The sequence below is a fragment of the Cornus florida genome, unplaced genomic scaffold (assembly GCF_030987335.1).
Source record: "Cornus florida cultivar Cherokee Brave unplaced genomic scaffold, ASM3098733v1 CherokeeBrave_3.0.0_Hap2_Chr01, whole genome shotgun sequence".
NCBI classification, from domain to species: Eukaryota; Viridiplantae; Streptophyta; class Magnoliopsida; order Cornales; family Cornaceae; genus Cornus; species Cornus florida.
In genome coordinates this window covers 120,601,536-120,704,233 of record NW_026775571.1, presented here as the reverse complement: position 1 = coordinate 120,704,233, position 102,698 = coordinate 120,601,536, and the positions used below count along the sequence as shown (strand labels likewise).

The following is a 102,698-nucleotide window of genomic DNA, read 5'->3' as shown; positions in this document are numbered from 1 at the left end:
CCTAGCTCAATCACTTGTGATAACCCATACTTATTTTCTGGAAGGATTATCAAGGGGCTTGAGGTAGGTCAATACCTGGTTTTTGTCCCCATCATAGGCATGAATGTGTGGAATTACATTTCCGAGGGTGGTGGCTCATGGCTGCAAGGAGATCAAAGCACGTGGAAAGCTGTTTTGAGTCATTTGGTGTCTTTTAGTTGTATCATAGTCATAGGAAGGGTCACTGATGCATTTAAATAATGGTATGATTAGAACTTTTTTGTTCCCCTCCTTTTGTTTTTTCTGATTCTTCTTTTCCGTCTTTCCCCACATGAATCGTGCATCAGAATCGGATTCAAGGTTTACTTTTGGTTGAGTTTCAGTGGATACACATCTTTGTGGTCTTCGAAAGCATGCAATTAATCAAAGTCCCATGAATACAAAAGGATTGTTACGGTCCTTGTTCTTGTTTTGGTTCTTAAATTAACCTTATTTTGTTTATATAATATTATGTGCTCAAATGTTCTTTATGATCAGAAGATTATGGAATTCAATCCATATTGGAATTCAATTCATATAATCCTATCTTCTTTCAGTAGAAGGTGGAATATCTGCAGAATGCACTCTGTAGTTCAAAAGGCATATTCTAAAAGTACATACCCAGTGTTTGATCTTGACCATTAATTGCGGGTTTTGAAAGGAAGGAGTTAGTTACACACCTAACTTTTGATATGAACTCCAACCTTCTGCTTTTGAAGGTGAGGAAGTATCACTAGACTACAACCCTTGGTGATCAAATCTAACATTCTACCTTTGGCAAAAAAGCAGTGGCCTTTCCGAAGAAACATATTCTATTTAAGTAACGACAATACTTTTCCACTGAAGTGTTTGGATTCTTTGTTCTATTTATGTGGCAAGGCATTTGAAAGTAATCGTGGAAGTAGACTAATTGAAAATTTGGCAGTTATTAATGGCTTGGAAAGAAAGCTGGGCTAGGTGTTCTTCTCTGAGCTTAGAAAGGAGCTGTAAGCCTCAAGGGTGTACTAGTTTGAGGGGTACTGGGTAGGCGCTTCTTACAGGTACTGAGCAGTCATGGGTGGAAAGCATTGAAAGATAGGAGGAATACTGGTAAGAGTTCTATACCTATCACCAACCAACCTAGAGTTTAGCTTTTCGTTACCCTGAACTTATTTGTTAGAGGTTCTTGTTCTACATCAGATCCGGATGGGAAGGGTCTTATAACTTATAAGAGCTGGTAGGCGGCACCACCACCTACTAGCGTAAACTTTTGAGTTGGATGGCAAGCACTAGCCCCTTCACAAGTGCTAGTATGGCTTAGAGAATGGGACTCTGTTACTCTTCCCATCTCTTCTTAGAATAATAAACCTCAAATAAAAATTAACACCTAATCTGTAGTTTCGCATAATGTTATGGACATAGAATGAATTAAGTTTTGAATATTCAGAAAATTTCAGTCTAAAATCTGTAAGAGCATCAAGGGCGAGAACAAGTCCCACTTTACAAACAACACAAGCGATTGAAAGGTTGACAAAATGAGAGTTCTTAGCCACCTAAAAAGAGAGTACACTTTCAGCTTATGCTGTACACTACACGGTGATTAGTTGACATTGAGGTTCAATCCTGATTTGTTCCTTCATCTTCCTTATGAAGTCATCAAATTTTCTGTTCAATTCATCTGTATTCAAATTTAGTTCATTTCCGTTGTCTTGTGCTGATGATGCTGGAATCAGTGACCCACTTTCTTCTGATTCTGATTCTTCTCTTTGGTCATCTTCGTCATAATCACATTTCCTTTGTCTTGTGTTTCTTCTCCGGCAGTTTTGTGTTTCCTTCAAGTCTGTATTAAAAAATGCATTTTCTTGCTCTTCTGCTACTTGTTCAGCTTTCCGTAGAGATTGTATACTACTACTTCCCATGGCGACTTTGGTAGACGCCACTGGCTTCACATAATCGTCATTAATAATACTCTTTGCATTGAAGTCACGCTCAGCCGGAGAAGAAACACTGGAACAGGAATCCTTAGCAATAAACACAAGGATGGCATTACAAATGAGGAACATGTACTTCCTCTCAAGGGTAAGGGTGAAGAATGGGAAAAGCATTGTTGAGGACTCAAAATTGAAGCAGTGGAAGAAGCCTAAAGAGTAGAAGAAGAGAAGGAATGATAATAAAGAGAGTGGTACAAGAAACTGCAAAATCGTCTTCACAAGGAAGTGACGGTGCTTATCGAATTGTGTCGCAACTGTCTGAAGTTTTTGGTACTGCTCACATTGATCCATCTTTGTTACTATGCTTATGTTAACCAAAAGAGGAGTTTCAACAGGAAATATAGCTATGGGAGAGATGTGAGCCTGAAGGGGGTGGTTGTGTGTGATGTGTTGGTGCTTGCCTGCTTGGGATATATATACCCCCATGGCCATGATAGTTATGTGGACTAGGTAGGGTCATGCATGGAGCTTTTTTGAATTGTTGTAGGGGAGACGAAGACCCAAAGTCAGTCAATTTGGTGTCAGAAATTCACTTTTGAAATGATCAAAACAATTGGAGTGAGAAAGGAACCTACTTTGAAGTTTCTAACTCAATACCGCGTGGCCATCCGCGTATGTAACGCGGCAAAAACTGGTTAAAACTTAGGTAAATTAAGCTTAAGAGGTCAGGTCATTTCTCACCTAGATAAAGATTTTTGTTTTAATTTTTACTTATATTTGAAAGAGTAATTTCGTATTTTACTTACATTCCAAATGTCAATTTGTAGCGATATTTTTTAAGTATAAAATAACTATTCTACCCTTTTGCCCACATGTTGACTTAAAAAAAAAACAGGTCATTTCTCACCTAGATGAAAATTTTTGTTTTAATTTTTATTCATATTTGAAAGAGTAATTTCGTATTTTACTTACATCAACGATATTTTTTAAGTATAAAATAACTATTCTACCCTTTTGCCCACATGTTGACTTAAAAATTCATGACAAAAATACCCCTCAAAAATTTTTTTTTTTTTTTTTTTTTTAACTGGTAATGACCTTTGTTATTCAACACTCTTATTTCTTTTTTAATTGCTTGCATATTAGCATGTAAACCGGCTGTTATAATCATAGTAGCATTGCTTGCGTATTTTATGTAATTGCTTGCATCTTGCACAATCCCTTTTTTTAAAAAAAAAAAAAAAAAAAACCCTGTAAAGCAGCTGTTACAATCCTGTAAAGCAATTGGTCAACAAATTTTAATTTAAATTGAAAACCTGTAAAACAGTTGTAATTTTTTTTTAAACCTCTAAATCAGAACTTGTTACAGTCCAATTTTTTAAAACCTATTAAAGGATTGCAAATTTTTAAAACCTATTACAGCAATTGATAAGCCAAAATGTGTTATGTCTGTCACAATCCAATTTTTAAAACCTGTTATAGAAACTTAAAGTCTCAAAATATATCAATACATTCCCAACTTAAGTACAGAATATCATAAATACCAAATGCCAAAGTTAAAGTACTAAATAATTGCCACAAATAGAAAATGTCATCAAATTCATTACATCTCAATGGTGTTTAGGTCCTACTTCCTGGTGCAACATGAAGCCTGCAATGAAACCAAAAATATTTATTATAATACAATTATATACCTGAGAGTTTTGTGTTTTGCTGTTATTAGGATCAATAAATGAACTACATACCTGAGAGCCTTCTGTTGATGTGCCTTGCGTTGGCTCTTGTTGCTGCTGCCCTACTTGAAGCCTAATATGAATACAAAAATATAAATAACATACAACAATACATTAGAAATCTGAAAAAAAAAAGAAAATCAAAATGAAGAAAACTTTATTCAATGAATTAGGGATATCCCATTCCCTTTGCAACCATCTATCACCACTTGAAGGAGTAAAGCCCTTGAGGGACCGCAATCTAAGTCTAATCATCCCAATAAAATGGAACTTAACACTTTACAGTTCTCTCACCCATGAAAATGGTCTATGCTTTGGAACTGTATTAAGATTTAAGAGCATTAACCTATTTCGAGCATAGCCTGTGCCTTGACATACTTACGCAGCCATAATTTAAATATTGTGAACAAATTAACACAGTCGTTGATGGATTTTAGTAGACAGAAATCAATAAGGAACCAATTAAATCAGAGGATAAATTGATAGAAATCGAAAAGGAACCAAAAAAAAAAAAAAAAAAAGACTAATTGTAATCATATAATACAAAAAATATATATATACTCAATACACTCAAAATTCATCAATTCAATTCAGTATGAACATCAACTGAATATAAAAATTATAACTGTGGTAGCAGATTTTCAGAAATAAAAATGGCATATTTTACACCGAGAGAAAAAAAAAAAAAAAAAAAAATCTAGAACAAGAACTACAAATTTCAATAAATTAGGGTTAATAAACCTTAATTTAAGCAAACCCCCAACAAATTAGGGCTAATAAGAAATGAAAAGCAGACAGAAACATAGGGTTTGATCGTATCTGAAATTAGGGTTCTTCAACGACCGTGATTGCCTCTCTGCTGACAACACCGTCCTTGATGGCCTCTAAAAATTAGAGGTTTGATCATACATACAAGAGCTTTGATAGCCTCTGAAAACGGGTTTATGGTTGTGAGATCTTCAACTGGAAAAAAGGTTGGGAGATCAATCGAAGGGGACTATGGCTGATTCAATCGTGGCAGCAGGTTGGACTTCAGTGATTTTGAGGGTGTGAATACCTTTGCGTCATCCTTCTAATTTCTTGGCTTAGCTTCTGAAGAGCTTGATATTCTCTGCGTCTTCGTGGGTCGGTCGATGGTAATTGAACTGCGGCAAAGAAGGAAGGCGGCTAGGTTTGTGTTTGGTTCGGAGAGAGCTAGTGGTGTGTGTTAGATGCTGTGTTGTGTGCTTTGTGTATGATGTCATCTGTACTATAAAGTTAGATTGATGATGTCACATGTAGTATAGAGAGACATTTTGCGGGAGTTGAGTAATTAGGGTAGTTTTGTCTTTTTGATTTATAAATTTTTATGTATTAAAAATTTAAGTGTAAAAAGGTTCATCCACATCTGTCAGAGTCCAAAAAGCAAATTGAGGCGTAAGTAAAATTAAAATCAAAATTTTCATATATGTAAAAAATGACCTAAAACATCAGGAGGGTTTGAGTGTAACAAGTCCCATTTTACAAACAACAAAAGGTATTGAAAGGTTGACAAAATGAGAGTTCTTAGCCACCTAAAAAGAGAGAACGCCTTTCAGCTTATGCTGTACTTTACACACTGATTAGTTGACATTGAGCTTCAATCCTGATTTGTTCCTTCATCTTCCTTATGAAGTCATCAAATTTTCTGTTCAATTCATCTGTATTCAAATTTAGTTCATTTCCTTTGCCTTGTGCTGATGATGCTGGAATCAGTGACCCACTTTCTTCCGATTCCGATTCCGATTCTTCTCTTTGGTCATCTTCATCATAATCACATTCTATAACTATAGCACTGTTTTGTGTTCCCTCCAAGTCTGTATTAAAAAATGCATTTTCTTGCTCTTCTGCTACTTGTTCAACTTTCCGTGGAGATTGTACAGTACTACTTCCCATGGCAACTTTGGTAGACGCCACTGGCTTCACATAATCGTCATTAATAATACACTTTGCATTGAAGTCGCCCTCAGCCGGAGAAGAAACACTGGAACAGGAATCCTTAGCAATAAACACAAGGATGGCATTACAAATGAGGAACAGGTACTTCCTCTCAACGGTAAGGGTGAAGAATGGGAAAAGCGTTGTTGAGAACAACTCAAAATTGAAGCAGTGGAAGAAGCCTGAAGAGTAGAAGAAGAGAAGGAATGATAATAAAGAGAGTGGTACAAGAAACTGCAAAATGGGCTTCACAAGGAAGTGACGCTGCTTATCTGTCTGAAGTTTTTGATACTGCTCACATTCGTCCATCTTTGTTACTATGCTTATGTTAACCAAAACAGGAGTTTTAAAAGGTATGGGAGAGATGTGAACCTACTGAAGGGGGTGGTGGTGTGTGATGTGTTGGTGCTTGGGATATATATATATATATATAGGCATATACTAGTATATAGTAATGTGGACTAGGTAGGGTCATGCGTGGAGCTTTATTGAATGGTTGTAGGGAAGACGAAGACCCAAAGCAAGTCAATTTGGTGTCAGAAATAAGAAATTCACTTTTGAAATGATCAAAACAATTGGAGTGAGAAAGGAACCTACTTTGAAGTTTCTAACTCAATACCGCGTCGCCATCCACGTATGTAACGCGCGACAAAGACTGGTCAAAACTTAACTGGATTCATATTAGTAGTCTCTTTATTTTAACCATAGACTGGTTAAAACTCAACTGGATTCATCAAAGAGTCATTAGTATTCTCTTTGAAGGGAGCCTCCTGCGTTTGGTATCATTTTCTTAGAAAGGAAAATCGGCCCATATCACCTTTTTGAAAAAGAAAAAATAAAAATAAACAGAATAATTGTAGATCTTTTTACAAATGAAAGTGTAGATCCTTTATTTTTCCTTTTTCTCATTCACCGAGAAAGACTTCAATTTTCAGACCTACAATCTACATTTCCCACACAAAAGTATGTGATTTTTTTTATTTTTTATTTTCATCTAAACCTGTCTCTGGAAAATTTAAACACTGGCTGCAATAAATGTTGGCAAACTATGAAACTTGGTGAAAATAAAATTAGTTTCGTCTTATTTATTTACAAATGATATAGTAATAAAATTGAAACACCATTTCTAGGTAACAGATACCATTAATTCTGAACAGCACAAATTCTCACACACACATATATATACTCCATATATTTACTAAATTTGAAATCTATACACTGATTATATAAAGCTATTGTAGCAAGCTCCTGATGATGGACCAAAAACATACAAAACTAAAACTTATATACATATACTAATTAAATACAAAATAGAACATCATTAATTGACACTGTATATAAAGCTATGTGTTGAGTTTATTATATAAGTCTTCCTGAAACAGAAGCAACATTATTCAAGCGTTGAAGAGGCATTCAAAGTTGATCAGGCCATAAGAATGCCCCCATTGCATAAGTCCTTTTCTCATCCAAGGTGCCCTTAAAACTTAGGCCATATTCCTTGAGAAGCATGTCCACCTTCCACTCCTCCATCTTCTCATAGTCCCCCTTTCTATAACGAGGATAATGAAGAGGCATTTGGAACCCAGGGGTGGGTTCCACCTGAGCCAACCCATCATCCTCTGACAACTTTGTGCTTTTGGCTATCCCTTGGATACCACCTTCTTCATTAGGGTACCCTAAAATCTTGTTGCCCGTATCCTTGGGGAACCCTAAAACAATGGTGTATGTAGAATGAAGAAGCCAACTCAAAGCCATGTTTTTCTCAACCCTCTAGGGAGAGTCGAGATGATCACCAAAGTTGTAAATTGAAGCATGACCAATGGACTGCACTAGTGTATATATACACACATTCATACATACACATATATATTATATAATAGTATAACACAAAAAATATGCATACTTGCAATATACACTTAAGCTAGCGGATAATAGAATCCCATACGAAATCTCCAAGTCCTAATTAATATGATTGCTGCCGTTAACTTAGGAGTCATTCATGCATTAATGGTTATTTGTAATGCTAACATAGGCCACTTAATGACCCTAGTTGTTCATAAGTCACTTCCCGGATACGAAATACAGCACTTCCGTGTTATGTTATACCAATGTGACAAATTTCAAGCCCACTTTCTAATCAAGTTAAGCTCAATTATTACTTATTATCTTATTGACCAAAAACAAAACAGGTGTTATCTTATAACTCATTTGGGCCATCATTTGTTTTAAACTGTCCATCGCTCCATCTTTATACTATATTTGTATGATTGGAGGGAAGAATTAAATAGCCATGAATGAAAGGAGGGATGGATAAAACCTTGTTGTCTTTGGGGGAAAGAGTGGAGAGAGAAGGATGTCTATCTACAAATATCTAATTTTTAATTTTAATTTTAAAAAAAAAAATTAAAATAGACATCGATCTTTTATAATTTTATATAATGAGGGTATATTAGTAAAAATAATATAAAAATTCTTTTTTCTTTAATTTTAACTAAACAATTAAAGTGTCATCACATCCATCCTTTCTATTATTTATTCTATTCAATTAAATAAAAAATAGAGAGATACATTCCCTACTCTAGAGATGATGGCTCATTCATCACTTCTCTATTGTCCATCCCTCCAAGCCAAACAAAGCATTAGAGTTCCCGATTAATTGGCCACAAGCCTTGATGGTGGATTACTACATGTTTATGCCCCATAAAATACGGAGCAATATTTTTTTTTCCTAATTGATACTCACACCTTCCAATGAATTATTTGCACCTAATATGAATTAATAATGAGACTTGATGATACTTGATGAAGTACTAGGTCCAAGTATTTTTCAACTTGGTCAATCCATTAGAGTTGCCCAACAAAATAGGAGGTTAGGAAAGCCCAATGCATAATATTCAATTGTCTGAATGAACCCAACCCATTTTAGACGTTGTAAATTCCTAAGATTTGAATGTCAAGCCCTCTAATAAAAATAAATAAAAAATGTCAAGCCCAGCCTATGCAAACAGTTACTGGTAAACACAGACAACCTCGGATGAGCTTCTCCAACAATAAAATTCAGGCTTAGCCTTCCAAAATACTCTCTCTCACGAATTCTCTCTAGCCAAATCTTTTTTTCGAACACGGCAAACTTTAATATTGTAGTTCAGATTTCACCACATTTGTCATCGGTATAGACTTTGATAAGGGCGGATCCAGCATTTTAAATGGGGTGGGCTAATTTTGGACTAGGCTAATTTGGGATGGACTACCATTACTAATTTTTTTTTGAGCTGAGCTTAAAGTAGTATGATAAACCAAAAAAAAAATTTATTTTTTGGGGTGGGCTGAAGTCCACCTTCGCCTACTCCTGGATCCGTCTTTGGACTTTAGCCTAATAATAAGTTGGATCATATGATTGAAATTTGTAGAGTTTTTGAATCCACACCCTTTCACTTTAAAATAATAAGAAATATCATTAGACCACATCCATAATGGTTATTTATCTCTTAGATTAATATATGTAAAAAACTAATTGGAAATTCAAAATCACATGTTTCATGAGCTAAGAGTATCCCAGCATGCGCATGACCTATTTGAATAATATTTGAGTCTGTAGCGAACCAATACTTCTGTTATGCATATTCTACACTTGCGATCCCCATTACACATTCTACACTTGCTACTCCAAATGTGTAGAACCGAGTAGCGTCTGACAGATGCAAAAAGGTGAGTATTGTGTATATAAAGTGGAAAAGTGATAGTGATGCAAAAAGGTGAGTATTGTGTATATAAAATGAAAAAGTGCTAGTGTGTGATGGTGTAATTGTGTATATAAAATAGTAAAAGTAATTGTATATAATAAAATGTAAAATGTAAACAATGGTGTATAACAGTTCTTTAGGATCTTCAAAACAAGTGTAGAGTTATGTTAACACATACAATGCTGACGAGGCATTACACCTTAGAAGTGTAATACTCGCATTGGGATGCTCTAACGAGCACGATTGAGAAGAGAACAATACCAAACTCAAGACTCAGACTCAGTTTTGCAAAATGAATTGAAGCGTGCGCCTCATATTCAAATTAAGAGTCATCAACTCATATCAACCTACTAAACTAACTATTTTTTCAATCTTTAGCATATTAATTTAAAATTTAACATAATCAATTTAAAAAAATGAAATTCATATATGATGATAATGTGGCATGACACATGTTGTGTTGGCAGGGCTAACTAACAAACTAACTGCTGTAGAATGGATAAGTGGTTGACACGGTAGCTTGTCCTCAACAAAATATGTAATAATATATATATATATATATAGTTAAAACCCCAGTTGCGCCCACACAAGAGTAGTTAAACCAAACACGCACTTCAAAATGAGAGTCCGGCTATGAAAATAAAAAAACGGTCCACCCCCCACTGCCCAGAATAAAACGTACCCCACTTGGACACAATGGTCGAGGTGTGCATAATGCAATGCCCATAATGTTCCTATCGAGTTGCTTCGGGTCCTAGCTAGACGTTCTGGACCCATTCAAACACTCAATTTAATTCATTCAATTGGACTGCTGTGACGTTCAATCCATTTTGTAGTGTTTGAAAATGTGCAGGTTTCATGTTCTTCAATTTAATAACTTCAACTTAATGGCATATATAGCTTTTGTGCTTGCTACCTTTAAAATTTATGTAGCAGCAGTATATATTAACAACACTAGTGATTCTTCACTAGTTTTAACTTTAAGAACAGTGTTTGAATTATATACATATATAACAATATGGTCCACAAAAGGGGCCGGCCATGTTTGTATATGCCGAGTAATGTGGATTAGGGCGTGCCATTTTGGAAATTGAAACAAAAGCTAGTACTTATCAAAAGTATTTTTTTTAAAAAAAATTAATTTAATGTGCAACTTTTAGTTTTAATAATTTATAGAAGAAATTAAGACCAAACAACTTTTACAAGGAAGAAAAAAGAGAGCTACTTTTCACTTCAAAATTTAATATACTAATAGTTTTGATAAAATGTAGTGTCATGATTTCAAAAGTTATATACTTATAAAATACATACATATTTATATATCAATATATTTATGTCTCATACAGTCACATCATCATGTAATTATTAATCATGATAGTGGAAGTCTATTTTGATCTTCAGTTCTTCTTTCATTTTTAGATTAATTTCAATGACACCCTTTAAGTTCAATTTGATTTTTACAAATAGAGAGGAGGGTGGTTTTAAAAGTGTTTATATTTTACAAGTATAGTAATCAGTTAGAGAAAACTTGTACTTAGTATTATTTTTTAAAAATTTAGTTATATCCAAACCATATATATCTCCAATTATAAAAGCGCAAGACAAATCTAAAAATAAGAATCAAAGGCAAGTAAACCTCCTAAGTGCACCATATGGAGTTGTGTTAAAATAATTTTCAAAATCATTAATATATTGGTGGGTGATCTTCATTTAGACCCCTCACTAATGTCTACATGTCAAGGAGACCCTCTAGGTTTGCATAATGTCAGTCAGACCCCTGTCAAACCTTGTCAGGTGATGACATTAACTAAGGAAATGAAATGACAATTCTATCCTTCTGTCATTTTGCTTAAAGGCTCTAGAACCTCTCTCCCCTATCCAAACACTCTTCCCCCATTGAGCTTTGCTCATCCCAGAGAGCCTTAATGACTCATCGATCAACTGAATGCTTCAATGACCAACATTGAGAGAGAAGATATTATTGAAAGTTGCACATATACAGTTCCAGTGGGTGAAGAATGCAGAGCAAACAACGTCCATGAATGCCAGCCAAGGTTCATTCCATCCATTAATTCCGGCGAAAGTATAGACATACCTAAGGGTCCAAATGAAGGTTACCCTAATATATTTGTTGTTTGATGGGATTGACGTTGCACAAATATCTCTACTTTTTTTAGTGGTTGCATGGGCGAAGATAGATTATTGAGCACACGTGTGCATTATAAAAATATAGTAGTATGTGTTAAAAATATAAATTGAATGTTGATAAAGGGTTGACGTTAACGAGGAGATATTGAGGCGGAGGGTAAAGTAATAGTCTAAATAAATGCATGTAAAGAAGAAGCAACGTGGAGGAGCGGGTTGTGTGGGGGACGTAGACAAATTAAGATAGGTGAGCTAATTTCGCCGCTTCCTTCCTAATAAAAAGTATCTGCTTTTGGTTTAGCCACCTTTGTCTTCTTTCACTCCATATCAATGCCTTTAGAGAGATAAGAAATGAGTGTGTGTGTATATATATATATATATATATAAACACACAAATATCACATACTAGCTAGTAAATAAGCTTAATTGTATCTGGTTCTCCATGTTTTAGTGTACGTACAATGAATCACAAATACCTGGCCTAATGGCCTCACCTTTTGTTTTATTTTCTCTCTCTACGTGTACAGATTAATTAGTGCGTGTGTGTATATATATATATAATAATGTTCTATATATATATATAGCTTACCATCAAATAGTACTCTTGTAGTTTTACTTACTTGCATGTATAAATTAATAACCACATACACTTTTACATAGTTGCATATTTACGCAGTTGATTAATTATGTATTCAATGAAAGAATTATATATATAGTTACATTATTACGAGGACTATTAATGCCAACAATTATGAGGGTGGGTGATATTAAATTATAATTACAGCTGAGGGAATGATGAAGCAGGCACGGGCTAGGAATGTTTTCATTAGAAGTAGTAGAGAATTGTAGGGGTCCCTAGTGTTAATTAATGTTAATCAAATCAAAGCATAAAAACAGCGGCAGGGTTCATCATTCGATGTGACCCACAGCCACTCGGCCAGCTTATATAATAAACACGACGTCTCTCCCTCTGTCTCTGTGAATGCGATTGATGGTAGTGAGGAGTGAGTGAGTACATTTTTAAAGATTGCTTCACTTAATTGCGCCTTTATGACGACTACTTTCAACTTCTTCAGCTTTTTCCAATATCTAATCCTCATTTTCAAGAATACTGCTTTAATGCCATCTTCTTCTCTTCATATATAAATTATTATTATTATTTTTTTTTAGCCGTATAAATTATTAGTTGCAGTCGTCTTCTTTCCACTCGTAATTTATAACCCTTTATATATATATATATATAATGAAAAAAAAAAAAAAACAAATAACAAATATGTAGAAGAAAATTAATTATATATATGCAACACACAGTGTATAATTAAGTTTCACCAAATTAAGTTTTTATTTTTTATTTTTTTCCTGTATTTACGAAACTAAGTTGTTGAGATGACCAAACCCTACTTCGAGATAGGATACATTGACCCAACATGCCTCTTTTATTTATCAAGATTCGACGTATAGGAATTTAAATAATAAATCTATGCTATTAAAAGACAAAAAATTCAAGAAAAAAAAAAAATAAATAAAAAGAAGGAGAAAGTCATTGACAGTCAATGGAGTTGGCCAGAGAAATTATTGAACCTTTACAATGTGGCATATGCTCACAACATCAGTGGCAGTTTCGTAATATCTTGAGAATTGTGGTCTACTTATATATCGCATAGATTCTATCTATAAATTTGCTTCAACCCCTTAGATTCACTTCCATTCCAAATTAGATTTGCTCTCCTACTGCCTGTCTAATGTAAGTCATCACACTCTCAATCTATCATTCTCCATTGCTCTCTTGCTTCACTACTTTTGTTCATTTTTCTTCTTACTCCAAAATTAGTACTATATATTCATTTCCGATCCAAAAAATAAAGTAATATGTGTAATGTGTTTTGACTATATAAATATATATGTAAATGAGTACTATCATTTGAGCTTTCGTGGGACATTTCTTCTTCTTAATTTATTACCATATATACATGCATGTGTATTTGCATATTGTTGTAGAATTCTTGGATGTCTTTGTGTCTGCATAGTGCTTATTGATGAATTTCACATGTTTTTTTTCCCTTCAAATCTGCAGACTGGTTTGAAGAATATTCACCATGAGAGGTTTGCCGAGAAATGTCAATGACCGGAGAACTTTTATGGCCTCTGTGGTTTTGGGTTTTGGTTTCATGCTTGCTGTGTTCTTCGGTATCTCTCGATCTCTTTATAAACTCCATAATTATAATGAAATTAAAGGACATGTACAAAAAATTTATATGAAGAAAAGGACCATTTCAATGTATACCTTAATTATCTTCCATTCAACATATATATAAGATGTCCTAGAATTCTAGAACTTGACCATGATAGATCAACTTCAATTAATTAATGCAATTTATTTTTATTCTTTATATGTTTTTGTCTGTAACTATGCTCTGAATGTTCCACCATTTGTTCCTCAGAGAAAAAACATGGGAATGTGTGTTTTTATGGAACTCACTAGCTCAGTGAGTAGGTTTTGTTGGCAGTTTTGCATTTATGCAACACGACATATATGTATGTATGTATATATATATATATATATGAGTGTTCAGTCTACAAAATTAATTAAACATGCATGAATGCCATAACCATCTGGACTTAATTATTAGTATGCATTTGTATGACACAAAGTTGAATCCATCTCCATTGTTATGTTCTGATGAAGATGAGAATTTAATTTTCGCAGTTGTGGAGATTTATCATGCATCTGAACCAATGCATGACCCTAGCATTCAAGAACTGTTCTTTTCCGAGGAAAATCACACTGCCTTTGCTCGGAAACTACTGGCCTTGCCTGGTAAGCCAACTCCTTAATTAGTCTTTTTTTTATTTAGTGAATAGGGAAATTCAAAACTTTACTATAGACTGACTGATGTAGCGGGACCACCAACGATGGGGTGGGGACCCCCACTATGTGAGTCATCGGACTAGTCGAATGTCTTACTTTTTTTTCTTTTTCCCTCCTAAAACAACTAGCACACTTACAACTTATGCTTTTATAGAGAGTTGAATCTTGAACACTTACGACTTATATTTTTATGGAGACTTAAATATTGAACTTGGCTAGATAATAAGGTTACATACAATTTCCGATGTTTGATATACAGTAGCCAAAATCTGTGTGTGTGTATGTGTGTGTGTGTGTGTATATATTGTAAAACTGAGCCTATCTAGTGTTACAGAAACTGTAAATGCATATTGGTCAGAATTCACGAGACCTGTTCCAGATGCAATTTATTTCCAATTGAACAATGTCACATGGCCTTTATCAGTTTATCTCCATTTTCAGCAACGGGTGTGATAACCCATGTATGGTAGTCCTTGGTAATGGTGGGCCTAGTCCTAGAACCACAACCTATATATCACTAGATCGAGCATGCAACTTTTTAGTATTGTTGGTCCAAGTCCAACCTATTCATCTCTGCTGGGTTTCGTAATCAATGTTTAGGTCATTTTAAAGTCCTGCAAGGTCAGACTGGCCTGGTATCTTTTATGCGGCCCAATTTTTTTTCATGAGGCCGGCCGGCTTCAGATTACACCTTGCATGTTCGTTTCAACTTTCAAGCTGCATCCGACTGATATGACAGAATTAGATTTTGTCATTTCCTATTTTAGATTTGGTTGTGTGTCAGATGCGCATATATATATCTAGATATGCATGAATTTATATGTAATAAAATATACTCACCAGAAAAAACAAGAAGCTTTTTTCTTTTATTATATAGGAGAAATTGTTGTTTATGTACGTAGCATAAAGATATGCAACATCAGCTCGATCCTATATCTTCATTCCCATTGAAGCAACAAAAGAAATACAATTATCAGAGTTGTATACAATTATTACATTATTCAACCAAACACACATACTATTCACTTTATCAGCAATCAATTTCTGAAAAAAAAACTATATTAATTGTATCATACTTGGAAAATAAAGTTTTTAATCCGGTCAATTGTTCTATAATTTTTTTTTTTTTTTTTTGGAAATTCAAGCAAAATTTGTCCAATTGTTATTCATGCATACATTTTTGAATGAAACAAGTCTTGGTCTATATGTAATGCTCATCATATATAACTGAAGTTAAAGTAACTCTGATATATATATATATATGTATGTATATAAAATATACACGTAGTGAAATTAACTTGAAGTAATTAAATATTATATACAGATGATGGTGATGGTGATGGTTCAATGAATCGCATAGGGGCAACATGCTCGAAGGACAACATAGTTGTGTTTCAAGGGCCAACATCTCCGCTTCCGAATGGCATTCCAACATACACAGTTCAAATACTGAACGTATGTGTGTCGGGTTGTAGCATCTCTAACATTCACCTCAGCTGTGGATGGTTCAGCTCTGCCAGATTGATAAATCCGAGTGTTTTCAAGCGAATCTGTTACGACGATTGCCTTGTCAACAATGGGGACCCACTTGCTCCTGGACAAAGCCTTTCTTTCCAGTATGCCAATACTTTCCGATACCCTCTTGCAGTTTCCTCTGTTGCTTGCTACTAGTACTTCTTCTTCCACTAGCCTGCAGCCTGCGCGCATATATATATATATATATATATATGCATGGTTTGTTAATAACTATGCACAATGCTTTCTTTCTTGTTTAACAAGAGTATATGTAATATTACTAATATATAATGACAATAAATGAAAACTCTTGTAGTAGTATGTATGTGTATAATAAACTAGCTATGATCTTTTGTAATGGTTTACATATATATATCCCGCCCGACACGCCTCAAAGCGTGCCTTCTTGTGTTACTGTTCATGGGCCTTAATTGGCCTCTTGTTTGTGGGCCTTACCCTCCTTCCTCTGTAGCTTGGGATTCAGGCTTTGGCCCAGCCCCTTGTGTATTCTCTTTTTCTCATTTCAATATACATTTAACTACAGGAAAAACTCAAATATATATGTTCAACTTCCGGAGAAAAATAAATAAAAAAATTTCCAAACATATCACCAGTGCCAATAAGTAACCCTTCTGTCTCATAGTAGTTCGTCCTTTTTGGTGTTATTATACTTTTTAAGAAGATGTGCAATTAATGAATTGTCTTATTTTAAAATTAACAAGTTATCTTTTTAAGTTTAAATATTTGAAAATTTTAAAGAGTAATTATGAAAAAAGAACATTTATTTTACTTGACTTTTTAAATAAAATAATTAATTTGAGACATTCAAAAAAGAAAGATAAGATTGAATCTCCCTATTTTTAAAATCTTTAATTCAAATATTGACACATCCATTTAATAATCCATTGTGAATTTTTTTATTTTCCCAATTTTCAACTGCTACAATTGTTCAATCTGTAATACTTTTATCATTTATGACAATTTTTTTTTTTTGTTTTGCTTTGGAAAATATTAAGAATAGAAGTTGGTGGCTCTCAATTCTTTGGAGGATATATATACATATATATATATATATATATATGTTATTTTTGAGTTGAATGCCGTACAACTAACTAGGTGTAATTCGTGATCATACTTAAAAGTTTAAATTGTTATGTGAGACTAATATCTAATCTATATATACACATTTACTTTCCCAAAGATCCGATGTGGGACACTTGTAATATTATCTTGTTGCGATCGGGTCACCCAGCCTATTCGGAGTGGGGATCCAGATGCCTCTGGTCTGAACATTTGGCGTGACACCGGATCAAAGACTGGATCTAACTCTCTGGGACTTGGATCCCCTCCTGTTGAGGAGGTTGTCATGTGCATCAAAACTACAACGTTTTTAGGTAAACATCTTACCCTTATTTTAACCTTCAAAAAATTTAAAAACTTAGCATATACATTGGTAGGGCTGTGCTCATTAACTTATATGTATAAATCTAATTTGAACAAGAACCAATATATCCACACAAATTTACTCGTTTATCAAAACATATATATAAATACATATATACATATATATATATATATATATATATATAATCACACATTGTTAAAATCCTTTAGAGTGTGTTCGGTTGCATGAAATTGGAGCATCTGAATTAGAATTTGAAGAAAATATATAAGAAATTTGAATCAAAATTTTCTCAAAATCCGCAAATTTCAATTCCAAGGTTTAAATTCTATGCAACCGAACACACCCTTAATTTCTTTCAATTAGTTTTTATTAACTTTGATTTTATTTTGAGGGTTGATTAATATTCCAAAAATAAAATGGGCTATTTAAAGGAATAGACAAATACTACCTTAATTAATCTTGAGTGACAGCCAACTATGCCTCCAAATATCAACGTCGACCCCACATGAAGGGATCCAACATAACTGCCTTAATTAGTTTTGAGTGACGGCCAACTATGCCTCAAACGTCAACGTTTTAAGACACAAGACAGGTCCTGTGATTTCAACCCCACGGGAGGGGATTGGATCCCTGGCTCTTATACCAACTGTAACCAACGGGTATTTCATGATTCGATCCAAAAATTTAAGGTGTTATGTGGGGTTATACTTAGGGCGGAAGCAAGGGGCCATTAATGATTACCATTAATATGGTAATTTTGTATAGACTATTAAATTTGTTATTAATGATTATTAATGGTAATTTTGTATAGAATATTAAATTTCCCCTCCCCCAAATATTTTTCAAAAATCTATTAACAATAATTATTCATTATTCATGATTATTATTTATTAATGGTAATTTTGTATAAGAAAATTAAAGTTGATCTCTCAAAATTTTATAAAGTTCTCATTTATGGTTACTTACATATGGAAATTAAAGATGGTTTGTGAAATAAATTATGAATGACTCTTTTGAACATTTTGGTCTTGCCTTTAAAAACATGAACTTAATAATAGAAGTATTTATTATTTTGTAAGTCTTGTTAAAACGTATTAGTACTATATATATATATTATATAAGTATATAAATTATTTGTTATGATTTAAAAAATACCGTTCTTAAAAATGTACATTAAAAATGCATGGAGAAAAAAATTATTACAATTATTTTATTAATTTATTAAATATAACTTTATATCACTATTTAACCCCAATTAAAATTTTTTACTCCACCTCTTATTATACTTTTTCATTCGAATTTGAGACGAGACACTTCTAACCCTACGTTACAAAGTGTCATCCCGTCTTCGAATTGCCGAAACGGTGGCTAAAAATCAGCATTGGGTGCGGAACTTAAACGTCAACAAGGCCCATCACTTAGCGCCTTATCAATCATAAATGTCCCAAACACCATTACTTCATTTCCGTTGTCCACATGCTTCCTCTTCGAAAGGAAAAACGTAGGGCCCGTTTGGCATGCGTTTTACTTTAGGCGTTTTGTTTTTGGCTAAAACAGAAATAGCGTTTTTACTATTGGAGTGTTTTGGCAAAATTTGAAAGCACGTTTGGGAACGATCTTTTACTGTAGAAATGTCGGAAACAAAAACATGCAAAACATGTTTGGTAAGTCATGCGTTTCAAGAATTTTAAAAACAAAACATGTTTGGTAGCTCCAACTGTTGTAAATAAAATAAAACAGAAACAAAAAACATGTTTGGTTATCATTGTTTTTAATTTATTTTTATAAATTTTAAATTTATTTATAAATTTATTTCTATATAAATAGTCTATATATTTTTAATAAATATATTAAAATTTGAACACACAAACACACACACACACAGCATGTTATCTTGATCTGAAACTACACTTTAAGTTATTTGAAATTTCCTGGTATAGTTTGTTCCTTTGGTGATGATTGTCCATAGGTTTGTATTTCATTCATTTTGCTCATTTTTCGCATTAGCGAAAGAAGAAAAAAAAAATACTACACAGCTCTCATAATAATTTTCGACTCTTATAAGTCTGCATTGGTGGGAATTTAACTCCAAAATACAGATTCTTGCCTTCTCTTTTGTAAAAAAATGTAAACCCCCACCAAATTATATATATATTAATTTTTGTAACAACCTATTTACAAGTTATTTGTAATAACCTACTTCAATTTTATTATCATTATACATGTATAGTCCAACTCAATATTAAAAATAAATAATCTCTAGTCACATTTTACTATACTACATGAGAGTCAACATTTGTAAAAAAATTTGCAATAACCTATTTACAAGTTCTTTACAATAACCTGCTTCAATTTTATTATGATTATACCTGTATAGTCCAACTCAACATTAAAAATAAATAATCTCTAGTTACATTTTACAATACCACATGAGAGTCAATATTTGTAAAAAAAATTTGCAATAACCTATTTACAAGTTCTTTGCAATAACCTGCTTCAATTTTATTATCCTGATACCTGTATAGTCCAACACAACATTAAAATAAAAACAAACTCAATTGAAAGCATAATTGAAATAAAGTGTATAACATTTACAAGTCCTTAAATATTCAACCAACAAATTAAACAAGTTTAAGTTGTACATAACATGTTTGGAACAAAGCATTAGCAATATATAGTTGTCACTAAAAATTGATAAGAAGTTCATAAAGTGGATGACAATGGCAACAACACATCATCTTCATAACAGCACATGTGGCCTTCAAGAGAGCATCAACACACTTCATATCTGCAATAATAGCATTTAAGTTGAATTATATATCTGTAAAAAAGATTTATATTACATATATATATTGCAAGCTCACAATAGCAACAAATATATTATATATAAAAGAAAAAATATACCATCATTTTCAGAAGGATCAAGAGTGCTGAAGAGAATTCCAAATTTGATCAGCAATAGTATTACGCAATTGATCCATTTCTCGAAGCTGAGCCGAAGGCACATGCTCAACAATCTCATCATCTTTACCATCACTTTGAGGAGGATCATTACCATCAAATATGTCATCAGGCTGATGCTGATTTTTGATGAAATTATGTAATGTGCAACAAGCCATTACAATCAATACTTGTGTTGAAAACTTATAAGGAGGCATTGCCCTCAAAATAGCGAATCTCATCTTCAATAACCCAAAGCATCGCTCAATTATATTTCTCAAAGATGAATGCCTATGATTGAACACTTCCTCCTGACCACGAGATTGTCTAGTCCTACGGTATTCCTGAAAGTGGTAAGTATGACCTCGAAATGGGGCCAAATAACCAGGCTTATTGGCATACCCTGAGTCCACCAAATAATACTTACCTGCCATGTTTAGAATACATAAAGATATATACAGTATGATAAACTAACCATATATTAAGTGAATTTGTAAAATAATATTACCTGCTGGTGGAGCTGGAAAGTTCATTGCCTCATTTTCAGTACACTCATTTAGGATTCTCGAATCATTAGCTGAGCCTTCCCACCCAGCTAGCACATATGTGAACCTCATGTCAAAGTAACATACAACCATTACATTTTGTGTAGTATAACCCTTTCTACCACGAAATGGAAGTTGTGTACTTGCTGGCAGAGTTGCAGGAATGTGGGTTCCATCTATAGCTCCCACACAATGCCTGAAGTAAGGGTAAAACCTAGAAGACTCTCTAATCTTATTCGGAATCACAGAAAAATTAGGAGGAGCAATGATATGGGTGCCCAACTGACATACTGCATGCAACACAGCATGGAAGTGTCTAGAAATGGTTTCAGTGGAGTGTTGAAATCTCTCTGCTATAACACGATTCCTTTGATTATGAGATAAAGTGAGCAAAAAGATTGCCACTTGTTCATAAACAATTAAAAATTTAGAATCCTTCAGCCCTATACCTTTCAGGGTACTACACAATGTTCTGAAAACTTCAGGGTACATCCTAAAATTTTCATAACATCTTTCTCTATGGCCGTTTAAAATCTCCATAACATATGTTTCCCCTTGTAAAATGGAATCCCTACAACGCCTCTTTTGATAGAAGTTCTGCTCTTCTAAAAGAGCAGCAAATATTAAGACACTCTCATTGTCCTCCTCATCGTCATATAATTGAATTATTTTTCTTATTCCACATATCCATTACCCTATTTAAAGATTTAATACAAGCAAAACATTTAAGTTAATAAGCAAATCAATTAAATAATAAATAAAACATTTAAATAATAAAACAAACATTTAAATAATGGTATTAAAGTATTTGAGTACTAACAGGCATCCAAGAAATAAAATTATTTAAGTTATTATAGCCATACAAATGTGAGATAATAAAAGTATTTAAGTTATTACAGCAATCCAGATGTGAGATAATAAAAATATTTAAGTTATTACAGTAATCCAGATGTGAGATAATAAAAGTATTTAAGTTATTACAGTCATCCAGATGTGATATAATAAAAATATTTAAGTTATTACAGTCATCCAAATGTGAGATAATAAAAGTATTTAAGTTATTACAGTCAACTATATGTGAGATAGTAATAAGTTAAACGATGACACAAAACACAATCATCCATAAAGAAAAACTCAAACATTCAATGCCCAACCAATTCTTACATCCTCAGGTGCCGAAAGAAAAAATTTCTGTCACTTCTCAGAATCATGTAATAACTTCGATACCTTAGCGAATTGGGCCATCTCAATTCCAGGTATTTTTTGTAAAAGGAGCATGGAGGCATCAAACATTTCATAATCTTTATCATTTTTTGAGGGAGAGAGAGCTTCATCATCTCCTTTCTCACATGAAGATACACGAGTAGAAGTAGAAGATGCTTTAGCTGCTTTCTCTATTGCAGCTTCCATTCTCTCAGCTCTCCTCTCAGAATTCTCATTCATGTTTGACAAGAGTGCAGCTATACCAGGAGATAAAGTATCTCTTTTGGCTTTCTTACCTTTACGTAAAGGTGGGGGACTGACCTCACAACCCTCTTCCTCATCATCGTCATCATTGGGAGTGGGCAAAATGATTGTGGGTGGTGCTGTAGTGGATGGGTGGGCATGCATCCCTTTTGCATATGTGTCCCCAAATATAGTCGACATCTTGTCAAAATGCTTACATCCATACTTTTTATACTTATTTGCATTCGTAACAACCTACAAATTTTGTTATAATATTAACCACATAACCAATAATATACAAGATTTTATTATTTATTTAAGACTAATAATTAAATTACTAACCTTGCACAACCTGTCCCATCTCTCTTCCTCAACTATAACCATGCCCGTCTCATTGTTATATCCCACGTCAGTCTCCGATAATAATTTCTTAAACTCAGTATAAATTTTCCTCAAACCATTAAACTTATTCCGAAGTTGGGTTAAACCAAATTTTTTCCACGTTTGAACATTCATTTGTTTGACTAAATTACTCCAATCACTTTTACTAAATGTTGTGCCACTACGATTATTAGCTTTAACTTCTTCCACCATAATATTCACGAATTTTTCAATGAGTGACTCATCCCATAACAATTTTCCATCGTTCGTAACTTCAACCACTTCTTCAATTGTGAGAGAATCACCGCATTGTTCCACATTCTCAACATTCATATCCATCTAACATATTAATAACAACACTATAATTAATAACAAAAAAAAAAAAAAAAATATTAAACTAGGAAAAACTATTGATGGTATTAAAGTTACTCTATCACAACTACTGATTCATGAATGTTTATACTATTAGAATATATTTATTCCCCTTTTATACATTTGCTAGAAAGAGTTTATGATTTTAGGTTTTACTTAGTTCTTAGGAAACGTACATATAATTAATATGGCATAAGTGCTGGAAAGTTCTACGAGAAGTTCACGCATTTAATAAAGAATACTGAATGAAAATATAAAAAATAAAAAACAAGAAGAGAAAGGAGAAATTGGTGATAAATGTTACAATATTAGGTATTTTACCAAAGGAAAATATGGTCATTTCATTGTAATAGCAATTGTATATATATACACATACGTGAGAGGAGAAGGGAAGCACTCTTAGTCACAAAATTTCACTAATAATTGTGTTTTCTTATTCTAGAAATCCTAAATTCAATAAGAGTAAAAGATGCAGATATTCTTCTGAACTTATGCATATTTTACTTAAAAGTGTTCAATTCTTGATTAAATATGCCACAAACTTTACAAGAAAATGATTTGGAGAGTTTTGAGAAACTTTTGCTTCTAGATAAACTTTTAATTAAAAATCCATATCAATAACAGTATATTTTCTATTGTATGGAATATTTATCATTTAATATTGTAGCATACTTACATGTTATGCATCCATTAATTATTCATATTTTTCTTATCCTTTTATAGATTTGTATAACCTTGAACCTAGTCATTTTATATATGCGTATCATCTAATCTAATTAGAAACTCTGTAACCATGTCACTCCCAAGCTCCCAAGCCAATTTTCTATACTACAACTGTGCAGCATGCCGTGGAGTCTCATTTTTTGTTTGTGTGTGTGGTGTAGAATTCGACATACAGGTTGTTGTGAAAGAAATCACCGGATTTGAAGAGAGGACAGTGGAGGAGAACAGGTCGCGAGAGGGAAGATCGGCGAGAAATATGGAGGCTCCGCCGTCCGGTTGGGTTGAAATCGACGGCGGAGCAGAAGAGCCTTCCATGGCACCCAAAAGCACAAACCCTCGACAATTTTTATACCAGAGAGAGAAAGAGAGAGAGAGTCGAAAGAAATTTGTCTTTTTGACTATATGAGAGTATACGTATAGATTTTCTTTACAGATTTGGACTTCGTGCTTGCAGATTTGGAAACAACATCAAAGGAAACAACAAAGAAAGGGAAATAGAAGACAGTACTCACAGTATATTGCGATTCCTTTTTGTCGCTTCCCAAATCGCCTCCCAAATCGCTTCTCTAGGGTTTCAGAGGAGAGAGAAAACATCGGGCCAAAATGTTGCAAATCCGTTTTAAGGCTACTTTATCCGCTACAGTATTGGACCAACTTACTTCATCCGCTACAGTGTTTTTTATTGGGTTACAGTACTGAAACAACCAAAAACACCATTTTGGTGTTTCACTTTTGGACCCAAATTCAGCACTGTTTAAAACAATATTTTTGTACTGTTTAAAACAAAATAAGTGTCACTAAACATGTTTTTGGGCCTAAAATGAAGCCCTGCACCAAAAACACTAAAGTAAAACACATAACAAATAGGCCCGTAACCTCTTTTTGTGAAATTCTTCCATAGGTTGGACTTTGGCATCACATAATAAATGTGGTAAAGGACAACTTAACATACTGTATTTAATAAGCCTTGTTGATGTAAATTCTTTGAAAACATATAAATTTGAGAAGTTTGCAAGAAGAGAAGGGGCGGAGCCAGAACGCCAAACTAGTAATATAAAATTTAAATTTTAAAATAGATAATTGTATATATATATATAGATATATATTTTTAAGAAAAGACATTTTTAATAGCATGCCTATAAATGGCATGAGAAGAAAAGCAAAACAAAAAAAAAAAAAAAACAGAGAAGAATTGTTGACCGACAAGAAATGAGGTTGTTTCCCTCCCTTTTATTTATAACAAATAATATATATATATATATAATATATATTAAAAGATATATACATATGTGTGTGTAAATAGAGTTAAAATATGAATGTCGTAGAGCAATGATTAAAATAATAACCTATTAATTTTTGCCCTAGATTTGAATTTTTAAAACATTTTAATAATCATAAATAGGTAACCATACAAATAATCTTTGTAAAAATTTGAGTGGGACAACTTTAATTTTTCTATATACTTATCAAAAAAAAAAAAAAAAAAATTTCTATATAAAATCAACATTAATAGCAATAAATAAGTAGTATTAATAAAAATTTGGGAGATTGTTCTAAAGCACTGGTTACACACTTGGGGACAACTGCATTCAAAATGACTAGTATGTTAATCCCTCGTTTTTTTTTTTTTTTTTTATTTTAAAAATAAAAAATAAAAAATAAAAAATTATTAGTTGACTCAAGCTGAATTTGATGTCCCTTTAGATGTCTCAATTCACATCCCTATACTTACACAGCATAAAAGGAATGCTTATGATTTAAGTAACACAATTTTTTTTTTTTTTTTTTTTTATGATATGATCTCGTTTTTCACATTCGGTACATATATTTACTTTTATTATTTGTAATTTAATTTTGTCGGTGCTCACTTTCAAATTTGCTTGTATGGAATTTATGTCATGATCACTTTCCTACCTTCTTGCCAATCTTATAAGACTTTTTTAAGATGTCCATTTCATATATAGTTGACATATACAAATATAAAATTATTTAAGTAAACATTCAATAAAGAATGTTACATGTCATTTATCATGATCCTAACAATGCCAGCTAGCCCACTCGGTCTCTATGGATGTAGCAGAAGCATTGAGAAGTAGGGAAAGTAAGAGCTCTTTAATATCCAATTCAAGACTTGATTATGAATTACTCCAATTCTTGAATGAGTTTGAACTACTCTTTTTGTTACTTGAGTTGAGCATTGATTGATAATTTTTAACCTCATACATTTGAGCTTGTTACGTTAAAAATTCATGTAAACAAATAAATTACTTTTGTACAAACAATGTCACGTGACCATAGAGTCCTAATGATTGACTGATTTAGTATGCCTTCAATTCATATTAGAAGGCATGGATAAACAATTCAAACCGATTTACTGTGAGGTGGAGGTGTGCCCTCACCACTGACCTCATTAAACTACTTGGGTCAAATTTAGGTCATCAAAGATTCCGCAAATTGTGCACCTCTTGATTTGATTTCTAAGTAGTAGTTCCATGAAGGAGTGATGTTTATGGTCTGAGTACCATACACAAGACATTGTCTCTCCTTTTCGTTTTTCTTAATTTATTAATTTAGAAATTCCTGGGGGGTTTCTCTCCGGTTCTTCCTCACCAGATGTCAATGGGGGCACCCTAGACTCCAAACTCTGCAACTCTGACTGGTGTCATGGCATGTGGCCCCTCGCTTTCTCTCTATACCTTTGTCTCGTCTCTCTCTGTAATCTTCTTCCGTTACTCTTTCCCCTCGCTAAGCTGTCATCACAGATAACAACAACCCAAATATAACAAACTCGCATTCGGTGCCTTCCTTCATACCTCAAGCTTCGCTCAACTTTCCACCAAATTGTGTTTCTTCTTTCAGGTTTGTTTCTCCTTCTTTGCTTTTTTTCTCCTCTTAACTTGCTTTATCACTCAACTTCAAACCCTGCGGTGCTGTTTGTTTGTTTGATCATCAGTTGTTAGTGAATGCTGTCTTGACTCACCTGTATATGGCTCTGGAATCGCTGGAGGCTTTAAAATAGGCTAATGCAAGTTCGTTTTTGACCTGGTTTTAGGTTTTAAAACCCTAGTTTTCTCTTCTTCTTTTTATTTATTTATTTTTTAGTTTTTGGGCTGTTGTGTTCTCGTTTATCTGATGCCCTGTTGTTGTTGGTTTTCTCTGTGATCAGGGATTTTAAAATCTCAACTTTAGTTGATGCTAGATTGGGTGTTTTGTATGTTTGCTGAGCCACTTTGAGTTTTATTCAAATGGGTTTTCTCAAATCTATGAAATTTCCTTTTTTGGGCTAAGTTGTATGAGAACCTATACCATCTTAGCGTTTGTGTAGTTTGTGTTATTGTTCTCTAAACAACTGGTTTAAACAGTCATCACATAAATTAGGCATTTTCATGAAGGAATTCTTCTAAATTTGAATTTAGTTGGCACTTACTTTGTTGTGGTTCTCTCTATAATCAGGATGTCTGTGGATTCTAATGCTTTCGTGGCATGGGAAGAGCACATTATTTCGCAGGAGAGGGGCAACCGCGTAGTTCATTTTTACTTAAAGGATGCCTCAGGGAATTTAGTCCTTGCTGTTGTTGGGACTGAGAGAAGCATAAGGCACATGATCTATGTTGTCTCTGACGAATTCTTGCAGGCATATGAGTCCAAGGGATTCATCACTGCCTCCACAAAATGGCGAGCAAGAAGGGAAGTTGTGGACTGGCTCAAATCATTGCTATCGGAGCAACATCCTTCATTGGATATCTCAAGTATGTAGTTTATTGTGTTCAAGTTAGAACCTGCTGTGAAAGTTTACGATATGCAGTCCCTGTGAAAGTTCACAATATGCATGTTCTATCTAGTAGCGTTACTTGCACAGAGGTTGTGCATGCTACAAAATGCAATTCTTAAATTTCATTGCTTGCTAGATTTTGTCACATTTGTCGCATTAGTATCCATTATTGCAATGCAAATAACTATAGGTCATGTCCTTTCAGGTGAAGGAATTTGTGAAGAAGTTCTCCAATGATATACTAGTGTTATTTCCTTTTTACGTCTTCCCTAGTACAATAAGTAATTCGAAGTATTTCTAGTTATTTCAATTGTAGCCTAAAAGACCCCAATTGTGTTGGTATTGAAGAATGAAAGTTAACTCTCTCCATTTGCATATTATTAAGCAACAAGTTGGATTTGTTTTTTGCAAGTTTTTATCCTTTTCTTTCTGCGTTTCCATTTTTTATTAAGAAAAAAAAAATGATGTTATTACTTGCATATGAACACCTCTATTTTTGTATATTTTAAATCGTTCTGATAACCCTAGTTATATCCTTAATTTCTTGATATCCTCATTTTCTCCTCATTCTAACTAGCTCTTATTTATGTTCTTTGAGTGGGTCAACTTATTTGATTAGCCACACATACATTGAATGTGGATGTTATTTTCCCCATTCCAATAAAATTACCATCACTACAAGGTTCATAGTTCTTACATATTGCAATTTGCAAAAGATTTTACCTGCCTTCAGAATTCAATTTCTCCTATATTAATGGAAGCTATCATGATTGAATCCACAATATTACTCTATTGCTATTAACTTGTTAGGATTCATATATGAAGTAAGATTTGCTTAATAGATGACTAGGTGAAAAATTAAATTGAACTTATTTGGACGTATTTATTATTTATGTTTCAGAAGGTTGCAGCTAGTTAGGATTCACTAGGAATATTTTTCATTATTAAAATAAAGCCGAGGTCCTGCAATACATTTTGTAAATATGTCACATAAATGGATTCCAATTTGTTAGCAAGATAAAATATGTTGTCGTGAAGGTTGAAACATCGAGTAGGATCGGGCTGGAAGTGGCTTGGGGGGTGAGCATGGTGGTGGTTGTATCCATGAGAGTTTATGTGGTTTAAGGCTTAAAGGCATGTAGAATAACAATAATACATGTGTGTGTGTGTGTGTGTATTATATTCATATTCTCACGTCCTAAAATCATCAACAGCAAACTTGTTCTTAAAGGAAAAAATGACTGTTTTGCAATATGATCAAGTTATTAATCGGAGGATTTTTTAAGTGATATATCTCTAACAAAATATTAACAGTGGAATGTTCAAAATTTGAAATTCACTAAATGGTAGCTTCTTCTATTAAGATTAAATCAATTGAGAGAGCGGTCATCAATTATTTATTATATAAGAACTGTACAGTCTGGATCGATGCAATCTAAAACCTAAGGCGAAAACTCTCTGCGTTACGTTTTAATGTTTGATTTATTCATAATTTTTGTTTAGAAATCATTCTATTGCCTTTTTAGATGCAAAATTGCCAATTAAAATTTTATGTTCAAGTTTTTCTAATATATCATTTTCAATAGATAATATATCTAACCCATTTAATCTCTCTCTCTCTCTCTCTCTCTCCCCTTTCGTAGGTTCTTCATATACAGATTCACATTTTCAACTAGACATATTTATAAATAGAAATTTATACCAAGATTTGGAAAAAGTAAATTCTAAAGTCTAAAGAACAATATAATCTGATTGTAGGATCGTTAAGTCTTACCCAATTTCTTGTGCTCGTACTTCTAACACTTTTTTTTCTTCTTTTGTGATAAGTAATTCCAACTTCTAACACTTGAGCACATAGGCGTGGGAATATAGGAAGAGAGAGAGAGAGAGAGAGAGAGAGAGAGAGAGAGAGAGGAGGGGTGAGAAAAAAAAAAAAAAGAAAAAAAAAGAAAAAAAAGAGAGAAAGTGGGAGAGAATAAGAGACGTGCGAGAGTAAAACAGGGAGAGAGATTAGAAAAAGGAGAGGAGGAAACCTAAAAGAGAGGAGTAAAAATATAAGAGAAGGGCAAAAATAAGATTTGGAAAATGTCTTTTACACTATTAAGGTAAGCAAATGTTAAGTCTATTTAGTAAGGTCCTCGTGAAGAAAATATATATATTAAACGATAGACAAAAGTTTGTGCAACAATATCGAATTCATGGTGGTGAAGATCAGTTTTTGTGGAATAACAAACCTTTTTCTTTCAAAGCTGTTTGGGAATCCTGTAGGGTTGTCAAACCTGATGTACCTTGGTATTCTATGGTGTGGAATGGAGGGAGGCCACGCTGGTCTGTTTTTGGTGCATTAATTTTACAAAATGCTGTTCTGACTGAGGTTAATTTGCAGAGAAGGGGTATCTCTTTAGCTTCTATTTGCTGTTTCTGTGGCAGGAACTTAGATCATGTGGATCATTTGTTCCTTACTTGCGTTTACTCTTGGGAAGTTTGGTGTGGTTTAGCTGATTTGTTCCATTGGAAGGTTCAAAAATTGAGTTCTATTACAGCTTTTACAAATGATTTGGGGCTACAGTTCGCTGTCAATTCCTGTAGGAACAAGGTCTTCAGAGTTATTTTTACAGCTACACTCTATTATTTATGGATTGAGAGGAATGGGAGATTACACACGAATATTATTAGATCTCCTTCCATCTTATTGAAATGTATTGTTTGGGATGTCTTAGATATTGCAAGGGTCAATTTTCAAGATTTGCTAGGATAGATAGGGTATAAGGGTGGTTGTAGGCATGTCTACACTTCTCTTTACTCTTATGGGTGTGTTTCAGTGAGATTTTTATCTCACTTTCTCTTTTGTACTTTATTGCTTATTTATAAATTTTTTTCTTCTTTTAGGAAAAAAAAAAACGATAGACAAAAGAACATGTGGGACCCACTAAATTAATCTTTTGCTATTGTTGGTTAAATATTGAGTGGAATATTAGCTCATTGGCTGTGCTTTTTCACGACTATTGTAATTTGTTTCAAGCAACGAATTAAATAACTTATAAAGTTACATTGCCATGAAGAGCACAAATAATGTTGAAAATATTGTGATTGCATATATTAATAATGTAATTTTTCTTAGGAAAATAGACAAATATTAAGAACAAATGATGGAACGCTAGGTTGAAACTTTTGGAAGTGTAAATTATTAATTGAGATATTATTTCATGATTTACATGCTTAAAAAAAAGGTCTATAAAAAACATATCTACTTTAAGGGTTATGCATGCATCATGTGCATAGAACATGATCAGTGCCATATTTTGTGATGTTTCTCTTAAAATCTGAATATCATTCAAGACTTGCACAATATATCCACGACTCCATGTGTGTGAAACCTATTGTTTTGTAGGGATATTTTACAATATATCCATGATAAACGGTACTTTTTGAATAAAATCCAAATCGTTTACATCACATGGATCTGCACTATTTTGATAGATATATCATGATAAATTGCAATATTTTATTCCTTGGTCTCAAGTTATTGTTACAAGAAAACAAACTCGAAGTGTGTATCACCTTGTTGGAGTTGAATTATCTAGGAAAATGTATGTCAAGTAATATTTTTTCTCCTTTCCTAATAAAAAACTTAAAGAAATGGTAAATTTTTAATATATTGCTTCAAATCCATCTTCCCAATAATTATAGGACCATGAACATGTTAAAATATTAAATGCATTTGTTTTAATGTTTTGTGAGTAAATTTCAACAAAGTGCTCCTTTTCGTATTACTTAGTGCAAGGTCACAAGGGTTTAAATTTGCTTATTGGACATCAAATGACAACTACAAAAGATTGCACAATCGATTGACGTAGAACCACCTGTCAAAAATTTGTTGGGTAAGAAGACATACTAAGCTAAACTTCGATGCTAGTGTTAGGATTGAAAAGTTTCGTGCTAAAAGAAGAGGAAAAGTATAATTGTTATAGATTTATCATTAGCTCAAGTTTTATTCTTGAGATTTTAAAAGAGAAAAGGAATGTGCCAATAATTAATTAGGAAGCTAAATGGAAAATGAAAAAAAAAAAAAAAATCTACATAAAGTCTTGGAAACCCAAAAATAGAACTAATGTTGATGGCATCATGTATTTGAGAATCTAAAAAGATGGACCTACAATAAGCATTAAGAAATGGAATGCACTTATCAAAAAAGGAAAAAACAAGGCAGAAATGGAATGCAACATAAAGCAATTAAGAAGAGAAAAGATACAAGTGAGATTAATTTTAGCTCAAAGATTTTGTTGATAGCCTCATCGTGGATTCGAATGAATAGAGAGCCATTAATGAATTGGTAACCTCAGTTTGCCAACAATCTCTTTAGGTTAGTTTTCTATGGGAACAAGTTGAGGTTAAATAATTCTTGGCCTTTTTTTTATAACAGGCAAAGCTTCTACAACACTTGGGTTGGTTTACCTTGCTATCCTCGTGAAAATAGATGATTGAATAAATGCAAGTCTTAGGAAAAAGTTAAAGAAGGAAAGTGGAGACTTTAGTAAACCCAATAAGACACTAGTATGTAATCACGTTCACATGGAACTGATTCAGTGTGAAGTACACTGTTGCTTTTTGGAAGAATTGTTTTCTCTATTCATAATTTTTCATTTTTGCCACATTTTCTCCTTCTAAGATCTACTTTCTATTTTGAAAATCTCACCCACTATCATCTCTATCTCCAATATGTTCCATAGATGGCATTCAATGTTAAGAGCATGATGATGGATTGTCCTTCACTCTTGGAAGCCTTATTATTCGTTACTTAACTCTATGTTTAAATAATTCATGCCTTGTGTTTTTCGTCAATTTTTGTCCCTTCACCTTTATTCAGGTGAAGCCAACACAATGATATCTGCTTCTTTGATTCTCTAATAACCCCGTCAAGTTGTATTTTAGCATCCAATGAAGCCCGAGTGGATCCCACGCTTCAATGAACTAAGACGAGTTGAACCCTAATAGCACTGGTTATGGTTCAATCCAAGCTCAATTACAACCTTGAGATGACCAAGCCAAGCTTGAACATCTCAACATTTGGTTCAACTTGGTTCATTTGCTATCCTTGTCATAGAATTTTCACTTTTGCTTGCCTATTGGCACAACGGAGTAGGTTTCGTTAAAATAAAAATAGAAGAAATTAGAATGTATGCAATTGTATTACGTAATGGTGGACTTTTATATCTTGAAAATAAGTCATTTCTTTATTAGAAGTATTCCACTCGCAGAAGAAAAAAAAGGTGTCTTGCATATCTTGTCATAAATGAAACGTTGAAAGCACACTCGTACTGCTTTACCTTTCCAAGGTTTTAAGGTTGGGAGTTTCGTTTATTGTCATGACCTGCCCACACCGTTATATTGTTCGCTTTGCTTACTCTCCTTTTGGTGCTCACGATTTTTCTCAAAATGCATGTACATGGTTAAGGGGTCTCCACACATATAAGTCTCCGCAACTTCTCCCTCTTAGGCGATGTGGGACGTCACACCCACCCCCTCTTGGGACCCAGTGTCCTCTTTGGCTTGACCCACATGAGTTTGTACACGCCCCCCATTTCCGGATGGGGATTAGCTCTGGTACCATTTGTCATGACCTGCTTGTCCACACATAACCCCCCGGGGCGATGTGGGAAGTCACACTTATGATATATGCCCCACATATTCTTACTCTTTTCCTATTTATTCAGTACTGGTACTGAATTGATTGTGCCTATATGTGAGAGAGAGAGAGAGAGAGAGTGACGAGGTCTCAACAAGATCTTTGTGTAATTCGGCCGACCTCGAGAAATTAGGTATCATATCAAGCCTTAAATCTTTCTTGTAGCGTTCGATTTCTTTCTTTTTTCTTCCGTCGCTTTGTTGTATTCTTAAGTTTGTTGTAGATCCAATTTTCTAGGTTAACAAATCCATGATGTGTACACTAGTACCGTTTCTTTTTGGTTTCTAGGACTTGATGGAGATTCGTTTTAGGTCTACATCCAGGTTCCTAATTTTATTTCATGGTCTTCCATTTTTTTTTTCTTTTCCTTTTTCTCTTTTAAAATTTTAGGAATTTTTGCTTAAGATGATGTCGAGTGTACAGTTTGGTGATGGATTTGTTGAAGGCCTTTAACGTAGCCCGAAGCATTGTTTACATGCAAGTGATCTACATGCTCGTCAATATGGTACAGTGAAATTGGGCAAAATTTTAGTCTTTTCTTGGAACTTGACAGATCAATCCTTATGCACAGGGAATTTTCTGCGTGTGTGAATCGATCTGATGTCTTTGGTCTTGCTATGCGTGAGAGAGATTATGCAATGATTTTGTATTTACTTTAGGAAACCTATAACATAGGAGAACTATTAAAGAGTGTAAGATTTAGTGTTTTTAATCAAAGAGTTTGTAAATTAATTGATGTAGTAATATGTAGGTTATCTTAATAGGACTAACAAATTATAGATTTTCTGCAAAGAATTCTTTAATAAATTTCTATTCTTGCGGCAGGATAATCGAGGCTTTTCTGTATCTGTCATTTTATTATATATTTTTTAGTGCATTTTGTAAGTGAAGTGTTCCGTAATTAGAACAAACTGACCTATAAATAACATTAATGGTTTTTACTGAAGATAGGTTTAGGTCGGATTTGTTCTATTCCTAAAAAATAAAGAGATTCTGATAGGCTTTTTGGAAATGTTTTAAAAAACTCTCTCTATTTATAGATATAGATAATTAGTTTTTAGTCAAAAGTAGTATTTGGATTATTCTGGTCTTTTTATTTTTATTTTTATTTTTAAGAAAAAAAAACACTAAATTTTCACTTTTTCTAAATAAAAAAACATGACTTTTTTTTTAAAATGAAAAGTTCAATACAGGGAACCCGCATTTGGAGATCGTTATATATATTTTTTTTATATAATCGAATTTTTTTTTTTGTTCAGTGAGCCAAAGGGTATGGCACCCTCCTAAAAGATTTAGTGTATATACAATTATTTTGTTTATAAAAAACAACAAATGTGAAGTTAAATGTGAACTAACTTATTAATGTCAATTTTAACCTCTAAGGAAAATTTGCAAGGATTGTCATTCATTTATTTTTCTATTCAATTGGCTATAGGTGGTAGCAGGCTTGCCAATATGGCTAGGCTCTTTTTCACATACCCACTCATTTTATGTTACATGGACATGAGGCTCTCTCTCACCCCCCTTTTGTTGTGTGTGTGTGTGTCTTCCATCTATTTAAGTGAATTCCACTTGCTTGTCCCTGTTTATGGTTATATATGTTGCTCTCTCTGCGGTTCAATTTAGCTGACATACGAGGATAGGGTGGCCATAATTAGTTTTTTACTTTTTATTTTATTTTTATTTGAGGGTTGGGCTGATGATTTCCAAAACCTGAAATCAAACTTACCTTGGCTCTGGGCTGGACTCAACTATTGTTCTGTGGTGCATTTAGTAATTTTAAATTTTCACTTATTTTTTAAAACTTTATTAATGAAATGTCTCTTTTTATATTTAACTAGTTTAAAATTTTCAAATAAAACTCGAACTTGGTCAGACTTTATGCCCCCCGTGACATGGAATCCGCTATATTGATCCATCTTTCCCTAAAATGTTATTTTTTTTTCCTTCTTCTCATTATGATACTTGAGTGATTCCACCACTACTCAGCTGAGTTATATATCTTTGGCTAGAAGATTCCTAATTTGCATTCTACTTTATGCATGTATCATTGTATCTTTTCTCATTGCCATGTGTAAGTTTGGGCCTTCACTTTCCTGCAACACCTTCAATTTGCATCATTTAGATTCCTATAGATGCAATTGCTGGTTTTGTGTTCCACATGACCTAATCAACGCAAACTCCTTTCCTCATCTTGCCCCTTTTAAGGCACTAACATAGGAATGCTAACTGCCCATTCTTCCTTGTATTGCCATCCATCGAGAACTTTTACTTTTCAGCATCACTTAATTCATGTATCTGTTGTTAGTTGACTGCTAGGATTGTGTAGCATATATCGACCGGTCTGATGATCTTATCCTAAATTCTATACATCCAATCTGGCAAACAGTTCTCCAGAAGCACCTTTTCTTTTATCCCATAGTTGCCTGGACATCGATTTCTAATGAATCTCACTTCCCGTATTTCCTACTTGCAAACTTCATTATAACCTTCTTGAAAATTAGGGATGTCTGCCACCAAAAGTGTATATGAATAAACTATAATTAGAATTGAGGTTTGTATTCACTTTTCACCAAATCATTCTTGTTGGCTTAATGTTCCACAAGGTTTTCGTATAAATCTGTCATATTTCTTTATCACTTCCTTGTCATTTTGACATTGTTAATCATTACAGTATCTTGTTTGATTCAAAGTGATTACCCTTATCACATAAGCTCCATATCCTGCATCTCTCTACCTTCTTATCTTCCCTTCCTCCTTAAATTAGTTACTGTAGTTCACCCATCCATTTGAGTAGTATCTGCAACATGTCCTGTATAATGTTACATTATGAATAATTGAAACCTAATGGATGATTTTTCTTGGGTGTTCCTTCGCTATCAATTATGTACAGTTGCACTCTGTGTTATGTTTTACCTTTTGTCATCTTAAAACCTTTTATTGCTTAGAAACAGCATATAAAAATAGCACCTTCATAGTCATGCATTCGCCAGTACTGTATATGGTGATCAAACCAAGATCAAAGATATTTTTTTAGCCATATATCTATACTATTCTTCCATTTCCATTCTTAATTTTACTATATACGTTTTTGGTATTTGGTTTTTTCTTTTGATTTTCTTAGACCACCCGTGTTAAATCATAGCTTAGTTATCACTCTTACTTGTTGCATCCATACAGCCAGCTATATCAGCATAAAAGACAAAGGCCTAATGGCTATTCATTTGGCAACATGCCTGTTTGGTGCCTGATTTACTGTAGGAAAAACATTTACATTAGCCCTTCTCAACAACATTGTATTTGTTTGGGTAATTGGGTTTTGGCTACCTTTTGATGTCCAGTTAATATCAGATTGTTGAGTCTTGTGCCTTTTGGTGTAGATATGATATGTATGCCCTCCTTAGCTTATTTCTTGGTGGTAATATTTAGAAGGTGCTCAAAGTTCAGTGTTTTAAAAATTGGTTACCATCATTTTGCTTGTATAGAGTTTATTGCTTGGTGAGTAGTAAAAGCTTTTAGCATCAAGTTTGAATAATCGAAGTTCGAGTCTGATAGCAGTCACTTTGTACAAGTATTGTCAAAGATTAGGCTTGGACCCATCCTGGCCCTTCCAACACTGCGTTTTGCTTGTATTTGCCCATTGCTTCATAAATTTTTAATCTAAAATTAGTTGCTAGAAAGACGCATGTAATGAGCAAATACACAAGAGTGGGTACGTCTCATGCTTTATATTTTACGAATTGCAGTGGTGCTGTGAGCATCATTGAGGTGCAGTAATCATTTTTTGTTGTTTCTAAACATCAATCACTCATATGCTATGGACTTGGATTTGTTGGTGGTCCTCTGGCTACATTTTGTGGCTGGCAAATGTACTTTAACATTGATTTCATATGTAATACTATCAGCTCAGATGAAGAATTGATTAATTCATACATTTACCTTGGTTTTTCACTTTTTCTATCAGAAGCGAATATCTCTGAGCAATCTAAACTTAATTCTGACAGGTTCATTGACTAGTGACTCAGCACAAGCTCTAACGTCTCACGAAATGTCAGTGGCTGGATTCTCTGCTATTCGAACTCATGTACCTGATCAGATGGTATAATTTACAGTCTGTCTGTTAAGTTTGCTTCCACAAAAAAAAAAAAAACACATTATATTTGTTGTGACTTTCAAATTTTCATTTCAGATCCAAGTCCCGAGAAAATTTAAAGCTCAAAATTTAGACATTGTGTGGTCGGGTGTTGCTTGGATATGTTGTAAACAGCTTAAGCACTACCCAGCATTTTGCCGAAATGGAACCACAATAGCTGTAAGCATGAACGTGTTGATTATCTTTTCTCTTTCAATGGCACTATGGTCCTCAAAAACATCTCATATTTCTTCCCTTGGTAATCAGGTTCATTCCTTTGTATTCATCATGGCTGAAGAAGAAAGTCACTATCTTGGCTACTTGGAAGATTTGTATGAAGACAAGAAGGGACAGAAAAAGGTTAAAGTGCGCTGGTTTCACCACAATCAAGAAGTCAAGGGTTTTATTCCTCAGTTGAATCCACACCCTAAAGAAGTTTTCATCACACCTCATGTTCAGGCAATCAGTGCTGAATGTATTGATGGTCCCGCCACAGTTTTGACTCCCAAGCATTACGAGAAATGCTTGGCTGTTGTTCCACAAACTTTATCGTCTGCAATTCATATGTGCTGTAGGCAGTTTAAAAACAATAAGGTTAAGCCCTTTTCCATAAGTAAATTGCGTGGCTACTCTAATCAAGCAATCCTCTCTTCTTTAGATAGTTCTCTTGTCTCTAAGCACAAGACCAAGGGCCATAAATCAAATGAGGAAGGAGAGGAAGAGTTTACCCATGAGGACACTTTGAGGCAGGGTGCTAAGAGGAATAGAAGTGGTAAAGGGCATCAGAGACTTGAGACTGGACAATCTGGTGCCATGAATTCAGTCCCTGGAAACCAGATGGCAAAATGTGAACCAACATACCGGAAGCTGAAAATCAGGCTATCAAGTACAGGACCAATTGGCATTAAGCTTGTTGAACGCGAGCCCCAATACCACGCGTCTTTCAAGGTTGATGACAAGATAGAGTTGCTCTGTGAAGATAGCGGTATCCGAGGTTGCTGGTTTAGGTGTAAGATCTTGCAGGTATCACAAAAGCGTCTGAAGGTTCAATATAATGATGTGCAGGACGCAGATGAATCTGGCAATCTAGAGGTATGTAAATGCACCAGAAAACTATTATGTGATTTTATCTTTTGGTTAGAGTCGTTAGACTAAAAGGAAAGGGAGGTATACACCAAATAATTATTATGTGAATTTCTCAAAATGGAAGGGCATTGCTAGGGAAAAAAGATAAGAGATATCTAAGCCATTGCCAAGAACAAATCTTTTCTTATGAGTGCTCTAACAACTATCTATCTCATTCTTCAAGTTCTCTTTGATTGTCTCCACTTTTCTGATTTTACACTCTTTCTCCACATCAAATCACCTCTCTCTCTCCTAGCCGCTTTCCCTCCCTAAGCCATCAGCTAGTTTTCCATAAAACGTGCAAATCCCAGGTTGTGACACAAGCTATGGGTCAAAGTAGAGTTGCTGGAAGCCTTATGGCCCATGGATTTGAGATAATGTCCCTGGTTATTATGTTGATCGGACTGCTTTTATCCTTATACTCATTTTTAAAAGCCTGTCTATTACTCTCACACCATATATGGTATATAACAGCAGAAAACAGAACTCTATGCACCATCTTAGGAATTAACAAAATGCTTTACCTTTAAATTTAAAGAAGCCTTCTATACCATGTTATCCCAAAACTCTGGGTTTTTATGGATACTGAAGTTTGTGGTACAATGCTGCCAGAGATTCTACGTAAATAAACAATTAAAGAAAGATAATCATGTAATTTTCTGTCAACAGAACATACACCTGGCATTTGGTATAATCCCCTTTGCCGGATGATTATTTGTGGAAAGATGATGTTGAACAGCTAACCTAAGGATACAAGGATGAGGTTCTGAATTACTGAACCATATAGGATGAGCACATTGTACCTTGGTAGTTTGTTCTGCAATGCATCCTAGGTGCTGCCCATAGAAAAATATTTGCCACACAGTGGCTACCGGACAATGATATCTGAGGAATCACTTTGAGGTTGCAAGAGAGTGCCTAAATGATTTTTCAATTCCAGCATCATGCCAGTATTTGTAGAATATTGTGAAAGGATGACATTGTGAATTGTTGCAATGTCATCTCAGGCCCCTTGAAATCCTGTATGACTCTGTCGAGTCAATATGGTATCCGCTGAGATTTGAACCCTGACATACTCAAAACATATATTTTTCTAATGTATTGAAAACAATTGAGTCACCAAGGAACAAAATATACTCATTGATACTCTCTCTCTCTCTCTCGTTTTGCGTGTGTGCGCTTTTGTTTGTTTAGGAATGGGTTCCTGCATCCAGAGTGGCATCTCCTGATAAAGTAGGCATGAGATGCTCAGGCCGCCTTACAATTCGTCCGTGGCCTCCTGAGGATTCTTCAGATTGTGCTTTTGAGGTTGGGGCTGCAGTTGATGCATGGTGGAGTGATGGCTGGTGGGAAGGTGTAGTAAGTGGAGTCAACATCTCTGGAAGTGATTGTCTTCAAGTTTACTTCCCTGGTATGCTCTCATATTGGTAAAATCTGATATATTCCCCTTGTTTTATTCTTGTAGCTGATACAACTATCTGGAGTATTATTTTTTTTGATAGGTACAACTATCTGGGGAATTATTTTTTTTGATAAGTACAACTATCTGGAGTATTATATATTCAATAAACGATAATATTTCCTGTCCATGAGGCACACCAGCTTGTTGGCCTATTCTTGATGAGCTTGTTGTATACCACACCAAAGTGTGGTGTCCTTGTAGTTGCCATGATGAGCTGATGTGGTTCATCTTTGTGATCTCAGGTGAGAACAGGATCTTGACTCTACCAAGAGAGAATACAAGGACTTCAAGAGATTGGGTTGGTAACAGATGGGTGGATATAAAGGCGAAGCCTGATATACATCATTACATATCTTCAATTGTCAGTCCTGGTAAGACGCTGCCAACCTGCTTGACTTTGGCTGAAGCATCTGAGTGTGGTGGCTCTTCATCAGTGGATCACAAAGTAGTCACTACTTTCAAACTTGAAGCAATTGAAGAAGGTAAGCCACAAGCAACAGGTTTGGCCATATCTGCTGATCTTGAAAACAAGGAGGGGGTTAATTTAAGGAAGAGAGCTTGTATCAATGACAACGATAAAACTGGTGGAACTTTATATAGTGGTGGTAATGATGGAGCTAGTAAGGAGGCCAAGGCAACTTTGGTGGATGGTTTTAACCTGCTAAATGTAAAGTAGTAGAAGCAGGAGAAGTAGTGAATGAAGTTGCATGAATCAATGGTTTGGCCGCTGCAGAGAATTTTTGACTCAGTAAGTAGATCCTGAAGGTGCTCCATTGGTTCCTGTAAATAATATAAATATGTAGAGGTCTTCGGATAGGAATGTCCAGGGGAGTTGGGATAGTGTAAATCAAACAGTGTCTGTATTAGGTTCAAGGTTTACTTGGATCAGGATCATACCAGAAAACATATTGGGGATCCTACCAGGTTAGGAGGTAGTGGTTCAATCGAGTCTTGAAATTGTGTAGTTGTGTTGCATGCTGTTGTGCCCTGAATTGTGCCGACAGTGTCTTAGTTGTCCTTTGCATAGCATAGGTTTCTGTTTGGAACTATATATAGTCAAGTTATAAAATTAGTTCTTATAAAATGGGTTTTTTTTGGGAGAAAATTTGTGAGAATGTTGCTACTGTTCCCTTCCCACTTCTTTTTTGAATGCTTCATCAATTCCCTTCGAATGCGGGGCGCTTAGGCTTAGCCTTGATTTAAAGATGTCCCAGGAGAGACCGCATTGTGGTATGCTAACAAGGATCCTTGCGCTCTACTGCTAGGTCGAGGCCGGCTTAGCGAGCTGAAAAGGTTATGCTATTCCAAACTATAATGGAATTAAAGGTACTGTGTTAGTTATATTTGGAGGGCGAGCTTTGGCGCAATGGTAAGGCTGTGCATGTCTACCCTTTCCATACCCTAGTTGGTACTATGGGTTATCTTTTTAGATGTTAGTTGCATTCCATAAGAGGGTTAAGAAAGTTAGAAAGTCCTTCACCCTTTTACCATAAGTATCCCTTGTGTTTACTACCTCATATTTTATTATTCACTAATATCTAACCCGCTTCTAATTTATTATTATTATTTGTTACAAATGCATTAGAATCCAATAAACTTCACTTGGTTCAATTTTGAATATGGGAAGAGCATAGGTATTTTTTAATAAAATTGAAAATTAAGTTATGAAAATATCAGTGTGAAATTTCATGTATTAAATTATTATTAAAATTGTTTGGTAAATTGATTTTACATTTTTACAATTAAAAAATCTATCTACTATATATATAAAACAATTATTCTGTATATAAAAATAAAGAGGAGTGCTAATTACAGTCGCTTTGTGCGACTGTAGTCGTTAGTTATAATTGGTTAGTTTTGAATACATTTATTACTTTAAGTTTTTATTTTTATGGACTGTACTAATATTACTTTTTAGACAAAAATACCATTTTAAATTATCTAAACTTTCTTCTTCTTTTCTTCTCTCTTTTTTTAATCGAGTATGTTAGTTATGTGATAGGATAATTCATTCAAAAGAGATGGATGGATTCGGGAAAAAAATAAAAGGAAGAAGAAAAAAAATAAAAGAGAGAAAAAAATCCAAAAAGAATAAAAAAAAAAATTCGATTATATATTTCTTCCTTTTTTGTTTTTTCCTATATATATATATATATATATGTTTTTTTTTGTTTTTATTTTTTATTTTTACAACTATCCTTGTATAAATGGATTTTTTTTTTTTTTAAAAAAAAGGAAATAAAAGAAAAGGCAATAATTCCTTCACCAAAAAAGAAATATATACGTATATAAAACTAATTTTGTATATATATTTTTTAAATCTCAGAATCTATCTTGTTCTTTTTAGGATTTTTTTTTTTTATTTTTTCTTTTTTTCTTAGGATCCATTTCTTGTGAATGGATTATCCTAACTTTTTTTTTTTTTTTTTTTTTTTTAGCATCCATTCCTATCACATTAGTTATTATTATTATTATATATTTATATATATATTACACACATATGCACACATTCCTAAACCTAAATCGATTAAAAGAGAAAATAAGAATAAAATTATAATTTAAAAGAATATTTTTGTCTAAAAAATAATGTTAATAGAGTCCATAAAAATAAAAACTTAAAGTAATAAATACATTCAAAACTAATCAATCAGAGGCGAGGGTGTGAATGGGTCAATTAGCACTCCTCAAAAATAAATACCGAATTCATCGGACGGATGTAGACTTTCCTTGTGTATTGGGTGCAACGGGAGTGAGTTGTGTTCAAGTAATTGGCGGGTGTACCCTACCGCGGCAGACTTGGGTCTATGTTTGAATCGACCAAATAAAATCGTCACGCCAAACGTCACTATGAAATTATATATGCTTTATTTTTCAAACTGTCACTATGAAATTATATATGCTTTATTTTTTAAGACAAAAAAATGGGCATCATCCAATGCGTGTGTGGTTTGAAACTTCACGTTCCTCGAAACTGCTTCTTGTTCTTGTTAATTTAAATAAAAATGGTCCATTTCATTAACCCTTTGAACAAGGAGGTACTTACTATGTAATTTCCATGAAATTTCTGGTCATAGTCCCACCTCCTCTCTTCACCATCTATATAAACCATCTTCACTCTCAATTGAATTCCAACAAATAAAAATACGGACTACTTGAATCTTCGTCTCTCCCTCTCTAGACAACTCCTTTCATCTACATCTTCTGCTGCCGATGTGTTGCCATTCAATGGCAGCTTGTATTGACAATTCAAGAAACCAAACTTTTTCTTCAAATACCTATCCATGTCAATTCAACAAATCTCGATGTACACCCAGTGTCACAAGCTTCAGTTCCTGCAATTCCATTCACCGCGATGGACACAAAATTCCTAGTCCATCCAAGCTCATACCTCATGCCGGCGATGAAGATGATTCCGAGTGGCTGAAAATCCGAGACGAGGCGAAATCCGATATGGAGCAAGAGCCCCTCTTATCCAGATACTACTGTTCCTCCATACTGTTACATGATTCACTAGAGAGCGCGTTGGCTAATCATTTAGCAATCAAGTTGAGCACTTCAAATCTTAGTAGCGAAACACTCGGTGAAGTTTTCTTGAGTGTTCTAGCCGAAGATTGTGAGATCAAAAGAGCAATTAGAGATGATATAAAAGCAGTGAAAGAGCGTGACCCTTCCTGCATTAGTTACGTTCATTGCCTTCTAAATTTTAAGGGCTTCCTAGCATGCCAAGCTCATAGAGTTGCACATAAGTTGTGGTCACAAGGTAGGACTGTCATGGCACTTGTTATCCAGAATCGGGTTTCGGAGGTTTTTGCAGTTGATATCCATCCTGGAGCTAAGATTGGACGGGGAATACTACTCGATCACGCCACCGGAGTTGTGATCGGAGAGACAGCTGTTATCGGAAACAATGTCTCCATTCTACATAATGTGACATTAGGGGCTACAGGGAAGGAGACGGGGGACAGACACCCTAAGATTGGTGATGGGGTACTAATAGGTGCTGGGACTAAAGTTTTAGGGAATGTCAGAATCGGAGAAGGTGCTAAAATTGGTGCAGCCTCTGTTGTGTTGAAGGAAGTGCCTCCTCAAGCCACTGCTGTTGGAAACCCTGCTAGACTAGTTGGAGGGAAAAATAGACAAGAAATGTAGAATTACTTTCCTAAAAATGATATATGTATTATTTGAATTGTTTCTTGTTGAAATGCAATGGTAAATCATACCGGATTTTTTTGTTCTTTTCAATTTACATTTCTTCATACGAAATGTGTACATGTCAGTAACTGCATTACCAAGGCTTCAAGTCACAGAAATTCACAGCTTACTAGAATAAATAAAACTCTCTCTATATTATCCGCGCGCGCAATTAGGAATCCTGGAAGCAAAATTTAGCATCCTAATGTTTCCCTAAACATAATTTATGTGCAAGCATGTATAAACATAGTGAAATGCATATGTTTAATTTCAGTCTGGGCTATATGAATTCTTTTGGACCAGAGAATCCTCTATACAACTTCTTAGAAACTGTTGCTTTCAGCCGCTATCGATACAGTCTATTATTGTACAGTGTACAACAGAGGTGGATGTGCAGATTTGTAAAATTCCTAAATGGAGTACCACTCCAGCAAAGAACTACTCTATAAGGGAAATATGTGCTAGCAGAAAACCTAGATCAAGCGCATAACACCATTTTATTTTATTGAGCAAGTAAATATGTTTTTAACTTCACATTCCGACACTAATTATTTGTTACTCATGGTGGTATCCAACCACAGAATCACATTCTCAACAAAACTTCCTACCCCATTTCCTCAGGCCAACGCCCCACCACCGGTGGCTGTCCTGATAATCTGAAACAGAACTGCCAACCAACAAAGGAAAAGCAATAAGTCAGAAGCTTTAAATTAATAATTTGCATGATAAAACAATGTAGACCATACAAAATAAAACTAGCACAAAATACATAAAAATTTGACCACCACTTCCAAAATAATGTAGACCACATAAGTGGGAATGGTAGACCGTGGAAATTCAGAAGATTAATATTTTCATCTCCAAATATTTAAGTTAGTAACAAAGTGTGGCAAATATATGGAAACAAAAACAAGGAGGAGAAAATGGTAGCCTCAAAAGTATGATATAGCTGGTGACATCAGTAAGGGCGATGGTATCATTGACAGAGTGAACGAAATGGAGGTAGTGGTGGCAACATTGGTAACCTTACTATGACAACAACGAAAAGATGAGAGAGAGAGGGGGGAGGTGAATTCATGAGTCTATTTTATTTTTCGGTTAGGGGCATAATTGTTCGTTTGAAAATTAAAAGTACCTTGGAAGCATAAAAGCAGTCTTTAGCAATATTACCAGCCTTTTTAAATTTTTTTTTTTTTATAACAATAATGGTATAAAATATGGAGGTTATTTCAGAAACTCATTAAAGACACTTGGTAGCAGTAGCACAAGAACATTATTGTTCGCATGCCACTCCTCAGCTGGAAAAATATAGAAAGCGACTATAAATGGACATAAAAAACCATGGCATGCGACTCCAAGTCACAACTCTACCACAAACTTCGCATCACAACAATGGCAGAACCACTCAACCACATATATGCCCGTGGGGGCAGGTGTCCCACCGAACTTTTTTTAATTCAAAATTTCTATGTATATTATTTTCTAATTGTGAACTTGTCCCCACTCAAAACTGTTTAGAAAATGTTTAGGTTGACGGTTCCCAACACTTTCTTCTTTTCTTTCCCAAATTCTCTAGGCTACTCATTCTCATGACCTACACCGAGTTCATCTCCTCTATTTTGACCTTCACTTTCTCTGTTTTTACTTTCCCAATCTCAATGTAAAGCAAAAGCACAAAGTAGAAAAAAAAAAAAAAAAAAAAAAATCATTTCATAGATTTCTCAACCCTAAGCCAGTATTCAAGATACTCTAAATCCCTTTTATAGGCAATATTGTTCATGATTCCCTCCAGTGATGTGAATTTCTAACTAATACAGGACATAAAAGAATAATGGTAAAAGTAACAAAGGGGCAAAGGAGGAAGCATAGCTGCATAGAATAAATAAAGGATGTCAACAGGGTCTAAAGAGCATACATGATCCGATGACCACAAAAACAAAGAGCCCAAGAACAATAGGCCCAACTGGATAGTCGTTTCCTTTCTTGGTGGTTTCAGGAACTGATCCTCTCTTGGTGATATTCTTATCAAACCTTGCAATTTTCCTGTCTGAAAGGCGTCTTGAAGTAGTCTGTCAAATCCAAATAACCATAAAAACCCATTCCCTTTTTTTTTTTTTTTTCAACCTTATTAACACCAATGCAGCACCGCAAGTACATTTCGAAATAATTTTCAGGATATAAGAATAAAATTTTGCAGATGTAAGAGAGAATCTTTCCCATCCCTACCACCAACACATGATAAATTGTCCCCAAGCCATATAATTAAAACATTCGTTCATACATATGGGGGTGTAAATTATGTGCCTGTTTGGTTTCTAGGAAACTTTTTCAAGAACTAATTTGCAATGGAAAAATAAAGAAAAAGAGAACATCTGAATACCAAATCAATGGAATTTGAAAATTGCATGAAAAGATGGGGACTTTTAGGTGCACTGTATCAACAATGTGAATAATCTTTACACTGAGTGTTAAATTCTTTCAAATGAGCCAAATTTGAGCAATGCTACTCACCCGGACTAAACAACGCGTTCAATTGACTAGTTATTCACATGGGTAAACATTTTTATTGGTGATTTGTGTTTGGCATTGTTTAATAAGGTCAAGTGTTCTTTAACTTACAAAAAAAAAAAGGGTTAAGTGTTACATTTTAAAAATGATTTCTCCCAAAATCTTATAAACATAGAAAAACAGAATAAAAAAATTAGAAGAAAACAATAAATGAGAGCACAAAAGAAACAACAGAAGCCCTACCCTGAGTTATTATATGAAAACTTAGAGAAAGAAGGCACATAACAATCAATCAGGCAACAAAAAGACAGAGCTTCCAAAAACATGGATGAAGATTATTAGTATTTCCGAAAAAAAAAAAAAACATGAATACAACTCTGATAATGTGGAATAGAAGACTGAAAGACAAGAAATTACATATATAATAATCCCAGAAACACAGAATTTGGAGAGAGAGAGAGAGAGGCAGAAGATGGTTTACCATTTTCGTTCTCTTTGCGGATCAAACACGAGAGACGTTGCAGAGAAAGGGAGGGGCTCCTTATTGTTTCAAGTTCTCTTCCAAGGTTCGGAAACCTCGGACCAGCCCCCTGTTTTAACTGTGTACCGGACGAAATTCGCCGCATTTTTTTTATATTTAATTTTTTACTGTCGTTTTGTTTTCCGTTACTGTCGTTTGTTTTCTCTGGTGTTTTCTGTTAGTGCATCTAACACTCGTGGTGCAATGCTAAATTATCGACCTTTATCCATACGAAGACTAGAAAGAAAATATTATTAAAAATCTAAAATCCATACATTATATAATTCTCCAAATACATACATCTCCGAATATTTTTATTATTATTTATTTTTAAGTAACAAAAAGGCAACAGCTATGGAATTATCGTTCCCGAAAAAAAGAAACTTCAAAAATAATGAGACATTGCTCTCAAACCGACGTTGAGATAACTAGGGTGGCTTGATAAAGTTTGATGCCTAAAGTAAAATCACTAAATTAGGCTGTTTTTTACATTGATTATATTAATAGTACTAAATTTTTATATTTAACAATTATATAAAAACAAACTTATAACGATCAATAGAAGAATAATTGTATTCATTTAGTAATTAATATGATACACAAAGCATAATTAATTTATTAAAAGAAATACTCACTATTTCTCGTATCAGTAGTTCATTTTCGAATGTCTCACCGTTTTTCCATTTTAGAACGTCCCATATTAATTTTCATATTGAAGAGTCAAACAAAATAAATGCTATATTTCTATTGTTATCTTTTATTTTAAAAAGAAATAATGCATTAGTTGTATGTTCCATTAAAAATTTATAATATCAATCGAATTAATTGTCTTATAAATGAGTCACTCCTAACAACATGCTTGAAAGAAATATATAGCATTTAACTAATATAATATAATTTATTTTTGGTACCAAATACTAATAATTTTATCTTTTTAAAATTATATACTTAGGAAATTTTAATGTTGCCTACTCTCAAATTAAAAATAATAATAATAATAATAATAATAATCACTTTTGCTCTCCCACACAATTAAATTTCTGAATCTGTCCCTGATTGAATACCTTATGAGGTAACCTCAAATGATAGTAACATAATAACAAATCTTCAATTATTTAGGAAGAAGAAGAAAAAAAAAAAACTGTCATAAAACTTCTCAATCCAGCAAGATCGAGAACATTCACACGAAAACAACCACCTAATCGACCATTTTTGTCTTTTATTTTATTTTATTTATTATTTTTTCAGAATATTTTACCATAGCATGAAAACATGCATATGTACTGTACTGTCACCGTTGCACCGTTATTCCAACGAAGAACAAAGATGCTTCAGAAACCATTTGAGCATCGTTAGTCATTGTCACTAACCAAGACACATTCTCACCCCAATTGCGCAGAGTATAGTTTTCCCAATTAACGGTAAGATTGCAATATCAACTTCAAAAGACTTTATTTTTGGGAAAATGAACAAAAAGAAAAACCCAACACTGAATTAAAACCAGCAAGTACGGGTCACAATAGCAAAGGCAACCCAACCTCCTTTACGTCGTTTGTCAATCAAGGAACGAAAATAAAACTCTTAAAAGTGTGTTGTTTAGTTCCATAACAGGGCATCACTCTTTCCTGACAGTTTAAATACAGAGAATTGTGAAAAATTACAAGAAAAAGGATTAGTATACATGCACCGGATATTCCTGGACCCCATGCACAAAAAAGAAAAGAATAAACAATGAAAATGGTGTATGCTTTACATACATAATTCTATATAAGTTCACCCGCAACGAACTATTTCTATGATAAGAAAAACAAAAATCAAAACGCAGGTTATATATACATGACCGGAGGAGTGCCCTCATGGATAATCTGTTCTCTCTACCAAAATTGGACTCGTCCATATTTGCAATACCACATCCAAGAGGTGATGGATGTTAAGGTAAATGAATCCTTGTGCCACTTGCCACAGGAACACTTTGGAACAGAAGTGGATTTGAGGAAACACAAAACGGGAGTCTCCACCATTCCACTAGAAATGGAATTTGGGACAAAAACCTCCTCTCACCAGTTCTGTAACTGAGAAGTAATACTTTTTACAACAGGGTGGTATGCCGTGTGCATGTGTTTCTTAGCTTTCTCTGAACCAGGTTGCTCAAGCCACACATCATATAAACTTTTTACAAGGGGATTCTCAAAAGGATCAGCAACCAAAACCTGAATATTGTAAAAGAAAAATTAATTAGTTCCTTAATCAAATCCACACTTGTAAGCATTAATAGACTTGTAAACAAGCAAGAATAAGCATAAGCACAATCAGAACCCCAGGTAAAGGTTCAGGTGGATAATAAGAACTTCACACCACACTCTAAACTCCAGGTAAGGGTGCAGTCTTAGATGAAGTAGAATCCAAGATGATGTAACTATAAATAATAGTACCACACCTAAATAAGTCCTCTCCTCCAACCAAATACTTACATTTTCCATATAAGCATTTTCTAATGATTGAATCAAATCCTTGCCAGATTGCCCTGACTTTGGCTTGATTTGACCACCACCATTCAAGCACCCTGTTGATCAAAAGAAAAGTAAATTCCGTGCACATTAAACTTCAGGAGCGATGAAGAAGAAAAACACAGTAGATGTCTACATATAGAACCCCTATTTCAATATAAATGAACTAATCTGAAAATAAAAGAAAATACCTGACGGGCATGCCATAACCTCCAGATAATGGTAATCGCATTTTCCAATTTTGATTTTCCTCACAACATTCTGCAGGTTTCTGAAGCCATAACATAGGGCAAACTTCAGTAATGTTTTGCCTTCCACCTGCATTAAAAGATGACATGATTTCCCTGTAATCATGATATCATCACACGCAATAGAGCAACTAATATTTTTCTAAATTCATACACTTCAATAGGACAAATGGACCAAGGGCCTTGTGGCCCAGTGGATGGTGAGGGTTTGAGTCTCCAAAGAAGTAAAGTGGGTGTGATGGAGAAGTGGGACAGTCAGAAGGGCAGATTGTCACTTGGCAGGTTTTACTAGGGTAATATGAGTACGCAACTTGAACCCAAACCCATTTTTCATCGTTCTTCTGAACTTGGTCTGGCCTGAGTTAAAATCCAAATCCCAATTTAGTTTCAGTAAAGCTTGAGTTGAGAAATCAGGCAGCATAACCCAAACTTGACTGACCAACCTGATTCTATCCCTACTTTACGTGTGTATACATGTGCATATATTACTGCAAATAAAAACCAATAGAAGTTGGTGTTGCACACACCTATAAACTCTGATACTTCCATGATTTATTTTGCACAAGCAAAGGAACCAATAGAAGTTGGTATTGCATACACCTATGAACTCTCTGATACTTCCACACTATTATTCCATATTATATGAAACTTCGACATTTCAGCAATGTCCAATGTCTTGACATATAAGGGACAGGCTAAATTGGATCACAAATTAGACTGATCCTTTTTAAAACGAAACCTAGTTAGCTAGACCCTCAAAGTGAAGCAACACTCCTAATGCTTATGCAACATTCAGGTTCCACCACTGCTTGACAATTTCCAAATTCTCACAACGCATAGTGCTCCTATGTCTACCAAACGATGTGAACAAGATAAGGTTAGACCAAACTTACTTCAAGAGTCACCTCTTGGAAATCTGAATTCCTTATAGTCTTATAGTCCAGAGGGCCTTTAATTTCTCTCCCAAAAAGCATTTTAGCAGCATATCGAAAAATTGTGTCTGCATATCCTCCAGAGCTTCCATAAACCCCATAAAGATGTCCCTCGTCATTAACATTTGTTAGCCTGTAGGACAATAACATTCATTCCATTTGATAAAGTAACTTAGACAAATCAAGAGAACCTTTGAAGGATAATTTTCTTACAATTTATCTAGGGGAGACTCTTCCAATGCTTTGAAATCTACTGATTTTAACTGCAAAAACCAAAACAATAAAATAAATAAAGAAAGAAACTATGACATAGCACTACCCAAACTTGTAAAATTACTATATATGGAAAATCATGGTGGCACCTGTATCAAGTCTAATATCTCTCCAGATGTCAACACAGAGTCTACCTCTGTAATTTCTATACTAGCATTCTCATGACCATCACCTTGATGTTCCACTTGAAACACAAAGTCATCCCTAGCAGCCTCAAGCTTTTTATCATAACAAGGCATCACTGTCACGTGGTAGATTTCATCTGGCCTGTTGAATGGAGATAATTCAGTATAAAATAAGAAAGCATATCAGAACTTCACAAGCATGCAAGATAATATGAAGATGACATAAGAACTTGACAAGATTTTGATGTATCCTTGAGATTTTTGTCAATGGTACTGAAATCCCACAAGAGACTACTGATACAGTACCTCCAGATATAGAGATATATCCAAATTGAGCCCCACCAATATACGAAATATCAGTCAAATGAGTTTTATTTTTTGTGTGGTGGACCTTTTTGGGACTTCTATATGACTTTTAATTCAGAAGAAAAATATAACCTCAGGCTCCTACAATGAAGTTATGATAATCATCTCGGGAAGCACGTTTCAAACCTTTTTGAAAAAAGGAAATTGGAATGCTTAATAACACTATACAACTTTTTTTTTTTTGGATAAGTAAAGATGTATAAACAAACACACTCAGAGGGGAGTGAACCCTTACAAAACAATTAAAAAAAACGCAAACGCGTCAATACAACGATAAGTTGTCAACGAGATCCAAAAAACTATCTACAGATGGGCAATTTTTCCCATTAACCCAAGAATAAAGAGAACGCAAAATATTCGCCTTGATAACCCACACCGACGATTCCTGTCCTTCGAAAGATCTCCTATTCCTTTCATGCCACAACCCCACCAAATACAAAGAGGTGCAACCCTCCACGCCTTCCTAACCCGACTTTCCACTCTATTCCCTCTCCAAGCTTCTAACATATCCCTTGTATTACTTGACACTACCCATTCCACCCCAAATACTTTCAGCATCAGACTCCAAACAACCGCTGCCACTCTACAATGCAACAAGCATAGTTGTTAAAGGCTCAGGGCGCACAAAAGCGCAAATGCCTCCTGGAGCCTGAGGCGCAAGGCGCAAGGCAAGAGGCGCGCCCCACTGAAGCAAGGCGCACGTTGAAAAAAACAAAAACAAAACCCACCCAATAAAATATTAAAGATGCAATAGTATATATAAAGATGCATTAAATAGAAATTATGAATTTATCTTGCAAAAACCACAAGGATGTGATATACTTTCAAATCAAATCAATTTAATTTTCTATAAGCACCATGATTGATTCTATTTTTCATTTTTGGGTAAGTGATTTAACAACTAAACATTCTTTCAATAATAGAACCTAATTATATGAAAATAATATAACAGTAAATGGGTAATTATTTCATTTTAACAAAATTATTTCATTTTAACAGTACATGAGCTATTTACAATTTGAGATTGTCTTCTATAATTTAGAGTACACTTAACTAATTATTTCATTTTAACAAAATTTGATAAAAATGCATTTCCTCAAACCAATAACATGTTAGAATGGAACAAATACAGCTGTTCACACAAATAAATCAGGATCACACAAATAAATAAATAAATAGTGAGAGCAATACATTGTATTAATAATCTAATCCAAGGCTTCCAAGCAGGTAAATATAAAGTACCTCACACAAATAAATAAAAAATAAAAAGAAGAAGAAAAATAAAAATAAATCTGCCAGGAGAGAGCCGAGACTCGAGAGAAGAAGAAAAGAAGAAAAAAGAAAAAGAAAAAGAAGAATAAAACTCGAGAAAAAAAAAATAATAATAAAATAATAAAAAAATATAAAAAATAAAAGAAGAAGAAAAATAAAAAAAAATCTGCCGGGAGAAAGCCGAGACTCGAGAGAAGAAGAAGAAGAAAAGAAGAAAAAAAAAAGAAAAAAATAAAGAAGAATAAAACTTGAGAAAAAAAAAAATAAAAGAAGAAAAATAAAAGTAAATCTGCCAGAGGAGAGAGCCGAGTCTCGAGAGAAGAAGAAGAGGAAAAGAAGAAAAAAAAAATCTGAGACAGATCCGGCAGATTCGAGAAAAGGAGGAAAGAAGAAGAAGAGAAGAAGGAGAACTTACCTGCTGGCCGACGCAGATCCGAGAGTCCGAGTGCCTTCGCTGCCTCTGTCTTCTTCCTTTGCTTTTTGCTTCTCTTTTTTTTGTTTTTTATGTTGCAACTTGTAGGCTTTCAGCTTTCTATTATATTAACTAATAAAATAATAGAATAGAAATAATAATAATAATAATAATATAACAACAATACACAAACAATAAACAAACAAAAACAAAATAACAAAAAGAAGTAAAAAACAACTTTTCAAACAGGTGCGCCCTTAGAGAGCCTGTAGCCTGGTGCCTTGGTGTGAAAGGCGCACGCCTTAGTTAACACAGCCGCCTTAAGTGTACTTAAGGTGACAACATGGCGTCTGGAGGCGCCTTGTGCCTCAGGCGCGCGCCTCCAGCGCCTTTGACAACTATGGCAACAAGCCAATTCACCAGCCTTCTTGCACATGCAACACCAATTAACTGTTATTTGGTGTCTTTTTCTGAGATTATCCAAAGTAAGAATGCTGCCAAGTGCCGCTGTCCACGTGAAAGAAGCCACCATTATGGAAGCTTAAGTACTCCAAACAGCCTTCCAAGGAAACTCGTCGCTCATTGAATTCGTAAGACTTTTATAAAACAACCTCACCTTGAACACCCCTCTAGAATCCCCATTCCACACCATCTCATCCCTTCCTTCCCCCTCCACCACTTGATTATAAATTAATCCCATTAATTTGGTAAACTCCAACAACTCCCAATCATTAAATTTTTTTCGAAATCTCACATCCCAAGTAGCTCTCCCATTCTTTAACCTAAAATAATCTGCCACCAGCGCATGCCACACCTCAACCATCCTATAAAGTCTAGGAAACCTATAAGCCAACGCCACATCCCCACACCAAACATCCATCCAAAACCTCACAAAACTACCATCCCTAACTCAAAACCGTATCCGCTTAGAGAATTTGTCCCACCCCCTCCTAATACCTTTCCATGATCCCATACCCGCTGATGCATTCAAAACTCTGGACACTCAAACCTCCCCTCCTCTTCCCCAAATCGGCAAGCAATAACATGCCTCCAAAACACGGACCTTTCGCATCCAAATCTCCATAACCATTTCCCTAACAGAGCTTTATTAAACATATCCAACCTGTGCAATCCCAATTCCTCTTTGAATCGGGGTGCACACTTTCTCCCAATTCACAAGGTGGTACTTAAACTCCTCCCTTACACACCCCCCACAAAAATTCCCCTGAATCTTATTAAGTCTACCAATCACTGTTTTAGGGATTGGAAACAAAGACATGAAATATGTAGGAAGATTAGCTAAGGTACTCTTCAGCAATGTAAGTTTACCCCCTTTCGACAAATATTGCTTCTTCCACCCCGATAACCTCTTTTGAAAACATTCCACCACTAGATCCCAAACAACTCTCCTCGGGGAAGCACCCAATGGCAGCCCCAAATAAGAAATAGGAAAATCCTCCACTCCGTAACCCAAAATAGCTGCCAACTCATGAATATGTCCCACATCCCCAACTGGAACAATCATACTCTTTCCAATATTAATCTTCAACCCCGAAACCACTTGAAAACAGGTCAAAACACACCTCAAGTGTCTCACTTGATTCACACTAGCATCACAAGACATAATAGTGCCATCAGCCAACAGCAAGTGAGATGTACAAATCTAATTTGGCGCATAGCCACTGTAAAACCTTGAATAAATCCCAGAACCTCTGCCCTTTTCATGAGTCTACTAAAAGCATCCATAACAATAATGAATAGAAATGGGGACAATGGGTCCCCCTGACGTAAACCTCTCGAACTTGCAAAGAAACCTGCTGGTGACCTGTTTACTAAGATAGAAAACCGAGCAGTCGACACTATATCCAATTTACATACAATCCCCCGGTTCACCACTTCTAACTCTAGCATCAATACAACACTATACAACTATATGTGGGTTAGTAGGGTTAGGGTTATTGCCAAGGAGGCAATACGCTAATGATACCAAGGGCGATCTTATCACACACAAAGAGAGAGAGGTGATGCTAATAAAAAAATCAAGGTGTGAAGTGTAGATTTCACCTCAAAGGATATTAGAGTACAAATCTCAATCGGCTCCTACAATCCTTAATTATAGGAGTCCAAATGTGTAGATGACATCTAGTAAAATATGACGCATGTGGTGAGCAGAAAGATGTAGGTGCGTATTAGAAGCCAAGGCCTACCAGTCAGCAAGAAGAACAAGTGGGTGAAGTAGATGAAGTTCTGAGTATAGAATTCTTTTCCTCTCTAAATTGGCCAAGACATTACCTGCAGGTTGAACCACAATGCTGGGTTAGTCCTTGGTTCGAGTTGCTAAAACAGTAAACCTCAAGGTATCCTAGTATAGGAAAATGTGGTGTTCGGACTATATCAAAGTGGCTGAGACAAAACATAAATATGGCCTTATTGCAACAAAGTGCATGTACCCAGAGATGGATTTATGAGGGGCCATAATGTGCAGGATGTAATAGAGAAGAAACCACAAAAGGAGATCCAATTCCACAGCACAAGAGGACCTTGGTATTGCCTCAATAGTCAATGCCCATATTAAAGGCTAAAGTTACCAAGAAAACGTTCATATAGGCCTTTCAGGGACCGATATGACACACCCCAAGAGGTGGTCAAAATAGTAGAGCCATGCATCATGAGGTATTGGGGCATGTATCTGGTGGAGGGGCCAACATGTGGAAGCCAGCTCAAGGGCCACGTGAAGGACCATAAGAATGCCATGTGAAAGCCACACAGATAATTAAATGTTGCACGTCAAAATCTAACCTACATTATGTGATATGTTATCCGGACTTGGGTAAGTACAAAGGGTGTGGGTGTGTGTCTAAGTATCGGACTTCCTCGAATTCCAAATCTTAGGATACGGGAACATGTATCCAAAAGTTGGAACAAGTACATAGAGTCGTAGACACATACTACCCATTTAAATACATAACATGTTTTATTATACCGTATTGTTTAATATTATTGTTTTTAAGAACATACTCAATTACTAATCAAATTAAATGGGATGTGATAAAACTTATAAAGAAAAGGGTTTTCATTTGTTTCATAAATAAGAAACTCATCTTCAGTACTAAATTTAAGTTTTGTTCTTCTTCAATCATGTCATTTCAAGGATCAGGGTGTCAGATTTATCGAGAATGAAATAAAAAAAAGTAAAAAATCTATATATTAGTGATGTTAAGAGGGAAGGTTTATACCAACGGGCCAGTAGTCCAACTGTATCAGGCTCTTACTTCCCAAAGAGAGGTCAAGGGTTCAAGCCTCAGTTGAGGCACGTGTGTGTGAGTAGTGTTTATTGTTTAGTTTCTAGGTAGTTAGATTTAACCTGCAAGTCCTAGAAATGTCTTCTTTCTTAAGGACTCCATCATTAGTAGATGCACCTGAACAAATATCAGGTTTGATGACAATTTGATTTCGCATTGCCATCTTCAGCAACATGAAGATAAGACAAAGATTATTAAAGGAGCCAAGTCTTTCATCACAACGTTAATTAATGAGGCCCAAATGCATGTTAGACCGGTTTTACTTTTTGTGCTTAGATATTAACCCCTTTTTTGGTGGGCATGAGTAGAGGTGAGGGTGATTTATTTATTTATTTTATTTCTATTGTTATTATTATTATTATTATTATTATTTTGTGGGTCCATATTGGGCAGGGGTGGGTTTATAAAATTTCAATACTTGATAAAATTGGGAAAAACAAAAAGACAAATATGATCCAACAAGATTTAGTACAACATTGAACAAGAGCTTCTACTTCATGGATAGAAATATGGATTGCTGCCACTTGTGTCCATCATATAACTAAATGCAGATTGCAAAAAAGAGGACATTTGTAACTAGCTGGGCGCTTGCGGTCTGACCCAAAAGCCTTAGGTAGTGCTGCATACCCACCCATAAGCTCATGACCTTCCTCATTCGGATCCGATGTGGGACAGAACCTCTAACATTATTCCCACCCAAACTCGCAATGCACTCGTTGCAGTCGGAACACCTTACCTACCCGGACACCTCCCGAGTGGGCGCTTGGCGTGATACCAGACCTCTGATACCACTTGCAATGGGCTGAGCGCTTGTTCTCTAACCCAAAAGCTTAAGCTATTAGGTAGTGTTGCATATCCCCATATAAGCCTATGACTTTCCCCATTTGGATCCGATATCGGACAAGAACCTCTAAAAACTGTCTACAACCCTCATTGACTCGACAATCATTGTTGTGCCAATACAAATTATTTGGGTGACATGATCTTTCTTCTTTTGGATAAGTTAGGTAACATGATATCCTTATGGCTCACGCCTTATACAAATAGATTCTAAAATAGAAAATGTCTTCAGGTCACAATCTTGATATGATTATGATTTGTGAATTAATTAAGCTGTGCATGCATATTAGATTGAATGCCTTACCTAAGAGATAGCTTTTGGCATATCTGGTGCTTGATGATAGCTCCAATAGTTTGTTGGGGACTCTTCACTGAGGATATATAAGGCAAAATATAGGATCCAAGAGTTTTTTCGGCATAGCATATCCAACCTGGAATTTGAGAGAAATATTTGTATAACACATCATGGCAGGACGTAAGTCACATAGCAAACAATTTCTTCATGATTGTGTGTGCATGCAATGGCAAAAATATTATTAGGACAAGGCATTTTTACCTGGACAAGCTGAGGAAATCATGGGTAGAGATGATTTATGTTTTTCATCATCCATTGAATGACTTTGTTTGTAACGTGATATGAATTCATTGCACGATTCAATAAGTGATATATCTCTACTGCAGCTGGTATCGAATATAGCCTTCACTCCCAAGGACTTGAGAAATGTTGTAAGTTTCCTAAAAACCTGAAAATTTGGAATAACAACTGGCACCATTGGAACATGCATGCATCCTCAAAAACAACTAATTCTGCATACAGTTTATCAAGACTAGAAACACCAATTACAATATTCCTACCAATTATCATAGAAGTAGAACATAAAGAATGTGACAAAGATGTAAGCTCATAATGAACCAAAGATGGTAACATGTCACTTGGGTAATGTTAATACTCAAGGGATTAAGCCCAGCATAATTAACTTAAAGAAGCAAATATGGAGGAAACAGGGAAGGACGAAAAAGCTTACTTCAAGTGGGGAAAGGCCAAAATGAACGGCAAGAGAAGCCCTTGACTGGGGAGAGAGAGAGACAATAACAGCCTTCCCTTCATTGATCTGCGAAAGAAACTCATCTAAACTTTGCTTCTGAAGCATAACTGTCTCTGCTGATGTTATGCACCCACTGCACAATCACCATAAATGAGTTGTACATGTATGATTTTTTACTTGTTTCGAAAATCCAGAGATTTAAGTTTCCGATGTGCACACAGAAAAAAGATTACTCCATTAAAAATATGAATATTTAACTTCAAGGAACATCCAAAACTTAATGTTCAATAGGCCTTCTTGTGTTTACATGCATACATTTTAAGCTATGGGTTAAGTGTGGTAAACCCCTAAACATTCTGCAAGTTGCAGAGAACATCTGATGTAAATAACCTCCTAAATTATAACAAGATGCAAATAAGGCCATGAGTTAACCCGCCCTAAGGTAAAATGGCAATTTTGCCATTTGTAAAAATTCATTAATTGTAGTGAACTCCCTGAACTATTCGCAAGTCACAGAAACCCCTATTTTACCAAGTAGTCCCCCCTAAACTAAAGTTGCAAATAAGTACACGACGTTACTTGCTGTTAATTGTAAAGCAAGTATGATAATAATTTTCCTTTTGAAAAATAAAATAACTTGTTAACATTGAACAATTTGCACATTTCAAGTGCCCACAATTGTCCATGCCTCAATGGAGAGTGTAGTTAAGAAAACGAAAATTGAAAGGGTGACTAGTACACAATTATACTTGGATATTATTGGAGATAGTATTGGTGTTGCCTAGGAGTATAAATGAAGGGGAGAAATTATCTTTGCAGAGGGACCACTGTGCCTTTTAGAAGAAACCAGATCCAATGATAAAAAATAAGGGCAATTTTGTCACAGAAAAGGGCATTTTATGTTATGAGAAAAGGGCGCATTTTTATCATAACATGTATTAAATATATCTCCCATACGTGATAGTATAACAGCTATTTTTCAGATGTTGCATTATCATAAGGGTGCTGTGTGAAAAAAAGTGATACTAAGAGTCTCAAAAATAAAGTTTACTGTAGTTTATTGCATTTTTAGGAATAGTTCAGGGTGGTAAATTGCACTTAAGTATCTCACCCAACACGAATGTTGTATTATAGCCTTTAGGTTTCAAACACCTAGTTAGTGTGAGGGTGCTATATGCAAAAATCGAGGTTATCCGGAAACAAACCACAAAAAAGAAAAGAAAAGAAAACGTTCAGAAGTTTTACTACTTTTCTGGGTAAAGTTGAGGGGGGTTTACTGCACTTAACCCTAAATTCTACAAATTGTCACACATTTTAAGCTATTAACACAAACATGTGTACACATTTGAGGGAAGAGGGGCGGAGGCACTACCTGCATGCTAAGCAGTCCTTGAGTGAAATCTGCACTGGTTTTGTCTGCAGTGGTTCAATAGAGGAGCCAACCTTCTCAGGATTCTATTAATGCAAAATAGAGAAATCGAAATCAAATCAAAATTAATGCAGATATTATGAAGTGAGATACTTCACCAAGAATTATAAAGTATTTTTTGGTTAACATTGAACAATACTTCCCAAAGTTCTGAGATTTCTCTGAGAAATAAAAAATAAATTTTTGTTTTTGAAAAGATAATGAAGCATAGCTTAAATCGATAATGAACTCCATGAGAAACATTTCAATTAAAATTTCACATATTATGACTATTTAGATCAATTATTAACCCAAAAAAAATGTTGAGATAAATTGTACCAGCTAGTATTACATTAAATTTCGACCTAAAACACTCATGTTAAGGAATAAGGTCACATATTTTTGCAGTATTGAGCAAACATGTGTATAACTAAAATTGTGAGCTTCCTAACTAAATAATGAGCAGAACACAAAATTCAATAATTACGTCAATGAATAATATCAAATATAGTTATAAACCCATCAAGCGAAAAAAAAAAAAAAAGCCCTAAGCATAAACAGTAATTACCAATGATTTGTCGAGCTTGGTGGATTTGGCCTTGAGTCCGTTAAGAGAAACAACGCAACCTTGTGAAGGTGCTATGTAGTCATTGAGGTCCCCAATTCTAAGTGTTGCAGAGAATTTCTCCGACATCTCTCTCCGCCTTGAAAATATATATGTATCTATATGTGTTTATATACAACTATATATAGCGATAAAGAAAATAATTGACACCTATAACTTCAAATAGTATTTGGGAACGAGGAGGAGAAAGAAAGGTAATAGGATGGGTTTATCAGAGACAGAGAGATAGAGGTCGATCGGACCCGGTGGAGAAGAGGGTCGCGTACGTTTGAGAAAAGTCCGACACAAATTAGAGTGGAGAAATATCTCCGCTTATCCAACTGAGAGTACATGATCCAACGATACTTGTAAGCACGTGCCGACCACGGTCCATTTCAAGCGGTGAGTCGGTGACACAGCATTAGATAATTCCCTCAAGAGTAATTTTTATTTTTATGTTTTTTTGGTTAACTAGAGTAATTTTTAATTTCCATTTCATTGTTTTTCATTCCAAATTCTTGTTGTTGGTTGTGTTCAATGGTGGTTAAAAGTACATTTTGTGTCGAAAAACTTGTTACAAAATTTTTGAAAACAAAAGCTTGAGAATATTTTAGAAAAAAGTATTACAAGTTAAAAAAATTAATTAATTAATTAAAAAAATTTTTATTTTTTTCTTTTTTTAGAGTTTATACCGCTAGACCACAAAATTTATTTTAATATAGTTCATTGTTACGGTATAAAATAAATTAATTAATTTCTTTTTGGAAAATAAAATATTCAAATTATAATAATAGTTATCAAACACATTTTCTTATTTTGCTTCTATACATTACACCATCTGCAAAGAAAAATAAAAGAATAAAAAATAAATAAAAGAATAATGAAGCAAAAATAATTGTCAAACACGACTCAAGTAAATTATGTCTAGTCAATAGGGCTTGTAATTGAATAGAAAAGTATGTTAATCAGTATTCGAATTTATAACTTATTCTCAAAATTTATACCTTAATTCAAATTTGAATGGATAAGAACCATATTTGACCGAGATAATATAAAAGATAATTCAAATAGAATTAGATAAATTTGACTTGAATTCGGGTAAAATCCGACTCCATTAAGAATCTCCTAGAGCCACACAGATCTTCTTCTAACAAAGTTTTGTTTAGATTTTGAGCTTTAAACTGGGTCCAATTTTGGATCAAACTCCGTATATTTCAAGTCTAATTAAGGTCCAGAAGTGTGGGCATGTGCTCCCTGGCCCCAAAAAAAAAAAAAAAAAATTCATTCTTCAATTAAACTCTAATTTTTTTCCCAAGTCCTCTCATTTTTCGTGTTAAATTTTTTTTTTTCCTCTTCTTAAAATTCTTCTTGTTATTTATTTATTTATTTATTTAAATCATTGTATTTAATTTTATGCATATCTTCAAAATAAGGATACAAGTGGATTACAGTTGTAATTGTAATTGTATTCAATGAAAATATCATCTGTTAATATTTTAATTTTTATATTTACCAAGTATTTATTTTTCTTACACTACTCTTTTTAGCATATTATTATTATTATTATTATTATTATTATTGTATTTTGATTTGAATTATCTATATTTGTCAACGAGCATAGTCACACTGAGGCGGCAAAATCTGTTTAAGGTGGCAGTAGTCTAGTGATTAAATCCAGTTTGGAATAAATGAAATTTATTTTCGGCTTTGAAGTCCAAAACTTTTGGTTACTTGCACAACTAATTAGCTCCAAAGGGTTTTTTTTTTTTTTTTTTTTTGGAAGGAATTAGCTCCAAAGGGTTGTTTTGCCTACTTGTTGGATTTCTAAATTTTCCAATTTTAGGGTTTATGATTCAACTTTTCCCTAGTGCAAACTTCAATTTTCTGCAACACCCAGTTGTGCAATCTTGAAAATATATTATTCCTCAAATGCAACTTTTGTTCAAGCCTGCATTTTGGGTGATACACATTTAGGCTATAACTAGTACAACTTTATCATAAACTTCAAAAGTGTACACTAAACACAGCTAGCGATGCTAATTTGTGTTGAACAAATTATGATTTTTTTTTTTTGTTTTTCTCTCTATTTCATTGTGGATGTTGATGACATCTTGAACTACACTGATAAAATGTTGTTTGATTACTAACAAATCAAACCATTTAACTGCAGACCAATTTTAAGGTTAATATGAAACAGCCTGAGCCTGAGTACATTAAACGCCAATCACCTTTCACAGCTACTGCATCAAGAATTTTAAGTAAGATATGCGACAGCTCGGACGCACAGATCTACCCATGTCATTTCGAAGAACACTAAAACGGAGATGAAAAATTACCATTTCAAGATCAATTTCATCACACCACTCGTAAATTGTTTCTAAGTAATCTACATTGCACTTTGATTATTGAAACAAAAATTTAAGGTCTCCTGGTAAGTTTTACACTGCACTTTTGATTCTGACCAAGGCCTTAACACATTATAGGAAAAGACCACCAAGTTACATATCTTTGTGGTAAAAAGAGAGGTAGTTTAGTTTAGCCTACTACCATCTCCCACTGCTCTTGGCTTTGTTGTCTCCATACAAGCGGAAGAGACTAAAAGCTGAAATGCCGGAGAGGATCACCGTGCTAAGGCTAACCATCAGTGCACTGGCTATTCCCTCCCCCACTTGGTTGCAGAACTTCCCGTACATATCGCATATCTTCATCCACTGCAACTCTGTCTCCCCAAACTTAGCAAACACTGCGGACTGTGCAGCAGTAGCCACAGCAGCCAATGTCATGTACGCCATCAACTGCACACAAATGAGTTTATCTAGAAGCATTATATTATTATGATCATCATAAAATGTCAATAATATTTAAATGCTAACTCTAATCATGCTGAATATAAATTATACTGAATTTAAGTGTGTTGATCAAATGGGCAGCCCTGCAATTACATCTAGTTAATTAAGCTTTTTGACAACTGACCAGGATTTCTAGTGGGGACAGCCAAGTTCATTGAATAAGAGAATTTATTTATTTATTTTAACTTTTTGATAGGCATTGAGTTAAGAGAATTCAAAACATGGTAATGACATTAAGGAGGTTTAGTATTCTTGTTGTTTGGAGGAAAAAAGAAAAGAAGATATTTCAATTATTCCTTCTGATTCTTAATCTTACTCTTGACGTTTTTATAGACTAAATGAAATCGAAAGAGAGACGTATTAAAATGGTTAAGAGATTAAAAAAAAAAAATTTGTTTAGGCCGCTATAAACCAATTAAGCACAAACCTAGTTCTGAGTTAATTGCTTCACCAATAAAATGTCTGAAATCAATGTATTCGGCGTCTTTGGAGTAGTATCACATTCACATCACCGGCCAAATTAATCAAGATACTCTCAGGACTAAAGGACTCAATTACTGCTAGTTAACAGGGTGGGGTACTGGGGTTGGGTGGAGAGCATAAATATGTTTTATTTACAAATCCGTACCTCTTCAGAATGGAGCATATTTGAAGACCAGACTGGGTCCTACCGTCCTACCGTCCTAGTAGAGCCTAATATGTGCAGCCATTATTTCCTCAAAATCAAATAATGCTACGGCCTTCTTTTTATAGCCCTGAACTTCCACAGCCTGAATGGTGATATATGGATCGAAAGAAAAATATAATGAGGGCACTCTTGTTGATCAAGGAACTGATGTTACAGCCTGAATCCAACGGCTACTAAAGGTCGAGCTCAGCGGAAGTGCCCTCATGATAGACTTCCTCTCCATAAAAATATAAGTAATGCTATTAAGAAAGCTCGCTCACTCGTGACAAGGAATAGATATTCGGTTGGGTGTGCCGGGTGCACGGTGCACCGGCTCATCCGAGCTGTACATACATAACACGTGCGGCTCAGATGAGCACCCCGCTGCACGGTGCGTTCAATGTAGCTTAATACATTCTCCATGAGAAGAGACATGAACTCTCCACATTTAACCGCTAGATTGACAAATAAATTAAATAATTCATTTGATTTTTCCCAAATTTGAAGAAAAAAAAAAAATAGTTTCAAATGGTTAAATGTGGAGCGCAAGTTGTCATGACTACTATTGACAGCATTACTATAAAATAAAAATATAAAAAAATAGTACTAGTAGTGATGCAAGAGAGAGTACTGCACTCGCTGGAGCACAATAAATAGTGTTAGGAATCAGATCAACTACTGCATCTTCAATGCGCTCTTTCTCACGTGGCACGCATGCAATGAGCTTCAGGGTAATAATTTTTGGGATTCATAATAGGTTTTATTACTGGTAACAAGCATGATTAGATGAAATTCAAACCATTTAGAGTCTAGATCCACATTCCCAAACTATTTTCAGCTACATGTGAAATTAATCAAAAGTACTGAAACCTATCTATCTATCACATACTAATTGATTAAACCACAGAAAAGCCAAATCCTCCCCTGTTCCCTTCCCCACTTCAATCCCCAGAAAGAACTCTCATGTGCTGAACAGCTTCATAATCAGATGGCCGGATTATGATGATGGACATGTTGAAGCAGCATTATATAATATAGTCCACACACACACACACACACACACACACACACACATATATATACCTGATCACCAGAGAAAATAGCCCAAGCCAAGGGCTTGTTGAAGAGCACACTTCCTCTAACCATGCTCACAACACATCTCAACCCTTGAACCAGTGAGTAGGCAGCAGCTAACCCATTGGCTATCACCAAAAACCTGCCAATATATATATATGATCATCCAACACATACGTATAAACATAAATAATATAAATATCTAAAGATGAGGAAAGGGGGGTGTTTGAAGATCTTACACAAGGGCTTTCATGTCTGTGAATTTAGCTTTTTTCTGGATGGTAAAGATCTCCTTGACTTGGGTATCAGAACCCACAAGAACAGCTGCAACAACACCTAAACCACAGATCACACACCTCAAAACCAACTCCGCAAGCCTCACCCTCCGATCAATTACTTTCAAGTTACTCCCATGATACACTGGAACATTCCCCGGACTCACCCCAACACCAAGATAGCTCATCTTTACAAATACTAGTACTAGCTCTACCAACAAACACTCAAACAGGGCTCACACTCGCACCAAACTCCAGTACTTAAAAACAATTCCCAATTCCCACTACTTAAATAGACACCCACAATACATTTTTTAAAAATATTTTCATATTTTAGTTTTGTGTTTTTTGGTTTGATTTATTTAAACTCCAAATATCTATCTGGTGGTAGAGCGTTTTTTTTTTGTTTTTTGATAAAACTGGTGGTAGAGCTTTGGTGTAACGTGTCCGATTGCCAGGTGGCACAACTTAGTGGCTCTACCGGACACTGTATACGTACCCCTTGGCCTAATTAAAAAAATGTTACATACAGTATAACAGTATAGTATACAGTATCTTATCTAGGCATGAGCGTATAGACAATGTATGTGTGTAAAGTGTTAAACATTGGGACACCTTACCTTAATAATTATGGGCATTAAATGGAACATAATACAGCATTAAATGGAAGTAATCTGACATCTGGAGAAGCATTTAAGGATTCTGTGGGAAAAGAAAGCTTAAGTAAGAATTAGGTGTAGGCTAGCCTGCTTTTTCTTCTAGGAAAGGGCGATGATTTGTTGTCCCGAGGAAGGGGTAAGGGTGAGGAGTGCCTTAAATATACTAATTGAGGGAAGGTGTGGAATTTATGTTGACCCATCATAGTACACCTAGTGGGTTTGGTTATCAAGTGTGAGTGTGGTGCGCTGGAAAACTTGAAGCAGAACATCAAAAGATATGGCTAAAGTGCTGGCTATAAATTAATTAAAGTGACCACGTTTTGATGCTCCATAGTATTTGTAAAGTGATGGACATCATTGCATATTGCCGTGTCATGATATTAAGGTGTATTTGACAATCAACTATATTTTGTTATATAAGTAAAATTACATTTATTTCACTAGTTAAATTATTCAGTATTAGTGTTTAATTAATAAGTGACTACTAATTATTATTGATATATTGATACTTTAGGTGCATTAATTTATTTTTTTATTTTTTTATTTTTTTTTGTCTCTGAGTAAATCTAGTGTTGATGTGCGGCCACGTACTACTATATTTATATAGTGTAACAGACTATTCACTTCTTTTGCAAATGCCTTAATTATATAATTGAGGATTAAAAGGTACACTTTCAAAAGTAGAACATGGTAATCCTTTCTTTAAATTTGAGAAGTTAGTTTTGCCTATTTCCCAAAAAAAAATTTTTTTTTGCCTATTTGAGAATTGAGGCTACTATATACAAGAAAAGATTCACTTCACTATATATATATATATTTTTCCTTTGGAAATTACTTCTCTCTGTGTGAACTTTTTAGATAAATCCATTCTAATTTCTATGATAAAGTTAGGTGAAACTAACAGGAATTATCGACTTGAATTTTATTTTTTTGTCTTTGTCGACTTGAAATTAATATAGTCTCATTAGGTGAAAGCATGTTGTGCCACTGAAAATAAAACTTGAGGATATCCCGATTCCCAAATAAAATGAAACGGTTTTTTTATTTTTTTTTATTTTTGTAAGGTTGATGTGTCACTTTGAGGATGGTTATCTCTCATGTGCTATGGATATGATAACAATCCTCTATCTTCTCTATTAATGCTTTTCTTATCTTTCTTTCTTCCACCGCCATCTCCAAATTTATTACTCGAAAAATGTTGGTATAGCTGGCGTGGGTCAGTCGTCCTCCATGGCATGGGATAAATGCGAGAGTGAACTTTCGAGTTGGTACTGACTACTGAGGAAGGGGCACAAGTACCCATTGCGCTTATCATTTGGCCGATATAGACATATTTATACACACACACTCGTACTCTCGACCAAATGAATCGAATGATATATATCTATATATATATATATATATATATGGACAAGACTTGCCTAAATGAGTAAAAAATTTATACTATGTGGCCTAATGTTAAATTAATAAATGTCCTTATATTTAAAATATTAAAAAATAAATAATTTGATAGCTATCCAAATAAACCTAAATGAATCCGAATCAAATTCTAATAAATAAAATATATACTTTTGCATGTTATATATAGTCTAGTTTAGATATACAAAACTAAATAAAAAGTAATTCTACAATACTAAACTGGGTTAGAATGTAATTCAGATTTATTTGGATTTACCTCATATAGCTAAAAATTATTTATTTTTTATTATTTTAAATATAAAGACACTTGTCAGTTTATTATTGCGTCATGTGTATGCATATAACTTCTTATATTATTTATATTTTGAGCAATTTGTCCCATATTGAATAGATTCGTTGATAAAAAACAGTTAGTGATGTCATTTTTTAAAAAAAAAATCCAAAAGCGTCTTTTTTGTGTGACAAGAATACCTTTACTAATTTTGTATATATTTGAATGGACACCTTTACTAATTTTGTATATATTTGAATGGACTTGTTTGGATGTGCTTCAATACCAATCTATCTTTCTAAGAAATATATATATATATATATATATATATATATATGTCACCGTGGATATTCTCTCTCTAACTTATTTTTTTTCTCTAAATTATTTTTTTGTGGTGGCCAGTATTATCTCTCTTTCTACTTTTTTTCTCTCTCTAAAATTTCTCTGTCTCTACTAATAATATCTCTTCTCATATAATAATAATAATTAAATAAATGAATATGCTTGGACACAAATTGTTATGAGATGAATTAGCTTTGATTTAAAATACTTATGCTGTTATGTTATGACTTTAAGGGTAATTTTGACATTTTATCTTTTACCCTTTTTTACTTTTTTATTGGTAATGATAAAGTAAGGTTAATTTAGTAATTTTACCACCAAAATTATGATTTGTCCTTATTTGCACAAATTGAAAACAAGGGTTTTTTTTCGAACAATAAGGGAGTAATTGCATATTTCACATATTATAAGGGACTATTTTGCACTTTACTATATATATATATGTGAAATATGCAATTACTCCTCTCCCATATATACATATAACAAGAGTTTAAGAAAGAGGGTTAAATCAATGACCTCATGTGATGCAGTTAGAACTACCATTTTTACCTCGTCTCGTTTAGAGGTGTACAAAAATTTACTGAAATCGAAAATTCAAATTGAATCGAATCGGATTGGACAATTTGATTCAGTTTACTAATGGTTCGGTATTGGTTTAGTCATGATTTGAGGTTATTTAAAATCAAACCAGAACAAACCGAACCGCTAAGTTTTACACACACACACACACACACACACATATATATATTAAATTGTACATATAATATAATATAATTCTACAGTGGCGGAATGTTGTTTTTTTGAATTGTGGTGTTGGTTCAATTAATAGTTCTAAATGTATTAGGCTTCTGGCAATTCTGAAGGTGTTTACTAATTGAATTAATAGTTCTAAGTGTATTAGATTATTAGCAGTTCTTGTGATACTCCTCGATTCTAGAGCCACGACTAATCAAGTCCGAGCACAGATCCGAGGGATACCAAACAATTAATATGTAAACAAGCAGAAAATAAAAACTGAATTAAAAATAAACTAATAATACGCTGAAAGAAATCTAAAATAAGAATTCTCAAACTTGAAATAATAAATTAATATAATTTAAAACCGTACAACTCGGGAATCCACCTAGTAGACCCTAATCCCAAATCCTTGAATAAATTTACAGAATTAAAATCTAAAATTAAAGTAGAAGGGAAATCCTATGTAACCGGAAGAGTGAGTGTCTGTATCTGCATCAACACGATCAAGCTCCAAGCCTGGAACTGTCGAACACCTGAAAAATAATAGAGTGGATCAGGCCCACATGTAAGTCCTGATCTATTACGATCCAAACAGGAATCCGATACGCAGATACATTTTAGATAAACTCAACAATATCTAGAATAGTTCATATATGTATATATTACACACTATAGGACGCTCACTAGTCCAATAGGTATGTCTCAGCCTGAGTAGAGATACCATGCAAATCGCACGTAATGTGGTCATGTGTATCTAGACCTACCAGTGAACAAAACCACTATCTAGTTATCCATCCTAGACGATATACGCACCCTAACCATGGTCCTGAAACTCAAGCTCATACTATGGCACCATAACATAAATATATAAAGTCCATTCAAGGTGTGTCATTCAAAAATTTTATTGACCTGACACAAAGTTATAAGTAGGACTTAACTTTTGTAGTTAATTCATCTTATTTCAGAATAGGTAGGTCTTAGTGTTTTTAAACTAAGCCATCCCTAATATGCCACCGTCCCATACCGGTGCATATATATCCATATAAGTAGAACTTAACTTTTATAGTTAATCCAACTTATTCCAAAATAGGTAGGAGTTAGTATTTTAATTAATCCGTCCCTAGTATGCCACCGTCCCATACCGGTGCATACAACCCTCCAAATAACATAGTTTACAAATAATACTATGTATTTAACAACCATTCTCCAAAATATGCATCATTATAATCTAATACATATATATCAATATTAAACATTCATTATAAAGCCTAACAATAACATTCTAATAATGTAAACTGCTAAAATAATCCAAGCATTTACATTCTTCAACTTGTCCATAAATTGATGTAGTTCCGTAGCAAGTGTATATAAATTTGGTCCAACATAAGTATAGTTAAACATGGGTGTAACTAAGTCATGCCTCCACTGAAAGATTTAGAACCCAAGTTTCAATCCATTAAGTTTAATAAAACAGGTTTATGAAACTTACTTATCTAAACAGTACTATAATTGATACATTTATGTACAGACTTAAACATCAGTCTATTCCAACCAAGCATACACATTATTAAATAATAACATGCTTATAACAGAGCTGCAAAACATGATTCCAAACCTAAGAACATGCAAAGGCATCAAATTTCCTCCAAATAGTGTTATAACAAATGAGAGGTATAACAGATTTAAATTATTAATCAATCCCAACAAAGCATATATGTATTTAAATAACATAATGCTCATAACTCAACTACAGAACATGATTAAAACTTAAGATCATGCAAAGAAATCAAATTGCAAATCAGTTTGCAACACAAGTCAGTTGCTCCCTTAACCACATACAGACCTTCGATCAAACTGATGTTAATTATGTCCTAGATTCTGAATGTAAGCTTTCTTCTTAATTATTTCATATATCTTAAGCAGTGTATTACATCACTAAAACAGCCTTTAAACCATTCCAGAAACTCAGACTCAGCCAAACAGAATATAAAATTTCAATTTTACGCACCATTAAGAGAAAGAGAAGGCTCTAAGTTTCACAGAGCCTTCTCCAAACTAGGAGAGCCGGTTCCCCTTCCTTGGGAGCTGGCTCTAGATGGGTGGGAGCCGGCTCTCACCCCTAGAAAGCCGGCTCTAGTGTTTTGGGAGCAGGCTCCCTCCATTTTTGGAGCCTGCTCTCACCCCTAAGAGCCCTGGCTTGTTCTGCATCTGTCATTTTTGACTCCGGCGGTTTCAGTCTTTAAAAACAGTTTTTACAGATTTTAAAGTCCTATCCTTATCCCAGATTAATCACAAGATAGAGTTATATGAACAAGAATGGAAATAAACATCAGTTTATAGAAGAACGACAATCAGAGTTTTAAATTGAACTTGCAAACTACTGCTAAACAGATTAAATTCAAAGATGTTAGAAACTGTTTCAACATGTATAAATGATGTAATTAAGTCTTACTTTAATTCTTGGAGTGTAACTAAGCATGCATAGAACACAAATTCCTGGGAAAGAGAAGATCAGAAACTTGCCTTTAAGTTTCAGATTTGAAACTCTAATTCCACAGTTTTTGTAAGATACGTTTTGTGTCCTAACTGCAAGTCTGCTACTCCAATGCTTTGGTTTAACCCAGAAACACCCCGTGCCTTCCTCTTTGAACTGCTTTAATAATCAACTAAGGTTACTCTGCGTTTCTTTCTAACTCCTCCCTCTGTTTCTCCGGGAATTTTATTTGTTTGCAACCTTAGGTAGAATGTACATATGTATATTTATAGACTTATAAACCCTAAACCCTAATTCTAGTTGTATTTTAAGAATAAAACATCTTAATAGGCAAATTAACAAGGCGGCTACATCTTGACACCTAAAACCCTAAGTCACGATACACCAGCTCCCATAAATCGTGAATTAACTATATTAAACAATTACGTAATTACAGTAATTAATAACAATCAACTAATACACGTAAATAATTAAATCAAATACACACCAATTAACTAAAAAAAAAAATAATAAAAATCAACTAAATAATTTAAATAAAACAATTAACTCAATCAAATTATCCCAGTAATTAATTAAAACAAATTTAAGTAAATCATTAATTTAAAAATAAATACACACTTAATCCATTAAACAAACCAAAACACATAGCTCACATATTAAAAATGCAATAAAAATCAAAATTATCAAAATTAAATTCCCAATCTATTCTTTTGGAAACTAGGGGTATTACAGTTCTGAAGGTGTTCACAAATACACTTTAGTTCCAGAAGTGGCGAAGAATGAATATATTAGCTATTTTGAATGTATTAACTTATGTTCTAAAAGTAAATGTGTTAGTTAACTTGGTTTATTGTTGAACGTTTGGATTTTGAAATATGAATATTTTTGTAATAAAAAAAAAAAAAAAACAGAGGAACTTGGAATCGAACCGAACTGAACCGGTGTTTCACAGTTTGGTTTAGTTTGGTTCAGTTCCTTTAGTCAAATGGTTTGGTTTGGTTATAGATTTTCTAAAACCGTTAAGAATGTGTTGGTTTCAAAAAACTTTTAAATCAGTTTAAACCGAATTGTAAGCACCCTTAGTATTATTATTGGATTAGTTTAAAATTTAGCACATGGTGAAAATTTTGAGTTATTCTTATAATTAAAAAAAGCATTATTATTATAAAGAAACTTTCACGTGAATTTCCATTCCATTTGTCTTTCACATATATTACCATGTGAAAAATAAATTCAAACTTACAAGTTAGCAAAATAAGCTAAGTGTCACACTTCATAGTGTAAGGTTATGCCATGCAAACGAACAAGTGAACAATGACTTATGCTCCGTTTGGTTGGGGATGAAAAAATGGATGGAAGAGGTAGGGAGGGGAGGGATGAGGAATCCCTAGTGTAGGGAAGACGTCTCTCCCAATTTTTGTTTAGTTGAATGGAATGGATGGTAGAAAGAACGGATGGGGTCATACTTTTTTTGTTTGGTTGCAAGGAAAGGAAAGAGAATTTTTATATTTTTTTAGAAATATACCTTCACTGTATAAAATAATAAAAGGTATATATTTATTTGAATTTTTTTGAAAAGGTTAAAATTATAAATTGTATATTTTTAGTTAGTTATTCACTTTCTCTCCCATCTCTTCCCCCAAAATTGAACGGATAGAAAAATATCAAGAAATGAGGAATGTTCCTCCTTGCTTCCTCCTTTTCTTCCCTTCCACCAAACATGAAAGGCTTCATCCATCCCTCTTCTCATCCATCCATCCTTAATCCTTCCCTCTAACTAAACAAAGCATTAGAGCCTTTATGCTTCGTTTGATTGAAGAGATGAAAAAATGGATGGAAGAGATAGGGGGAGGGATGGATGAGATATCGATCCATAGGGAAGGGATGGTGTCTTTCCCATTTTGTGTTTGGTTGAATGGAATGGATAGTAGAAAATATGAATTGAGTGATACTTTTTTCTTATTTGGTTGGAAGGAAGGGAAGGAAGGTTCTTATATTATTTTTACCAATACGCCCTTTTATATAAAATTATAAAAAGATAGATATTTATTTCAATTTTTTTGAAAAGGTTACATTTGTAAATTACAAATTTTTAGGTAGTTATGTTTTCTCTCTCTCCTTTCTTTCCTCAAAAGTGGGGGGATAGGAAGCATAAAGGAAGGAGGGATGCTAGCTTCATCCCTCCTTGTTTCCTCCCTCTCTTCCCTTCCCTCCAACCAAACACAAAAATATTTATACATCCATCCTCCCTCAATCCTTCCATCCAACCAAACCTAGCATTATAGGCGGAACATTTTAAACTTTTTCACACATATAGATTATCCAAAATTATCTAAAGTGGCGTAGAGACATCTAAACTTGTAGATATTTATATATAATTCTCTGGACTTGGTATAGATTATTTTTTTAAGAACTCTAAAACGAAATTTTAGGATTCTGACCTATATGGTAGAAATGTGAATAGATCTTATTCATTCATTGTAAGCTCCTTAGCCTAATAAGGAACTGGAAGTTTATTTGAAACATTGTAAGAGTTTTCTGTGAGCATTAAGTCGAGTACATTTTCCAAGAGCAAGACTATTGAGATATCCAGGGCCGGGGAGGAAGTACAATTCATACATTCCTTGCAGTAGTACTCACACCTATGAACCAGACAAGTGCCAAAGGTAACAGGCTTGATAAATTCCTCTTTATGGTAAAGGCGTTCCGTGATCAACCAAATAAACATCACGTCATTCTTTGTTTAAGTGACTTTTCTTCTGTAATGTGAATCTTTTGTAATATTTTTTTTATTTAATGTTTACTCTCTCAAATTTGTATGTGATCTTAGACAAATATAATGTAATAATATATTGAAATACATATTTTATAAAATATTGATAATATAAGAGATGGTTTTTGCTACTTCTCTAGCTCATGCATTTATATTAATGTAAAAATTTTCATACTTAATAACTAGAGTTTTAAATCCATTTAGTTGGTTTGATTTGAAAACGTAAATTTTTGAATTTCACTTTGTTTTAAGGCATGAAATTAATAAAAATACCATCAAAAACATGAAGTTGCAATTACCAAGATTATAAAAAATATATATTTATTTTCTCATAAATCTTAAATTTTGTCAAAAAAAAAAAAAAAAAGAAGTGAAGATTTCCATTTGTTAGGGATAATTTCAAATACTTTCTACAATCCTTAAAATAATAATAATAATTGATAATAGTCTAATAAATGATACAATGTCCCATGAATTTTTGAACGAATGTGGGGGTATCATTTGTGTTAGTTTAACTAACTGTTGTGCATTAATGTTTATAATTATTATTTTTAGTTTAAGTGGTGTTTATCTAGATAGGAGCCACATCGTTTAACTTGTGCAAAAATGTAGAGGGAGTGTTGAAAATATAACCATAGTGTATACGAACCAATCTACGCCCGTAGTAATGAAGGTTATGGTGTTGACGGCCCAGCCCATGGGATATGCATCATATGCCCATCTTTTAATGTCGAAATCTCTCCCTTCAAAACCATCGCTTTATAATGTATGTATATATATATATTATATATTATATACACATACATAACATCAAAGAGCTAATTGCACTGTTATTAGGGAATTTCATAGTAGTAACAAAGTTGGGACAATATTTTCCTGGGAAACTCTTTCAAGAAAAGAAATTCCTCAAAACTACAAGGAAGAAATAGGGCGGTATCCTCGATGCTTTCGATTCAGGAAAGATCCTCAAACTTGCATGAACCATGACCTGTCGTCAAACAAAAAGAAGAGTCACAATGTTTGTTTTTTTGGTCAGATGTATTAAAATCATAAGACGATTATAAAAAATGTGTACTTCCTCTTATGTAGTTTGTTTGAGATGAAATTAGCATTTTGTCTCCGGCTAATGCAAGACTCATGAAGCCTTTAACCAGTCTCACATATTTTATGGTACTTGAGAGTTGAAAGGATTTTTGACTTCATTTAGTTCCACCTCCAATATATATTATATTTTATTCACTCTGTTTTGGTTCCCAGTACAGTACTCATGCTCGCATTACAAAAAGAATTGACCATCCCATCCCACCTTATATAAATATGCACTAGTTGGTGAATTAAGTGTGTGCTAACCTTGAACTGGTTTCGAAATTTTTTCAATATTATAATTATCATACATCAATTTAACTTCTGGCCAATACTTTTTAAAATGGTTTTCTGCAAAAATTGTATCCAAATGAGATGACCAAAACTCATGATATTCTCACATATTTAATATATTAATTAAATAAATGGGATGAAAATTATTTGTCCTGATTCAACTATTCTAAATGGCCAATTCATACAAGCCTGTTCGGATTGGAGTCTATTTGTACTTCAACTATTTGAACAAGGTTGGAGACTTGCTATCTTATTTGATGAAGAAACTTCTAAATGCTGCTGTGAGAACCTAATGAAATGTACTAGCTATTCCATACTACCCACCTCAGGACAACAGAACAATATATGGTGGTGTTTGCTAAAATTTTGTGTTCCTTCCATAGCCTAATGTCACACCCCGCTACCAAGAGGCTCTGCCACGCAGGCGCCCAACAGACGATGACATGGAGCCTGCATGGACTAGAGCTTTCTAGACTTCTCTACACAAGTATGGAACTTTCCGGAATTTTCTAGATTAGTGTGGAGTTGTCTAGCCTTTTCTAGACTTGTCTAGAGTTGTATAGAATTCTCTATAATTCTCTAGACTTGTCTTGTTCATAGTAGATAGTTCTAGAGTTGTGTAGATATTTCTGGAGGATTCTAGATACTAAATCTAGGCCACACATTTGTACACATCTAGAATGTTCTTGTAAGGCCAAAGGCCTATAAATAGGAGGTGGGAGTTCATTTGCTCCTTACCAAGCAACCAAGTTGTAATCTCTCCTCTCAAGTAATACAAGTTGTATACATTCCCAAACTCTCTTGCTCACTTGCCTAACCTCTTCCTACACACCCAAGTAAGCAAAACACTTGTCTAGCCTTAGTCTTCACTAAGCTAGCACACCCGGGTAGGCTGACTTAGCGCTTCAAGGGGGCTTGAAAGTGTCTAAGGTCGCACGAGAGCTTGAAAAGGTTCAAGTCCGTGACACTAAGCTTGATTTCTTTTCACTGCAGATAAATCTTTGAGCATATTCTTCAAAATCAAGTATAAATTCAAAATATATATATATATATATATATATATATATATATATATATATATATATTCGCACATGGGCTATACTTTTAGGCACATGGACTTGCCCTTAATTTGGTGCATCCCCAAGTTTCCCGGGTCACACATTGCTTGATACAGAAGCAAATTCCCGGCATCTGGAAAAGGTTATATACTAGAGACCTATACATGTTAGAAAATGAAGGTATATACTAATTATGATATAGTATAATTTACTTTCCTTGATATGATTTTTGGTTGAGCAATGCAGATGCATATATGGAAAAAGAGTTAATTGGGAATTACTAACTCTTACTTGGGTCAAGAGCAGTGATGATTGCAGCAGCACTGAAGTAACAAGTTGCTCCTTTGTGCTTGAGTTTCTGATAGTAGCTGTTGAATGCATACGAGGCGTGGTCCTTGAGAGTGTTTGGCAGATAGCAAGCCTTGTTCACTTGTATCTTGCTACAATCAGCACCATTCCCACAAGCCCAGTCAAGAGCTGTTTGCAGATCCTCATCTGGTGTCTGCTCGTCAGCTATGCACCACTCCTCAAACTGCCCATCTACCATTCATCAACCAACAATTAAAAAGATGGAAGGCAAATTATGTACGTGAATCCATCATTATAGAAAAAGATTAACAAACAAAAACATGTTGAAGAAGAGTATCCCGGATTTATCTGATATGAAAAAAACGTACAAATAAAAAACAATTCAACAATAACACGGAAGCAGAACTCCATTTCTTTCTCAACAAGTATTGAGATGGAATGAGACTTTGAATCAAACAACTAACTAAAAATCAATGGAATCATTTTATGTTCTTGTTATATGACAGCTGGCTTTTCTATTATCGTAATGATCTAAATTCCCTGAGACATTATGGATTTTTAAAAGCTTAACACATCCATATTAATGAATTTCGCACTGTAAGGATCGATCATCTTGGATCAAGCATTAATGAAGACCAAATTCATTCAATAAGTAAAAATATAATCAACATGCTCTTGAAAATTTACCAGATTTTCGTACAACTGCTGACAAACAGATCAGAGCAAGCAGGAGCTTTAGTGAATTAGCAGAGGACATTGTTGTTCTGGAGCTTTAATTTTGCAGGGACCCCTATTAGAATTTGGAACTGGAACTTGGCACACTCATCACATCAAGTAGAAGTAGTATATATGTATGAAATCAGTTTGAGAACATCAAGGAAGAAATTCTTGGCTTTATAAAAAGATGTGATACCACAGTTTTTGTATTCATTGGATCTCAGCACATTTATAAATTAGATGTATCTTCCTTAGAATGCCTCAATTGCCCTTGCTAGTATTACTTTTAATCGAAGTAACTAGGGAACACCTTCTATGAAAATTGTATAATTTATTGGCGCACATACAAATATGCTTTGGATGCAACTTGATAGTTTTTTATTTATTTATTTTTTTTTTAACCAATTTTCTGTAACACCACCCAACTATTTAAAACAAATATTCTATAATGAAATATTGGCAGTTTTAATCCGATTTCTTTCTAAATTTTCTACTAAATGGGTAATATTTTTTTTTGTTATGATAAATATCATAAAAAAGAATACCATAGGGGTCATATTAGTCTATTTACAGAAAGGGTAGGAACTAACCTCTTCATTCATGAGAGCATCAAGATCAGCTTACTTGTGAAGAAAACATAAAAGGAGAAAAAGTGAAACAAATCCCTTCTAGCGTCACGGCCCATCCTTCTTTTTCTTTTTATCTTTTTTGATTCTCTGTCATGCAAGTGAACCTGATAATGGATGATTACCGTTTGGATCTAATTATGATTATGAAGAATTAATATTCACTACCTCAAAACCAAACTAATAATTACTAAAAAATAAAAAATAAAAAAATCCCATGTTTTCATTTATAAAAGATATGTTAAATAATTTTTAAAAAAAAAATATTTATGAAGAATACTTCATATAATGTGTTGCCAAAAACTATCTAATATTTAAGAAACAACAGTTTTTTGACATCTATATATATTAACAAATGTATTTTTTAGATATTTGGTTAGGACTCAGGGATATAGCGGCGTTGGAAGGGACGCGAAAGATAAATCCATGAGGTCTCGTTTTTGAACTACACTTTTAACTTAAATGATGTTTGTGTTATAAAGCCGATACACATGTTTTAAAAATAAAAAATAAAAAATTAATGTAATAGTGTATCGATTCAATTGTCAGCTAAACCCCACAAGTTCGTCCTTTTCCACGTAATTTGAATTTTGCTAGTACATTCTTCAAAAATATTACACTTCATCAATGATCAAACACACACACACACACACACACAAAAAGTTCTAAAATAATATTAGGAAACTATGCTGGTCCTAGTAGGTTTTCTCAGCTCTTGATTTTGAGGGACAACTTGTAAAACCATATTCATATACATGAAAAATAATAATAATTTAATAAAAAATTCAGAACTATGTCTCATCCATGTGATATTTTATATTAAGAACAGTTTTAAGATGGTTGGAATTAAATTACACAATTTTTCTAAACAAATGCTGCATGCTCTTGCTCCCATTCTCATTCTGTGTGATTTATATTTTGTAACTTTTTATTGATTTGCTTTCGGTCTTGTTTTATATGATTTAGACTGAAACTAATACTTGACCTGTTACTATTGAACATGCATAAATATTTAGGTAATAATCGACTGATGATTAATAACATATTTGTAAATTATATATATATATATATATATATTAACACTATCTTGAATTAACATTATGCTCTAATATTTTAGCCAAAGAGATTCAAAACCAAGCTAAAAGAATATTGGAAACCACAAATAAAAAGATATTTATGTCAATTTATTGGATAGACTACGTAACTGCATAAACGTTCAACAGTAAAAATATAGTTATCAATAAAAGGAGTCAATTCTGTTCTCAATTGTGAGAAGAACTAGAACAAATTAAAGACGTTTAAGTGTTTTTTTTTTGGTTAAAATTAAAGACGTTTAAGTTGCAATAATGTAGTAACAAGAAGCAATGCGAGTCTGGTCTGTACTTCTCAACTCTCACGCCAAAACCATAGAACAGAAGGTGATGTCTGTGATCCAAGACTCCACCAAGCTGGTTCACCTCCTCCAAATTCACTCATTCATCATCAAAACCTCGCTGGACCGCAACAATTTCATCGTTGCCAAGCTCTTGCGTCGAATCTTTTCATCATCTTCTTCTTCATCCACTGAGTTACCTTACGCCCGCTCTCTGTTCGACGCAATTTCCTTGCCGGACACCTTCATTTGGAACACCATGATCAGGGCTTACTTGAATTCCCAAAATCCTAATGAGTCTTTGTCCCTTTTTGTCCAAATGCGTCTTCAACAAGGCATATTCGTCGATAGTTTTAGCCTTTCTCTAGTTCTTCAAGCATGTGGGAGATCCACTGACTGTTCAAATGGTCGAACAATACATACCCAAGTGTTAAAACTTGGGTTTGGTTGTGATTTGTTTATACAAACTGCACTTATTGAAATGTACGCTAAATTTGGCCATATAGATGTTGCACATAACGTTTTCGATGAAATGACTGACCCGGATTTAGTTTCATATAATGTCCTGCTAGCTGAGTATGTTCGTGTAGGGGAGATAAGTTCAGCTCAAGAACTGTTTGATAAGATGCCTGACAAGGACTTGGTTTCTTGGAATACCATGATTCATGGGTACGCTTCGCGTGGTGAATTGGGGGTTGCAAAGAAGTTGTTTGATAGAACTTGTGAAAAGGATGTAGTTTCTTGGAGTTCAATAATTGCTGCCTATGCCAAGAGCAGGCAATCAAATGAGGCTTTGAGGCTTTTTCATGAGATGCAAGTAGCAAATATAGTGCCCGATAAGATTACTATGGTAAGTGTATTGTGTGCTTGTGGTGATGTGGGTGCCTTAGGTATGGGCAAGATGGTTCATGAGTGCATAGAGAGAAATAGGATTGAAATAGATCTCAAGCTAGGGACAGCTCTTGTAGATATGTATGGGAAGTGTGGGGACATTGATAGTTCAATGAGAGTTTTCAATCAGATGAATAAGAGGGATGTGTTTGCTTGGAGTGCTATGATCATGGGACTTGCAAACCACGGACTAGGTGAGTTAGCTCTCGATCATTTCTCCAGGATGATATCTGAAGAAATAAAGCCCAATGATGTTACCTTTATAGGGGTGTTGAGTGCATGCAGTCACATTGGTTTGGTTGATAAGGGGTGGATATACTTCAAGTCCATGAATGATGGTTACGGTGTCACTCCTAAACTTGAACATTATGGATGTATGGTTGACATTTTGGGAAGAGCAGGGCGACTTCAAGAGGCTAGAGAACTCATTAGAAGTATGCCTATTGCACCAGATGCCATTGCCTGGAGAGCTTTTCTTGGAGCTTGTAGAATCTACAAGAATGTTGAACTTGCAGAAGAAGCTACAGTGAATCTTCTTGAACTGGAGCCTCATGTAGATGGAAATTATGTACTTTTGTCAAACATATATTCCCAAGCCAAGAAGTGGGACAAGGTCGTGAATATTAGGAGAATGATGAAAGACATTAACATACAGAAGGCCCCAGGTAGCAGTTCAGTTGAGGTTGATAATGCAGTCCATGAATTTGTTGCCGCTGATAAATCACACCCACAATCTGTAGAGATCTACCAAATGTTAGCCGAGATGTCCAATAGATTGAAAAATACTGGATATGTACCTCTAACAGCCTCAGTGTTGCAAGATTTTGATGAGCAAGAGAAAGAGAAAGCATTGGCTGTTCACAGTGAGAAGATAGCTGTTGCTTTTGCGCTTCTTAGCACAGCTCCAAGATCCCCTATCCGAATTGTTAAGAATCTTCGAGTTTGTGATGACTGTCATTTGGCCTTTAAGCTTATATCAAGGATATATGACCGGAAGATTGTTCTTAGGGACCGTAATCGTTTTCATCATTTTGTTGGGGGTTCATGCTCCTGTAAGGACTATTGGTGATAAAACAAGTTGCAGACAACTCGTTTAGTGATTGATTATGGGAAATGTCATCCCTGACTATGATTATTGAGGATGTGTACTATGGCGTCGTCTTGAACCAATTTGTGGGGACGCCATAGTTCATCAAGGGAATCTTTTCCAGCTTTGTTTGGTAGAGTAGTTTGTTTGGTTTGTATATGTAACTACCCCATTTCTCTGTGCTTGGTTCTAGAATGAATCACAGATCCATCCATTTGAGGAAGGTCAAATTTGACGCTTTCGAAGGGTTCAAAATCTCCTTTACTTCTAGGACTCATCTAAGGCCTATTCTGTATTCTGGAACAGTGCTGTCTAATGATCAACTGCAAAACTCAACAGGGCTAAAAGATCACATACTTTTCCAGTACCTATTGGCAGTACAACGGACTACTTTTTTATGTTTGTCACGAATCCCTCTCGAAAAAACTCTTGGAAGTGGTCTATCATAATTGTGTAATCTCTTTGACTTTAGTGTACGAACCAGTGCAGATGAAGTAACACAATTTTCTTGGGATACATTTCATCCGGATCTTTCAGCTCTGAAATTTTTCTAAAGATATGGCCAGCAGATGCATTTCTTGTACTACTTGATTCATTGGGATCAGAAGTTTGGATAAGCAAGAGTCTGGCTACTGCTTAATTCACATTGTCATGCTATTTCCCAAGGATCCTCTCTGCCTTCCTCTACTATACTTTCAACATGGTCAGCTCCTTCCAATGGTCGATTTAAGCTTAATCTCGATGCTGTCTATTTTAATTCTCTCAATCAAGTAGGTGGTGGATTCATCCTTTGCAATTCCGATGGTTGCCCTGTTTGTGTGGCCACTATTTTTCTGAACATCATCCCTAACCCAGAGTTGCTGAAGCCTCTATGCCCCAAAAAGGGTCGATCTTTCATTCTCTCAATCGGGATACTCCTCCATAGACATTGAAGGAGATTGCTCAAATGTGATGAACCATTGCTCCTCCACTGAGCTTTCAACCATCCTTATTGAAGATGTCATAGAGATCATCTGTTTCTTCCCTGATATCTAGCTTTTATGGACTCCGAGAACCACCAACAAGGTTACCCATCTTCTAAGCCAATGGGCTTTAAAGTTCAAACATGGCGATTTCGATTGGACAGTATGGCCTTCTTGGCTGCTTAGTGCTGTTGATTCTGAGCTCTCCCCCTCCCTCTCTTGTTCTATTTCTCTTTAGCTGTTGTTTTGTTTTGTTTGTTTTGTCAGGGTAGGGGAAAAAAATAAAAAAATAGTTGGGATAATATAAATATGCTGTCTATTTCACTATATTGTGTGACAACAGGCATAAGGTGTTGAAGCATAAATATTTAGTTGCGCCGTTGTTTTTATGATCCATTTTCAGCACCTCGTGGTTACCCATCATATCGTAGATTCTGACTTATCTTAGATTGATATTTGATTTGTTGTCCCATTTCTAACTGCATGCTGATGTAATTGTGGTGGGCACGACTGGACGACTAGAAAAGGAGTTGACGAAATATTTTCGTGATTGATCAATCCTGTCTTCAGTAGATGTCATAATTTTAACATAATTGTTAGAAAAAAGAGAAGTGTAACAAGGGTTTTAATATACTTGTTCCTATTAGGGAATAGTTTTTTATTTTTTATTTTTTAAAGGCATATAATGGAATAGTTGAGATGTGATGGAAATTATCGTGTCTAATTGAGTTCAAAAACCATAACTCATGTCTTTCATTTAATATGAGATGTTACAAGTTAGAAATACAATATACTTGATAGTGTTGGGAAACGTGCAATATTTAAAAACTTTTCGAGGGATTTAAATTCATAAATCTTGATTCATCACGTAAAGACAAGTTTTATGCAAAAATAAAACATGATGTATCATTCAATTAAAAGATTGAATACTTACATCAAGGTTTGAGTAAACTTTAGATCTCTCCTCTAAAGTGAATGTTCTCACTTATTGTAAATCCCTTTTACTAGATACATTTTTCATGGATCTCGATCTTCTTGGTAATGGTCTTACCTTTAGGAATCACTCATAAGCCTCCAAGAATGACCTTAAAAAACTAGACTTGTGGGAGCCTTCATTAGATGAGAACACTAACCTTAATTTTCTAGAGAGAGAAAATTTATTCCTTTTTCCTTCTTCCAAAAATTACACCAAAAAATATACATAGACCATGTATATTTATAGGCAATAAAAAGATAAAGAAAAGAAAACAACAAATCATTCTCAATCTCTAATTCACATGTCTCAAATCTAATAAAATTCCAATATCAAGTTGGGTTATGAGTGAGAATCCATTGGGCCTATTATTTTATTGGCTATAATGAATTAATAATTGGTCCGGTCCATGGACCCAATTCAATTAATTCATAAATTAATTTATACTCCACTAAAAGAAATTAATTGAACTCCAATTATATAATAAATAACCACTAAGTCAATATTGCACTTTGACCCCTCTATGCATAATTAGTTATCGGATAAATAAAGCCATCAATCCGACTACTTAATTAATATATTTATTTTGGTACCATTGATTATTTCTGGCTCGATCACAATAAAACATTTGTTTGACAAAAATAATAATTTAAATAAATAAATATATAATAAATCATTTTGTCTAAAAACATACGAAAGCCTTCGAATTTACTTTGTGATCAACCATAATCAATACAAAATAAATACAAGTAGCAATGATGCAAATAATGAAAATATAATCCTCTAACTATTAATTACATAACTACCCAAAGTGTCGGTCTAAGGAACCCGAAGAATCCGCCGAACAAATCAAAGTAATTATTAATTAATAAAAGAGTTTATAATTTTCTCATGCTTAAGAGTCAAATGCTATGACGGTGATAGGGAGCAATTGCATACGACGGCCCTCGCAATATATCTCAACCTAACGCGAATCCAGTTCAAGTCTTAATCAATTATGAGTCCATCCATAATCACCGACCATGAACCATTTATGATTATTATTTATATTCATGTATTGATCGCCATCACATACATATATAAATATCTCTTGTAATCAAGTGGACACTATCAATTCTATAATGAATCGAAACATAATACATTGAATTCACCAATTGTATAAAACATAAATATTTCAGTTTCGTCAGGAACTTATGTCACTTTAATCCAAATAGGAATTTGCTATGTCAGGGCATATAAATCCCAACAGCTCCCACTTGCCCTCATAGCCAATTCAAATTGCATCTAACTCCAATGTTATCCAGATGATGATTAAAATTATTAATCAATAACACTTTTGTTAATAGATCAACAAAGTTGTGTTCCAATGCAATGTTCTAGCCACAAGTACACTTTCTTGCCGGGCAATATCATGTGGAACATGATACTTCCTCTCAGTATATCTTGTTCCTCTATGGAACCTTGGGTCATTGGTTTGGACTACTTCTGCACTATTGTCGCAATATAGCTCGATAGGTAGACTAGTATGCTCCACAACCTCTAAAATCAGTGAGATCAAACCAAAAGGCTTCCTTTGCCGCCATTAAGGCTGCAATGTACTCCACCTGTAGGTTTGAGTCAGCAGTTAAAATCTACTTAACAATCTACTAACTGATTTCCCTTCCATTGAGTGAACATACACTAAGTCATGAACCTCATAGTATTTACTTCTGATTGAAAATCAGAACTAGTATACTTGACCAGGACCCTATCATCACATCCATAAATGAGTATGAGATCATTGGTTCTCTTTAGGTACTTAATGATATTTTTCATAACAGACCAGTTGTCAAGTCCAGTATTGGACTGATCTTTACTGACTATCCCTACTATGTAGCGGATGTCCTGTTTGGTATAGACCATGGCATATATGAGACTCCTATATGCCAAAGCATATAGTTCCAGTCTCATTTGCTCAATCTCTTCTGTCAGTCTTGTAAAACTACCTACTGGAGAGAGCAATCCATGTCAATCAAGCAAGAACTCATACTTTGAGTTATGCATACCAAACCTGGTCAAAACTTTATCAATGTAGGATTATTAAGATAAGCCTATTTTCCTTTTAACCTGATCTTGCAAAAGCTTGATCCTAGGAATATAGCTTACATCTTAAAAATCTTTCATTTAAAAGTAATTGAACAACTACCTTTTTATCAAAACTTCCACATCATTCTAAATGAGTAGGATGTCATCAATATATATATAGAATCAGAAAAATAATGACATTCCCTTGTACATTCATGATTTATTCACTAAGAAATCTTCTGGTATCTTTTTGTAGATCAACTTGCCTTCCATAGGAATCACCCTACTAGAAAGTTCTACAAGATCCCAGAATTTATTAGAATACATAGATTCCAACTCTGATTTCATAGTAACTCGCCAAAACGATCTGTATCCATATCGGTTCATGCTTCCGTGTAGCTTACTGGGTCCAACTCATGTTTAACAGGGATGTTCATAACGGTCTCACCTAAAAACATGATTCCGTTGGATTGGATGATAATCCTCCCACTACATCAATGTACCGATGCAGGAATCTGTGTACTAGATGATGCTAACGCATCAATAGGGAATTCATATATTATTCTCAATCTTTATTATAATAAGTGTGTTCATATGTGATACATCTGGTACTCATACCATATTCTCTAACATTATGCTACTAGGTATATGATTCATAATATGATCCCCCTATAGATAAACAGTGAGTGTATACAATTAACTTTTATCATTGAGATCATAAAATAATCCATCCTAGTGCTTTTTAGAGTAGCTATCAAATCTATCATGCGTATGATCTGTTTCCAACTTACTTGTCCATATCAAGCACACATGTGCAAGACTACCCCATATATGCATGTGATTCAAACTAAGATTTAGTCAAAAACACAACTCAACGGTATCCTTGAGACAAACTAAGATGGAATGCAATTCATAATGTGCATTGATATCGTCAAAGCTAAACTCTAAAATGAAAGAGATAATGTATAGATCTAACTATGTTAAACGGAATTCTGTTATTCCTTTTTGACACCTAAATTCATTTAGCGTCAATTGCGGAAAACCTGGTACACCATACCCTCATTGACCATATAGTCTTTGCACTATCCCAAGAAATACTCATATCCACGATCAGATCGGATTGTTTTGATAAGTTTACTTAATCTGTGCTCCACATCAGTCTTGACCCTTTCAGAATGTACCAAAATTTTAAGACTCATGTCGCATCAGATAAATTTATCCAAAACGTGAGTATACTTACTTGGATGTTCATAAGACTACACGTGTCTGTGTGTACCGACTCCAATTATCCTTTATGTCTATTTTATCTGGCTGATTAAGCCCTTAGAGTTATCTATCCTTCAAAACAGGATTCACAAGTTTGGATTAGGCCCCTCTGCCTCACTAGGTAATAAACCTTCTTTGACCAATCTTTGAATCTCATTTTGATTGATTACAACCCAATAATAGACACTAAAAATACAATGAGTCAGGAATAACAATTTTTCTTTTAACATTCAATCTAGAATATGCAACATTAGTTTCTACATCCTGCAAATCTTAAGAGTTTGTGATTATAGTACATTAACCATCTTTCAATGCACCAGAAGCAATCGCATATCTATTCAATTTTATAAAACCAGTTTTACTAAATAACAATCCAGTTTTTATAAACCACAAGTGAAACAAGAATTAGATAATATCTTACTTCTGTGCATAAAGATAGTTCTCTAATACTAATATCCTCATACTCTTTAATTTCAGATGTAATACTCCCACTGACTTAGCTACAACCTTGTCATCGGGTCAAGTACAAATATATTCCATATCATCGAGGCTTCTGGATTCCTGAAATCCTTACAACGAATTGCAAAAATGTTTAATGGCTCCAGAATCTATCCATCAGGAATTAATAGATACAACCACATAACATGGCTCAATGATTAAATATATATTTTCCTATACCACGTCATTGCTTAGACAGTTCGTTCTTTAATGTCTTCGTTAGCAGCAAAAGAAACAATTTAATTTGCCCTCAACATACACTGCCTTATTCCCTTTAACCTTTTGGATACCCATGTTTTGTGCTAGCCTAGTCCTATTATCATCTTTTGTCTTTGCTTTGCCCGTCCATTTGGGCCTAGAAGAAGATGGTATAGACTGGGTTAGATTGATAGGAACGCCCATACTCTTAATTATCCCTTCATCTGTTACCAATTCTATAAGAATATCAGCGAGTGTGAACTCAAACTGATTCCTTATTTAGTTCACTCTAACAGAATTGAATGAGTTTGGTAACAAGGCAATAATGATGTCAACTTGAAACTTACCACTCAAGTCAGCCCTATTAACCTCCAGTTTAATTTTTAAATAATAAACAATCATTTTTCAAAATCCGATATCAAAATTGGAGTTCCTCAAGCTATCTTGATGATATTTAAATTTGACACAGTACTTAGGCATATACTCTATCTAATCTCACCAAAACATCTCATTAAGTATCTTAAAGTAAAGGAATTAGGTATAAGAGTATACAATACATTTTGTACCCTTACGTTGTGAATAAAATATCTAAGTTCCTTTTCCAGTCATTATAAATGAGGTCCAGTTACATTGAATATGTAAGCAAGCAGATAAACTGGATTATACATAATTAATCTGAATATAAATGCATTCATACAATATGCAAGGTGAATTATTAATACTGTCATGCATATTTAAAATTAAAATGAGTTTGTTAACCACATAATATAATAAATCTCAATCGAACAAAAGATCATTATCATTATTGGTGAACAATCCCTTTTAATTAATGTGGGTCCCTCAACTCTGTAACATAATAAATCAACCAATCAATATGTCAATAACTTATCCTGTTGGAGGAGTTCATTATTACTATTGTTGAGATTCATTTACTATTAGGCGAGCACTTCTATTAAAATAGTATGTGGGTCCCTTAACCACTGCATGAAAAATCGGATAACCAATACGCCAATAACTTATTCGGTTGGCGAAGTTCATTATTGCTATTGGCGGGCAAATCCCATCATCTCCATATCTCTTAAGACAATGCCTTGTCTATATATATGAAATGATTCCCGATTATGTTTAACCTTTCTAAAATCACCTAGTGTAGACCACTCCGTTGGGGAGCTAACACTATTGATTTTAGATTGAGTGTATAACGTTATTAATGCTCTAATGAAAAATAAAACATTAAATATCTTGTCATTATAATCTAGACTCTTTAAATCATGCGTAAGGCCTTATTTTTAAAGATCTAATTACAATGAACAATTAATATTTTTTATTTTCATGAGACCACCATTCTTATAATATTAAGACTCTTCAAATCATGCATGGGACCTTATTTTTGAAAATCTAATTACAATGGTGTTAACAACGAAGGCCATAGGACAATGTATAAAAATCCTCGCTCCCACTCAATTTTTAATCATTCATAATTAGGGTTTTCATTTTATTCATTTGCATGATATAATGCATGCAAAACGTCTTGATTTTAATCCAATTAAATTTAGAAAATATTTGGACTTTAAACGATTCACTAATATTTAATTTGAGGCACACTTTAAAAATAATTTTCAAAAATAATTTTTCGTTTCCCAATAAGTGCTCTCAAATTAATTAATAATCAAATCCAATTAATTTTCATAATTTAATTAAATATCATGTATCCAATGCATGAATAATAATAATAAACAATTAATTATTCCATGCATCAGTTAAATAAATAAATAACAGATACAAACAATTTAAATGGCCAATGGATTTAGCTTTTAACATTTATATGCTCTAAGTAATGCGCGAGGGTTTATCAAAGGCTTGTATACACCTGCAAGAGGCTGTAATTCGATCCCACGTGCCACCGGATACAATTGGACGCCTCAAAACTCATCTGATGCACTTGCACGCGTTTCTGGAGGTTACCAGTGCGTGTCACGCGCTCCCAAGCTCCTGCACGCGCTGGGAGGAGGTAGGAGAGTCTGTCACGCGCTCCCACGCGCCTTCACGCGCGTGGGAGCACTTCCACGCGCCTACACACGCGCGTGGAAGAGGTTAGCTTGTGCTGGCGCTTGCTTCTCACGTGCCAGCAACCTGTTGACCCTGGCGTGTGTTCCTCACGCGCCAGGTGTATTATATTGGTGCTGCACTTGATTGCAGCCCTTGATCCAGCGGCTGTGGATTCGGTTGCATGGTCTCGCGTCGCACTGGATCCCAGCTCTTACTCCGGCACTTGTGCTTGCCGCCGGTGAATCTCCGTTCGCTGGAAAATCGCCGAAAAATAATAAAAAATTCCAGAAAAATTAAATAAAGCTCAAAAAATTCCAGAAAAATTCCGAAAAATTCCGGAAAAATTCCTGACGCCTAATTTAACCCTCTTGGACCTTCTTGAAGCTTCATAGCATCCTTTGATGAAAATTACATAGCTTTAAAAATATTTATAATTTGAAATATAATAAAAAAAATTAAATTACATCATTGAATTTTCAAACGGCTAAATCAAAGCCTTAATTACATTCATCCAAAGAGAAAATTACATTTAATAAACCTATAAGCTTCATCCATGACCCAAACTCACATCATCATCCATTCACAATTATACATACATCATGATGTATCAATATATTAAATCATACATCAATATATATATATATATATATATATATATATATATATATATATAATTTGGATCCATGATGATGATTTTGATAAAAATATGATCTCTAATAATGAATCAAACCATACTCTGATACCACTATTGGGAAACGTGCAATATTTAAAAACTTTTCAAGGGATTTAAATTCATAGATCTTGATTCATCACATAGAGACAAGTTTTATGTAAAAATAAAACATGATGTATCATTCAATTAAAAGATTGAATACTTACATCAAGGTTTGAGTAAACTTTAGATCTTTCCTCTAAAGTGAATGTTCTCACTTATTGTAGATCCCTTTTGCTAGACACATTTTTCATGGATCTCCATCTTCTTGGTAATGGTCTTGCCTTTAGGAATCACTCATAAGCCTCCATGAATGACCTTGGAAAACTAGACTTGTGGGAGCCTCCATTAGATGAGAACACTAACCTTAATTTTCTAGAGAGAGAAAATTTATTCCTTTTTCCTTCTTCCAAAAATCACACCAAAAAATATACATAGACCATGTATATTTATAGGCAACAAAAAGATAAAGAAAAGGAAACAACAAATCATTCTTAATCTCTAATTCACATGTCTCAAATCTAATAGGATTCCAATATCAAGTTGGGCTATGAGTGAGAATCCATTGGGCCTATTATTTTATTGGCTATAATGAATTAATAATTGGTCCGGTCCATGGACCCAATTCAATTAATTCATAAATTATTTTCTACTCCACTAAAAGAAATTAATTAAACTCCAATTAAATAATAAATAACCACTAAGTCAATATTGCACTTTGACCCCTCTATGAATGATTAGTTATCGGATAAATAAAGCCATCAATTCGACTACTTAATTAATATATTTATTTTGGTACCATTGATTATTTCTGGCTCGATCACAATAAAACATTTGTTTGACAAAAATAATAATTTAAATAAATAAATATATAATAAATCATTTTGTCTAAAAACATACGAAAGCCTTCGAATTTACTTTTTGATCAACCATAATCAATACAAAATAAAATCAAGTAGCAATGATGCAAATAATGAAAATATAATCCTCTAACTATTAATTACATAACTACCCAAAGTGTCGGTCTAAGGATCCCGAAGAATCCGCCGAACAAATCAAAGTAATTATTAATTAATAAAAGAGTTTATAATTTTCTCATGCTTAAGAGTCAAATGCTATGACGGTGATAGGGAGCAATTGCATACGACGGCCCTCGCAATATATCTCAACCTAACGCGAATCCAGTTCAAGTCTTAATCAATTATGAGTCCATCCATAATCACCGACCATGAACCATTTATGATTATTATTTATATTCATGTATTGATCGCCATCACATACATATATAAATATCTCTTGTAATTAAGTGGACACTATCAATTCTATAATGAATCGAAACATAATACATTGAATTCACCAATTGTATAAAATATAAATATTTCAGAAACGTCGGGAACTTATGTCGCTTTAATCCAAATATGAATTTGTTATGCTAGGGCATATAAATCCCAACAGATAGATACATCAAAATACTTTATGATTTTTAATTAAGAGGATGGTAATCATAATGTACGTATATTTTTATCATACATGAATCCATATATATTTTAAAAAATTACATAAGTATATACTATAAACACATATTATTTAATTAAATACATATATATTCTGGTTTTAAGAATTTATTAAAATACTGTACATATCCATTTTCCGTTTTTCTAAGGTGGTTCTATATATATATATATATATATATATCGGAACGAAGTTACTATGCAATTTCGACTGCATTACCCAAAATAATAAAAAATAAATGCGAGGTGGATTGTATATTTATAAAAAAAAATAATAATAAAAAACAAGTAAAAGAAAAAAGAAATTTCGTTGTAAAAACTGAACAAGTTGACAGAAAAGCAACGTCCAAGGACTTTCGTTGTAAAACACAATGCATTAATTCAAAGAAACAGACACGAAACATCCGTTTCCCTCTTGTTTTTGTTTCTCTTTGTTTTGTAAAACGCGTTCATCGTAAACCCTCGCAACACCTACAGTACATATACATACAAAACTTCTTGAAGAAGAATCATCCATACATAGGCGGAAAAAACTCAAGTTCTCCGGCAACAACAGATCGCACAACCATTATTAATTATAGGTTATTTTTATTCTTCTAATTAAATTGAACCACATGTGTGCGTGTGTATATATATATATATATTTGTACTTAATTAATTGTATGCTTACTGATTATTCTGGTATATATGTATTTCTTCATTTAGAAGAAAAAACATGTCAGGCACAGACTCCGGCAGTCATGAAATGGACCTTGAAGCTCAGGCGGAAGTAGGCTTGCTAACAGCGAGCAATAGTTACAGGAGGCGGAGGCAGGCCTGGCAGCGGATCATCTTGGTGCTCCACTCCATGGAAATTTTCATGTCATCCAGGGCAAATGATGTTGGTGATCATCATCACCAAGACTCATCTTCTTCAATGGTCTCCTCATCTGCTACTACTACTTATACTCTGATGAACAGCACTGAATCCAAAGAGAGACTAATTAATTTCTCAATTTTACTCTACTTCTTTTAATATATATATTTTTTAATAGCTAAAATGTGATTTGATTGTCAATTATTATTATTTTGGTTAGGTAAATACTCTTCCACACATCACAAATGTCCGCTATGGTGTCGAATCCCTCAGCGTTCCTCTTAGGGAGGACTTAGTGGTAGCTTTGATTTATCAATTGCTAGACCAAACAAGTACCTTGATTATCAATTGCCCACTAACAAAAGCATCATCAAACTCGAGTCCAGAAAATAAATAACCGATTAAACTACTTCCACCATAATTAGGATTTTAATTTATATAGAGGTAACAATCATATAATGTATGTTGTTTCAACAGATTGATATTGTAGAAGAACTTGACCCATGTACACAAACAGGAAAACATATATATCAACTTACTGAAGTTAAGATACTGAATATTTCTAGATATGTTGGGGTATATCATGCTCTTGAAATTTAGAGAAAGATTAGGATAATTAAAATCATATTCTTCATATTTATTGATGGTGTTACATTCAATTTATAGAATAGGATTGAACTAAAATAGATAACTAATTACCTACCAATTAGCCCTAAATCAAGGAGTAAATAATTCAATCCTACAGCTGTACTATAAGAGATAAAATCTCAACACTCCCCCTTAAGTTGGTACATAGATGTCACAAATACCCAACTTGCCTAAAATTTTTGAAAACACTTGATTTGAGACTCCTTTAGTGAGAATGTCGGCTAGTTGATCCTCAAATCGAATCTTAGGCAATTCCACAATTTTCCCATCCAACTTTTCCTTAATGAAGAATCTGTCTATTTCGACATGCTTCGTACGTCATGTTGAACTGGATTATGGACAATATCACATGCTGCTCAATTGTTATAATATAGTCGAATAGGTTGCCCAGGTAGATAACCTAAATCCCGCAAGAGAAGTTTTAACCACATGTTTCACAAAGTGCAAGTGTCATACCTCTGAATTCAGCTTCTGCACTCGAACGAGCAACAACATTTTGTTTATTGCTTTTCCATATAACAAGATTACCTCCTACAAAAGTAAAGTAACTAGAAGTAGATTGCCTATCATCTATAGCTCCAGCCCAGTCAGCATCAATATATGAAGCTATGTTTTGATAACCAGCATTTTTAGTGAACAAAATTCCTTTTCCAAGAGCAAATTTCAAATACTTCAAAATGAGCATAACAGTATTCATATGTTGCTCTCCAGGATCATGCATAAATTGGCTAACAATGCTCAATGCATAAGCCAGACCCGGTCTCATGTGTGCTAAGTACATCAATCTCCCTATAAGTCTTTGGTATTTTCCTTTATTAGCAGGTACTTGGTTGGACTCAACACATAACTTCAGTCCTTCTTCCACTGGTGTCTCAGCTGGTTGACATGCTGTCATGCCAGTCTCTTGTAATAGATCTAAGGCATATTTTATTTGAGATAGAAAGATTCCTTTATTAGATCGAGATATTTCGATCCCAAGAAAATATCTCAAATAACTTAGATCTTTCATTTCGAATTCTCTCGACAAGTACTTCTTGAGAGCCTTCATTTCTTCAGGATCATTCCCTGTAACCACCATGTCATCTACATATACAATGAGTGCAGTGATCTTACCCTGTTGTTTCTTCAGAAATAACATGTGGTCTGAATTGCTCTGACGGTAGCCAAAGGCTATCATAGACTTTGTGAATCTTCCAAACCATGCTCTTGGAAATTGTTTCAACCCATAAAATGATTTCTTTAACCTTCCGACTATACTTTTCGGGTATCATACATCCTGGTGGGAGATCCATGTAGACTTCTTCAGATAATTCACCATGCAGATAGGCATTCTTCACATCGAACTGTTGCAATGGCCAATCCAAGTTCGCAGCTAAAGACAACAAGACTCGAACTGTGTTGATTTTGGCTACAGGTGCGAATATCTCTGTGTAATCGATTCTATAGGTTTGGGTGTAACCTTTTGCCACCAATCTTGCTTTAAAGCGTTCAACTGTGCCATCGGCTTTATACTTCACAGTATAAATCCATCGACATCCAATCGGTTTCTTTCCTGGTAGAGGATCAATGAGTTCCCAAGTTTCATTTTTCTGCAAGGATTTCATCTCTTCGTTTATAGCTGCTTTCCACCTAGGGTCAGCTAAGGCTTCTTGCACACTGTTAGGAATAGATACAGTGGATAATTAATTTACAAATGACAAATTTGATTCTGACAAACGATGGTTCGACACATAATTGCTCAGGGGATACTTAACTTTACTAGAAAGTTCGGGTTCATATGTGGGTTTAGGAATACCTCTAGTGTAACGCGGTGGTAATTGTTTTTTGATTAGCTCAGGCACAAAATCAGGAACATCCTCAACAGGCGATTGGTTTGATATGTCAGTTGCGAGGGACTTGAACTCGGATGACGATGGGGTTAGCGCCATACTTTCCATTTTTGGGTGTTCATCACCACTTTGATCCAAACTTATACCACTCAAATCCAATTCGCCCGATTCCTGATTGGTTGGTTCAACTTGTGAGTCATTAACACTAGAGTCGCCATCCTCAAAAGTGTGGCAATCATAATCTAGAGTTTGAATTTCGTTCTGGTACTCCCCCTAAAGTTCAAATACAGATGAAAAATACATCGAGTCTTCATGGAAGACAACATCCATTGTGATAAACATTCGTCGAGTTGGAGGGTGATAACAGCGATATCCCTTTTGATGAGTAGCATATTTGAGAAAAACACATCGCAATGCTCGAGGAGTTAGCTTGTTGCGTTGATGCTTATGGAGGTGTACAAATGCTACACAACCAAAGACATGAGGAGGTAGATTTGGGACGGTTGGGGCAACAACTGCGTCAGTGAGAGCCTGTAATGGTGTCCGGAAGTCAATAGCGCTGGAAGGTACTCGATTGATTAGATATGCTGCAAAGGTAAGTGCTTCTCCCCAATACGATAATGGCATATGCGCTTCTATCAATGAAGCACGAATAACCTCCAACAAGTGACCATTTTTTTGCTCTGCAACCCCGTTTTGCTGGGATGTATTGGAACAAGTGGTTTGATGAATAGTTCTATGTGCTTCCAAATACTGTAGAAGGTCAAAACTCTGATATTCTCCACCATTGTCACTACGGAGAACCTGAACATGTGCATTGTATTGAGTTGCAACCATTTTATGAAACTTCTGAAACAATAAGTTCACTTCACCTTTGGACTTCATCAAGCACAACCAGGTCATCTTGGTACAATCATCAATAAAAGTAACGTTCAAACCAACGGGATCCACCTAAAGTAATGACTTTGGACGGACCCCAAACATCAGAATGTATAATCATAAAAGGAAGTGGACTTTTATGCAAACATAATGGATATGAAACACAGAGAAGACGAATAGGATGTTTTGATATATAATAATATATATATATAGATCAGAAGAACAAATATATGTTCTATACCGTGGAGAAGACGAACTGGCGGTTTGATCTGGCGATGCGATGATGAAGAAGATCCGGTGACGGCTAATAGTGAAGAAGATCCGGCTTGAGATGGCAGTGGCTCGGAATGGCAGCGACTTGTGATGGCAGTGGCTGCGGCTTGTGATGGGAGATTGGTGGAAGGGATGAGGTGGAGAGGAGAGAGAGATGATTGGGTTAAATTATGAACTGGGATTTGAAAATCAGAATTAGTTGGTCAGAAAACTCATCTTGAGGATAAATTGGGCGATGGTGGATAGTAACAATATTCAATATTAGTGGCTCCATTGTGTTCCAGTAGGGATGGCATGCCTTCTCATTGGACCATGATCTGGAAGTTGGAGGTTTCTTAGTATGCAATTACATCACAGGATCCCATTTTGTTGTTCAAACCTATGAAAAAATGGGAGTCAGAAACTAGTTTTCTAAAGGGACGGACAAAGATGTTGAGTATGGTGACCATATGTGTATGGGTATGGATGGGTCTTTGAATTTCTGTATATGGGTATGCATGGGTCTTTGAATTTCAAAGATAAATTCAAAGAGATTCAAAGGTACGGTTCAATGATGGCTCTGATACCATCTTGAAATTTAGAGAAAGATTACGAGAATTAAAATTATATTCTTCATATTCATTGATGGTGTTAAATTCAATTTATAGAATAGGATTGAACTAAAATAGGTAACTAATTACCAACCACTTAGCCCTAAATCAAGGAGTAAATAATTCAATCCTACAACTGTACTATAAGCATCAAAGCATTAATCACTTCATCATCTGGGATATGGCAACGAAATCAAGTCAACACGACTTAAATTTCAATTTTAAAAGCTTTTGGTCACTCACGAAAACAATTATAATCCAGAGAGAGAGAGAGGGGTACTTGTTGATTTATTTTCTTAAGATCCAAAATCTTCAACATCTTCTTCTCCATATGTGATATTGTCCTTTGCCAAAAGACTGATATTGTTCTTGTTTTTAGAACTTCGTACATACTTGCCATATTGAACTGCAATCACAACCTAAAACCAATTCTTTCACTCCAGTTTGTTGTGGTGGTAATAAACATCTGATCTACAAAAGAAATGAAAGATCATATACCTCTTCTATCCTGTGACAAACTTGCAATCACTTTCTAATTCTCTCTTGTTTTTCCTCCTTATATGGAGGGTATTTATAAGCAATACAAGTAGTTTCAAAATCAGAAACAATGATTGACACCAACTCTGGGAAAGGTTTGATCATTCAATCCAAACATTCAGAGCTTACTAGAACATGGTTGACAGGTCAAACTGTCCCTTTATTGTTAAGCACTTACAGTGGTGTCCGAACAATTGAACCTTAATTACTTGACTAGCCTGTTGCATTCTGGACAACCTTGATTGATCAACCTCTTTTGCCTCAATATATTGTGGTTTTCATCTAAACAATATTTTGACCCATAAACTTCTTGGACATTTGAAAAGCACCCTTTTTCATTAGTGTTGATAGCCCAACAATCAAATAGAAGACTTCTATCACAACATTTACCAAAATGCAATTTGCAGCATATGTCAAGACCTAATTGTCATAAGGTTTGAGTCAATACCAGAGAACCAATATTAATTTGTAGCACTAATTAACAATGCCCTACTACTTCTAGGATTTTAAATCCTGAATTTTCTATATTTCAGGATAGGGAAATTAATGTAGAAAGTGCTGATACGTTACCAGCCTCCCATGAGGATTCCTCAACATTTGAGAACCCCCAAAGGGGCATTGAGCCCCAGCATTGCCAACGTATAATTATCAACAAGATTGTAGAAGAGAAGAATCTGGATCCGCTACGTGACTTCGGTGTGCAAGGAGTTGCAGTGGCATTAGACACTGATTTGGAAAATGGTATCCCTGGTGATGAGCAAGATCTTGCTCAACGCAGACCATACACACTCACTCAAACTCAGGCTCCTATGCCATCCATCTTTCGTTTCCTCTTGGAAGCTTGCAACAATTACACCATTTTTGTCCTTATATTGGCTGCTGTTCTGTCCATTGCCTTTGGGGTCAAGAAGGAAGGGTTGCAGTATTGTTGGTTCGACAGTGCTCTCGTGATTCTCACCATCATCATACTTATTACTTTTCCAGCGATACGCAACTATCGGCATGAAAAAAGATACTGGGAGAAGGCAAATAAGCAAAAGTTGTCAAAGGAGACAGAAATGCAGGTTGATGTGGTGAGAGGGGGAAGCCTCAAGCAGATCTCTATTGCAGACGTTGTTTGTGGTGACATAGTATCATTGAAGAGGGGATATCATGTTCCCGCTGATGGTTTGTTCGTAGCTGGTGAAGCCTTGGAATTAGATGATGGGTTGCAATTAATTGATGATCAAAACCCATTTTTGTCTCATGGTGCCAGAGTGATTAATGGTAATGCTCGAATGATTGTGACATCTGTGGGCACGAATACAGCATGGAGTGAGATGATGAGGACCGCAATGCATTCCTCTACCAAGAAGACTACATTAGAATCCCATCTTGATAAGGTGAGCACTGGCACACATTGGGCAGGGCTTCTCATCTGTATCATTGATCTTGTGGCATTGTTCCTGCGATTTCAACTGGGAAAGATGGATGATGAGAATGGCTACGGAGCTTCCAAGGGGGAACCAACGGCACTTAGAATCTTTGTAAATTCTCTCAAGAGCACAAGAGTTTTGACCTTACTTAGCATATCACTGGTAGGGATGGTGGAAGGAATTCCTTTTGTTATTACTCTTGCCATCACTTACGGGAATTGGAAGGTAGCGTCTGACAAAGTAAGTGAATTGAATTTACAAGCTTCTGTCAATATGGGCTCAATCACTACCATCTGCACTGACAGAATTGGTGGGGTGGAAGTTGACAAATTTTGGATTGGAAAAGAATTCATCAATGAAAGCTTGGAAATATCACCAAACGTTGTTGAAGCCCTGCGCTATGGAATTGGCACATCAACAGAGGCGGCATTGCAATGCTGGGCTGAAGAGAGGTTGGGCATGAGAAAGGAGATTTTGGAGCAAAATTGTTCCATTCTCAAGCAGAATGGATCTAACTACCGTGAAGAACCATGTGGGGTATTGATGGAGAAGAAAGGTAGTGATGGAGGAAAAGAGATGTACTTGCACTGGAAAGGACCTGCGAGGACAATATTGGCCGATTGCTCACATTACTATGACCGTGAAGGGAACAAGCACAACATGGATGAACAGGTCATTGAGCAAGCTGAAAGAGAGATGATGGCATTTGATCTTATGATAGCCTTTTCTTGCAAACCTACTGATGACCAAATACTTGAGGAAAACGACTTAATCTTGATAGGAATGCTGGGTCTGAGAAACACTAAATGGGAAGATACAAGAGAAGCAAGAGAAGCCATTAAAACTTGTAAGGCAGGTAGAGTTAAGATTGTACTGGTCTCAGGAGATGATGTTTCATCACTTGAACCCATTGCTCTGAAGTGTGGATTGCTGACCCCAGGCGGAGATGCATTGGTGCTTACAGGCGAAAAGTTTCGGAACCTCACTGATGAAGGGAGAATGGAGAAGGTTGATCGAATCCGTATTATGGGCAATTCCCTGCCATCTGACAGGCTGCTTTTGATCAAGTGTTTGAGACAAAAAGGTGAGATAGTTGCAGCCATTGGACAGAGAACAAATGATGCTCCGGCACTAAAACAAGCTGACATAGGGCTGGCAATGGGAAGTTGGAGTTCAGAAAAGGTAAAAGAGAGCTCTGACATTATAATTCGGGATGGGAATTTCAGTGTCTTAGTCTCCATATTCAAGAGTGGGCGATGCATTTTTAACAACATACAAAAGTTCATCCAACTCGAGCTCACCATGACAATCTCTGGGGCAGCAATAAACTTAATTGCAATCATATTTTCAGGTGATGCCCCTATAACATCATTAGAATTGATCTGGGTGAACTTAGTTGTGGCCTTCCTTGGTGGCTTGGCGCTGCTGACAGAGCCCCCAACTGAGAAACTAATGACCATGCCACCAAATAGCCCACTAGTAACCTTAGCCATGTGGAGAAACATAGTCACTCAAGCTCTATATCAGATAGGTTTTTCAGTGGCTCTTTTATACAAAGGACAAGCCATTCTGGGCATCAGTGAAAAGGCTGGTAAATCCTTGATTTTCAATAGCTTTGTTATTTGCCAGTTCTTCAACCAATTTAATGCCAGGGAGCAACAGGAGAAGAATGTATTCAAGGGTGTCCTCCAAAACGGCTGGTTTTGGGTGGCTGTCTGTGCTTTTCAAATGTGTCACTTGGTATTTGTTGTGATTGAACAAATTACCATCCACACCGCAAGCCTGAATTGGAAGCTGTGGACTTGCTGTTTTCTGATTGGGATAGTTTCGTGGCCGATCGACTGGGCTGTAAAGTGCGTGTCGATTTTCATTAAAAATGACTGGTCTGGAGGGTGGAACATCAATTGGAATGGCAAGTGCACGTGGGGTTTCATCAGAAAAGGAAGCTCTATGAGATCACCTTTGCTCCCTCAGAATTCGGTTAGTATGACAACCTCTGCTGCACTCTCAGAGTCTGCTTGAATTCCCACTTTAGTATCCACTCAGAATCTACAGGGTAGGAGTAGAATGTTCAGTCTTAAAATGACACCATCTGCTCTCTTACATAGGATTTGCTTGAATTTCTCACTTCATCCCTATTTTAGTACCAATCTTGTAAGATTGTTCCGTTGTGACTTGGAGGTATGCACTCATACTTAGCGGCAGCAGGTGTCTTAGTGTTGTAAAAATGTATCTTAAGATGTTGTTTTGTTCCTTAAATTAAGAACTTCAGAACCATGTCAATTATATATTATATCCACTGTTAACAGATTTTGTGCTTTCAAGTCTCAAGTTCATAATTTCAGTTTCTTTCTCTCTATAATTACTCAGCAACCAAACCAAGCATGACCAAATATAACAAGGAAAACAAAATTTAACATGCTGCAAAAGAGAATAGATCGAGAAATATATTAATTAGCTTTTCGTGTTACATAATTGTCAATATATATAGGTAGTGCGTATATACCACATACGTGTTTTCTTCTCCAGTGTGTAAACAATTAGGAACTTGCAAAGTATGTCATCAACATCAAACCAAAAATATAGAAAGTAATTTAAACAATCGATTATGATACAAAGCGTGTGCGCACTTACCTCAGCATGTACGCGTGAAGAATCGCAAGAATCCATTGATGGAATGAGAAAATATAGAGTGATACAATGCAGAAAGTGAAGTCAAGCTTGAGTCGTCTCTTGTGCTTTTTGCAAGTAGCAATTATGCAATCAATCCACAAATGTGGACAAGTTGACTACAGACTGTCAGGGACTATATATATATATATATATATATATATATATATATATATATCAAGTTTGCTTATCAGAGTGGTCTACAATCAATCTACTTCTTGTTATGTCACGTGTATGTCACGTGCGTTCAAAGGCATTAATTTGGGGGGAAAAAACAGGGCATTTTTTTTTCCATTTAAATATGGTTTTCGTTATAGTGCATTTTAGTAAACAATTATTGATAATAACTGTGATGATTATTTTTTGGATGGCCGTTATTTATATTTTGAGGAACTCGTGAATAGTTTGTAAACCTTTTTTTTTTTTTTTGTGAGCATATTTAGCATTATTTTGTGTTTCTGAAAAAATATTTTCAAATTAGACCGGGCATATTCAAATTATTTACAGTACTGATATCTATTTATTGACATTGGTATGGCTATCCTTCTTTTCTTCTGTTTTTTTTTTCTTTTTCACCATCCTGGCGCAAGCTCTCACACACCCAGCTTTTTTTTTTCTTTTTTTTTTTTTTTTTTTTGAAATTTTAAGCAAATTGTATAAATGAAAAAGGTTTACAATAAAGGCCTTCGGCCAAAACAGCCCTGAGAGGGCAAACAAAGCCCATAGGCTACCAACCCTTAGCTATGAAGAGCTAACCCAGAGCTTAAGCTAAAGCCAAAGCCCAACCGAAAGAACAAAAGATCTTCAGATAACAGTGACTTAAACTCTCAAATTACAAATACCATTAAATTATTGAATAGTTTGGTTACTTTGGTATGGTCCTAGTTATGCTTACTTGTGTGATATTGTATAAAATAATACAATTTATTATTATTATTATTTTTTTTTGAGGCAATTGATAATAAATATCTAAAAAATCATACATAACATTATAACATTAATGTTATGTTTTTTTTCCTTTAAACAACTATATATATATATATATATATATATGTAAATAGTACATGAAGGGCCTTCGGCCAGAACAAGCCAACCATATAGAGCGAAACAAAAGAGGAGCAAACAGCCCAAATTTGGCCACAACACTATGCCTTTGCCCATTACAGTCGGCCCATAACTAACAAATAACCTAATTTAAAAGGAACCAACATAGCGAAAGGGTGTTCTATAGTTTATTAGTTTAGTTTGGCAACCTCTTTTCATGGAGGTCTGTCATATCATTCCATGCTGGTGATTCTGGCATTAAATCTAAACTGTTGTAGTTATAACTTTGCTAAC

General features: G+C 34.6%; 12 protein-coding genes and 1 long non-coding RNA gene across 13 annotated transcripts; 5 read left to right on the top strand and 8 right to left on the bottom strand.

The window, feature by feature from the left end:
* Nucleotides 1–1,445: 1,445 nt before the first annotated feature.
* Nucleotides 1,446–4,946, bottom strand: LOC132267964 (uncharacterized). Its single transcript, XM_059768834.1, has 3 exons — nucleotides 4,719–4,946; nucleotides 3,674–3,734; nucleotides 1,446–3,579 (listed from the first exon to the last, which is right to left on the bottom strand). Exon 3 carries the CDS (start codon nucleotides 2,418–2,420, stop codon nucleotides 1,587–1,589), a length of 834 nt encoding a protein of 277 aa, XP_059624817.1. The 5' UTR covers nucleotides 2,421–3,579; nucleotides 3,674–3,734; nucleotides 4,719–4,946; the 3' UTR covers nucleotides 1,446–1,586.
* Nucleotides 4,947–5,082: 136 nt separating this feature from the next.
* On the bottom strand, nucleotides 5,083–6,013 carry LOC132267980 (uncharacterized). Its single transcript, XM_059768835.1, has one exon. It carries the CDS (start codon nucleotides 5,924–5,926, stop codon nucleotides 5,252–5,254), a length of 675 nt encoding a protein of 224 aa, XP_059624818.1. The 5' UTR covers nucleotides 5,927–6,013; the 3' UTR covers nucleotides 5,083–5,251.
* A 767-nt stretch (nucleotides 6,014–6,780) lies between these two features.
* On the bottom strand, nucleotides 6,781–7,451 carry LOC132271951 (uncharacterized). Its single transcript, XM_059773483.1, has one exon. It carries the CDS (start codon nucleotides 7,370–7,372, stop codon nucleotides 7,031–7,033), a length of 342 nt encoding a protein of 113 aa, XP_059629466.1. The 5' UTR covers nucleotides 7,373–7,451; the 3' UTR covers nucleotides 6,781–7,030.
* A 6,685-nt stretch (nucleotides 7,452–14,136) lies between these two features.
* Nucleotides 14,137–16,045, top strand: LOC132282314 (TPD1 protein homolog 1-like). Its single transcript, XM_059783942.1, has 2 exons — nucleotides 14,137–14,323; nucleotides 15,699–16,045. The coding sequence occupies exons 1-2, from the start codon at nucleotides 14,137–14,139 to the stop codon at nucleotides 16,043–16,045; spliced, it is 534 nt and encodes a 177-aa protein (XP_059639925.1).
* Nucleotides 16,046–20,215: 4,170 nt separating this feature from the next.
* Nucleotides 20,216–21,271, bottom strand: LOC132282305 (uncharacterized). The gene is made up of 2 exons (XM_059783930.1): nucleotides 20,743–21,271; nucleotides 20,216–20,661 (listed from the first exon to the last, which is right to left on the bottom strand). The coding sequence occupies exons 1-2, from the start codon at nucleotides 21,269–21,271 to the stop codon at nucleotides 20,216–20,218; spliced, it is 975 nt and encodes a 324-aa protein (XP_059639913.1).
* Nucleotides 21,272–26,188: 4,917 nt separating this feature from the next.
* On the top strand, nucleotides 26,189–41,984 carry LOC132267922 (uncharacterized). Its single transcript, XM_059768830.1, has 7 exons — nucleotides 26,189–26,560; nucleotides 27,155–27,450; nucleotides 37,164–37,258; nucleotides 37,349–37,471; nucleotides 37,559–38,383; nucleotides 39,611–39,827; nucleotides 40,121–41,984. Exons 2-7 carry the CDS (start codon nucleotides 27,156–27,158, stop codon nucleotides 40,552–40,554), a joined length of 1,989 nt encoding a protein of 662 aa, XP_059624813.1. The 5' UTR covers nucleotides 26,189–26,560; nucleotide 27,155; the 3' UTR covers nucleotides 40,555–41,984.
* Nucleotides 41,985–42,790: 806 nt separating this feature from the next.
* On the top strand, nucleotides 42,791–44,120 carry LOC132267895 (serine acetyltransferase 1, chloroplastic-like). Its single transcript, XM_059768829.1, has one exon. The coding sequence runs from the start codon at nucleotides 43,089–43,091 to the stop codon at nucleotides 44,025–44,027; it is 939 nt and encodes a 312-aa protein (XP_059624812.1). The 5' UTR covers nucleotides 42,791–43,088; the 3' UTR covers nucleotides 44,028–44,120.
* Nucleotides 44,121–44,359: 239 nt separating this feature from the next.
* LOC132267911 (uncharacterized) lies at nucleotides 44,360–47,193 on the bottom strand. Its single transcript, XR_009469129.1, has 3 exons — nucleotides 47,059–47,193; nucleotides 45,985–46,138; nucleotides 44,360–44,736 (listed from the first exon to the last, which is right to left on the bottom strand). It is a non-coding gene; the product is annotated as an uncharacterized LOC132267911 (long non-coding RNA).
* Nucleotides 47,194–48,648: 1,455 nt separating this feature from the next.
* On the bottom strand, nucleotides 48,649–60,774 carry LOC132267879 (protein NAR1). The gene is made up of 11 exons (XM_059768828.1): nucleotides 60,397–60,774; nucleotides 59,793–59,875; nucleotides 58,400–58,553; nucleotides 57,931–58,117; nucleotides 57,679–57,805; nucleotides 51,147–51,324; nucleotides 50,998–51,047; nucleotides 50,746–50,917; nucleotides 49,796–49,922; nucleotides 49,569–49,660; nucleotides 48,649–49,307 (listed from the first exon to the last, which is right to left on the bottom strand). Exons 1-11 carry the CDS (start codon nucleotides 60,520–60,522, stop codon nucleotides 49,155–49,157), a joined length of 1,449 nt encoding a protein of 482 aa, XP_059624811.1. The 5' UTR covers nucleotides 60,523–60,774; the 3' UTR covers nucleotides 48,649–49,154.
* Nucleotides 60,775–62,753: 1,979 nt separating this feature from the next.
* LOC132267863 (CASP-like protein 2B1) lies at nucleotides 62,754–65,637 on the bottom strand. The gene is made up of 3 exons (XM_059768827.1): nucleotides 65,262–65,637; nucleotides 65,032–65,164; nucleotides 62,754–63,227 (listed from the first exon to the last, which is right to left on the bottom strand). The coding sequence occupies exons 1-3, from the start codon at nucleotides 65,483–65,485 to the stop codon at nucleotides 62,976–62,978; spliced, it is 609 nt and encodes a 202-aa protein (XP_059624810.1). The 5' UTR covers nucleotides 65,486–65,637; the 3' UTR covers nucleotides 62,754–62,975.
* A 9,161-nt stretch (nucleotides 65,638–74,798) lies between these two features.
* Nucleotides 74,799–77,643, bottom strand: LOC132271864 (glucan endo-1,3-beta-glucosidase 1-like). The gene is made up of 3 exons (XM_059773396.1): nucleotides 77,425–77,643; nucleotides 76,720–76,968; nucleotides 74,799–74,981 (listed from the first exon to the last, which is right to left on the bottom strand). Exons 1-3 carry the CDS (start codon nucleotides 77,492–77,494, stop codon nucleotides 74,947–74,949), a joined length of 354 nt encoding a protein of 117 aa, XP_059629379.1. The 5' UTR covers nucleotides 77,495–77,643; the 3' UTR covers nucleotides 74,799–74,946.
* A 1,694-nt stretch (nucleotides 77,644–79,337) lies between these two features.
* LOC132267847 (pentatricopeptide repeat-containing protein At5g66520-like) lies at nucleotides 79,338–82,839 on the top strand. The gene has a single exon (XM_059768826.1). The coding sequence runs from the start codon at nucleotides 79,445–79,447 to the stop codon at nucleotides 81,410–81,412; it is 1,968 nt and encodes a 655-aa protein (XP_059624809.1). The 5' UTR covers nucleotides 79,338–79,444; the 3' UTR covers nucleotides 81,413–82,839.
* A 13,399-nt stretch (nucleotides 82,840–96,238) lies between these two features.
* LOC132282296 (putative calcium-transporting ATPase 13, plasma membrane-type) lies at nucleotides 96,239–101,003 on the top strand. Its single transcript, XM_059783917.1, has 2 exons — nucleotides 96,239–96,310; nucleotides 97,809–101,003. Exons 1-2 carry the CDS (start codon nucleotides 96,239–96,241, stop codon nucleotides 100,710–100,712), a joined length of 2,976 nt encoding a protein of 991 aa, XP_059639900.1. The 3' UTR covers nucleotides 100,713–101,003.
* The last annotated feature ends 1,695 nt before the right edge of the window (nucleotides 101,004–102,698 follow it).

What these genes read in the sequence shown, in the direction of transcription:
- LOC132267847 (XM_059768826.1), top strand. Translation starts at nt 79,445, where the DNA reads ATGCGAGTCTGGTCTGTACTTCTCAACTCTCACGCCAAAACCATAGAA.
- LOC132267879 (XM_059768828.1), bottom strand. Translation starts at nt 60,522, where the DNA reads ATGTCGGAGAAATTCTCTGCAACACTTAGAATTGGGGACCTCAATGAC. An exon ending in CCAAGCTCGACAAATCATTG is followed by an intron (nt 59,876 to 60,396) that starts GTAATTACTGTT and finishes TTGCATTAATAG; the next exon opens with AATCCTGAGAAGGTTGGCTC. An exon ending in TCCAAGAGGTGACTCTTGAA is followed by an intron (nt 49,923 to 50,745) that starts GTAAGTTTGGTC and finishes CTTTTAATGCAG; the next exon opens with GTGGAAGGCAAAACATTACT.
- LOC132271864 (XM_059773396.1), bottom strand. Translation starts at nt 77,494, where the DNA reads ATGTCCTCTGCTAATTCACTAAAGCTCCTGCTTGCTCTGATCTGTTTG. An exon ending in AGCAGTTGTACGAAAATCTG is followed by an intron (nt 76,969 to 77,424) that starts GTAAATTTTCAA and finishes GATGAATGGTAG; the next exon opens with ATGGGCAGTTTGAGGAGTGG. An exon ending in CATCACTGCTCTTGACCCAA is followed by an intron (nt 74,982 to 76,719) that starts GTAAGAGTTAGT and finishes GTTTGACGACAG; the next exon opens with GTCATGGTTCATGCAAGTTT.
- LOC132282314 (XM_059783942.1), top strand. Translation starts at nt 14,137, where the DNA reads ATGCATTTGTATGACACAAAGTTGAATCCATCTCCATTGTTATGTTCT. An exon ending in GAAACTACTGGCCTTGCCTG is followed by an intron (nt 14,324 to 15,698) that starts GTAAGCCAACTC and finishes TATTATATACAG; the next exon opens with ATGATGGTGATGGTGATGGT.
- LOC132282296 (XM_059783917.1), top strand. Translation starts at nt 96,239, where the DNA reads ATGGCAGTGGCTGCGGCTTGTGATGGGAGATTGGTGGAAGGGATGAGG. An exon ending in GAGGAGAGAGAGATGATTGG is followed by an intron (nt 96,311 to 97,808) that starts GTTAAATTATGA and finishes TCTATATTTCAG; the next exon opens with GATAGGGAAATTAATGTAGA.
- LOC132267895 (XM_059768829.1), top strand. Translation starts at nt 43,089, where the DNA reads ATGTGTTGCCATTCAATGGCAGCTTGTATTGACAATTCAAGAAACCAA.
- LOC132282305 (XM_059783930.1), bottom strand. Translation starts at nt 21,271, where the DNA reads ATGTACCCTGAAGTTTTCAGAACATTGTGTAGTACCCTGAAAGGTATA. An exon ending in CTTTCCAGCTCCACCAGCAG is followed by an intron (nt 20,662 to 20,742) that starts GTAATATTATTT and finishes TAAACATGGCAG; the next exon opens with GTAAGTATTATTTGGTGGAC.
- LOC132267922 (XM_059768830.1), top strand. Translation starts at nt 27,156, where the DNA reads ATGTCTGTGGATTCTAATGCTTTCGTGGCATGGGAAGAGCACATTATT. An exon ending in CTCATGTACCTGATCAGATG is followed by an intron (nt 37,259 to 37,348) that starts GTATAATTTACA and finishes TTTTCATTTCAG; the next exon opens with ATCCAAGTCCCGAGAAAATT. An exon ending in ATGAATCTGGCAATCTAGAG is followed by an intron (nt 38,384 to 39,610) that starts GTATGTAAATGC and finishes TTGTTTGTTTAG; the next exon opens with GAATGGGTTCCTGCATCCAG.
- LOC132267863 (XM_059768827.1), bottom strand. Translation starts at nt 65,485, where the DNA reads ATGAGCTATCTTGGTGTTGGGGTGAGTCCGGGGAATGTTCCAGTGTAT. An exon ending in ACAGACATGAAAGCCCTTGT is followed by an intron (nt 65,165 to 65,261) that starts GTAAGATCTTCA and finishes ATATATTGGCAG; the next exon opens with GTTTTTGGTGATAGCCAATG. An exon ending in CTATTTTCTCTGGTGATCAG is followed by an intron (nt 63,228 to 65,031) that starts GTATATATATGT and finishes ATTTGTGTGCAG; the next exon opens with TTGATGGCGTACATGACATT.
- LOC132267964 (XM_059768834.1), bottom strand. Translation starts at nt 2,420, where the DNA reads ATGGCCATGGGGGTATATATATCCCAAGCAGGCAAGCACCAACACATC.
- LOC132267980 (XM_059768835.1), bottom strand. Translation starts at nt 5,926, where the DNA reads ATGGACGAATGTGAGCAGTATCAAAAACTTCAGACAGATAAGCAGCGT.
- LOC132271951 (XM_059773483.1), bottom strand. Translation starts at nt 7,372, where the DNA reads ATGGCTTTGAGTTGGCTTCTTCATTCTACATACACCATTGTTTTAGGG.